This window comes from Quercus robur, chromosome 11, assembly GCF_932294415.1.
Source record: "Quercus robur chromosome 11, dhQueRobu3.1, whole genome shotgun sequence".
NCBI lineage: Eukaryota > Viridiplantae > Streptophyta > Magnoliopsida > Fagales > Fagaceae > Quercus > Quercus robur.
This window is the reverse complement of record NC_065544.1, coordinates 25,446,716-25,549,604: the sequence shown is the minus strand read 5'-3', so window position 1 is coordinate 25,549,604 and position 102,889 is coordinate 25,446,716. Positions and strand designations below refer to the sequence as shown.

The 102,889-nt window shown below is 36.7% G+C and overlaps 2 protein-coding genes, 3 long non-coding RNA genes and 1 pseudogene across 5 annotated transcripts; 4 read left to right on the top strand and 2 right to left on the bottom strand.

Moving 5' to 3' along the window:
* Positions 1-5,258: 5,258 nt before the first annotated feature.
* LOC126706382 (SART-1 family protein DOT2-like) lies at positions 5,259-8,243 on the top strand (annotated as a pseudogene).
* A 154-nt stretch (positions 8,244-8,397) lies between these two features.
* LOC126706383 (uncharacterized) lies at positions 8,398-10,862 on the bottom strand. The gene is made up of 2 exons (XR_007648574.1): positions 10,539-10,862; positions 8,398-8,859 (listed from the first exon to the last, which is right to left on the bottom strand). It is a non-coding gene; the product is annotated as an uncharacterized LOC126706383 (long non-coding RNA).
* Positions 10,863-11,927: 1,065 nt separating this feature from the next.
* On the top strand, positions 11,928-100,754 carry LOC126704873 (disease resistance protein RPV1-like). The gene is made up of 8 exons (XM_050403866.1): positions 11,928-12,412; positions 12,854-13,031; positions 13,127-13,617; positions 14,057-14,933; positions 15,023-15,868; positions 15,980-16,022; positions 99,100-99,894; positions 100,529-100,754. The coding sequence occupies exons 1-7, from the start codon at positions 11,928-11,930 to the stop codon at positions 99,606-99,608; spliced, it is 3,429 nt and encodes a 1,142-aa protein (XP_050259823.1). The 3' UTR covers positions 99,609-99,894; positions 100,529-100,754.
* On the top strand, positions 32,042-33,266 carry LOC126706580 (protein ALP1-like). The gene is made up of 3 exons (XM_050406110.1): positions 32,042-32,173; positions 32,265-32,496; positions 32,577-33,266. The coding sequence occupies exons 1-3, from the start codon at positions 32,057-32,059 to the stop codon at positions 32,900-32,902; spliced, it is 675 nt and encodes a 224-aa protein (XP_050262067.1). The 5' UTR covers positions 32,042-32,056; the 3' UTR covers positions 32,903-33,266.
* LOC126706582 (uncharacterized) lies at positions 36,178-46,708 on the bottom strand. Its single transcript, XR_007648659.1, has 3 exons — positions 45,319-46,708; positions 44,388-44,428; positions 36,178-36,706 (listed from the first exon to the last, which is right to left on the bottom strand). It is a non-coding gene; the product is annotated as an uncharacterized LOC126706582 (long non-coding RNA).
* LOC126706581 (uncharacterized) lies at positions 83,712-84,906 on the top strand. The gene is made up of 2 exons (XR_007648658.1): positions 83,712-83,771; positions 84,533-84,906. It is a non-coding gene; the product is annotated as an uncharacterized LOC126706581 (long non-coding RNA).
* Positions 100,755-102,889: the final 2,135 nt, after the last annotated feature.

Below are 102,889 nucleotides of genomic sequence, written 5' to 3'. Positions count from 1 at the left end.
TTCCTTACCTTTTATTTTTCGGGGTTGCTCCACTAGATATGTTTCAAATTTGCTTCTGAAGCCAAACTTAGAACCATGGGTACCACAAGTTACATAATGACTATAAAACTAGTAATTACCTATAAAAATTCTGGCTTGAATATGTTTAGCCTTAAGATTGCATTACTTTTTTTCCCCCACTTTACGACTATGTAATTTAACTAACTAACATAGTAACTTGACTTGAACAGATTCACAGTGCCTGAAATTGATATAATCCTATACCACAGCGGTCCGCTTAAGAATGCCAATACGAACAAGGGATTGCCATTTGAAGGGCTAGGTATAAAGACCTATTATACCCAAATTGATCGTAAGTTGAAGACCGTTGACAAATTGAAGAAAATTGTTATGGAAGAGTTGTGTGAGAATCCTACTGTACACAACATACAAATTACTTATCATATGCTAAATGAAATCCTGAAGTACCGGATTAATTACAAGTATATGGCGATAGAAACAGACAAACATGTAAAGATCATGTTTGACAAGTTGGAGAGAGTAGCTGAAGTAACTAACATTGAGTTGTACATACAGTTGGAGCTGCGCACAGTCTTGGAAGAGGATATCCAACAAACAACCACAAGCTTACAGGTTACAGTTCCAGATGCTGAATATGAGTATTCTACACATGTAGAGGATGATGATGTTCATGCCGATGGTGATGTTCATGCTGATGGTGATGATGATGACGATGATGATGATGATGATGACGACGATAACTATGTTGATGAGGCTACTGTCATTAGCAATAATGATGACGATGATGATGACGACTATGTTGATGAGAATATTGCCATTAACGGTGAAGATTTTGTGGATAGAGATGAGTATGAAGACACGATTGGCAGAGACCTTGGGGACTTTGAGAGGGACATTGATGACGATGAGACATTGGATGGTGGTGAACCTTATGCAGACAATGTTATTAGTGTCCAAAACATTACGAATACAATCCCTGCCTACGCACCTCCTGCATTGTCATTCTCTGCAAATACTTGGGAAAATATGGTTGATCCTTCACATATTGATATGCCATTTGTGTCTACTTGGAGAGAGGGGATGAATTTGTGCAAAGGGTTGACTTTTGCCAATAAAGAAGAGGTGAAACGCGTATTAACAATTTGTGCCGTCAAGGAAAACAAACATTTTACGATCATTAGGTCGACGACGAAAAACTTTGTGCGAAATGCATGCATGAGTCATGCAAGTGGTATGTCTGCGCAGTTATGAAGCCCGATCTCCACCAACTATGGATGGTCACCGTGTATATGGGTCCTCACACGTGTATACCGACTGGGGTGCGAAATGATGGTAGAATGATGAGTTGTAATTTTGTTGCATCAGACATCCATCAGAAGTTATGTAAGGATCACACTACCCCAGTTAAGCATCTCAGATCTATGATAAAGACGAAATATAATGGCCAGAAGCCTTCTTACTACAAGGTATGGGATGCGAAACAAAAGGCGATTGCGAAGATGTTTGGGAATTGGGAAGAGTCTTACCAAAGGTTGCAAAAATTGCTAATGACATATATTGATCAGGACCCGACTACCCAAGTGTTCTATCGTATCACATCCATCGATGAAGATGACACCGTATTGTTGCATTATGTGTTTTGATCTTTCGGTCCATGCATATCAGGATTCAAATACTGCAAGCCGGTTATCAGTATTGATGGGACCCATCTGTATGGTAAATATCAGGAAAAGTTGTTGGTTGCAATGGCAACCGACGCTAACAACAAGGTATTCCCTCTCGCATTTGCTGTTGTGGATTGTGAGTCAGGGTCCAATTGGAGGTGGTTTTTACAGTGCCTCAGAGATACGATTGGCCACGTGATACCTAAGGAAGGCATTTGCATAATTTCTTACCGACATCTTGGTATTAAAAACGCCATTGCAAACTGGCCTAGAAGGGATGATGGAAGTACACCGGTATTTCATAGATATTGCTTTCGACATGTTATTAGCAACTTCAACACCCATTTTCATAACTCAACTCTAAAGTCAGCGGCATTGAAAGCGGGATATGCTAGTCAAGTAGTGAAATTTGATGCCATAATGGAGTCCATCAAGCAGGTGGAAATTGAGGCCATTAGGAATAAGAAGAAGGTGACGGGAAAGGATGGCAAGAAAAAGAATCAAAATTATCTTCCATACACATACCTAATGGGCGAGTCTGTGGATATGTGGAGCCAATCACATGATAGTGGGAGACGTTTTGGGGCAATGACAACCAATATATCAGAGTGCTTCAATGGTGTACTGAAAGGTGCACGGGGCCTTCCTATTGCCGCGTTGGTTGAGTTCACTTGGAACAAACTTGTTCAATATTTCCACGACCGGCGCAAAGAATACCATTTTGAGTTCTCAAAGGGTAAGAAATGGAGTGAATATGCCTTCTCCACGTGGGATGGAAATAAGCATAAATCTAAGAAACACTATCTCAAGCCATTTAGCAATGAAGAGCTGATATTTCAAGTAGTTACCCAACTCAACACGTGTAGCGCAGGAGGGGGAAACCACAATTATGAAGTTCGGTTACAGGAAAGAACATGCAGTTGTGGGAAATGGCAAAACATAGGGATCCCGTGTTCACATGCAATTAGAGTATGTGACTATTTACATATTGATTCGACCACATATATTCACCCATGTTATGGTTTGAACAATGCCCTTAACACTTATGAGCATGCATTTGTAGTTCCAAAGTCGCAGTCGTTGTGGAGGGATCCCATGGGGCCAAAGTGGTTGCCTAATCCAACATTGTTGCAGGCCAAAAGTCGACCAGTGAAGTCGAGAATAAGGAATGAGATGGATGGAGTGAGGAATAAGGATCGAGAATCGGGATGGCGGAGGGAGGACGCAAATTTGATAGAGAGTCAACCCAAGCAGACATGTGGACTGTGTCATGCTTCTGGGCATAACCACAGAAAATGTCTGCAGTCCCGTGGCGCTTCCACAAGCGGTCATGTTCCACAATAGGTAGGTAGATGGAAAAAAGTTATGCATCGGTTAAATAATTGTTGTTCATTCCATGTTTACCTAATGTTTACTATATTGTCTCCTAACATGATTACTCTATGTTTTTCAGGCATGCTTCCATGGATGACGTTTTTGTCGTGCAGACCGGCAATCTTAGGAAAAGTGACTACATTGTATTGGCTCTATGTGAACTTTTTGGTTTTTGTTGAATGTACTTGTAATTCTTAATCCAATGTACCTTTATGAAGATTTTGATTTGAGTAGTATGGTTAGAACTGCAAATTAAGCGTGGTTGGGCATGTTTAGAATGTTGATATTAAGAATGTCTTTTGCTGCGATGTAAGTGCATTTGCATTGTAAAACCATGTTTATGCAGAGACCGTAAAAGTTTCTATAGTTTGGTGCCTATTGAGAGCGTCTTTTGATGTAATTTAAGTGCATTTACATTCTCGGCTTCTCTGCCTCTCAATGAGTGTTTATGGATTACATTCTCAGCAATTTCCCAGTTTCTGCTTTACCTATTGAGCAGTTTTGTACGTCCAGGGGAGTCAAAAAAAGTTTATCTCCTGACTTTTTCATGAAAAGTTTATCCCCTACTAGCGCTAAAATATAGCACCGGGCATATTGGTGTATCTGAATCTCTGTTGCGTCATAAGGCAGTGGCGCTGTAATGGCCTCAACAAGTCGGCTGATGAGAATTCTTTACCCCACCAAAGTTTTATTGTCATTCGGCGGAGTAATACCAAGCAACTCCCCACACACTTGACTCCAATCCCTATCCTCCACAGCAGTCGGCCCAACCAAGACCTCACCGTCTATAGGAAGTCCGAAAATCACCTCCACATCTTATAGGGTGATTGACATCTCACCATGTGGAAGATGGAACATATGAGTCTCCGGCCGCCATTGCTCAACTAGGGTCGATATTAGGCAATGATCTATCTCTCTGGAAGGGGCTCTAAACAATCCTTCTAGCCTTAGCAATTTGATAATGTCAATCACCCGATTATCTTACATCTGAACGTTTGCCATCTCCTTAGTGCGACCATGGCACATAAGTGGGCCCGGGTCCTACAAAATCAATAAAAATTATAGCGGTTATTAGAACTAGAAATACAACTTTGAAAGAACTTGCTAACTAAAAGTCAAAGCCAACGTAAAAATTAAAGCAGTTGTTAGAACTAGAAATTTCACCTCGCCATTCCAAATGGCCTCTGATCGATGATATAGTTGTTGCGTCAACACTGACCTCTGAAGTGGACCGGGGTGCAAGATCTCTAGCTCCTCATCGATCCGAGGCTCCATACTGCAAAAAGTATAGACAATTAAAAAGGTTATGAAAACCCCAATTTCTCTGTGCCAATGTCTGATAAGAGTTCATATATTTTCATTCCATCACCTTCAAAATTATATATATATATATATAGAAGATTCAAATGACAGTTAAACATTACAAGTGCATACAAACTAGATAAGAACATGTAGGTAAATAAAAGTTTACACTTGTTGGAACCATAAATTTGAAGTGAAAAAGAAAGAGTTATAGAAACATTCAAGCTTCAAGAGCATCAGCAAAATGTGACCAACTGACCATGCAAGAGGATGGCCCTTAACATAAAATTTGTAGGCCTTCTACATTCCTATTCTAAACTTATTTTCGTAAGTAAATAAGATTATATTTTTTAACATTATTCTTTCTTTTGTACATTTCCTAACTCCTTTCAGTCTCTAAATTGGTTGCCACCAAACAGTCATGCATTACAAATGATACTTTCCTACATAATACATGTTGACCATACTTTCCTGCTATCTTGGTTGTGCTTGTGTTTTGCCAGTAGCTGCTTTGTACTTAGCACTGTATTAGTTATTATTTAAGTTGTTTTTCCAGCATTCCCTTGGATTTTGTGTCTAAATTAGTTTAGCTGAATGGTGATTATTTGGTATAGTGATTTACATCGTATTTATCTCTTCTACTTTTTTTTGCATTCTATGTTGGCAGTGTGACAATTCTTCCAGAACTTTAAAAAGCCATTTTTCCAAAACATGTTTGATGTAATGTGAATATGTTTCTTTACACCTCTTTTTAACCTTTTTGTTCAGGAAAAGAGAAGAAAGATTGAACAAAAATTCTGAAGGTGTTTCTGAAGTTTTGTCATGGGTCAGTCAAAGTCGTAAGCTCGAGGAGAAAAGGATTGCTGAAAAGGAGAAAGCATTGTGGCTCTCAAAGATTTTTCCGGAACAGGTTGCGTTTTAATTGTGTTTCTTTGTATTATTTTTCTCAAATGATTGATTTCAGGCAGGATCTTTTATTAATATCACAGTGTGAATTTTCTCAGGACAATGTTGGTCAAGGAGACAGTGAAGATGAGGAAGAAAGCCACGGTACTGCGCGTAAGGGTTCTTACTCCTTATGATTTGTCTTGTAAAATCGAATTGATTTTGTGACATGATTTTGAATCAGTCCATTCTGCATTTTATTAGATTTTGAGTGCATAGATTGGACTGATTCAAATACCATACTCATCAAGTTCTATTGAGTAGTCATGAAATTTCCTAATGACATCCAAGCTCCATAATAGAACTAAAATTGTGTGTGTGACTGTAGTTAATTATTCTGATGAATTTACACCTGTTTATGATTTATGGCCCACTAGTTTGTTCTTCTAGAACCTAATCTGTAAGCAAGTGGTTTTGTTTGATGTGTTCCTACATCACTGATCAATACTGATATTGTTTCTATTTTGAATACTTTATAGATAATCTAGCAGGAGTTAAAGTTCTTCATGGCATTGACAAAGTAGTGGAAGGTGGGGCAGTTGTTTTAACACTAAAAGATCAGAATATACTTGCAGATGGTGACATCAATGAAGGTAAACTATTTTGGTGATACTTTTTGTTTGTCAGGGCCTTTTAAGATGAGTTGACACATTTATATAATAGAGGTTTTTGGTCTGGTGTGACAGAGATTGATATGCTTGAGAATGTTGAACTTGGAGAACAAAAGCAGCGAGATGAGGCTTACAAGGCTGCAAAGAAGAAAACAGGGATCTATGAGGATAAGTAAGATGGAAACTTATATAATTTGTTAATTATACCCATAATTATATGAAAAAAAATGATTGACATATGTTTTGCATTCTTATGTTTTAGGTTTAATGATGATCCCAGTGCAGAGAAGAAAATGTTGCCACAGTATGATGACCCCACTGCAGATGAGGTTTGATTTATGGTTTTTCCCATCACTCTTTCTTAAAATTTTAGTCTGAGAAATTGCTTTTCCTTTTTCAATTATAACAAGAAATGTTGTGCATGGGGATTGGTCATGAAATTTTTCACTTAATTTATTTTTCTTTACAGGGGTTAGCTCTGGATGAAAGAGGACGTTTCTCTGGCGAAGCAGAGAAAAAACTCCAAGAGGTAATTCTTTCTCCAAATTAAAAAAATAAAAAATAAAACTTGGAAAATGTAGGAGAAGAATGGTTGTGTTTGAGGATGAGGAACTGTGTGCGTAGTCATTTCATTCTTCGAAGTATTGTTTGTTGTGACTTCCTATTTATTCAAGTTGTAGTCCCATTCTTTCTACTTTCTGCTCTTATTTTATTGTACTAATTTATAGGGTTACGATTTTCCCTTTTGAAATGAATTCTCGCTTCTGTTGGTGTTTGAATGCATTTTAATTACTTAACTAGTTTTTTTCCCCCTAGCTTACGAACATTTTTTCCCCTTATTGCCAGCTTCGTAAAAGGTTAGAGGGTGCTTCCAATAACATTCACTTTGGAGATCTCAATGCAATTGGGAAGATCACATCAGATTACTATACTCAAGAAGAAATGCTTAAATTTAAAAAGCCCAAAAAAATGAAATCCTTGCGGAAGAAAGAGAAGCTGGATTTGGATGCGCTTGAAGCAGAAGCTCTCTCTTCAGGCTTGGGAGTTGGGGATCTTGGCTCTCGGAATGATGCAAGGAGGCAAGCCATCAAAGAGGAGCAAGAAAGAGCAGAGGCTGAATTGAGAAAAAATGCATACCAGTCAGCTTATGCTAAAGCCGATGAGGCATCAAAATCACTGCGGATGGAACAAACTCTTCCTGTTAAATTAGAGGAAGATGAGAATCCTGTTTTTGCAGATGAAGATGATGATCTTTATAAATCTTTAGAAAGAGCAAGGAAATTGGCTCTTAAAAAGTAAGAGGTGGAGGCAGCATCTGGTCCTCAAGCAATTGCACGTCTTGCCACTACTGCCAGCAGTCAAACTGCAGAAGATATAAACCCCACAACTGGAGAGTCGCAAGAAAACAAGGTTGTCTTTACAGAGATGGAGGAGTTTGTCTGGGATCTCCAGCTTGATGAAGGTATTTTTCTTTTAACGTTTGTTCATGTGTTTGCATAGAATTGAAATTTGAGCTGGCTGTGCCCTGCTTGAATTGAGATTTCTTCATATTTAATATTTTTGACTGCTTTACTATTTCTGGCCATTCAATATCTTGTGGTCAGTTGATATCCATCTTTTTATCTAGTCAAATTCAAGTTTAATAATGACCATTTTTCTTTGGAAGTTTTCCTGATCTTGTGCCTATCGGTTTCCTTGAGCTTTCATTTGTACCCCATTAAAATACAATTTCATGTCTTAATTTGCTACAGGTTTTCAATTCCTCCAATGGTTTTATATAAATAGAAATAACTTGTACTTTTGTGCTCTTTCAGAAGCCCGTAAGCCTGAAAATGAAGATGTTTTTATGCAAGAAGATGAAGAGCCAAGAGTTTCCGATGAAGAAGTAAAAGATGAGGCTGGTGGATGGACTGAAGTTAAAGATGTCAGTAAAGATGAGCACCTTGCGGATGAGGACATGGAGGAGATAGGTCCAGATGAAGCTATCCATGAAGTTGCAGTTGGGAAAGGGTTATCAGGTGCGCTGAAGCTGCTTAAAGATCGAGGAACACTTAAAGAAAGCATCGAGTGGGGTGGCAGAAACATGGACAAGAAGAAGAGCAAACTCGTGGGTATTGTAGATGATGATGAACCAAAGGAGCCTCGTTCATCCGCTCTAGTCGATTTTAAAAAGGAGATTTGCATTGAGCGGACAGATGAATTTGAGCGAATTGTAAGTGCTTCACTTAACCAGCCAATCATTTCTTATTTTTTTTCTTTAGCACAAATGGCCTCTCCCTCCCACACACAGATACAGATGTCAGTTACATAAACAAGAGCATTATGGTTCAGTTACATTCTCTATTTAATGGTTTAACATGACATCTGCTTGTGGGACCTCATATTCTGCTGGTTAATGAGGGAAATTATCAGAAAAGGAAAGCGCAATTAAGGGCACAAGCCTAGTACACAGAAAGTATACTAGAGAAACACCCCAAAACAAAAGCTAACGTCTCCCACAAATTTGAGATGGAAAAGTAATTTGCATATGATGTTCAATTATAGTGAGAACATACAAAATAGAAATTTCAGCTGCATCAAGGGAAATGCACGTCCCTCAAAATTCTTCACATTCCTCTCTCCAAATATACCATTTGATACAAAAGGGAACTACTTTCCAAATTTCACCACTACCAAGTCCTCCAAATTGTCCGTTCTAACATGCTGACAATATTTTCTCTAGCTAAAGAGGTTTTGCCACATAAACACATTGAACTAGTCAATTGATATGGGGGATTAAATTTAAGAGATGCATAAATTGAAGTACCTGGGCAAGGATTTTGAGCATAGTTGGTGATATATTCATCTGACCTGTCCACTTGGGGGTCCAAGGATATACATACATAGGCACACACTGCTGCCTGCATGTATGAATATTTACTCTAACAAATTCCTAGTTAGTTCTGCAGTAATTGATACAAATTTGAAACATTATATCCTGAAGTTATTCCAAGTTGGTGCTGATATAATTTAAAGGTTCTAGTGGGGCCAATGTTTAATTTGCAATTTCACATGAGCAGGTAGTGAAGAAAATTGGCCTTGTCAGTTTGTTTACAAGAAGTCTTCCTATCAGGATAATGCTGGTTGGACCGGCTATCACTTTGCAATGGTTATTCTATGACACCATCAAAGTTCTAAGTGGATTGTAAGTGCATTTTGTCCCCTTTCCCCTCCCCCAAAAAAAGAAATATAAATAAGAACCCAATATGATTATCTACTTTTTTATTTTCTTGGAAAGATTTATGTTGCTAAAAAAAAATATTTCTGTCATATGTTGATTCTTGCATGAGTTCATGTATATTTTAGGCCTTAGCGTCTGATAGTTCTATAGGTCTGCTACTCATGACTTGCGTCATGAGTGCCTTTGAGGTATGAATTTATGTCTGATAGGGGATTGTAGCATTTGGGTCAAGTGTTGGCACTTTTTTTTACCCACCACTCATGATCATGGTGTGAGCTACTGTTTCGTATTTGAAGTGCTTGTCACAATGACAGAAATTCAAAGTACAAGATTTCTAGTGTTTTGTAATTAAGGTGCTTGTTAAAAAAACTGTGATATGCCAAACAGGACAGCATTGATAGGCAATATCTTTGGTTAGGAGAGAAAAGCATAGACGCAGTCTAAAAGTAAGGCTGCGCTGGATGCAGTCAAGTCTTCGATATATTTCTTGTAAGAAGTGTAGTTGTGTTCAATAGTTGTAGTTCTACGACTACAAGATTTTATTCTTCCACGGACCTACAACTAAAGAATTTTATTTTGTTCCACTAAATTTGCACAATTCTAGAGTCCTACAATTAAGACTTCTAATCTTACGTATTTTTTTCTTGCCATTATATCCCCCAAATTTCATGTTTAAGCATTCCAAGATGCCAAGATTTATAACCCTACTCTCAAAATCCCCTTCTTCATAACAAATCTACAAATTAGCAGAGAAAGTCTTTGCAAGTACCATTGAACTAAAATTTCAACATAAGGTAACAAAAAATAGGTTTATTTCTTTCTAATATAAGGGTACTATGTGAAATGAAATTCAATATCTTAGCCTTGCATTGATGATAAATCAAAGTTATCTTACATTCTCATGTCTAGGATTGCATGTTTAGTGTGCTCTTTAGAAATTACATTCTTTCAACATGCTTTTCCATAACCATTTGTTTGTATAATTCCTAAAACTTTAGAACATGGGTGCTCGTTCCCAGGTGGTCATTGCTGGAAATAAAGCACTAGGTTTCCTTTAAACAATATTTCAGCAAAGCATTTGCCTCAAAAGTGAATCAAAGTTCCAAAATGCCATCTTTGAATCAAATCCAAAAATGGGTACTTCGATTTCCTTTAAATACCACATTTAATTTTTTTTTTTTTCAATTCTAACAATCACAAAAAACTAATGTCACTGCCAAAACATAACCATATTCTCAGAACACCAACAAAAAAAACACCAAAAAAAAAAAAAAAAAAACCAAAAAGATCCGAAAAACCCTAGGTCAAATCATGAAATTCCAAAATCTAAAATTGGAGAAAGAGAGACAGAGGAATCTAAGAAGCAAAAACGAGAAAGCATTCAGAAGAAAGAGAGAGTACCTTCGGCACGGCGGGCTACGAACGGCGTTGAGAATGAGCTCCGATTGCTTGAGAGACTACCTTCGTGATAGTGGCTACGAATTTGCTTCAAATTAGGGCCACGAATTTGCTTTATGAATGAATCAGTGAGTGAGTGAGTGAGAGTGAGTGAGTGAGAGTGAGTGAGTTTGAGAGGGCGGAGAGAAAGGGTGTGAGTGAGTGAGTGTGTGTTTGAACATTCAGATTTTGAAATGAGACGTTGAAAGAGCTGTGTATCTGTTATATTTCAGCATATCTCGAGTCTTATAAACTCGATATCTACGTGATTCCACTTGGCAATTTTGTCCAGGTAAGGTTAGCACAAAAATACTTAACTCGAGTTTCCAAAACTCGAGTTACAATTGAATCTCAAGTTTTAGAAACTCGAGATGCTATTTTCTTACATTGTTTCAGAACACGGCAACTAACAAGATTGTTAAAATATTATTGTTATTTAGAAAGGGTGTCCTAAAGGTGAAAGAAACAAAAGGAAGCTTAAGTGTGCGGCTGATGATTGATAAGGACAACAAGTAGGAGACGCTTTTGTTACAGGGAGTAAGAAAAATTAACACAAAGCTGGTTGGTAGGCGTAGGACAAGACAGGTAGAGACACCCGTGAGAGGAAAAAAGGCGAAAGGAACTAAACAGGTCAGCAAGTTAGGAAAGGACGTAGGGAAAGGAAACTAGTGTGACAAGACCCACCAGAAAGGCCGCCGGCAGAAATCCTATCAAAAAGTGGAAAGGCTCTCACTAGAGAGAGAAACTAGTGTGACAATACGACTAATGAAATCGCACTTAAGAAAGGGATGATTGGTCCTTCTACTTTGTCAATACTCTGCGCCTTCGCAGAATCCTCGTATAAAATCAGAAGCCGCCTTTTACTATCTCTCTCTCTCTCTCTCACTTTTGAAACTCCAAATTTTCAATACGATCTGAATTCCATTCGAACACATTTTCTGATGTGCTGATCTGATTACTTTTTCTCTTCTCGGATTAAATTCAATCTTTTTTTTGTTATTTTCCCAATCAAACGCACTGATCGATTCAGATCATTTCAATTAATTCTGTGCTCTCACCGAACCGAGGCTTCTACTGCAATAGACTCACTTCTCGAATCGGTGAAGCTACTGTCAAAAAGGTAGAGTTCGGTTTTTCCATGCGTTGACTCTCTCTCTCTCTCTCAAATTTTTTTTAATTAATTTTTTATTTCTTAATCTTATGCCTTATAGCTCTTAATGGCTGACCTGACCGAATCGGTGAAGCTACTGTCAAAAAGGTAGAGTTCGGTTTTTCCATGCGTTGACTCTCTCTCTCTCTCTATTTTTTTTTAATTAATTTTTTATTTCTTAATCTTATGCCTTATAGCTCTTAATGGCTGACCTGACCGATGGAGGAGGCTCCTCTTCTTCTTCCACTCACCGATGGAGCTATGACGTTTTTTTGAGCTTTAGAGGTGAAGATACCCGCAACGGTTTTACAGGTCATTTATATAAGACTTTGTGTGATAATGACATTTACACCTTCATCGACAATAATCTTTGGAAGGGAGAAGAAATTTTAGACGAACTTCACAAAACCATTGAAAGGTCAATGATTTCAGTCATTGTGTTCTCTGAAAACTATGCGAAGTCCCATTGGTGCTTGGATGAACTTGTCAAGATTATGCAGTGTAGGACGAATGGCCAATTGGTTCTACCGCTTTTTTATAGAGTTTATCCATCAGAAGTACGTAATCAAAGGGGAAATTTTGGGGCGGCGTTGACTAAATTTGAAGAAAAATTCAAAAATAAGGTGCAAAGTTGGAGGACAGCTCTAAGAGAAGTTGCTAGTTTAAGTGGATGGCATTACGACAATCGGTTAGTATTTCTTAATTAGACTCATGCTTTCGTGGTTTTTATAATTTTAATAGTTTGTCATAACCACTAGCCACATAACAAATTACGAAATTATTCTATTTTAATAATATCTCGGTAGTTAGGTTACAAAGTAAGGTTAAAGATTGGAAAAGAAAAATTTTAGAGTTTCTGTCATCTATTCTTTTGAAAGTTTTTCCAAAATTTCTTGATTATTTTGGTCAAGTATGGAAAGGCTAAATCTGATTTCCTAGCAAAAAAAAAGGCACTAAATTGATGATACTTCTCATATCCTTGAGTAATATGTCATTTACTTTAATTAATACTTATTCAATTGTAGGTTGTATTGCACAAAATTAGACATCTTGAATTTAGTTTATTTACATGTTATTATTCCCAACTAGTCCAACTCATTTATTGTCTATTATGCTCTGTGATTTGCAGTATCCCTGAATTTAAATTCATCCAACAACTTATTGAAACGATATCAGATATCAAATTAAATGGCACACGGTCATATGTTGCTAGATGCCCTGTTGGAGTAAATTCTGAGCTCTCACCAAACCAAGGCTTCTACTGCGATAGACTCACTCCTCGAATCTGTGAAGCTACTGTGAAAAAGGTAAAGTTCGGTTTTTCCATGTGTTGACTCTCTCTCTCTCAAATTTTTTATTTTTTTATTTTATAATTTTTATTTCTTAATCTTATGCCTTATAGATCTTAATGGCTAACCTGACCGATGGAGGAGGCTCCTCTTCTTCTTCCACTCACCGATGGAGTTATGACATCTTTTTGAGCTTTAGAGGTAAAGATACCCGCTACGGTTTTACAGGCCATTTATATAAGGCTTTGTGTGATAATGGCATGTACACCTTCAACGACGATGATATTCAGAGGGGAGAAGAAATTTCAAAGAAGCTTCTCAAAACCATTGAAAGGTCAATGATTTCGATCGTTGTGTTCTCTGAAAACTATGCGGAGTCCTCATGGTGTTTGGATGAACTTGTCAAGATTTTACAGTGTAGGACAAATGGCCAATTGGTTCTACCTCTTTTTTATAATGTCGATCCATCAGAAATACGTAATCAAAGGGGAAATTTTGGGGTGGCGTTGACTAAATTTGAAGAAAAATTCAAGAATAAGGTGCAAAGTTGGAGGACAGCTCTAAAAGAAGCTGCTAATTTGGCTGGATGGCATTACGACAATCGGTTAGTATCTCTTAATTAGTCTCATGCTTTTGTGGTTTTTATAATTTTAATAGTTTGTCATAGCCATTAGCTACATAACAAATTACGAAATTATTCTATTTTAATTATATCTTGGTAGTTAGGTTACTAATTAAGGTTAATGATTGGAATAGAAAAATTTTAGAGTTTCTGCTACCTATTCTTATGAAAGTTTTTCCAAAATTTCTTGATAATTTTGGTCAAGTATGGAAAGGCTAAATCTGATTTCCTAGCAAAAAAAGGTACTAAATTAATGATACTTCTCATATCCTTGAGTAATATGTCATTTACTTTAATTAATACTTATTCAAGTGTAGGTTGTATTGCACAAAATTAAACATCTTGAATTTAGTTTATTTACACATTATTATTTCCAACTAGTCCAACTTATTTATTGTCTATTATGCTCTGTGATTTGCAGTGTTTCTGAATCTAGATTCATCCAAAGAGTTATTAAAACAATATCAGATATGAAATTAAATGGCTCACGGTTATATATTGCTAAATTCCCTATTGGAGTAAATTCTCATGCCAAGGAGATAGAGTCACTTTTAGAGTCAAATGATGTTCGAATTGTAGTGATTCATGGTCTTGGGGGAATAGGAAAGACTACAATTGCAAAAGCTGTTTATAACAGAATTGTTGACAGTTTTGAAGGAAGTTGCTTTCTAGAGAATGTTATAGAAAATTCAAGGACAATTGATGGCACAATCCAGCTACAAGAGAAAATTCTTTCTAAGATCTTACAGGCCAGTCATGTGAAGGTGGATAATGTATCTAGGGGAATTAATGTGATAAAGGAAAGGCTTTGCAATAAGAGAGTTCTTTTAATTCTTGATGACGTGGATAATTCAAAACAAATAGAAGATTTGCTTGGAGAATGTGATTGGTTTCTTTCAAGAAGTAGAGTCATTATAACAACAAGAGATGAACACATGCTAGCTACTCTTCAACAAGGTTGCAAAACTTACAAGGTCAAGGAATTAGGCGCACATGAAGCTCTTGAACTCTTTAGTCAACATGCCTTCCATAAAAGCAAACCCCCACAAGATTATTTAGAACTTGCATACCAAGTTATGGACTATACCAAAGGCCTTCCACTAGCTCTAACAATCATAGGTTCTGATTTGTGTGGAAGAACAAAAGATGAATGGAAAACTGCAATAAATAAATATGAAAAAATTCCCAAAGCAAATATTCTTGAAATACTTAAAGTAAGTTATGATGGATTGGAAGAAACCGAAAAGGAAATAAATATGTCAGGTAGTTACTTTAAATTGGAGAAGCTATTCAAGCAGGTATGAGTACCATTATTTATGAATTTTGATTTCTTTAAATGTTTTTAAAATTTTTTTAATATAATTTTTTTTTCTTTCATTCCTTTCAGGGGGTCGAATTCAAAAATTTGAAACTTGTCAATCTAAGTTTTTGTGAATCCATTACAGATTTATCTAATTTGTGCACCCCAAACTTGGAAACATTGAACCTTTCTTCTTGTAGAAATTTAATCAAGGTTTTTGATTCCATTGGATCTCTTCCTAAGCTGAACACATGGAACCTTGAATACTACGGAGAACTTCGAAAACTTCCAAGTAGTCTCAGATTGAAATCTCTAAAATTTTTTACTTTATTTAGCTGCTCAAGGCGCGCAGGATTTCGAAAACTTCCAAGTAGTCTCAGATTGAAATCTCTCAAATTTTTTACTCTATTTAGCTACTCAAGGCTTGAGAAGTTCCCCAATATTCACCCAGAAACGAAATGTTTAGAGGATTTAAATTTGAGTTATAGTGGCATTAGAGAGTTACCTTCATCATTGGGGTATCTCACTAGGCTTAGAACGCTAGAGCTAGATAATTGTGTACAGGATTTGTTAGATGGAATCAATAAAATGCAACTGACTCCTATTGCATGGACTTCCTTTGATAACCTTTCGGAATATGGGCTTTTGAGTTTGGAAAGTCTACATCTCAGCTACTGTGGTGCAAATCTAATTGAATTAGATTTCTGGATGAAGCCCGAATACTTCCCCGAACTGAAAATTCTATATCTAAGTGGCTCCAATATTGTTACCATCCTGGAAAGCATTGCTAGCTTTACTAGTTTAGCAGATCTTTACATAGGCAATTGCATGAAGCTTCGGAAAATTCCAAGCCTTCCCCAATTTATACGAAGAGTGAGTGCAAGAAACTGCTTTTCATTGGATCCACAATCATTTAGAAGATTATGGACACAGGTATCCCTCTCTTTAAGTTTGAGTTGTAAAGAAACAAATTTTTTTATTTTCCTAAGTACATATTATGAGATGTTCTAACTTCAATTTCCTTTATTTGTTAAATGCAAGCAGTTTGGAGAAATTTTAGGGATTTTACCAAATAGAGTTTGTGAAGGTGAAAGAAGTGGCATATTAATGGATTCCTCCCTCTTTAATGCGGGCAATTATTATGAAATTAAAGTACCAGGAACTGAGATTCCAAACTGGTTCAAATTCGACCATCAGAGTGGTGGAAATTCCATATCATTCAGGATTGATCGTGAAGTTCCAAAAGCTGTTGTTTGCATTGCTTTTCAATTGGTGGAGGCACATATAAGAGGATCTTTTTCTGTTTACGTTTCTGTCAATGGTTGTAAAGAAAAACTCTCATTTCAAGATATTGAAGAAATGTCTGGGCATCTGTGGTTATTTTCTGTATCTAATTTGAAACTGCTTTATTTGAGTCCATATGAAGAGAATGACATTGAGGTTATATGTGAAATTGATGAGTCGAATGAAAGCTCTCTTTCTTTTCAGAACATTGAATTCATAAAGTGGATGGGGGTTCATGTAGAATGCATATGTTGTGGGGTTCACAACAAAAGAGGAGATTCCAGAGGTGTAGAATTCCGACTCCAAAGACGAAGAAGAAACCGTCGACCAACACATGGCATACATCACCAAATACCCTACCTCTCCCGCTTTGGATGGCTTCGAATCCGATTTCGACTCTGGAAACGGAGCTCCAAACTCTGGAGACAGAGCTCTCGTCCAACCCTTTTGACGGCTCCGGCTTATGATGTAGGGTTTCCAATGGATACCACAAATGGCCCATACCTTTGTCAATGATGATTCTGACATCAGTTTATATCCACTATCAAAGAAGACAAGAACAACTTGATTGAACTTCAAATAAATATACTTCCATCTGAAAAAAAACCTTGATGCCAAGGTATGCCTCCTTTAGTTACATCTCTTGGTGCTTTTGTCACTCTCTTTCTCTAAACTTAACGGCTCATTCATATGATTGTTGCTCAAGTATTTGTTGTGGTTCAAGTAAATAATAACGAAATCAAATTTATCAAAAAAAAAAAAAAAAAAAAACGAAATCAAGCTGTTGGACTTCGTAATTATTATTTATAAAAAAATTATTTATTTTCTTTATTTTAATGCAGATGGTGTCTTGTTGCTATTGAAGTAATTGGTAAACCAAAGATCCCTTTTCACCTTGCAATTTCATTTTAATTTATTATCATATTTGTCTTTTATCGTATTGATTTGTCTGCTTCAGGAACATAATTTCTTCTTATAAGATTTTCTAAACTTCAATTTTACAAAATAATGAGCGTGCTATTTGATTGTTTGAAATTGAAATTCAAGTCATGCACACAAGCTGTTTAGTGAAATGCTTATTTAGGATATTGAACCAGTTTGCTTAGATGTTTCAAACCTATGTTACTCATTGAGCCAAATGTTAAGGTTTTATTGTTAATTTCTACAAAAGTATTTTTCTTTGATTACTTCTGCTTTTCTTGTGGGTTTTAAATTTTTATATTGTTAATTGTCATATATGTTTCTTTGCTTTTATTGATTTACTGAATAATCTGTAATCTATCTCTAATATATTTAAAACTGAAGACGTTTGACTTTTAGTTGATCTCATAATAGTGTTACATAAGCTTTTGAGTTCTTATAATTTTATACATCATTATTTTAATATATGTGTGTGTGTATATGTTTTTTTTTTTTGTTTTTTTTGAATTTTTATTATAATGTAAATATAAATCATCTATTAAAATTTTATTACATTATATTTTCAATAAATGGTAGTTCCATATACAAACACAATCATAATAAATAAATGTCAATTAATAATTATCAAATTTCATATTTTATCCAAAAATATAAAAGTTTAAAAGAGTCATATCATGTTAAACTTTTCTGTGCATTGCATGGGTTAGCAACTGGGATGCACGGACGCGGCAAAATGGCCGCTGCACCCGCGTCCGACGCAGCGACGCGCGAGGGACGCCGCTGCCTGTGTGTCGAACTGCGTCCAGTTTTTTATTTTTTTATTTTATTTTATTTTATTTTTTCGTTTCCAGATTCGCGTTGACTCGCGCCGATTTGGCTCCCACGGGCGCCGAACCGGGCTGATTTGGATTGTATCGGCCGAATATCGGTGTGTTTCGACCGGAAAAAGGAAATCGGCCGGTGAGGAAAAAAAAAAAAAAACTTAAACCAAAAATACTGGTGGACTGGACTGGACTGGATATTGATACGCCACTGTCGCCGTTGGACTGAAATCGTATCTTTGCTTCTTCGTGTTCTTCTTTGCATCGTCTTCTTAAGTGAGTACTGAGTTGTTCTGTTTTTTTTTTTTTGGAAGTGTTCTGTAACTTCTGTTTCTCTTTTTGATAAGTACAACACTTAAAAACTCTTCTTTGTTTTTTGTGCCTCTCTGACCAAACGTGAGAGCCACATCTTCCCTTTTTTTTTTTTTTTTTTTTTTTTTTTTTTTTTTTAATGGGAAGCTACATGTGAGAGCCTCCTACTTTTTTTGTTTTTTTGTTTTTTTTTTTACTTATTATTATCTTTTTTATTTTATTATTTTATTATTATTATTATTATATGAGTTTTCTATTATTATTATTATATAAAAAAGCATGCTTAGTAATTTATTAAAAATATAAATAAAAATATTTTTAATAATTTTTTAATCGTCGAATCCCGCCGCACCCGCACCCACATTTTTCAAAAATTGCCGAGTTCCGCACCCGTACCCGTACCCGCACCCGCACCAGCACCTGCACCCACACCCGAGTCTCGAAACGCACCCGTGCTTCATAGGTTAGCAACTAGTATTAACTTTATTTGTTCATAAATTTATTGAAAGATAAATGACAACTGGACAGGAATGCATTGAGTTGGTTATGAAGAGAAATGAAAATTAAATTTGTGATAAACCATGGCCTCAAAAGCCTTTTCTTCTGCAGGACCTACCTTGAGAGTGGGGCTCCCTTCTTCATATTATTCATATTTGAAGAATATTATTCACATTTGATTGGTTGAGGAGTTATTAAGAACATGTTTTTATTTGCTTGTTTCCTTTGTTGTTAATTAGGATATTTTAATTAGTGAGGATGGGCAAGGCCACAACTTCATCATTGTTTGGATAACAACTGTACCTAGTGGTAAAGCATCTTTATCCCTTAAGTTTTTGTGCTTGAAAATGATCCTTCTATTCTATAGGATCCTCTGTTTGCATCTGATAGACCATTCTCTTAAGCTTAAATTAAAGGCGAAAAGCACATTTTCGTCCCTACATTTTCAAGCGATTCTTATTTTGGTCCCTAGATTTTATTTTTACCGCTTTTAGTCCTTATTTTTAAAAACGCGTTCTATTTTGGTCCCTACCGTCATTTCTGTAACGGAAATATCCTATGTGGCGAACGAAATGTACTGTTGACATATAAAGTGCTTACATGGCCATTAAAATAATAATAAAAAGTTTTAATTAACATTTAAAAACTCCATGTCAGCATTTAAAATGAATTTAAAATCAAAACCATTTTCTTTTTAAATTTGTCAATTTTAAAAATAAAATAAAATATTTTAAAAAATATGAATAGATTTTCTTCCAACTCTCTCTAATCTCAGACTTCCTCCCTCTCACCTCTAATCAAAACCATCTCAGATTCTTACACCTCAAACTTCCGTTTCTTGATCTCACTCTCTCTCTCTCAGTACCCCTTGGTCGAAACTCCCACCGTTCATCTCCTTTAATCGTCGTCGCCACCGCAGCTATCAAGTTGGTAAGATCCTCCTAGTCGATGGGTTCGGCAAGGTTCACAGGTGGTGGGATCCGTAAGGTTTATCGGTGGTGTGTTCAGTAAGGTTCACAGGTGGTGGGATCGGTAAGGTTCATCGGTGGTGGGTTCGACAAGGTGGTGGGTCAGTTTTTGGGTTGTATGTGGTGTGTGTTATGGGTTTCCAACAGATCTGAAGGCCCACGTTTTCCTCTTCTCCTCACTTTCTCATCTCACCCTCTCTATCTTGGGATTGAATTTGAAGAGGATCTGAAGCCGATCTTGGTTTATTTTATTTGTTTCTGATTTTTGAAAATTTTGAAAAACTCATTTGCTGTATGTGTTGAGAAGGGATATTCTGGGTTTGTCAAATGACTATTTGCTGCGTGTGTTGAGAAGGAATCTTCTGGGTTTGTGGGTTTGTGAAAGGACTATTTGTTGTGTGTGTTGAGAAGGGATCTTCTGGGTTTGTGAAAGGGAGTTTTTTGGGTTTATGAATGAGAATTTGTTGGGTTTGTGAAAAGGGGATTTTCTGGATTACCAATTAGGAGAAAAAAATGTTCAGATCTTGAGATTGACGTTGCCAAGAAAATGCTTAATTAAATTTTATTTTGTTTAACTGTTATTGATCTGAGTTTTGATGTGTTTGGCTCTAAAGAAAGTACAAGAAAGACAGAGAAATGAAAAGAAACTAAGAATTAATTTGCTAAGAATATGAATATGAACAGTCATGTTCTTGGGGAAGAACACAAAAAACATATATGAATATGTTTTTCTGAAGAAAATAATGAAAGGAAAAGAAAATTTTATTTTAATTTGGTTTTAAAAATCACATGTTTTAGAATTTTGTTTTAATTTTTTCTGACATCGCTTTTTTTAATATTTAAAATGCTGATGTGGCATTATTTAAATGTTAATTAAAACTTTTTATTATTATTTTAATAGCCATGTAAGCACTTTATATGCCAACAGTACGTTCCGTCCGCCACATAGGATATTTCCGTTACAGAGACGACAGTAGGGACTAAAACGGAACGCGTTTTTTAAAATAAGGACTAAAAGCGGTAAAAATAAAATCTAGGGACCAAAATGGGAATCGCTTGAAAATGTAAGGACGAAAATGTGCTTTTCGCCTAAATTAAATTCTCAAAGTAGTTTCAAGTCATGTTGTTGCCATTGGAAAACAAGACAATTAGTAACTGATTTGGAAGTGCATATAAACTGATTTGGCCCATGACCAGCCAAGTCTCTATACAGTCAAGAGAGCCTAGCTTCTCCATTGTTAATTCTCAAATGAAAGAGCAGAACTTGGTGACTTGACTCTCAGATGTGGGCTGACCTGTAGAAGCTTGAACTCCATTTCGAAGTCTTTACTTTCCTTTGGAAACTGCTAAATGATGGTCTTCCAGTGAGAAGGGAGTCAGCAAATAGGAATCTCATCACTGATGCTTCTTGCCTTTATGTGCTATAGAAGAGGGATACCTGGATTGTCTATTTATTGCCTATAACTTAGCTTGTGCAATGTGTTTAAGATCCCACTCACCATTGGAAGGTAATTGAATCAAAGTCAAGTCATAATTGCATTGCTACTTGGCTGGAAAGAGTTTATAACCTTAGTACCAGTGCAATCACTTCACTGTATTCTTTGCCAACACTCTTTGGGCTATTCGGATACATAGAAACAAAGCAGTGCATGAAGGAATAAGTGTTAATGCTAGCTTTGAAGTCCTAAGTCATAGTTCTTACCTCTCTGCTATTTATAGGGATGCAGCAAATGCATGGTAAATGGACACTCCTGTTAAACAACCTGATGTGCTCTTCAGCAGGTTACTTGGCAGTATAGCACATGATTGGATGTTGAAGGTATGGATCCCTCTCTCTTTTTGTGATATGTCTATACGATGTTGTAAAACTTTTAGAGAATTTGGTAAATATAATTATTGTTGGATGTTGTTGGATGTTTATTCTTATCTTTATGATTGATGGACAAACTTATCATATAGAAAAGAGAGTGATAGAACCAATCACAAGGGGTCCTTTACAATTTTATATTGCCATTCATAAATTTTTTAATCCATAGTTAAATACAATTTCTTCCATGTAGATTTGGAATTGCTATCTAGAACCAAAGTTAAGGGAATCTTGATATTCAATGTTTAGTGATTTATAGATTTGTTGGGGAGATAACACCTTGGGGAGAGTCCAATTTAGGTAATATAACATATAGAGACACACTTAACCCAAAATGCCTAATTACAATACGTTTGAACTCAACTATGTTATATTAACCACTCATTTTTCTCATCATTATTCAATATGTGATTTCACTCACACATGTATACAAACAATCTCCCCTTCACATGTGAGTCTTTACCTCTCTGTGGGCCATGAACAAGTCCTATTCTCTCCCCCCCTGCCTTATGGGTTCTCTCTTCATCAACACGTCGTCCATAGGCCTCTCGTACACCATATATGAGAACCATGTGTCAACGCTACATGTTCATCCATAGGAACCCCGCCTGTCCATGTCCATGGGAACCTTGGACCACACCATTATTTAGTACCTTTAGCAACACTCATTTGTTAGGCCTTTTTCCATGGTCCTTTGTGTGGGCCCTTTAGGCTTACTTTGTCCTGGCCAGGTAGGAACCTTTAACACTTGTTGGGAAGATAACACCTCGGGAAAACTCTAATTGAGTAGTTAATATAAGAGCATTTGTATTAGCTCGTGCAAAAAATTCTATTTATTTTAGCATAAGAACTTACTTTTTTTATTTTATACAACCACTTTTCAAAACACTCCATATTAGTTTATCTATTTTACACTATATTTTATTAAAATATTATATATAAATTATTTATTATTTTTCCAAATCATATCCCTCTCTCTCTTTCTCGTCTTTACCATTCTATAAACCACAAATAACAGCAAACCGCCCGCCAAAATCACAACCTCTCTCTTCCTCAACTAAAAACCCCACCCAAATCATAGCAAACCAACCACTAAAATCACAGAAAAACTAGGACCGAGAAAGAAACCCTAGTAAATCACCCAGCTTTTGAAGAAAATTACCCACCTTTGAATGAATATTGGCAATAGAGTTTAGCTAAACCACTGACATGATGCTCTGAAGCTTTTGATCTTGTCATAGGTTAGTGGGGTTGGTGTGATTTTTTCTTTCTTTCATATAATCAAGCAAAATGATGAAAACAATCCTACTCTCCTTGAATGGAGCATAGTTTTACCTTCATGCACTTCTTTGTCCTTCCCTGTTCTTTTTTATCATTGTAATTTGGGTTACTAATTTCTACCACTGTAGTACTTGGTTGGATATTCTCTAATAAAGAGTTTTTACGTTATTTAAAAAAAAAAAAAAAATCCTACTTTAAACAAACCACAAATTTTCAAGGTAACCCATTTGATTATTTGCTACACATTTATACATCAGTGGGCAATAATGTGTAAATTTGGCACTGCTGACGTGAGTGCTCTAACATGTAGAGATATATTTAACCCAAAAGGCCTAATGGGTGTGAACTCAATTATGTTATATTAATTGTTCATTCTTCTCATCAGTATTCAATGTGGGACTTATACCAACAAGATTACCATCAAAATATATAGAATTTGTAACCAAACACATGGTTCATAATTAGGATTTCTGCTTATTGTGTTTTTCATTGCATTTGAACAACTCTTAACTTTTTCTCATTGCTTGTTTAGATGATGGACACTGTAATTGATCCTTATAAATGAACAATTTTATCAACATTTTCTTCATATAATCATGCTAAGTTATATTTTCAATTGCTGTTACCATGGATCATTTATCACTTTTTGATCCTTTGTGCATTGACTATTTGAGGGCATACCGAATATCACATATCAATAATTTAATGCGATCAAGGTGGTTCTGTCTAATGGGAGGGAATCTATGTGGGTATTTAATTTTCATGTTTCAATCTTTCAGGTACCAAGAGAAAAGGTGCAATTAAAGGAACCAAGTTAAGCAGTTCAAAAGTTTCATTGTTGGTTGATTTGTAGATGGATGATGGTGTAGATCTTTTAGTTTTCATGTCAATTCTAATACAAAAGTTTTCACTTCAGATTTCTTTGGTAATCCTGATGATAGAGTAATGTTTTACCATGCCATGTACATGGTGGTGTTGGTTGATCTTTTTTAAGAGGATTATGATGTATTTAATTTAGGTGTATCATGTTTTTCTTTTCCTTTGTTTATGCATGGGAAGAAGATTATAAAGTATTTAAGTTGTTTTGTAATATTCTCTCTCGCTCTCTCTCTCTGTTTTTAATCTTGTTTTCCTAGGAGGACTTGGTGAGGATCATAGGGCATTTAATTTTGGTGCTGGTGTTGCAGATAGTAATGGCTGACCAGATCTTTATAATTAGTTTCTTAGATATTCTGTATCATTTAGAGTGATGTTTGGCAAACCAAAAAGATGCTTCAGTCCAGTTTTGAATCAATTTTGAATGGATGTGAACTTGAATGCTAAAAACCTACCTTGGTGTTTGATAAGCATAATTCAGGACTTTTCCCATGATCTGATTGGGGATGAAAAGATTGGTTGAACTTCCTAATCACTTCTTATCATTTAGGTTTCTTCGAATTCAAAGGTCATAGACAGATGCAATGCCTTTTATTTATCTTCAAAATTGTCAGTAGCTGACAACTTTGGTGGCTCAAGACATGAAAATTATCACAAGATCTCCCTCTCTTTGGGCACGTGCATTTAATCCGATCAAATCTTCCAAAAGTGTTAGGGTAGAAAATGTAGAATGTCATTTGAGAGTTTGGTATGGGCTAGAAGGGAAAAGATGAGTACCTCATTATGTTCTCTCTTCCTTTCTCAAATTTGGTGAGCATCTGGTAGAACCAATGAATTACAAACTCTGTTGTTGTAGAATTTTGATGATTAAGATTTCATCATGTTTGTGTTATTACTGGAAGAACCAATGAATTAATAGTCATGATATATAAACTGAAAACTATTGGCTGATCTCTTTCTAGCACGTTAATCAGCAAAATACTTATATTGTTACTTGAAATTATTCTCCTTAATAATTTACACTAACTAAAATGTCTTGAATTCTTACAAGCATATACCCGCAGCAAGTACTACGGGAATCATTCCTCAGGTAATTGATACAACATATCTCAATTACACAAATATGGTCACCAAATAATAATTCCTGACAATGCCAGAAACATTTTCAATATAGAATTTTAGTTCAAGATTAAGGGGAAAAAAAAAAAAAAAAACCATTTCTATGAACCTTACTACCAATCTTTATTTATTTAGTTATATATTTTGATAGGTAAGAATAAAAAAGGAACCAAATTTAGAGTGCTAATGTTAGTCACCTTAAGTCCAATGGTGTATAAAAAGGACATGCATATGAAACTTTTGATTATGACGAAGGAAAATAATTCCGCTTAAAGAATGCACACAAATTCTTCATATTAAACACTTGGCAGGTAATACAGCTTCCAAAATTTTATTCACTACAATACTCTAAAGAGCCTGTAAGTCAGCTGGCTCGTGCCATGTTTACTAAAAGAAAAATACACCATTGTGTCGTACCAGTGCACATATTAACATTGATGCAGTAATTAATCATGTATATTAATATGTATAGAGTTCTTCTCATGTTTTAATTCTTGGATCTTGTTTGTTCATAATTTTTAATCTTAGATCTATGATTAGTTGCCACTGAGTCTTAGATCTATAATTATTTCATGCATAAGAGGTTTCTCTTGTTTTCCGAATCAAAATTTAGACCTAAAGTTTCTTTTGTAAAATTCATTCTATCTTTTTCATCAAAAACCAGTTCTGTATTTTTCCGTAAAAAATTCATTGTTTTCCATAATAAAAACCAAATATGTATTTTTCTATAAAAAAATTCATTATTTTACGTAATAAAACCATATCTGTATTTCCCTATTAAAAATTCATGGTTTTACATAATAAAAACCATATCTGCATTTTATCATAAAAAATTCATTGTTTCCATGTCATCAATTTTGGATTTGAATATTTTTCATACAAACCCATAATCTTTCATGATAAACATCAGATTTGAGTCTTTCTATCAAAAGCATCATTTTTTTTTTTTTGCATAAAAAATCAGATTTGAACTTTTTCATTAAAAAAAAAAAAAATCATCTTTTCATTCATAACAAAATAAATAAAACATTTTTTCAAATAAAATATATATTCTTTGCATAGAAATATGTAGATCTAAGATTCTTAAATAGAATTTAGTCATTGATTTAGGAAAACTAACAATTATACATTGCATCTCATAGTTTGTTGCATGTCGTTGATTGTGGGTACATAATGGTCATTCACAAAAATTTAAATTCAATAAAATACAATAACACCATGGATAGCAAAAACCTGTAGCCAAACACCATCATCATCTCTGTTGCCCAAATCAAAATCAAAATCCCTAAAAACTTCAATCTCAGACTCTACTGGGAAACCAAAAGAGAAACCATTCATGCTGAAGCCGTCAACGCTTATACCGTCAGGTGAGAAGCGCACCGGAGATCTTCACTCGGAGGCGGAGCTTCATTTCAATTCTTTTCTCCCCATCCTTCCATCTTTATATAAGTATAGAAACCAAATGCTTCACAACATAAGCTTTTAGAGAAGGTAGTTGCATAGTGGTATTGCAGGTAATGATTCTACTATGTTGCCCCATTTCAAATCTTGGCTGCCATCTTTGCTTTGTTACCTTTGTTCATCTGCTTTACTATATATTGCTGTTACTGAAGATTTTTTTTTTTTGGTCCTGGTATTTAAAATGTGCATTATATTGTCTTATTTTAACATCTGGTTCTTCACTTCTTCTGCATAGTTTTTACATTATGTTGAAATGATTTTATGATTTCGTACATTATGTTTGGTAGGATGAAGTGTAGAAATGAGATTTTTCGTACCTACTTGTGTTGTGTTGGGGTGGTAGGGTAAAGGCTTTGTTCACCATTGTACCCTGGTTTGGATGTTTTGTTGTGAGTTCAGACAATCAATTTTAGAAAGTCTTTTAAGAACCCACCCCACAAACTCCTCCCCCCTTTTTCATTTTTTCAGATCTTTTATGTAGCACATAACTGTAGGGTCCATTTGGTAGGAGGGAAAATAGTAAGGCGAACCATGTGGGTAGCCCAAATTAATCAATGCAGATATGATTTTCCTTCATTCTTTTCATCACCGTTTGTAAAACTTCATTGTAGCCCAAATTAATTTGATGAGTAAAGAGGACCATCTGCTTGTTGTCAAATTAAACTGAATCATTTTCTTGTTCATCACTTTCCTTTTGCTATTGAAGGAGAATAATGTTTCTAAAACTTGAATTATTTGTATGGTTTAGTGTCCTGGTTCTAATCTTTGACTATTTTTCATATAAGTTTCATTGCTCTACCAGATTTGCTGGAGTTGTTGAAGGAAAGATAATTGGAAACCTACTTAAATCTTCTAGCGAAGTGTTGGGTTTTGACGATGGAAGAAATTGTTATTGCTTGAACATCTCCTGGAGCTTGGTGTAACTTAAACGGTTGCTATATTTATCAAAGGTATGCAACTATGTGGGTAGACCTGAGGACTACTTTTAGAATGGTCAGCACCATTTGGTTTTTTGGTTGTGTCAATTGAGATTTTTGTATCCTTTAGAGTGGCACACAAAATTTAGCACTCCCGGTACTTTAATGAGCCTTGCCTTTTACTTCTAGATTATATTCACATATGAAAGTTGTATGGTGAAATTTCACACTCAAAAATTGTGTTAACCTTTTTAAAATTTTGTTCTGTTTGTTTGTTGAGCAGCAAGGGTGAATGTAGGATCCTGTCATTAGCATAGGATCCTGTCATTAGCATAGAAGAGTGTATATATGTGTGTGTGTGTGTATAATGGGTAAAACTTATATACTTTAGGTGTAGTATATTAGGTTTTCCATTCTCCAATTAAATTCAAACACTTTTTGAATTTAATTAGTATTGGAAAAGATGACATTATTCTTATCTTATTGGTCAATGCAGCCAAGTGTTTGAATTCAATTGGAGAATCTAATGTACTGTACCTAACATATTCTATCTAAGTTTACCTCAATATTACAGATATAAAAATAACAACACATCTTTGCACTACTATTGTATGCTTCAAAGACCTCTTTTGCCTCTTTCAAGCCACCAATAAAAATGTAATGGAGGATCTTAGACTCAGGGAAAGCAATGTGGGAAGGATACACTGTCATAGCTTGTAATAGTTGATTATAGATTTATAGTGTTTCTTTGTGTGTGCTTTCATGGTTCAGATTTTCAGGAGGCTGTAATCTACCTGTTTCCCTCAGCCTCCTGCACTGAATTCATCACCCCCCCCCCCCCAAAAAAAAAAAAAAAAAAAAAAAAAAAAAAAAAACCAAATGGTGTGATTCTTGCTCTATTTTTTGGCCCTAAATTATTCCTACTTATGCTGGAAGCTGGAAGGAAGCAATTGATATGGACTTTATGGTTGAACTGTTCTTTCTAGTTTGTAATGATTTCAAGAACTATAACGTGTTGCCTGATAGTTCCACTTGTTCAAAATTGGTTAGTAGTTGCACTAGAGCTAGAAAATTCAAATTTTTTGAGACTTTGCTTGAAGTTTTCAACTCTAATGGTAAAGTCAGTGTATTGGCCTTTGGTTCTGCAATAAGAGGCTACAACAAGCTTCATATGTATAGAAGCACCATTTTAGCATTTGGGAAAATGAGATCTACTGGAGTTGTTCCGGATTCTGAATGTTCTTGCCATATCATGGAAGCTTATATGAGACCTGGTGATTCTGAAAAAGTGGTTGAATTTTTTTTGTGAATTAGAAAGTAGTCAACTAGATTTTTATTCATCACCATTTTGCACTCGTATATTTGGGAATCTAATTGAGTCCCTAGGAAAATCAGGAAGAGGTTTTAAAGCTCTTGAATACTTAAAAGAAATGACAAGGAAATGAATTTCCAAGAATTCTTCGGTTTACTCTTCTTTGATTTGTTCTTTTGCAAGCTTGCGAGAAGTAGAGGTGGCTGAAGATCTTTTCGAAGAAGGGAAAAGCAAACAAATGTTGCGAGATCTGGGGCTGTACTTAAAACTAGTGTTGATGTATGTGTAAGAATGACTAATGGAGAAGACACTTGAAATTGTAAAAGCAATGAAAATTTCAAAGTTAAGAATTTCTGATTGTATATTCTGTGCAATTGTCAATGGCTTCTCAAAGAAAAGAGGATTTCTAACTGCAGTTAAGGTATACAAAGAGCTAATTTCTCAGGGATGTGAACCAGGACAAGTTACATACTCAATTATAAATGCATATTGTCATCTTGGGCTCTATTCGAAAGTTGTAATGTTATTTTCAGAGATGGAACAAAAGGGGTTTGATAAGTGTGTTGTGGCTTATTCTAGCATGATTGTAATGTATGGCAAAATGGGGAGGCCAAAGATGCAATGAGGCTTTTGGCCAAGATGAAAGAAAAGGGTGTGAACCAAATGTTTGGATTTACAATTCTTTGATGAAAATGCATGGAATGGCCAATAATTTAAGGCAGGTTGAGAAGCTGTGGAAGGAGATTAAGCGAAGAAAGGTTGCACCTTATAGGGTTAGTTACACTAGTGTTATTAGTGCTTACAGTAAAGCCAAGGAGTTTGAGACATGCCTAAGATACAATGAGTTTAGGATCAATGGAGATGAAATTGACAAGGTCATGGCTGGAATTATGGTTGGAGAATTTTCAAGGAGTAGTCAGATTGATGAGTTGTGAAGCTTTTACGGGATATGAAATCTGAAGGAACACAATTAGATGGGAGGCTTTGTCGATCATCAATGAATGCATTGAGGGATTCTGGGTTGCAAGTGGAAGCCAAATGGTTGCAGGAGTATTTTGCCAAAATGTACTTGGATTGAAGTACATTTAAAATATATATATATATATATATATATTGATTGCTTCTCTTATAAATAGTATATATCAAATCGAAATTTTTGTTGTATGATATTGCATTTTACCATTGGAACCAGATGAATTGGTACAAAACATTATTTTTCTTAGTTTTGCGGTAGTTGATGATTTGTTCTACAATATGATCATACTGCCCCAATTTCTTTGTATTTGGCAATTGGCATGTGGAGTATGTGCTTGATAAAAAAACTGAAAAGCACATGAGAACGCATAAGGTTAATACCCACATATTTCTCAAAAGGTTGATATACACGTATTAAGGACATAATGTAAAAGATAGCTGAAATATGATTTTTTACCTTTTTTTTGAATGGTAATAATAACAACTCAGGTTTTGTATTTGGAGATCAAACGATAAGCAAAACTCCCTCAACTTACGGTAGAAAAACTATTAGGATCTTATCTTCAAGTGTAACAATGAAATTGGGGTTTTGGTGTGTGGTCATATGAAGAGTAGGTGGTCAATATGGACAATTTATCAAATTGAAGATTGGTTTACAAAAATGAAAATTTCAAGTTATTAGGAGAAATTAATTGTCAACGATGATTTGTCATATTTACAAATCATATTTCAAGTTCTTTTTTTTTTTTTTGCAAAAATACCAATATGGGGTTATTATCAATTTGGTCCATAAATCTTGATAGCAGTTAATTTAGTCAATATTATTTTAAACTTGCAATCAATATGATCCTTACCATCAACTTATTAACTGCAAGTTGACTGTAAATTGAAAATAACATAAATCAAATGCTAACAAATTGTAGTATAGTTTATTAATATGTAGTTAGTTGGAGATATTTTTTTTTTATATTATTGTTATATGAGTGAAATTACAATTACATTTTGTAGGAATTACCTAAAGCTAAAAAATTTCGAGAGAAAGGTCTACAGAATCTAGAACAACTTGATATAATGTTTAGGGATGTTGCAGCAACTGAAGTAGCTGCATGGACCCCTTCTTCAAATACACTCCCTCCAACAATGCCACAAGAGGGTGCTGGTGATTCAGATGGTGGCTTCGAATTTAAGGATGATCAATGTGACATGAGTTTAGACATTGATAGTTTGCAGCAAGGACATACTAGTCAATCACGTAGTTCAGGACAAAAGCGAACTAGTGAATCAATACCCTCACAGAAGAAAAAGAAGAAGATAGGAGGAGCTGCAATGTTGGAGAATCGTATTAGTCAATTAATAACTGTATGTCAAAATAAGTCTGAAGGTACTTCTCGAGAGTTACCAAGTTCAGTTGATAATGTCATGACGATTGTGAGAGCACTTCCTGGAGTGGATGGTAAGTTCGTGGTTCAAGCTTCCTTGATCTTACTAAAAAGGTCACGTAGGGAGATGTTCCTAACTTTCAAGGAGCCAGAGTCACAGTTGGAGTGGCTACAAGGAATGATTTGTTTGAACCAAAAGAAGTGACCAACCTTCTGAGGTACTCTGTATTAGCTTAGGACAAATATTAACTCTATGTTGTATTAGCTTACGACTAATATTAGCTTTATGTTGTATTAGCTATGTTGTATTAACGTTAAACTAAGTTATGTAATATTTAGTATTAGTTTTGGACTAATATATGTGTAATGTAAACACATTTGAAGCAATTGTTACAGTGCTATGTACTTGATGTTCTGAATTGTGTTGGTATGCAACGTGTTTCTAGTCAACTGTTACATCTTTGTTACTTTGTTGATTATTATGTTGATTTATATTAAGTATTAGCAATGGTTGATTATTTGTTACTTTGTTGTGTAGCCTAAACCAATATGGATGATTATAATGGTACTCATGAGAGTGGCAATTTTATGGAACTATTAATGGATGGGGATTACAGAAATTATTGTGATTATCATGATGGTGGTGACTATAATAATGCTGACAATAATAATGATGGTGATAACAATGATGATGATGATGATGATGGTGAGAGTAGTGACAGTGATGATGACAGTGACAATGATTCTGATAATGATGATAGTAACGATGATTTTGATGAGGAGTTTTACCAGTTTGTGGCAGTTACCTGTGAAGCAGTTGTGACATATTTCAATACGTACATTAATAAGACTCCTTGTTATGATTTGAACAAACAGGGTGGGCTTGGGTGAGACGTTGTATGGAAGATAATGAGAAATTGTGTTACAACATGTTTAGAATGAAAAATGAGGTATTTCTTAATTTGTGTCAAGTTTTACAACGTGACTTTGGACTTCAACATTCAAGGAATATAAAGTTAGAAGAGTCAGTGGCAATCTGTTTACTGATACTTGTTCATGGAACATATAACCGAATGATTTAAGAAATATTCTAGTATTCGGGTGAAACCATAAGTAGACATTTTGAGAAGATGATCACTCTGTTGGGTGCTCGCTTTGCAGCTGCATATGTAAAGCCTTTGGATCCAACTTTTAGTAAAGTTCCAACCAAAATACACGACTATCCAATTTATTGGCCACATTTCAAAGTATGTGTACTGTTGTATATTTGAATAAGTGTTATTATCTATAAGATAATATAATGCATGTGGAACTGAAAACTATTAATGTTTTTATTAGGATTGCATTGGTGTGATTGATGGCACACATGTGACAGCGGTTGTACTTACTGAGAAGTCCATTCCATACTTTGGAAGAAAGGGATATCCAACCCAAAATGTGATGGCTGCATGTGACTTTGATATGTTATTCACATTTGTTTTGCCTGGATGGGAAGGTGCAACACACGACACTCACATTTTTCTTGATACTATTCGTAAACAGAGTAACAAATTTCCGCACCCACCACCAGGTTTGTAATCGGTTAATCAATTGTTCATTATAATGACATATTGTATGAGTGTGTTAATACAATTGAATTTTTTTTTCTAGGTAAATATTATGTAGTTGATTCTGGATACCTAATGATGAAAGGCTATTTGGTACCATACAAGGGGATATCATACCATCTTCAAGACTTTCGAAGGAGAGGTGGAAGTCCTAAAACTAGACATGAAAAATTTAATCATGCTCACTCATCTCTTCGATGTACGATTGAGCGCACTTTTGGTGTGTGGAAGAATAAATGGAGAATTATAAAAAACATGCCATCTTTTCCATTCCATATCCAAATACTTATTGTATCTGCTACTATGGCTCTTCATAATTTTGTTAGACTAAATGATAGGGATGATAGGGGCTTCATAAACGTCAATTGAAATTCAATTTCTAGAAGAGAACATAATAGTGAAGCAGATAGCAGTTATGAGCAGAACTCATGATTTTTAACAGACCCTACGATGGTGGTTCTTCGTGATTCCATTGCTAATTCCATTTGGGGGGATAATAATTAGTAGTTGTCTTTTTTTTTTTTTTTTTTTTTTTTTTAAATTTTTAATAATATCATGTAGTACAATTTAAACTTGGGTTATTGGTATGTATTTTATCATCTTTTTTACATTTTTGTGTTGTACAATTTAAACTTGGGTTATTGATATGTATTTTATATGTTTTTACATTTTTATGTAGTACAATTTAAACTTAGATTATTGGTGTATATTTTATCATCTTTTTACATTTTTATTTTGTGCTTCATGATGATGGAAATTATTTAGATTTAATTAATATTAATAAGAAGTCATTAATAGTAATAACAAATAATTATGACACTAAAAAAGAAAAATTGCCCAAACATTATTAAAATAATACCAATAATATATTATTATTATTATTATTATTATTTTTTAATAAGTATATGAAATAGATGATTTAATAAGTATAAAATAAACTCACATCAAAAAAAAAAAAAAAAAAGTATGAAATAAATTCCCTTATATATACATTGTCCTTTTTGGTAATTTATCCCTCAAATTGCCACTTTTATAAGTGCTAGCCAAACACTCAGCTTTTTCATTATGCACTTTTTAACAGCTTTTACCAAACACTCAGCTTTTTGAAACTCCACTTTTTCATTATACACTTTTACAAAAAACTGAACCAAACTCACCCTATTACCTCTGTAACATGGTTTTAGTAACATAAAAAAGAAAGACAGACAAAAATGGTTGGGGGAGAAGAAGGAATGGCTACTAAAGAATCCCCAGTTGAACAATATCCTCACAGGTTAGGTCGAAAGTGTTCCGTATTGTCCAATTATTATTATTATTATTATTATTTTTTTATTATGAGAAGGTAACTTTTATTCATGAAAAAAAATAAATACAATACATCTTGAGTTAAAACTAAGTCAATCATATTTGGCATTTTATTGATGTATAATTATTCTATTTAGAATTTAGGGTTCATGTTTAATTTTACAAAAGCAAAGCAAGGAGAAGAGGAAAAAAAAAAAAAAGTAAGTCCTAGGTTAGGAAAAATAAAATCTTTTTCACGTGTTTTTTTTATATTATTTTTGGATAAATTGTTACAAGTGGAGAAGAGGGGATTCAAAATTTGGTTCTTTTTACAAAGGAGAACAATAAATACCACTATGCTATAAGACTTATGGCCTTTTACATATGTGTTTTATTTATTTATCGAATTTCACATATGTATTTTTTTTTTAAAAGAAAAAAATATGTATTTTTTTTTAAGAAAAACATATGTATTTAGGTGTAAAGGGGAAGAGAAAAAGAAAATAAATTAAAAAAAAATATTTTACTCTTTTATCCTTGAAAATTATAAATTAATAATTAATATGGGTGTACAAAACTCCAAATTTCCAATACGATTTAAATTCCATTTGAAGACATTTTCTGATGTGCTTATTTGATTCCTCTTTCTCTTCTCTGATTAAATTCAATCTTTTTTTGGTCTTTCTCAATTATACAAGGTTGTTTATTCTATTATGAGGTGTGCATACATGGATTATAAGTTTCATTGCTCTGCCAGATTTGCTGGAATTGTTGAAGGAAAGATAATTGGAAACCTACTTAAATCTTCTAGTGAAGTTTTGGGTTTTGACTATGGAAGAAATTGTTATTGCTTGAACATCTCCTAGAGCTTGGTGTAACTAACGGTTGCTATATTTATCAAAGGTAAGCAACTATGCGGGTAGACCTGAGGACTCCTTTTAGAATAGTCAGCACCATTTGGTTTTTTGGTTGTGTCAATTGAGCTTTTTGTATCCTTTAGAGTGGCACACAAAATTTAGCACTACCAGTACTTTAATGAGCCTTGCCTTTTACTTCTAGATTATATTCACATATGAAAGTTGTATGGTGAAATTTCACTCGCAAAATTGTGTTAACCTTTTTAAAATTTTGTTCTGTTTGTTTGTTGAGAAGCAAGGGTGAATGTAGGATCCTGTCATTAGCATAGGATGAGTGTTTATATGAATATAACATATTTCATGATAAAATGCATTGTTAGAAGAGTGTATATATGTGTGTGCGTGTGGGTATATATATATATATATATATATATATAATGGGTAAAACTTATATACTTTTGGTGCAGTATATTAGGTTTTCCATTCTCCAATTAAATTCAAATACTTTTTGAATTTAATTAGTATTGGAAAAGATGACATTATTCTTATCTTATTTGTCAATGCAGCCAAGTGTTTGAATTCAATTGGAGAATCTAATGTACTGTACCTAACATATTCTATCTAAGTTTACCTATATATTACAGATATAAAAATAACAACACGTCTTTGCACTACTATTTTATGCTTCAAAGACCTCTTTTGCTTCTTTTAGGCCACCAGTAAAAATGTAATGGAGGATCTTAGGACTCAAGGAAAGCAATGAGGGAAGGGTACACTGTCATAGCTTGTAATAGTTGATTATAGATTTATAGTGTTTCTTTGTGTGTGCTTTCATGGTTCAGATTTTCAGGTGGCTGTAATCTACCTGTTTCCCTCAGCCTCCTGCACTGAATTCATCACCCCCCCCCCCCCCCCCCCAAAAAAAAAGAAAAAAGAAAAAAACCAAAATGGTGTGATTCTTGCTCTATTTTTGGCCCTAAATTGTTCCTACTTATGCTGGAAGGAAGCTATTGATATGGACTTTATGGTTAGAATTGTTCTTTATAGGATGCAACTTTCTGAACATTCAAAATGTGAGGATGCGTATGGAGAAGATGTCATGTATAGCTAGTTAATATTCAGTATGCAAGTTTGCCATTCCCTTCTTATGTTGCTAGTGAATTTCTCACTTAAGGTTACAAAATTATAAGTTGATACTTGTGTGTGCCAAAGTACGGAGATCCTATTGTTAGCTTGCCCTTTTACTTTTGTAGGATTCTTGTTTAGTAATTTTATCATAGTTTACACATGCGTACATAAGTATTTGTTAAAAGAAATAATTTATTTATGATATAAAAATATTATGAAACATAGATGCTTTTCTATGATACTAGTAGGGGCAGCACGTGCAAGACACATGCTTGCCATTATTCTTAATAGTCACATAAAGTCAAATATAGAACCTATTATCAGCTTGTCTCTATAATATAAATTCCAATTTAGATCAAGCCCACTTCTACAATCAAATCCTAATTAAAGAAAACACATATATTCTATGTCATGAAACAATGTACTTTTCAATGCCATCAAAACATTGAACATTATCAAAATTCAAAACATCATAAAGAATTTATAAACAATGATCTTTCTCTCGACTTTTTATACTCTTAATCTCATTTGCTGATCCACACTTTATACTCTGTCAAAGGTTTAGGCTCTCAAGTATCTGTAGTGTTAAGCCATAAGACCTTCATGAATTGGCACCTACACCGTAACACCATTAATCTCCTTCCTAAAAAGTAGTTTTATAATTATAAGAACATTAAGCCAGTCAAGCTCAACTGAATAAATCATGAGTCTTGTTCTGATGCATTGTCACTCTTTGAAGGTGTGTTTACAAACCTCCAAGAGTACAATTCTATCCCTGCATGGATTCTAGCACCAGCCACCTCATTGATGGCCACAGCATCTGTAATCTCTTTCAAGTCCTCTGCAGTGAGCTTTACTTTCAAGGAGCCAACATTATCATCTACATGCTTAATCTTGGTTGTCCCTGAATGTTTGCAGAAAAGGCAAGTGAAATGTAAAATAGAATGATACTAACTAGCCATAGGGCTGTGAATATGCTAGTAATTATTTTCCACAAAACATTACAGAATGATACTAACTAAATAATTACATGTAACAATGAAAATTTTAGGAAAGCTTACAATGCTGATCCCTATAAAAAGGGTACCAAAGGATGAGTTGGAGACAAATAGAAATGAAGTGCGTCAATTTTGTAAACTCTTTAAACATTTGTGTTCAATTAATAGTTTAATTTATACCAAGGAATATGATTATTTAACAAACCTCAAACTTCAAAAACAAAAACTTTAAGGAACCTCAAGTGTAATGCAGAAAAAAATATCCTTTGAATGCTTAGGTTGCTTTTCACAATTTAGCTTTCCTACTATGATGAAAGGTGACCCATCATTAGTTCCGAGAGGACTCGCGCTCTAATAGCTACTTTGAGATTGACAAATTCCTTTAATGCACCGTGACAAGGGGGAGAAAGGGGAGAAAACTAATCATTTATTACCGTCAGCTTATCAATTTTTTGCAATTTCATTAGATTCTCTCTTGACCAAAACACCAATTGCAGACTAGCAATTGCCATATAGCAAGTCTACTGCAAGATGTTTGGATCAAAGTAACAAGAAATAGACAGTGTACAAACACTTGAGATGCACATAAATAATAAGTACAAAAATGATGAAATCCAATTGCCTTTAGAAGAATATCCAACCTTATTTCAGATGTTTGCAAGTAACATCAGGATTGAGATATTTTTTGGATTTCTAGTGTTGGCTAATTCCATGCCAAATTTTTTCATTGTAATATGCAAATAATCCTTGTATTGAATTTCATTGAGTTCTATTTGTATTGGAGACAAGAGGATCAGAAACATCCCATGTCAGGCGAATTTACCAATTACTCTAAAAGCTCAAGCTAAGAGACAAAGAGTGTAAGCTACTTATTCACAAGTTCTAATAACCTCATTGCCTAATTATGCACTAAGTTTGATACTTGTTGACAAATTAAAAAAAAAAAAGAATTCGCTTAATTTTATTGCTTAAAATTCGAACAACCTCTCCTAAGAGAGGCAAAATTGTTAAGCTCTCCATTTGTTTACCTAAGAATAGGAAAGAAAACAAAATTTTGAGCAATTAATTCTTTTTTCTTCTATTGGGATTTTTATATTTTAACTCTAACCTCAGCTTCCTAAGTTCATAGTTTTGACAAGACAAGTAATAAGCTCAGCTTCTTTTCCGTTTTTTCTCTTACTAAAAGACTCAAAATCCAAAATGACACAATCTGGACTATTATTTTTTTATTTTCTTTTTTCACCCCTCTTAAGTTTCTCATAATTGAACTCGCATTAGCACAACTAAGCTTATAGCTTCAACAAGAGAAGTAATAAGCTCACTTTCTTTTCCATTTTTCTCTTACCAAAAGACATCCTTAAATAACAAAACTTGTATCATTTCATTAATTTATACTTTTGTCACCTTCTGGATTTATTATAATTTAATTCTTACATAAGCTAATAGCTTCAACATGTAAAGTAAAAAGCTCACTTTCTTTTCTATTTTTTATTTTCTAAAAAGCCAGAATTACAGTAAAACACACACACACACATATAGATATGATATATAAAAGACCATGAAACAAACATTAGAAAAAAATGATATTCGGCCAAAGGAAACAAACACAGCCTTATATATTATTATGTGATGTGCCATATATCAAAATTGTCCATTTCTTTGGCTTCTTAATTACTATTTACAATTCTTGTGGCTTGACAAGCAAGAAAGGAGCTTTAACTCCAAGAAGCACATTTTTCTAAAGAAGTCGCATTCACATAATTTCTTGCTTTAACAAAGAAGGCATAATTTCAACAAACCATGTAAGTTAAATTTCGTTTCTCCATTTATCTTGGTGGCAAGAAATAAAAAGAGAATCAAAATTATGGTTGAACTGAATTTAAATTGCAAAGCGAAATCTCATTTAAACATCTACTATATCATTTGTCTTAATGACTGTGGGGGGTAAAAGACCCATAGGCCCATGTCGATGTCTATACTGGGCCAGGGGCCCGGCCTAAGGAAAAATCCCTCCTTGGTCATGGGAAGGAAAAGCCCCTCCTCAGCCATGGAGAGAATCCTCCTCGACATGGATATAACTGAGGATGAGAGAGGCAACCTGCCATTGGTAGTGACACTCCATATTGTTCCACAGAGCAGGAAAAACATTAAAGCAGAAAAGGACAACGGAGAAAGCGGAAGTGTCTAAGGGAAAGGCTATCATTATTACATTCAGTGCCTTGTGCCTGATACGGCCATACTTCTCTGTTCTTACAACCACTCCCAACAACTGGAGGGAAGGGCTAATGGGACAAGCACCTACCCTAGGGATCCTATTCAGGAAGAAGGGAACTACTATAAAAAGGGAGTGAAGAGAGACAGAAGAGGCGAGGGCTAAGATCCCCCCGCAACACACCAGAGGTACCAGAAAAAACTCCTCGGATTGAGCCGAGGAACAATTCTCTCTGGAAAACTTAGTCCTTGAAGAACACTGTGATGACCGTTGTCCATACACTAAAACCTAGCTCTTTGGCCCACTTTCTACAAATTTATTGTACCGGGCTCGCTGGTCTAAGGTCCCATGCATTTTGGGCTTGGCCAGAAAAATGTGACCCTACAATTGGCGCCATCTGTGGGGAGAGCTTGTGCGTTAGCAAGTGCAACGGCTAATCACGGTGGGATCAAACTTCTGCCAGTAGGAGTCCATTAGGAAGACCGTTGTGGCATTGGTACAAGCTACACGAAAGCCTCCCCATTATTTCCTAAAACACATCGTCATTGTAGTAACTCAGCTTCCACTCAGGTCCACACTTAGAAGCGTTGACTACGCGGGAAGGGTTGCTAAGCGAAGCGTGGCCCTAGGGGCTTTTGACGTCAGATGTGTGCCCCGTGCACTTGATAAGGAGCTAATTCTTGTAGGCCTAGTAGTCCAGTTCGCTAAATCCCCTCCGAAGAAAGAAACTGATGGCCAAACCAAGAGTCTAAGTGCTAGACAGAACCAAGGTCTTGCATGGTCCTCAGATTCAAACCTATGGGGAAACTAGTCACTCCAAGAGCCTAAGTGCTAAACAGAATCAAGGTCTTGCAGGTCCTCGGACTCAAACCTATGGGAAAACTCGTCACTCTAAAAGCCTAAGTGCTAGATAGAACCAAGGTCTTGCATGGTCTTCGGACTCAAACCTATAGGGAAACTAGTCACTCCAAGAGCCTAAGTGCTAGACAAAACCAAGGTCTTACATAGTCTTCGGACTCAAACCTATGGGGAAACTAGTCACTCCAAAAGTCTAAGTGCTAGACAGAACTAAGGTCCTGCATGGTCCTCGAACTCAAACCTACGGGGAAACTAGTCACTTCAAGAGCCTAAGTGCTAGACAGAACCAAGGTCTTGCATAGTCCTCGGACTCAAACCTACGGGGAAACTAGTCACTCCAAGAGCCTAAGTGCTAGACAGAACCAAGGTCTTGCATGGTCCTCGAATTTAAACCTATGGGGAAACTAGTCACTCTAAAAGCCTAAGTGCTAGACAGAACCAAGGTCTTGCATGATCCTTAGACTCAAACTTATGGGGAAACTAGTCACTCCAAGGGCCTAAGTGCTAGACAAAACCAAGGTCTTGCATGGTCCTCGGACTTAAATCTATGGGGAAACTAGTTACTCCAAGAGACTAAGTGCTAGACAGAACCAAGGATTTGCATGGTCCTCAGACTCAAACCTATGGGGAAACTAGTCACTCCAAGAGCTTAAGTGCTAGACAGAACCAAGGTCTTGCATGGTCTTCGAACTCAAACCTATGGGGAAACTAGTCACTCCAAGAGCCTAAGTGCTAGACAAAACCAAGGTCTTGCATGGTTTTCGGACTCAAACCTATGGGGAAACTAGTCACTCCAAGAGCCTAAGTGCTAGATAGAACCAAGGTCTTGCATGGTCCTCGGACTCAAATCTATGGGGAAACTAGTCACTCCAAGAGCCTAAGTGCTAAACAGAATCAAGATCTTGCATGGTCCTCGGACTCAAACCTATGGGAAAACTCGTCACTCTAAAAGCCTAAGTGTTAGATAGAACCAAGATCTTGCATGGTCCTCGGACTCAACCCTATAGGGAAACTAGTCACTCCAAGAGCCTAAGTGCTAGACAGAACCAAGGTCTTACATGGTCTTCGGACTTAAACCTATGGGGAAACTAGTCACTCCAAAAGTCTAAGTGCTAGACAGAACTAAGGTCCTGCATGGTCCTCGGACTCAAACCTACCGGGAAACTAGTCACTTCAAAAGCCTAAATGCTAGACAGAACTAAGGTCTTGCATAGTCCTCAGACTCAAACCTACGGGGAAACTAGTCACTCCAAGAGCCTAAGTGCTAGACAGAACCAAGGTCTTGCATGGTCCTCGAATTTAAACCTATGGGGAAACTAATCACTTCAAAAGCCTAAGTGCTAGACGAAACCAAGGTCTTGTATGGTCCTCGGACTCAAACCTATGGGGAAATTAGTTACTCCAAAAGCCTAAGTGCTAGACGAAACCAAAGTCTTGCATGGTCCTCGGACTCAAACCTATGGGGAAACTAGTCACTCCAAAAGCCTAAGTGCTAGATAGAACCAAGATCTTGCATGGTCCTCGATCAAACCTACGGGAAACTAGATACTTCAAGAAAGGCCTAAGTCCTAGGTGGAATGGAGGTCCTGCGTGGTCCTCGGACCTCCGACTTTATGGAAACTAACACACAATGACACTTTTCTAAGTGTTTAGACTAGGTACAGTCATGCCTCGGTCCTCGGACTAGACGCCTAAAGCAAGTTAAAGCTATGAATATCATCAGAAATGTGGAAAGGAACCCTAGCACCCTTCGACCCCTTCAGATAGTTTATTTTAGATTATACATCCTCGGACGGTCACCCTGTTCGTAGTACAGAACATGCGGCTGTCATTTCGGTTAGTCTTATATAGTTGACCTACTTAAAGTCGGCATTGTTGTGCCCGTCAGTTTTGATAAGTTCAAAGTGATAACTCTTTATTGACAAGCGCATCGATCCTAAGTATTGTTCGAAAGAAAAGACACCAGCACATCCATTCCCAAAATAATTATTGCAGAAAAGAAAGATACACAAAATGAGATAAGATAATCTTTTATTAGATAAAGAAGTAGTACAATATACATAAAAGGGCTTAGATAAGCCTATTTCAGAAGCTAACTTAAAAAAAAAAAGGAAGGGCACACGGGAACGATGAATCCTCAATCTAGCTCCAACAGCAATAGTGCAAATATGGATGGCACCAGCGGAGGAAGAGAAGAAAAAGCGGAGGTGTCTGATCCACGACCTTGCTCTAGCAGCAACCAAGCAAGTTTGGACGGGACCGGTGGGGGAAGAGAAGAAGAAGCAGGGACGCCAAAATCTCCATACTTGCTCTAGCAGCAATCGAGCAAGTATTGCTCTAGCAGCAAATGAGCAAGTATGGATGGTACCGAAAATGGGAAGCCCAAACCCTCACATGCGTGGCACATTGCGTTGGATGAAAATCCCAGTGCTGTCGCACCAAAAATCTAATGCGACCTCCACCTACTTCGGATTTTGGCTGAAGGAAGATGAGACTCCTTTCTTGTCCTATCGAGGGGAAGAGATATCTTTAGCCTTTGTCTCCCTTGCCCTGACTGGGCCATTCTAAATCTCGAAGATACCCAAGGCTTTTGAAGAGGGTTTGGTTCCTTTACCCCCACCCTAACCATGACCATTTCACTCCCTAAATCTCAGTCACACTTATAATGGGGACTTTGGGAACCTTCGGAGAGTTAGAAACCCGAAAAGCTCAAGGGTATGTAAATAAAGGGGAGTGACCTCCTACCGTGCATCTTATATAGGAGGCAAACCTGGTGGCAATCAATTCACCCAAATCTCCAAGAAGGAATTACAAGTGAAATAAATCTCGCTCAATTTCCAAAGTAGTCTTCAGCTGCTGGATTTATGTTGCCTCGTGAAGAGACCATCATTAAAGCGCGCCTCGTGTACCAAAACGACAGGGATGCGGCTTGGATAGACTAAAAGAATGTCTCACAGCTAGGAACACGCCTTAGGCAAACGAAGAGGCTTTGGCATTAATGGAGGGCAAGACTTGGCGAGCCATGACAGAGGCCCAATGTCCCCAAAACCCTCCTCTCCGTCCGAGGAGCCGGACAACAGGATTTTGAGGGGCTATTGTGGGGGGTAAAAGACCCATAGGCCCACGTCGATGTCTATACTGAGCCAAGGGCCCAGTCTAAGGAAAAATCCCTCCTCGGTCATGGGAAGGAAAAACCCCTACTCGGCCATGTGGAGAATCCTCCTTGGCATGAATATAGCCGAGGATGAGAGAGGCAACCTGCCATTGGTAGTGACACTCCATATCGTTCCACAGAGCAGGAAAAACACTAAAGCAGAAAAGGACAACGGAGAAAGCGGAAGTGTCTAAGGGAAAGACTGTCATTATTGCATTTAGTGCCTTGTGCCTGACACGGCCATACTTCTCTGTCCTTACAACCACTCCTAACAACTGGAGGGAAGGGCTGATGGGACAAGCACCTACCCCAAGGACCCCATTCAGGAAGAAGGGAACTACTATAAAAAGGGAGTAAAGAGAGACAGAAGAGGCGAGGGCTGAGATCCCCCCCCCCCCCAACATACCAGAGGTACCAGAAAAAGCTCCTCGGATCATGCCGAGGACCAATTTTCTCTGGAAAACTCAGTCCTTGAAGAACACCGTGATGACTGTTGTCCATACACTAAAGCCTAGCTTTTTGGCCCATTCTCTACAAATTCATTGTACCAGGCTCGCTGATCTAAGGTCCCATGCATCTTGGGCTTGACCAGAAAAACGTGACCCTACAATGACAATTGTGAACCATGAAATTGCAATATTCCAAAGCCAAAATAGGCTTAAACCATAAGCAAGTATTATGTAGTTTCCTATAAAATGTAACGAATGAGGAAAAACCACACATTTGCACAACTATTAACAAAAACATATTTATGCGATATTCTTATATTAAACAAAAATTTAATTACAAATTACAAAAAGTATAAAAATAAATAAATAAGTGAAAAATGATAAGGCAAATAGAAACAAAAGGGGAAAGATAATATTTGAACTCCAAAAAAAAACTTATAACCCAAAATATCTAAGAATTGTAAAATTCAAATTGCTAATACTTTTCTTCTTATCCTTTCTGAGTTACCAAATAGACTTACAATTCATTTTACAAACTTCATTTGCTTACATAAGAAAATGTCAGAAAACAAAATAAATCAAATCCAAATTTTAATACTCACCCTTCACTATCCTCATATCTAAACACACACACACACACACACACACACACACACACAACCCAAAAGATCTAAGAATTTCAAAATTTAGATCTCTATACTTTTCTTCTTATCCATTTTCAGTAACCAATAGCCTTCCAATTGATTACACAAACTTCAATTGGCTAAATTAGACAATGCCAGAATATTAAAAGAAAACAAATCCAAATCTTTCTCTTAACTATTCTCATCTCAAAAGACACACATGCAACATTTTCAAAGCAAAGAAAAGAAGCATGGATATAGCTATATTTGAACGAAAATGTGAAATCTTACATGAGGAAAACTTTGGGCAGAATCAAGAACACCTTCTCTATCTGCAATGTACGTAAATGCTGATTTTAGAAGCATAACCACAAAAAATAGCCTTGGAATCAGAATATACATTAGGGGGAAAGAAAGATGAGCTATGATTGAACCTATTCTACCATGGTTAGGGTTTGCCTAGATTAATAGAATCTAATCCTTGATAATTTGGATAAATTGGCACTTCGGTTTGGTCAAGCTCTTTTTAGTTATGCTAACTTGATTTAATGCAAATAATTTTCCAAGCCAAATTTGTAAAAAAGACCTAGGATAAGAATTGGGATTAGCAACTCAAAAATCTCACAAATGAAAAGGCAAAGAAATTAGGAATGAAACATCTTAATAGAATTCTAATGATGTTATTCAAAATTAATATTCATAGATGGGGTAAAAAATTTAGTCATACACACCAATTTAATATACAAATATGCTTTGGAATTTCAGATCATATAGTGTAAGATTTCCTATTTAAAATATAAGAGATTTAAAAAATATATATATATATATATACACACACAGAGATATAAGATTAGATCAACAGCCAAACTAAGCTTAAAATAAATAATAAAAGAAAAAAAATTGATCATCCTCCCAAAATTCCAAGAACTATGAAACTAACGTTCCAGAATAACAAAAATAGAGAGTTAAATAAGAGAGAGTGACAGAAGCTCATTTTTAGAAAGAAGAAAGATGAGATGAAATCCAAAACCCATGATGAAAATAAATCAAACAAGAAGAAAAGAGATTAATTTGAGTGACAATTAATTTGATTACAGATCACTGATCACGTTATGCCTAGAATTAATATATCAAATATTTACAAATATATATATATATATATATATGTATGTATATATTCAAAGACCTAACATTTTTACCAAAAACACAAAGCATACCTTACCTTTGTGAGGATGATATCCAAAAGATTAGTCCCTACTTTTGAATCAAATAGCTCAGCTTGGTGGCTGCAAATCGAATATAACAAATTAGCACTTCCAAAAAATTTGTTTAAACCAAAAAAATAAAAAAGAGGAAGAGTACAAACCCCATGACCAACCACATCACCACCACCATTACCGGAAACAAAAACAACAACAATTGATATATTCTTCTAGAACATTATAATTTGTATGGTTCTTTTAATTCTTTCTACAGGTAGGATCATTTATTTATTTATTTTTATAGAGAGTTTCAACCTATGGTGTCCGCTCCTAATGATAGTTTTTTATCATCAGACCAAGACACCAATCAGTTTTTGGTGTAGGCGATGATTGAACCCCAGATCTCTTATACAACCATCAAAGACTTTACCAGTTGAGCTAACTGGAACCCACAATTTATTTCTGTGTATAGAGAGAAACATAAAGCACAAATTTTGCTATGAAATTGATGGAAAAACAGCTTTACAAACATAAAGCACAAACTTTACAATCGAATGGAGTAGGCAGCTTTTCTTTTTGGCAAAATTGGTTGTCTCTGGTGTATAGGTTTGTATCATCAGTCCGATTTTTCCCGTTGTTAAAAATAGAGAAAATGACATGGGATTAGGCAAAAATGGAACCAAATTATGATTAGTGAAACTTCAAAGTGGAAATATGAGAGAGAGAGAGAGAGAGAGAGAGAGAGAGAGAGAGAGCACTTATCTATAGTGTGTTAGTCTAAAATACCAAAAATGGAACCAAATCCCCTTTCTTTATGATCTGTTTCTCTCTCCCTCTTTCAATATATTCTTACCTTAGAAAGGAGAAACCCACGCACACACAACTCCATACCTAGCAACTAAAAGTTTAGAAGAAAAGAGATCTAAAATACCCATATTAGCAAATGAAGAGAAAAAATCAAGGAAATCATAAAGAAGATAAATTTAGAGAATGTAAATACCTGTGGTATGAGTTGAGAGAAAAACCAAAGTCACAAACCAGACCTTTGATTTGTATAATAGTTGAAAAGCCCTCTCCATCCAAGTAGGCAAAGCCCTCTTTGCTCTTTCAGCAAATAGAGTGTGGATCGGTGAGAAAAACTCAAAGTTCTTTCAACTCTGCTCTCACTGATGAGGTCTCTCGTGTTTCACCTCTGTCTGTTTGTCACTCTCACCCACTCCCATCTCTGTTTCTTGTGTAAGCTGAAAATACCCAAAATGGAACCAAATCTCCTTTCTTTATCATAAACCTACTTAAGAAGCCAATGACACCCAAAATACCCACTTAAGATCAATATCATAAACCTAAAAGACCTGTATTAGCAAACAATCAAAGATTGAAACCCACAAGGAAATAAATACAAACACAGATCTTAAGAACAAAAAAAAAGAGTAAATTTTGAAGAAACGGAGAGGAAAAAAAAAAAAAACAGAGATACTTACTGGAAAAATTAGTCGGTCTTTCTTCCCATGTTTTTTGTTTTCTTTTTTTTTAGGATAGAAATTTGACTTGTGCCTAAGCCGATCTGGTATGGAGAAAAGAGAGACCTTTCGCTGAAATGATAGAGAGAAAAGAGAGAGAGAAGAGATACAGAGAGTCGGGAGAGAGTTCCAGACCTTTCGCCTCTCCCTTTGTTATTGTCTCTCTCCCTTTAATTGTTATTGTTTTATTCGGCCAAACGCATCATTTAGCCCTCCACAAATGAACAAAAACTTAATTAAACAAAAATCACTGTTCATAGAGATGAAACAGTGAGTTTTGGGCAGTGATTGACGAAACCAAAAATTCACTGTAGAGGCATTCACGCTTTTTATATAGTTAGTAGAAAAACATAAGGGGAAAACCTAGTCACAGTACTTTATATATTGTTCTTAGGTACGCCTTCTAAATTACAGCTGCATATCTAATTTTATAACTCAGCTGACTAGGCATTAGCACCTTTTCTTTCCTTGCTAGCAAACCTATTAGCTTCAAATCACTTAAGGGGTGTTTGGTTTGCTTGATATTAGTATTACATTATGGTGTAATGTTACATTCTTGCAACTTAGATTCATGTAATCATATTACAACAATATAAGATTAAGGTGTTTGGTTCATTGAATTACATTCTCATCATAATCCAAAAAAGTAGTCTCATCACCAAGGAAATGCCAAATTTACCCCTAAACCACAAATACCCTTGGAAGACCCAAAATGACCAAAATACCCTTATGACTTTCAAAATCACACAAATACTTCTAAAATGACTAGAATACCCTTATGATCCTTAAAATGAATATAGGAATATATTGTATTATATTGTATATATAATATAAAGGACTTAATTTAATCCATAAATTTCGCAATTTTGTTAAAATTAAGATGGAATTGATTTTTTTTTTTTAATTTTTTTTAAGGAAGAATGGAATATATACACACACACACCAAAATTACCTACAATATTAAACAATAGCAACCAAAAATCTTGCTTTTTCCTAATACATCATTCAAAATTATTAGAAATTATGCTTCTGCTTTTAGCATAATCCCACTAACATCAAACTTACGTCTCTTAATCCCACTAACATCAAACTTGCATCTCTTAATCCCACTAACATTACATCTTGACCGTGATAGAATAGATAAGAATATAAACCAAACACCCCTTAGACTTCTCAAGTAAAACCTCCAGAATGAGAAGGCTACTAGTCTTCTCACAATCTCAAGGGATGCATTACCTAATTTCACTTTTTTTTTTTTTTTTTTTTTTTCGTGTATAGCAGATCCCTATAATGCATGGTTAATTGCAATATGTAGGCTCCTAAGAGAGGACACCAATTTCGAATCTAATACTTGAGATTTGAGTGAGTGAGTTCGTGCATCAAGAAGGAATTGTTTGTCTGGTAGGGGAAAAAAACCAATTGATTTCTCATAGCTTTTGTTTCCTTTCAAAGCTATATCTTGACATTGATACTTGGGATTGGGCTTCTGGAGTGGATTTTGGAAGCTAAGCGGTGGTTGGGTTTGGGTATGAGTATGGGTTTGCGGTGGTTTGGTGTGGGTATGTGTACAGGTTGGCTTCTGGCGTTAACATCAACACTTGACATCAAACCTAGTCTTTTTTTTCTTCCTTTTCTGGTATTTAGAAAGAAATTTGGTTACTGTTAAATACTTAAACTGTAGTGATTGTGTGAGAAATCCGAGAGATCTAATGTTATTAGTTTTCTCGCAAGCCATGAAAAAGAGGAAGCAAGAAATAAAAAGAGACTGTTAATGCTCATAAGTTGAGTAATTTTGATTTATTTTTATAGAAGAAGCTCAAAAAAAAAAAAAAAAAAAATTTACAGGTGGTTGTAATTTAGAAGATTTACCTGATTCTCTTCCGTACGCATATCAATTCAAACCAACTCTACTGACATAGCTGGTCACCACCCTTGAGTAAGCTGGAACAAGGCAGTGGAACACCGGAGTTGAAGCGGCAGGGAGAATGGAGGATTCAGTGGGAGTGGTGGAGGATCACGTTCCAAGATAGACAAGCATCGAGCTCCGCCCTCTGACACAGCAAACAGAGAAGAATGGGGTTTCGGAAAAGGTGGCAACGATGTTGCATGAAAATGGTAGGGTCAATGGGTTGATTGGAAAACAAGAGGAAAATAAGTCGAAAATAGAAGAGAATGTCTCGAATCGAGCCAAAGCGCAAACTGACGAAACAGAGAGTATGCAATGTGATATAAGCGCTGACCACAAGGAGGAATTTAAGTTCAAAATAGTAACGGCGCCAAACCCAGCTACAACAAGTGAATGTATGGGCCCAAATGGGCTGGAGGACGAATGGGGCCCATTGGCAGTGCCTTACGAGGGAAACACAGGTTGGATTGCTGAAAAACTTGGTCGTTCAATTTCAGCATGTGATGGGCCGATCTCAAATACTCCTTCAACTCCTTCCTTAGCCCAGTCTAGTCAACAGCCCAGATCCCCTCTTTAGAATATCTTAAACGAAGGTGTGCAGTTAAGTAAGGTGAAGCCCAAACAGATTAAAATCAAGGTTAAACAGATTCGCAAGACCAAACCCATTACCAAGGAAGTATTTACTCCAGAAGCTTCATGAAAGCGTTCCCAACTTGAAGAAGCAGAGCTTCCAGCTCCAAAAAGAAGAGGTGTTGTATGTGAGCTTGAAAATGGCGTTCTCTCCAACAATAACCCATCAGTGGTGGTTGCCTCCCAGCCCCACTGGTCACTATGAATTGCCTGAGTTGGAACTGCCGTGGGCTTGGGAACCCACGGCGAGTTCATGAGCTATCTGATCTGGTGAGAGCAAAAGATCCCAAATTAGTTTTTTGATGGAAACGAAGAAGAAGAACGCTTATCTGAAGAGACTTCGATGTCATTTGGGGTTCAACAACCTTTTTATTGTTCCACGAAGAAATTTAAGTGGTGGTCTTGCTCTGCTTTGGATGAACGAGCTCGACCTCCATATTCGCACCTTTTCACCTTGCCATATCGATGTGGTGGTGAATCCAAGAATCGATGACGCTTGGCGCTTCACAGGTTTCTATGGAGCCCCTGAAGTTTCCAACCGGGAAGATTCTTGGACTATTCTTCTCCACCTTGGTTCACAGTTGGATATGCCACGGGTTTGTATTAGAGATTTCAACGAGATTACTCGTTTACAAGAAAAGTCAGGATGGTATATTCGGCCGGAAAATCAAATGCAAGGTTTTAGAGATTTTTTGGACTTCTGTGGTCTAAAGGATTTGGGCTTCACGGGTCTCCCATTCACTTGGTGTAATAGACATTTTAATGGTCCAGTGACTTGGGTAAGGCTTGACCGAGTTGTCGCCACAGCAGATTGGATGCTCAAGTTCCCTTCAACTCGACTCCACCACTTGTCAGGTTCCTCCTCAGACCACAATCCAATTTGGTTATGTACTGATGATGCTTAAAGCCATTTTTACAGAGTTCAAAAACCCTTCAGGTTCGAGTCCATGTGCTTAAAGGACGATTGTTGTGAAGGTGTAGTTCACATAGCCTGGGACATGGGGTCTGGTGGTAGCCCAATGGAGAATGTTTTATTGAAGGTTAGTAATTGTCAATCTCAATTGAGTACTTTGAATAAGAAGGTTTTTGGCAATATCTGTCTATTATTGGCACAGAAAAGAAAGCAGCTGGTAAAAGCTGAGGTTTTGTCTATGGTGGGCAAGGGGCATGAAAGGGTGAAGTCCTTGTCAAATGAGATAGATAAATTGATGGAGATGGAGGAATGCATGTGGAATCAAAGGGCTAAGTCTGACTGGTTGAAGTATGGTGACCAAAATACTAAGTATTTTCACTGCCGATCCTCAGAACGCAATAAGCGAAATTTTATTGTTGGTTTAGAGAATGACGTAGGTGATTGGATTGAGGAGGAAGACCAGATAGGGGATTTGCTGGTCGGATATTATTCAGGGTTGTTCTCTTCTTCAAATCCCCTGTTACTTGATCTTGTTTTGAATGTGGTTGAACCAAGAGTCTCTCCTGCCATGAATGATGATTTGGACAGACCTTTTGAGGCTAGTGAGGTGTTGTTTGCCCTTAAGCAGATGGACTCCACCACAGGTCCAGGTTTGGATGGGTTACCTCCATTGTTCTGTAAGCAATTTTGGGATAAGGTGGGTGCTGAGGTTTCAGATGCAGTACTCTCTGTGCTCAACTCAGGTATTATTCCTAGGACCCTTAATCATACATTTTTAACTCTTATTCCTAAAGTAAAGAATGCTCGTCAGGTCACTGATTTCCGACCCATCAGTCTTAGTAATGTATTGTACAAACTTATTGCTAAGTTCTTGCAAATCGCTTGAAACCACTCCTACCCCAGATCATTTTTGAAACACAAAGTGCCTTTATGTCAGAGAGGGTTATTACTGATAACATCTTAATTGCACATGAGATGCTTCATTCTCTGAAGGCAAAACGGACTGGTAAGTTGGGATATATGGCTTTGAAGTTGGACATGAGCAAGGCGTACGACCGGGTTGAATGGATTTTCCTTGAGAAGATTATGCTGAAGATGGGGGGTTTAGTGAAAAATTCCTCCACCTCATATCCAAGTGTGTTCGTTTTGTCACCTACTCCATTATGCTAAATGGTAAGTCCCATGGTTTTATTTCTCCAGGGTGAGGGCTCCGGCAAGGGGACCCTCTTTCCCCTTATCTTTTCTTATTGGTTACTGAAGGTCTAGATGCCCTTTTCAAGAAGGCTGAATCAGATGGGGAAATAAAGGGTGTATCTCTATGTGCAACTGGTCCACGTGTTTCTCATCTTCTATTTGCAGATGACAGCCTTGTATTCTGTTGAGCTACGATCTCGGAATGTGTCTAAATCCCGTCAATCCTACATCTTTATGAACAAGCATCAGGCCAAAACATCAATAGGGGGAAAACAAATATTTTCTTTAGCTTGAACACCTCCTTTCAGACCCAACAGGCTATCCAAGCTTTCCTGGGCGTACCAGCAATTCAGAGATATGAACAATACCTCGGTCTCCGTCGCTGGTTGGTAGAGATAAAAAGAAGTCTTTTAGTATTATTAAGGAAAGAATCTGGAAAAAACTCAAGGGGTGGAAGGAGAAGTTATTGTCTCAAGCCGGGAGGGAAATACTTATCAAGGCAATAATTCAAGCAATCCCGACTTACACAATGTCTTGTTTTAAGTTGCTGAAATGTCTTATTAGGGATATTGAAACTTTAATTAGGAAGTTCTGGTGGGGATATAGAGGTGAGTAGAGGAAGATTCATTGGATTAGTTGGGAAAAACTTTGCCTCCCCAAAAATGAAGGTGGTATGGGTTTTCGAGAATTGAGTAAATTCAATGACTCCCTACTCGCTAAGCAGTTTTGGCATTTAAACTCTCAGGAAAATTTTCTGTTTAACAAAGTATTCAAAGCAAAGTTTTTTCCTGATTGTTCTATCATGGATTGTGATAACTCAAATAAGGGTTCCTATGCTTGGAAGAGCCTTTGCCAAACAAGACATGTCATAAAGCTAGGTTCGGTCTGGAGAGTTGGTGATGATCAGTCTATACAGATTCGAAGGGATAGGTGGTTGCCAAAAACTTCGTGTTCTAGAATAGTTTCTCCCCTATCAGTTCTGCCCCCTGAAGCTAGACTTTGTGATCTAATTAATGCCGAGACACACACCTGGAAGGTCGATTTGGTTAAGCAGAACTTCATCCCTCAGGAAACTAGTATTATTCTTGGCCTTCCATTGAGTTTCCAAGGTGTTGCAGACAAGCAGGTTTGGCTCCCTACCCCTCAAGGTACCTTCTCAACTTGTAGTGCCTATAAACTCCTTGTTGGTGTGAACAGACAGGTGCTGCCATCTTGCTCAAGTCCTGATTGAAACCACTTGATGTGGAATAGCATCTGGAATTTACAAGTTCCACACAAAGTCAAGCACATGATTTGGCGGGCTACACATAATGCTCTCCCTTTTCTCTATAAACTTTGGCAAAGAAATGTTGTTAGATCAGTTCTTTGCTCTAGTTGCAAATCGGACAGTGAAGACATAGTGCATGTTTTATAGAGTTGTGTTTCCCTTATTCCCATTTGGGAGTCAAATGAAGTGACAACAAAATTACTCAGGTACAAGTTTCTCTTGTTTGCTGATCTATGGGAGATGTTATTGAAAATGAGGGAAAGTTTAGATGTAAATCTTATGGCCATGATTTTCTAGTTTATCTGGTCTAGAAGAAACTCGATAAGAGTGGGGGAGCAGGTCATTGAGGTACAACAGATTCGAAAGAGAGTAGTGGCTTACCTCCAGGATTTTCAGCAGGTGCAATGTAGCAAGGGTCATCGATCTCTGTCAAGTGAAAGAGCTGTTCTGTCCCTCCTATATATCCACTTTATAAAGTTAACTTTGATGGGGCCACTTTCAAAAAGTTAGGTGTTGCTGGGTTGGGCGCAGTTGTACGTGACCATACAGGTAGTGTTCTTGGAGCCTTGGTAGAAAGAATTCACTTGCCATCTTCTCCAGCAGTGGTTGAAGCTTTGGCATGTAGGAGGGCTTTATATTTTGCAAAGGAATTAAGCATATTTGAAGTTTCTGTTGAGGGCGACTCTGAGGTCATTATCAAGGCTATCCTAGCAAGAGATATGGCCAATCCGGAGTATGGTCATGTGATAAGTGACATTTTGATTGTAGCAAATGATTTTCGATGTTGTAATTTTTCTCATGTAAAACGCATAGGCAATTCAGTTGCCCATTTTCTTGCCAAGAAATCTGTTTCAGGCAATGAACTACAAGTTTGGATTGAATCCTCTCTTGATGATATAGCTCCCTTAGTAACTCGAGACTCTTTGTAATCTTTTTGAGTTATTATGAAATAAATACTTGGCCTTCGGGTATGGATTTCTCAAATAAAAAGAAGGTATTGAACTTAAATTTTACCCAAATATAAAATTCATTTTAAACGTATTTTGTATTATATTTATTATAAAAAAAAACTCTAATTTAACAAATTTTAATTATTGTTTTGATTAAATTTCCTACTCTTATCGGTATTAATTGTTTGTAATATCAAATTGTGTTATTGAAATCCATATCAATATTTTCTAATTGAATGCTACTATTATTTATATTAAATATCAATATATTTTTTTTTATAAATTTTAATATTTTATTTATTTAAAAACCGAGGATCTTGCTCTCAAGTACTATGAAAAAATGAAAGGAAGCCCAGAATTTAGACAGGAGAAAACAACTTTAAAGCATGTAATTGGGTATTTGTTACGTTCAAAGAAATGGCGTATGATTTTAGTAGTTTGTAATGATTTCAACAACTATAATGTGTTGCCTGATAGTTCCACCTGTTCAAAATTGGTTAGTAGTTGCATTAGAGCTAGAAAATTCAAAATTGTTGAGACTTTGCTTGAAGTTTTCAAATCTAATGGTAAAGTCAGTGTATTGGCCTTTGGTTCTGCAATTAGAGGCTACAACAAGCATCATATGTATAGAAGCACCACTGTAGCATTTGGGAAAATGAGATCTACGGGAGTTGTTCTCGATTCTGAATGTTCTTGCCATATCATGGAAGCTTATACGAGACTTGGTGATTCTGAAAATGTGGTTGAATTTTTTTGTGAATTAGGAAGTAGTCAACTAGATTTTTATTCATCACCATTTTGCACTCGTAAATATGGGACTCTAATTGAGTCCCTAGGAAAATCAGGAAGAGCTTTTGAAGCTCTTGAATACTTTAAAGAAAGTAAAGGAAAGGAATTTCCAAGAATTCTTCGGTTTAATCTTCTTTGATTTGTTTTTTTGCAAGCTTGCGAGAAGTAAAGGTGGTTGAAGATCTTTTCGAAGAAGGGAAAAGCAAAAAAATGTTGAGAGATCCGGGGCTGTACTTAAAAATAGTGTTGACATATGTGGAAGAAGGACTAGTGGAGAAGACACTTGAAATTGTTAAAGCAATGAAAAGTTCAAAGTTAAGAATTTCTGATTGTATATTCTGTGCAATTGTCAATGGCTTCTCAAAGAAAAGAGGATTTCTAGCAGCAGTTAAGGTATACGAAGAGCTAATTTCTCAGGGATGTGAACCAGGACAAGTTACATACTCCTCGGTTATAAATGCATATTGTCATCTTGGGCTCTATTCGAAAGTTGAAATGTTATTTTCAGAGATGGAAACAAAAGGGGTTTGATAAGTGTGTTGTGGCTTATTCTAGCATGATTGTAATGTATGGCAAAACGGGGAGGCCTAAAGATGCAATGAGGCTTTTGGCCAAGATGAAAGAAAGAGGGTGTGAACCAAATGTTTGGATTTACAATTCTTTGATGGAAATGCATGGAAAGGTCAATAATTTAAGGCAAGCTGAGAAGCTATGGAAGGAGACGAAGTGAAGAAAGGTTGCACCAGATAAGGTTAGTTACACTAGTGTTATTAGTGCTTAAAGTAAAGCCAAGGAGTTTGAGACGTGCCTGAGATATTACAATGAGTTTAGGATCAATGGGGGTGAAATTGACAAGGTCATGGCTGGAATTATGGTCGGAGTTTTTTCAAGGAGTAGTCGGATCGATGAGTGGGTGAAGCATTTACGGGATATGAAATCTGAAGGAACACAATTAGATGGGAGGATTTATCGATTATCAATGAATGCATTGATGGATTCTGGGTTGCAAGTGAAAGCCAAATGGTTGCTGGAGTATTTTGCCAAAATGTACTTGGATTGAAGCACTTTTTTTTTTTTTGAGAAACCGCCCCCCAAAAAGGAAGGTGAACTACAATTCAATTGAAATTTCAGTGAGATAAACTACATCAGACACTACTGGGACTTCCTCAATCCAAGTATAGAAAGGAAAAAAATTACATGCTACTCTTGCTAAGCTGTGAGCAACCTTGTTTCCCAGCCTATGTGTATGCCTAAAAACCAAGTGCCTAAAGTGTGTAGATAGGACCTTGATGTCAGAGATAATGTGTCCAAAGCTAGTTGTAGAGAAACTCTCGTCCTTCATAGCTCGAATTGCAATGTTCGAGTCGCCTTCCAGGATGATGTGATCGAAACCAAGCTCTTGTGCAAAGGAAAGAGCCCGCCTTGCTGCCAACACTTCCACCATCTCAACCGAGGTGGGCAATGGAATAACTTGTGTTAATGCAGCCATAACTAGACCATGGTCGTTGTGAATGATGGCTCCTAGACCAGCTTCACCCTTTGCTTGAAAAATAGTGCCATCAAAGTTGATTTCTACTCAATCTGTGGGGGGAGTCTCCCATTTAGTGTGGATTTGGGTAGGAGGAGGGTATGGTGTCGGGGTGAGAGCTTGATGAAATTCTAGTAAAGCATCCCTCGCCACAAAGTATAGTAGCCTCAAGTCAACATCCCAGACCATAGCCAATTTCAGACACAGCCACAAAGCATACAGCGTAGTCTTTAGATCTAAGCCACAAAGCTGGCAGGTAGCATCAGTAAGGACTTTCCTTTTGGCCAGGTTGACTCGAGATGGAAGAGCATCCGAGATTGCTCACCACAGCAAAGGATCAGCGTTTGAGCCCAGCTCATCCTCAATCAAAAGCCTGTACCCAGCCTTGACCGAATAGATACCATCCACCTTTCCCGACCAGTACATCTGATCTTTTGCCTTGGTGAAGCACAAAGGGATTGATTTGATCATCTTAGCTTCGTGGGGCAAGAAGTTGTTGTCAATTGCATCTTCAATCCAGTAGCTCCTCTCCTTGTCAATTAGAACTGATACCTGCACATCACAACCATAGAAAATTGGGGGGGATTGGACACTAGCGCAGTGAGGGTCAGGCAGCCACCTGTCATGGTAAATGCGGATATTTTCTCCACTACCCACTCTCCATTTGGCACCCTTTTTTATGACCTCCCTCCCTTTGAGGATGCTTTTCCATGAGAAGGAACCATTGCCTTCCTTTGCCTAAAAAATATTCCCATCAGGAAAAAATTTTGCCTTGAAAAAGTGATGGAATAGAGAGTTTTATCTTCTAACAGTCTCCACACTTGTTTTGCCAACATAGTGTCGTTAAATTTTTGAAGTTCCTTGAACCCCATACCACGATAGGTCCTTTGGGAGGCAAAGTGTGCTCCATTTTGACTAGTGTATTTTCCTTTGCTCCTCTCTATGGCCCCACCAGAATTTTCGGATTAGCTGCTCTATGTTGTTGCACAAAGTGATGGGAAGTTTGAAACAACTTATGGCGTAGGTTGGTATAGCCTGTACTACCGCCTTTAACAACACCTCTCGCCCAGCTTGGGAAAGAAGTTGTTCTTTCCAACCTTGCAACTTCACCCAAACTCTTTCCTTAATGAAAATGAGGTTGGCCTTTTTGTTTCTGCCCACTAAAGTAGGAAGGCCGAGGTATCTCTCATATTATTTGACCTCTTGAACCCCAAGGTAATTTGTGATCTGATCAATGGAATCCGCTGAAGTTGATTTGCCGAAGAAAAGAGAGGTTTTTGACCTGTTTAATTGCTGCCCCGAGGCACTGTCATAACTACTCAAAAGGTCTTGAATTTTGTGGCATTTCGCAATAGAGTATTTGCAGAAAAGTAGGTTGTTGTTGGCAAAGAAAAGGTGAGTTAGCCAAGGGCCATTTCTACATATAGAGATTCCTCTGATTTGGCCATAATCCACCGTGTGTTGAAGAAGGCTATGGAAGCCTTCCGTACAAAAAAGAAACAAGTAAGGGGAAAGAGGGTCCCTTTGTCTGATTCCTATGGTTGGGTGAATAGGAGCTGAGGGCTCACCATTGATAAGGATTGAGTAACTAACTGAGGAAATACATTCCATCATTAAGGCCACCCATATGTCCGCAAAGCCCATACGCTTCATCATTAGTTCCAAAAATTTCCATTCAACACGGTTATACGCTTTACTCATGTCGAGCTTCAAAGCCATGAAACCTGACCTGCCTGTTAGATGGTGCTTCATATAGTGCAGTGTTTCAAAGGCCACTAAATTGTTGTCTGTGATCACTCGACCAACCTGAAATGCACTCTGGTTTTCTGAAATTACTGAAGAGAGGATATTCTTGAGCCTGTTTGTTAACACCTTAGACACCAGTTTATATATCACACTACATAAGCTTATAGGACGGTATTCAGAGATACTTTCCGGGGATTTAATTTTCGGAATTAAAGCAATATGAGTACGATTTATATCAGTTGGAATCTTACAGTTTTGCAAGCAATCGAGAACGGTGGAGCAGACATCCACACCCACAGTGCTCCAAAAGACTGAAATAAAAGTGGGGGCATGCCGTCGGGGCCAGGAGCTATGATGGGCGCCATTTGTTTCATGGCAATTTCTATTTCCTCCCTATTGAATTGACAAAGCAGCATTGCATTCATATCTTCCGTGACTGAGGGTTGAACCTTGTGGAGTACTTCATCAAAATTTGTTTGGGAAGAGGATGAGAACAGGGACTGGTAGAACTCAAAAGCAATGTTCTTGATCTGATTCTTGTCGGTGCACCAAACATTCTGACTATTTCTTATCCCAAGAATTCGATTTCTCCAGAATCTTTGGGAGGCCTTGGTGTGAAAGTAAGTTGTATTTCTGTCCCCACACTTCAAAAAAAGCACTTGTGAGCGCTATTGCCACATTTGCCTTTCCTTATCAAGCAGGCTATTTATTTCCTTTTGGAGAGATTTCATCAACAGTTGATCCCCACCCTTAGCTGCTACCATCTTAGCTTTGTCAAGAAGTTTCTTCTTCACCTCTAGAAGCTTCCTAACACTACCAAAATTTTTTTTACTCTACACCGTAAGTTTTTCTCCATAGTTCTTAATTTTCCCGGCTACCTTAGGCATTGTGGCCCCCATTAGAGGTGGACCTCAGGCATTGGTGACTGTGTTGCTACACCCTTTGTCACTGAGCCACAATTGTTCAAATTTAAAAGAGCGATTTGGTTTAGGGATGATACCTTCGAGTTTCACGATAATGGCTTGGTGCTTCGAGGAATTAGAGTGGAGGTGTTGGAATTTTGTACCCGGATTTAGGGTGAGCCACAGGTTGTTGGCAACCGCTCGGTCCAGTCTTTCCTGCACTAGGCCACCATGGCGTTGGTCTTTCCAGGTGAATTTCTTGCCCACGAAACCCAGATCCTTCAACCCCGCCTCGTCCAGCATGTTGCAGAAAGCTTTCATTTGATTTTCACTTCTTGGACCCAAACCACATTTCTCGTGAGACTAGAGGATTTCATTGAAATCCTTGGCAACCAGCCACGATAGTGAGAGCCTTGAACAGAGTTGACAAAGCAAAGGCCAAGTTTCACTCTTTTTGGCCGGATCAACAAAACCGTACATACCAGTGAGGCGCCACTTCCCATCCGTTGATTCCCCCAACAACAACGTCAATATGGTTTGATGATGAAGAGACTACATCGATCTTAATTGTGTTCTTCCAAAATAGAGCTAGACACCCCAAACGATTGGCTTGAGGCGAAACCCAATGTTGATCAAACCCCAACTCAGTGCATAAATTAATCAGCCTAGCTTCACCCGCCCACGTCTCAGCTAGGAAGAGGGCGGTGGGATCTTGTGCTCGGATGTAAATTTCAACCTCTTGAACGGTGCATCGGTTCCCAAGACCACGCACGTTCCAGAATAGTAGACTCATCGTGATCGGTGGGATTCTTGCTAGCCACCGTCGTTTGAGGTAGGGGGTTGCAGAGTCATCACCTGAAACTACTCTTCCTTTTTGAGAGTTGGAGTCCTTTGTGGTAGGAAGTGAAACATGTTTGCCTATGGAGACTTCCAGGTTTTCATCTTCTGATATGTGGGTGGGCCGCTGGATGCGTACCCATCTTTCATCATTGGCTGGGTTCAACGGACATTAGGCCAAGGTGAAATTGGTAACGTCTTTAAGTGGGCTTGGGACCGTGGGTTTGGTGAGGGGATTTTTGGGAGTAGGGTCTTTAATTGTGCTTGGCCTTTTATCGTCCAGCTGGCTTTGGCACGGGAGGGGCTCATTTAGATTTTTACATGCTGGATCCACGCTGTCAAAGCAGCGGATATCCTCATCGATGTCAGCAATGAGTTGATCAAAGATTACCTGCGGTGTTGTTTTCATTGGGTGTGCCAAAAAGGGGGCTCTAGGAATTTCGTGTCAGTATCTGACTGCCTTTTGGGGCTGTTTGAGGTGAAATTTGCATCTTGAGCCAGGCCTTTTGGTGACAGGTTAGGCTCCTAGTTTCTCAGTGACAAAGTAGGTGAGAATTCGCTCGCCGCCAAGAGTGGAGAGGCTTGCCGTTGAGGCTAGGAACTTGCTTGCTTCTGCCCGTTTTTATCGACTTTCATGCTGGTGTAGAAGCTCGGGATAGAGAGGAAGGCTTTCCTAGATGCCATGAAAGGAGCTGCTTTGAGCAACTGTCTGAAGTGTTGCTCCTCCTTGTTTTGCATTTCCTTACATCCATCGTTCGCAATCTTTGTCTGGATGGGTGAGACAGCCGCACCAGTAACAAAGGTTTGGGAGGCGCTCGTACTTAAACGAGACCCAATGGACTTCATTGTTGTCTAGGGTGACGAGGCGACCTCGGCATAGAGGGAGGGAAATGTTAACATCGACACGAATCTGTATAAAACTTCCACCGTCATAGTCAGTTGGGTTCTCAGGTTGGGTAACCAAACCTATAGCATCACAAATCTTTTTTGCCACCTCCTTATTTGGGAAGTGTAGGGGAATATCATGCACCTGCACCCAAAAGGATACTGTGTTCATGTCCAATGCATTGATTGGTGTCGAGTGTTCATGTCTTGATAGTACCATGATGCGCTTATCAAAGCTCCATGACTCAGCTGAAAGGATTTTGTCAACCTCTTCTTTGGAGTCGAACGAGAAGAGAATAAGATGACCAATGAACTTCATCTGGAAACCCATTTTCGATCTCCAGAGGGGATTGAACATGTTTGCAATGGCGTCAAGGTTGATAGGGCGTCTTGTTAGGAAACTTGCTACCATGGAGAACTCCGACGTGGCTTGGTCGGAGTTCAGGGCCAGGCCGATGCCTTCCTTCTCTGATAAAGAGAGGGATTTCTAACGACTTGACAAGTCATCCATTGATGGTTTTAAAGAGCAAAAGATAAAGGAGGGTAAAAGAAGTGTTTCCCTGTAACCCCAGAAAAAACAACCCAACAAGCCTACGAATAACTTATTTATTCACAGGGATGTAAACTCCTCCGTAAAGGAACGACAATGCTACGCAGCTACGGGGGGTTCTGGAGCAAACCATCCTCAGAAGCGAGCAACCTTCCAACTTCTCTTGGCTACTTGAATCCAAACATCGGATTGAAGCACATTTAAAAAATATATATATATATATATATATATTTATATTTATAATGATTGCTTCTCTTATAAATAGTGTATATCAAATCAAAATTTTTGTTGTATGATATTGCATTTTACCATTGGAACCAGATGAATTGCTACAAAACATTATTTTACTTAGTTTTGCGGTAGTTGATGATTTGTTCTACAATATGATCATACTGCCCCAATTTCTTGGTATTTGGCAATTGGCATGTGGAATATGTGCTTGATAAAAAAACTGAAAAGCACATGAGAGCGCATAAAGTGATACATCAGTTTATAGCAAAGATTTTATAATTTTTTTTTTTTTGAAGATTTTATAAAATCTTAATACTCACATATTTCTCAAAAGGTTGATATACACGTATTAACGAAATAATGTAAAAGATAGCTGAAATATGATCTTTTACCCTTTCCTTGAATAGTAATAATAACAACTCAGGTTTTGTATTTGGAGATCGAATGATAAGCAAAACTCCCCCAACCTACAGTAGAAAAACCATTAGGATCTTATCTTAAAGTGTAACGATGAAATTGGGGTTTTGGTGTGTGGTCATATGAAGAGTAGGTGTTCAATATAAACAATTTATCAAATAGAAGATTGGTTTACAAAAATGAAAATTTCAAGCTATTAGGAGAAATTAATTGTCAACGATGATTTGCCATATTTACAACATTTTTTTGGTGAAACAATTTTGAGTTCCAATTGGATTATGTTTCTATTGGATGAATATTTTGGAACCTTTAAGAGGTGAGAAAAAGAATGCACAACACAATGGTGTTTTTTTTTGGCAAAAATATCAATATGGAGTCATTATTAATTTGGTCCTTAAATCTTGGTAGCAGTTAATTTAGTCAATATTAGTCAATATTATTTTAAACTTGTAGTCAATATGATCCTTACTGTCAACTTATTAACTGCAAGTTGACTGTAAATTGAAAATAACATAAATCAAATGCTAGCAAAATGTAGGATTAAATTGACAATGACCCTCTTTCTCAAAAAAAAGAAAAAAAAGAAAAGAAAAAAAGACAATGACCCTAAAATATAGATATCAAAGAATTTTACCTTTTTTTTTCCTTACTTATTTTAATCATAAAATATAAAATTTTAAGACCTTATGAATGAGTCCTTGGACCTAGACCAAGAGTCGGCCTAACACTTGGAAAGAGGCAGAATTGAAACCAACATGTAGATTTTGTGTTCAAAATCTTTGTTTTGGTCCTTTTTCTACCTATTTTTTCTTTTGTTAGTTATCATCTTTAATTCAGGATCCGGATTCTCATTGGATTTATTTATAAATCTTATCAGAAAGTGATGAGATAGAAGCATCACCTCAAATTGAAATTTTGCTTTAAATTATATTCATACATTGTTCAAAAAAATAAAAAATTATATTTATACATACTATTAGAGTGTCAGAAAACTCAGACGCCACCTTTGGGAATCCCCAAATATTTATAAGTCCAAAGTTGATTATCTAAGAACATCTCCAGCAGATTAGGAAAATATTTGTATTGTTTGGAGAATGAACAATGACTTTTACCTTTTAGATACCCACTTTTTCAAATACACTTTCCAACAGATTCTCTATCTCATTTAAATATTATTTCTTCATTCATTATTTATTCTTTTTTTAACAACTACACATCTTCTAACATTTTTTTATTCAATATCTTATTATTATAATAGAAAAAAATATTTGAAGAATGAACAGTTGCCCATCAGACTTGATGAGCTACTCTTCATGACCCAAAAAAAATTCAGGATATAGAGTCCATTGGAGAATGAGCAGTAGCCTATTTTGTGGGTTTATTCTCTAAAGTAGAGAGCATTTTGTGTTTAGCTCTTTTGTTGGAGATGCTCTAATGTGGTTAAGTATAACTCAACTTGTTTAACAGGTCAATGGGAAAATGGATATTTGTCCCTAATTTACAAATTATGTAGTAAAATGTCTTTGTTTTGAAACAATTTAGTAAAATGTCTTTATTTTTGAAACTCGATTTTAATAAAATCGAGTAACATGTAGAACTCAACATTAGCAATGTCGAGTTTATGCATATTTTTAAATGAAACTCATGTCGAGTTTCATTTAAAAATATACATATAACTCGATTTTGAGATTATCGAGTTTTACACATAACTCGATTTTGTTAAAATCGAGTTTAAAAAACAGAGGCATTTTGCTAAATAATTTCAAAACAGAGCATTTTACTGCATAGTTTGTAAATTAAGGACAAATGCCCATCTCCCTCAGGTCAACCCTACTAAGTAAATCATGTAAGGCAAAAAATGGAAATGGTTGACAAAAGAATCTCACACTTGCATGTCAAACATAATCACGAAAATATTCTCTGCCTCTTACCAATCTTTAGATAGTGTTGAAACGTCATTGAAATTTTATTTTTGTAAAGTCCATATATCAATGAATCTCACTTGATCTTCCACTATATATGTGTATATTACCTCTGTAACATGGCTTCAGTAACATAAAAAAGAAAGGCAGACATAAACGGACAAAAATGGTTGGGGAGAAGAAGGCATGGCTGTTGACGAATCCCCAATTGAACAATATCCTCGCAGGTTAGGTCAAAGACTCAAAAGTCAAAAGTGTTCCGTATTATCAAATTATTTATTAATTTTTTTATTATGAGAAGATTTTAATTTTTATTCGTGAAAAAGACAAATACAATACACCTTGAGTTAAAATAGACTAAATTATATTTGACATTTTATTAATGTATAATTATTTTTTTACATTATGTTTAATTTTACAAAAGCAAAGCAAGAGGAAAAAAAAAAAAATAAAAAAAAAAGAAGAAGAAGCAAGTCCTGGGTTAGGAAAAATAAAATCTTTTTCACATGTGTTTTCTAATTATTATTTTTGGATAATTGTTACAAGTGGAGAAGAGGGGATTCAAAATTTGGTTCTCTTCACAAAGGAGAACAATAAATGCCACTATGTTATAAGACTTATGGCCTTTTACATATGTGTCTTATTTATTTATTTATTAAATTTTACATTTTTTTGTTGTTGAGAAGTGTTGATGCCCATTTTTGCAAAACTATACCCAAAGGCCCATGAGGAAGAAAACCCAATGAAAAAGCAAGGCCCAAAGACCCACCAAGAAGACCGAAGAGTAAGAAAGGTCCAAAGAAATAAGTGCAAGTGAAAGTAATCTACAGCAAAACACAAATCTGCCACAGAATACAAATCTGCCGCAGAATACAGATCTGCTGCATAATACAGTTCCCTGGCAAAATGATTTCGGCAGACAAAGACAAATTGGGCCCAAGACCCTTTTGATCCAGTCAACATTATCTGGCTAACAAAGGCCCAAATTCTTTTGTATAAAAGGATAAGCGTGAAAACTAATATGAAGAAGCACGATGAAAAGAAACAAGGAACGGCAGGAAGTGTCAGCAGCAGGAATCATGTGAAGGAAAGAAAAGCCAAACCAAAGGAAAATGACAAACGTAGCAGGAAATGCATGAAGAAATAAGACAAAACACGCAGCAGACCAAAACAAAGCTAATCTGCTACGGCAGAAACGGCGTGGGAGGCAAACACAGAAGATAGCAGAGAAAGCACAGAAGGGCCGGGGCATCACCAACCTGTACCCAGCCAATACAAGGGAGGTGGGCCCACGGTCAAGGGGATTTAAAGGGCGTGGTTTGGTGGTGGGGGGAAAAGGGGATCTATATTTGGTTTCCTGCCGTAACTTCTTTTGGGAAAGATATCTTGCTGGGATGGTATCTTACCCAAAAGAAGTAATAAATGGTTGGGACCATCTGATGCATGCCATAGAGCTAGGTAGTGAGGTAGAGGTATACAACAGGAACAAAAAAAAGGGAATTTTGTTGTGAGATAGGTAGTGGTGCAGCAGACATGAACTGAACAATGGCAGTGGTCTGGGCAACCAATGGGTGAGTGGGTAATCTTGAAAGGATGCCCACAACAAATCAAAAACAGTTGGTGAAGCCCAAGGGGTAAAAGGGAAAAATCCCATTGAATCAGTTTGCTATAAAAGGAAGGTAACCAGGCAGAAAAAAGGAAGGAAATGGAAGAGGAAAAACAGAGGAAGAAAAAGAAAAACAAGGGAAGAGAGAAAAAAACACCGAAAGAGAGAGATCCAATGGAGGGAAGGACTTAAGGGAGGAAAACCTATGGTAAGAGAGTAGTAAGCACCCAGAGAGAGGTACCTAGGAAAAGGAAAGACCAAAAATGGGGGAACAACCCACAGAAGGAGAGTAATAAGAAACTAAGAGTAAAGAAAGAACGTAGAGAAAGAAAGAAAGTGGTAAAACAAAGAGAGAAAATACGGCAGGAATAGGGGCATGCATCAATAGACCATCTTTTCCCTCCCTCTTAGCAAACCCACTCTTTGATGTCCCCAAAAGTAATAGCTAGTAACCATTTAGGCCTATTCTCTAAAATGCACAACTTTAATGGCAAAAGCGTATAACAAGGTTGTTCAAGTTGGGGTTTGGGTTCTTTCTTGGTTTACTTATCCTATGGGAATATTCAATACTTGATTTTGATTGCAAATATATTTGATTTCTCTCATTATAAATTATATTTGTTGTATTTAGTCATCCTGCCGTAGCACGTTTTTATCACGTCTGTTGCATCAATTGTCCTGCTGTGATATCTTTACTTTTTTTACTAGTTATTCTGCTGTAGCACCTTTTCATTATCTGTACCGTGTTAGCTATTATACTAGCTAAACCTTTTCTGTGGAAGCTTTCTTCTTTATTTGTTATTACGTGTTTACCTGTTGACACAAACTAATCATTATCCTGCCATAAGTATATATATACATATATCTTGTTTCTCATGTTCTGCAAAATATATTTTATATATGTATATGTGAATACGTATAAGTATATATACTCATATATGTATGTATATATTTGAGAATATGCTAACCCATTTAAACTAACATTTGTTTGATGGGTATTTTTTTTGGGCTTTAGATTTGTTTATGTGCAGGAAGTAGAAAAATATTTCTGCAGTAAAAACGAAGAGTAGTCATTCACATTGCAAAAGGTTTTACTGCACGGCAGAAGGCTTTAAAGCACAGCAGACAGCTTTAAAGCACAGCAAACAACTTTAATGCACAGTAGACAGCTTTATTGCACAACAGAAGACTTTACGGCAGAAAGCTTTAATGCATAGTAGACAACTTCAATGCACAACAGAAAGCTTTACTGCACAGCAGGAAGCTTTATTGCACAGCAAGTAGCTTTATCGCACAGTAGAAAGTTTTGCTACATAGCAAAAAAAGTTAGTCCTGCGGCAGAAACTGGAGAAAAGTTCTTTTGCGGCAGAAACTGGAAAAAAGTTCCTTTTGTGGCAGAAACTGGGGAAAAGTTACTTCTGCGGCAGAAACAGAGGATAAGCACCACGTTCTGCCCACCATAAGCGTGCTTCTGGCAGACGAGACATAGTTTGCGCACAAGCCAGACCAAATTGAGTTGCAGTTGGACCGGTCTCAACTCCCTTACTCAGAATACTCGGGCCCAATACCGCAAGAGGCAGCCCAGCCCACTTTAACCACAAAAAGGCCCACCACATTAAAATGGCGACTCCGCTGGGGAGTTGGGATCAAGATGGGGAGAATGAGATATTTCTCCCTCGCAAACATGTTTCCAAGTGCTTACCAAAGCAAGACATGCAGATGTTCTTGAACCTTTCGAGCTATACTCTCAAGAAAGTATCCAAAATGTCATAGCAGTCCTATAGTAGAATTCTATGGTAGAATATTGCAGCAACGTTACAGCAGGACAGTGCCATAGCAGAATTCTGTGGCAGAATACAGCAACGTTACAGTAGGACAGTACCGTAGCATAATTCTATGGTAGAATGTAGCAGCGTTACAGCAGGACAATACCGTAGTAGAAATCTGTAGCAGAACACAGCAACGTTAAAACAGAGCAGTATCATGAGCAAAATGCAATAGCAAAACATCACTGCAACACCATAGAGTTCTACAACAAAAATACCCTGAGAACTCTACAATAGATGGCATTTACAATATTTGGTCCTATCCTTTAGATGCCACTTGTTCTCCTTATCATGCATGTGAGACATGTGGCAAGCCACTTATTCAAACATGCAGCTATCCTAAAAAGCTTTCTAAGCCATTTATCACCTTTTTGCTCTCATTTCTTTTGAGGAAACACTAGAAGCTTTCTAAACTCTCTCCATCTCCACCTTTGGGTTCAGCATTTAGAGGAGAAAAATCCCTTCATTCCCTCACAAGGTTTCAATCATTTTTTCCATCCCAATGATTCTAGCTCTACTTCCTCTCAAGGGCCAAAAGTTAGAAACAAAAAAATGAAGCTATAGAAGCCAAAGGAAAGCTTTCAATATTGCTATACTGTTGCGAATAACTATTTCCTCTGTGAAGTATCCTTTAGCAAACTTTTCCAGAAGTGCAAAATGTCCCTCCGCAGAAATTTCGTAGCAGAAAGTACAGATCCTTCAACAGACTATTCACAGCAGAATCCGCTAAATTTCAGAAGTGCAGAATGTTTGTCCACATAATATTTTATAGCAGAAAATTTCAGAAGCCAGAATGTAGATCTCTTTGCAAATTATTTACAACAGAATTTGCTGAATTCCAGAATGTTTAGTGGCAGAATATTTCACAGCAAAATCCCAGAAATGCAGAATGTTCATTGGCAGAATATTTCGTAGCAGAATCCCAAAAATGCAGATTTTTCATCGGCAGAATATCCTAGTGGTTGCTACAATTGTCACAATATGACTTGAAAACGGGAACGCCTAAAGCAGTAAAGAGCTAAGCTATAGTAGACTCGCTGGCGCTATTCCCAGAAGAAGAAGAATTCCTGCTGGATGATGAAATCCCAGAAGAGGTGGCTATGGCAGAAGAAGTCAGAGAGCAATGGGTGATGAAGTTTGATGGGTCTTCTACTACCCAATCAGGAGGAGTGGGAGTAGTTTTGTATCATGAAGAAGACAAGGCTGTGGTACTCTCATTCAAGTTAGAATTTCCCTGTTCTAACAATATGGCAGAATACAAAGCCTATCTAACCGGGTTGGCCACGGCTCTTAAAATGGGAGTCAAGCACTTGAAGGTGATGGGTGATTCAAACCTGGTGGTTTGCCAGGCCAAAGGGATCTTCTCCCTAAAAGAGCCCAGCCTAGCCCCACACAGAGCAATGGCCCAGAAGATGGAGGAGAAATTTTCAACCTTTGAAATAGAACATGCTCCAAGGAATGAAAATTGGTTTGCGGATGCGTTGGCCGCACTAGGCTCGCAAATAATGTTCGAAGGGAATAACACCAGGGTAGTGGTTAGCAAGAGGAAAGAATCCATTATTGAAGTGTTAAAGGAAAGATTCTGGGAGGAACGGTGCGAAGGGGATTGGCGAATCCCCATAAGGGAAGCCTTGATGAGAGGAGAAGGTGCCGCAGAACTGAAGGTGCTAAAAGACTACGCCCTGGTGAGAGGAGGACTGTATCGCAGGATGCCTGGTGGGGTCTTGTCCAGATGCGTGGGGCGAGAGGAGGCCCAGAGAAAGTTGAAAGAAGTACATGATAAGACTTGTGGATCCTGTGGGGAGGTTAGCCTTTACTGTAGACTTCAAAGGGCAGGCTTCTACTAGCCAAGTATGGGTAAAGATGCAGATCAAGTCCAAACCCAGTGTGGGACCTGCCAGCTCGCGGCAGACAGAGAGGAAAGTTACGCTATGTTCATCAGCGAAGACTGGAGAAGTCCATTCATGCGGTACTTGATAGAAGGTATTCTGCCGCAAAAGCACAGTGAAAGATACAAGCTTAGGAGGCTGGCAACACATTACTTTTTGCATAACGGAGTCCTTTTCAAGCTGCTAGTGTCCAAATTAAATCCAGACATTGGAATAAAGCCAATCATTCAATTATTACGTACTCTCCATAAAGAAGCCCAAATCTACAAGCTGCTTGCAAACTGCTCTTTGTCCATTATCGGGTCTAGCAAACTGATTCAACAACCTTAAAGAGTTGAGAAGTTTTCTTTGAAGCACCTCAGAGGATTTATGCCTAGAGTGGCATTAATGATCATGATCTTTATGATATTTCTAAGAAAGAATGTATCAAATCACTTGTACTGCGCAACTCCACCATCACTTTTCAAGTTATGAAGCTCATTGATATCCATGTCTTATCCTAGAAGAACTTTGCAACAATGGCAAACTCAAAGCTCCTTCTTTTAGCTTGTGTACAAGAGGGAAATAGCAAAAACAATTGCTAACACACATTCTGCCATGAATAGAGTTGCTTATCTTCTTGCTACAGAAAACTATTACATGGTTTTTATTGAAGGTGTTTTGCTGCAAGGGCATTCTGCCACAAGAATAAAGAAGCATGATGTCCTAGAAAGATGTGGGTATGTCATAAGAAAATTCTATATTAGAAGCCGCTGACTTTTGGCTATTACTATCCAACCATGAAGCAAGAAACAAGCTCCATCTAAATATGCCCATACTCAAAGCAAGCGAAGAAGAAACCCAAGGAATATGGGTCTTAGTAGCAAAAGCCAACAAAAGGGGTCGTGGTCATGGAATCTTGGCTAGAAGCTGGCAAAGGAACCATGGTTGTGAGCTCTTGGCAAAAGCCCATAGTGGGGGCTACACTCAAGTAAACCCGCAAAGGAGCTATGATTGCAAGTCTTTGGAAAGAACCTGCAGAAAAGTTATAGCCACAATCATATGTAGCAGAAGATACTTGGGAGGCAATGGTGCCTGCGGTGGAATGAAGCCAAAGAAAATGCATGATGGAACATCAACACCAAGAGAAAGAGACATCAAACCCATCCAATTGTCTCACATGTTGGGGGGCTAAGTCTCATTTTGCGGCAAATCTGGGAAGGCTTCCGCAGAAAGCTAAGGACTTATTTTCATACGCTAGGGGTTGTATTATTCTGTAGCAAATACAAAAAGCCTTCCGCAGAAAGCTAAGGACTCATTCTCACATACCAAGGGTTGTCTCATTCTACAGAAAATATGAAAAGCTTTCTTAAAAAAACTAAAGACTCATCCAGTTATCTCATATGCTGGGGGGCTAAGGCCTATTCTGTAGCAGATTTAGAAAGCCTGCCGCAAAGCTCTTAGAGTGTCAATATGCAGCAGCAACATTACCCACCATGAAATAAGTATTAATTGCAGCGCTTCAGCAAGTATACATCCATCTGCCACTTGGTCTGTAGCAACTTCAAACTTCATGATATGGCATAGTGCAACACCCATGCAATTTGTTGCAGCCTGCCATGGTTAAGTAACATTCTAGTCAGTGATAAAGCAGCAACATCATCTATCTTATGTAGAAGCATCAACTATCAATTGGAGAATAAGTTCTCGCACAATTCAAAGTCTACGCAATAGTGAATCCATGAAGAAATTCTACCACCCTTGTGCAAATGTCAAAGAAGCAAAGAAAGAAAGCAGGAAGAGGAGGCCTACAAGCACTCCGGCAGAAACATATGTATAGGTGAACCAACAAGCACTACAGTTAAAAATAGATGCTCTTTGTGAGACTTTAAGGCTTCAAGAGTGCTCCGCAGAAAAGCTGAGCGACAAAGGAATTCACAGCAGAAACAAAAGGTGGAAATCAATGATGAAATCCAAACATCTTTCTAGCAACACACTCAGTGGCAGACCACCTTCCACAAGAACTGGAAAGACACTGCTAAGCTTAGCAACATGAGAAAGAAGAATTAGGAGAAATAAGATCTGCGGAAGACTACAACAAAGTAAGAGATTTAATTCACAACATCTATGCCTTTTCATCAAAGAGGCAGTGATATCCTCACCAACAGCAGCTGTGGCAGAATGACAAGAAGAATATGTTAAAGAAGAAAAAAAGCAAACACGAAGGAATCAATAGTTGCTGTGGCAGAATGACAAAGAAAGTGTTTATAAAGTGAAGATTTCTCATGAAAGCATCCTCATTTCCCCTTGGAAAAATATCTATAGTGGCACCACTTGTAGGCACCTTAATGAGTGGCAGACTCAGTCACTTCTGCGGAAAGATCAATTTTGCAGTAGAACCAGTATTTATGGCAGAATCAAAAACAGCCCGCAATGCAAACAGCAAAGGTACAAGAGTATTGATGATCTTGGGGGCTAAAAGGTTCTCTACTATTGCAACAATACATTTGCCCATGTTAGTAGTAGCTCTAAATAAGGAGGTCTTCCATAAATACATCATCACTGAAAGAAACTTGCCTTTCTACAAGACCCAACATCGTTCTCCGCAGAAACTTCATCCTGGCAAAGAATACATGTGTTCTTCAACACGGTAGAAAGTATTATCAACAAATGAAAGAGTACTCTACTATGATGAGGGCTTGCAATGTTAGCTCTATGCTTTGTTTTGAGCAAAAGAAATGAAGTTATGTGAATGCAAAGAGAAGAAGAAAGCACAAGATAAAGGAGCGAAGCCACCCTTTGATCTACACACTTGGAGGAAGCTTTCCTCTTGTGAAAGAACCCTACTTGAAGAAAGTAATCTGGCAGAACTATTTTGATGAAACTCTTTTCAGTCGTTGGCTTAGATGCGAAGATAGTAGAAGACAATATTTTCTCTATTTTTAGAGAATGGATGAAGCCTGAAGTGAAGCAACCTTAGGTGGCTAAAAGAAAAGAAAAATGAAGACCGTAAGAAGGATCCTCGCTCCACAAAGTGCTATTCGTGAAGTTGGCAAGAGAAAGAAGAGTCAAAGAATCCAAAGAGCCAATTTTGAGCATTCTATAGAGATGTGGAACACCATAATGAAGAAGAACCCAACAAGGAAGGATTCCACGACATCTGTGTCTTCTAACTGTTCTTAGAGAGCAACTACACTTATGGAAGAAAGAAGAGATGATGCTAAGGAATACGTGGGGAAAGTAAGTTAGCTGAAGTAGCCTAATTCTTTTACTGTAGAATCTGCCACAACCTTCACTTCCTACAGTATAGATGTTGCTATAGCAGAAGCAGAGTAAGAGGTGTATTAACGAGGAGAAATAAGTGCATGTATTGCAGCAGAAAGTGTCTACATATTCTGCGGAAGCAGAAAAATGAGTATTTGTCCCCCAAAAGCGAAGAAATGAGTACGTGCTACTGCAGAAACGTGAAGAAATAAGTATACAAGTTACCGCAGACTTAAAGAAATGAGTACCATTGCAGAAGTCTAAGATCACAAGAAATTTCCAAGAAGCAAACCAAGAAACAAGCAAGAGAATGATGAAGAAGAGAAGGATGCACACATCATCATCATTGACAATCCCTTTGAATGAGGGTAGTGTTGATGCCCACTTTGGCAAGGGGGCCCAATAGCAAGAAGAAGCCCAATAATATGGGAAGAAAAGAGTTAGTAAATTGAGAAAAAAACCATTAAGCCCAAATGGCAGGAATAATGGATCACAAGCCTATGAGATAAACAAATGGGTCTTGAAGAGGTAAATGGGCCTAAAGGAGCCCGGAAAGAGAGAAAAAGCAAACCATGGGCAGTATATGATGTGAAAAAGTGAGAATGGGCCGCGACAGGCCCAAAGTAATGAAAACAAAGAAAGTAAGGGGTTGATGGCAAGCCCATCAGCCCCAAGGATGTGAATAAGGTAATTGGGCCAGGGAAGCCCAATGAAGTTAGTAAAAGCCCATGGTAATGCGAAGTTTGGAAAAGGGCCGAGGAAACCCAAGGAAAGCAAACGGGCCCAGGACGCCTAAGGGAAAACAAATGGGACAAAGGAGCCCAAATGGGACAAAGGAGCCCGAAAGTGATGAAACGGGCCGAGGATGCCCAAAAGAATAAAATGGGACAAAGGAGCCCGAATGGGACAAAGGAGCCTAAAAGCAATGAAATGGGACAAGAAAGCCCGAAACAGCATAGTACAAGCCCAATGATAGTACTGGGCTAATGGAATTTAGCAAAAGGAAAGCATACAAAAGGCCCAAAGAGGCCCAGCAAGCACAAGTCAAATAATAACATGTAGGCAATCAGCAGAAACAATCAAGCTAAAGAGAGGCATTCGCATGTGAGTTGTGAAACAACCCGCAAAAGAAAACTACATGAATTTTCGCATAAGAATTGCAGGAGCAATCCATATGCTCAGGGGGCTGAATGTTGATGCCCATTTTTGCAAAACTATACCCAAAGGCCCATGAGGAAGAAAACCCAATGAAAAAGCAAGGCCCAAAGACCCACCAAGAAGACCGAAGAGCAAGAAAGGTCCAAAGAAATAAGTGCAAGTGAAAGCAATCTACAGCAAAACACAAATCTGCCGCAGAATACAAATCTGTCGCAGAATACAGATCTGCTGCATAATATAGTTCCCTGGCAAAATGACTTCGGCAGACAAAGACAAATTGGGCCCAAGACCCTTTTGATCCAGTCAACATTATCTGGCCCACAAAGGCCCAAATTATTTTGTATAAAAGGATAAGCGTGAAAACTAATATGAAGAAGCACAATGAAAAGAAACAAGGAACGGCAGGAAGTGTCAGCAGCAGGAATCACGTAAAGGAAAGAAAAGCCAAACCAAAAGAAAATGACAAACGTAGCAGGAAATGCATGAAGAAATAAGACAAAACACGCAGCAGACCAAAACAAAGCTAATCTGCTACGGCAGAAACGCCGTGGGAGGCAAACATAGAAGATAGCAGAGCAAGCACAGAAGGGCCGGGGCATCACCAACTTGTACCTAGCTAATACAAGGGAGGTGGGCCCACGGTCAAGGGGATTTAAAGGGCGTGGTTTGGTGGTGGGGGGAAAAAGGGATCTATATTTGGTTTCCTGCCGTAACTTCTTTTGGGAAAGATATCTTGCTGGAATGGTATCTTACCCAAAAGAAGTAATAAATGGTTGGGACCATTTGATGCATGCCATAGAGCTAGGTAGTGAGGTAGAGGTATACAACATGAACAAACAAAAGGGAATTTTGTCGTGAGATGGGTAGTGGTGCAGCAGACATGAACTGAACAATGGCAGTGGTCTGGGCAACCAATAGGTGGGTGGGTAATCTTGAAAGGATGCCCACAACAAACCAAAAACAGCTGGTGAAGCCCTAGGGGTAAAAGGGAGAAATCCCATTAAATTAGTTTGCTATAAAAGGAAGGTAACCAGGCAGAAAAAAGGAAGGAAATGGAAGAGGAAAAACAGAGGAAGAAAAAGAAAAACAGGGGAAGAGAGAAAAAACACCGAAAGAGAGAGATCCAATGGAGGGAAGGACTTAAGGGAGGAAAACCCATGGCAAGAGAGTAGTAAGCACCTAGAGAGAGGTACCAGGAAAAGGAAAGACCAAAAATGGGGGAACAACCTACGGCAGGAGAGTAATAAGAAACTAAGAGTAAAGAAAGAACGTAGAGAAAGAAAGAAAGTGGTAAAACAAAGAGAGAAAATATGGCAGGAATAGGGGCATGCATTAATAGACCATCTTTTCCCTCCTTCTTAGCAAACCCACTCTTTGATGTCCTCAAAAGTAATAGCTAGTAGCCATTTAGGCCTATTCTCCAAAATGCACAACTTTAATGGCAAAAGCCTATAACAAGGTTGTTCAAGTTGGGGTTTGGGTTCTTTCTTGGTTTACTTATCCTATGGGAATATTCAATACTTGATTTTGATTGCAAATATATTTGATTTCTCTCATTATAAATTATATTTGCTGTATTTAGTCATCCTGCCGTAGCACGTTTTTATCACGTCTGCTGCATCAATTGTCCTGCTGTGGTATCTTTACTTTTTGTACTAGTTATTCTGCTATAGCACATTTTCATTATCTGTACCGTGTTAGCTATTATACTAGCTAAACCTTTTCTGTGGAAGCTTTCTTCTTTATTTGTTATTACGTGTTTACCTGTTGACATAAACTAATCATTATCCTGCCATAAGTATATATATACATATATCTTGTTTCTCATGTTTTGCAAAATATATTTTATATATGTATATGTGAATACGTATAAGTATATATACTCATATATGTATGTATATATTTGAGAATATGCTAATCCATTTAAACTAACATTTGTTTGATGGGTATTTTCTTTGGGCTTTAGATTTGTTTATGTGCAGGAAGTAGAAAAATATTTCTGCAGTAAAAACGAAGAGTAGTCATTCACATTGCAAAACGTTTTACTGCACGGCAGAAGGCTTTAAAGCACAGCAAACAGCTTTAAAGCACAGCAGACAGCTTTAAAGCACAGCAAACAGCTTTAATGCACAACAGACAGCTTTATTGCACAGCAGAAGGCTTTACGGCAGAAAGCTTTAATGCACAGTAGACAACTTCAATGCACAGCAGAAAGCTTTACTGCACAGCAGGAAGTTTTATTGCACAGCAGAAAGCTTTATCGCACGGCAGAAAGTTTTGCTACATGGCAAAAAAAGTCAGTCCTGCGGCAGAAACTGGAGAAAAGTTCTTTTGCGGCAGAAACTGGAAAAAAGTTCCTTTTGCGGCAGAAACTAGGGAAAAGTTACTTCTGCGGCAGAAACAGAGGATAAGCACCACGTTCTGCCCGCCATAAGCATGCTTCTGGCAGACGAGACATAGTTTGCGCACAAGCCGAACCAAATTGAGTTGCAGTTAGACCGATCTCAACTCCCTTACTCAGAATACTCGGGCCCAATACCGCAGGAGGCAGCCCACTTTAACCACAAAAAGACCCACCACAAGAAGAACAGATGTATTTAGGTGTAAAGGGGAAGAGAAAAAGAAAAGAAGTTAAAAAAAATTATTTTACTCTTTTATCCTTAAAAATGATAAATTAATGAGTGTATAAAACTCCAAATTTCCAATTCGATCTTAATTCCATTTGAACACATTTTTTGATGTGCTAATTTGATCCCTCTTTCTCTTCTTTGATTAAATTAAATTTTTTTTTTTGTTGATCTTTCTCGATCATACAAGGTTACATATTCTATTATGAGGTGTGCATACATGGATTATGAAGCAATGTTATGAGGTGATGTAAATGATTATAACACATTGAATAAATTCTACTATAGCTACCATCTATAGCAACTTTTTTTTAATAATTGTTAATTTCTCTTAATTTGTTAATAATTGTTAAATTTGAATTATTTACTTTAATACAATGATTTTAATATTTTGAGTAGGCAATGACCACCAAAATTATCAAAAAATTAGTTATATGATCTCTTTGATACCTTATGTTGTAAAAGTGCATGAAATTGTTTTTTAAATCTTTCATTTAATAGTTTTTCATTGCATCATACGGGTTGGCGATTATTAGGAGAGTAAAACAACACAATGAAACTTGATAAGGTGGCAAAAAATTAAACTTTTTCAATTAATTAGGAAGTAAATTAATAGATATGTTACAATTAACTAGAAAAATTAAAAAATGAAAATATCTTTTTACACTTGTTTACATCTACTATTTTACATAAATATTCAAAATTAATTTAAAATATCCTAATTTTAAAAAGCAAAAAAAAAAAAAAAACTCTATATCTAAAATATGAAAGTTGATGTAAAAAAAGATTTGTGCGAGTATCATTGGCCTTTCAAAAATTGTGCATTGTCAGAAATGGATGACTGTTTATTTATTTATTAAAAAAAAGAAAAAAAAAAGAAAGGATTGTTGGTATATTGCATTTGATGCAATTACTATCCATGAGGTTTTGTGCAGAACAGATGTGAATAGTGATTCAAAATAGTAAGTTAGGAACGGTTTGAAAGATTTAAGAAAAGTAACATCTCGAGTTTTAGAAACTCGAGATCTATATTAGAACTCGAGTCCGAAAGACTCGCTTTGCGAGTGTGAAAATGCCACATAGATCTTGAGTCTTTAAGACTTGAGTTTCATGCAAAAAAAATTTCACCTATAGTACATTTTTTAAGCCTTACAGTGACGTTTTAAAGCCCTATAACGGCGTTTTCCTGCAAAATTTTTTTTTATAAGTACTAGGTTTAGGGAGCCCTATAGTGGCGTTTTTAAGCCCTATAGTGACGTTTTTAAGCCCTATAGCGGCGTTTTTCTGCAATTTATGGAAATCGAGTCTTTAAAACTCGATTTTCACGTCGAATTTTTTCTCACTTTAAACCCATGCTCTTACAAATCGAGACTTAAAAACTCGAGTTTTATCTTGGAACTCGAGTTTTAGACACTCGAGATCTTAGTTTTCAACATTGTTTTGAAACGTAACAACTAACTAAATTTTTTAATATTTATTGTTATTTAGAAAAAAAATTCTACTATCCATTGTTGAGATTGATAGTTGCAAAAGGTAACTTTTAATTTCAACCATTGATTAAAAAATTAAGAAAAAAAAGGTAAAAAATTAAAGTAAAAAATAAAAACTTTTGTGAAGGAAGTAGGTGAATTGCACCTGGTATAGCACCGGTATTGCACCCGGTGCAATACGGTATTGACCAGATCCTAATCCAATGACTGGTTCTTCTCCTTTGTCAATACTCTGCGCCTTCACAGAACCTTGTGGTAAAGTAGAAGACGTGTTTTACGGTCTCTCGGTGCAATACCTAGGGTATTGACCGGATCCTAATCCGATGACTGGTTCTTCTCCTTTGTCAACACTCTACGCCTTCAGTCTTCACAGAACCTTATGGAAAAGTAGAAGACGTGTTTTACTGTCTCTCTCTCTCTCTCTCTCTCACTTTAAAACTCCAAATTTCGAATTCGATCTGAATTCCATTCGAACACATTTTCTGATACCTCTTTCTCTTCTCTGATTAAATTCAATCTTTTTTTGGGTTATTTTCCCAATCAAACGCACTGATCGATTCAAATCATTTCAATTAATTCTGAGCTCTCACCGAACCGAGGCTTCTACTGCAATAGACTCACTCCTCGAATTCGTGAAGCTACTGTCAAAAAGGTAAACTTCGGTTTTTCCATGCGTTGACTCTCTCTCTATCTCAAATTTTTTTATTTCTTTATTTTTATTTCTTAATCTTATGCCTTATAGATCTTAATGGCTGACCTGACCGATGGAGGAGGCTCCTCTTCTTCTTCCACTCACCGATGGAGCTATGACGTCTTTTTGAGCTTTAAAGGTGAAGATACCTGCAACGGTTTTACAGGCCATTTATATAAGGCTTTGTGTGATAATGACATATACACCTTCATCGACAATGATCTTTGGAAGGGAGAAGAAATTTCAGAGGAACTTCACAAAACCATTGAAAGGTCAATGATTTCGGTCGTTGTGTTCTCTGAAAACTATGCGAAGTCCCGCTGGTGCATGGATGAACTTGTCAAGATTATGCAGTGTAAGACAAATGGCCAATTGGTTCTACCACTTTTTTATAAGTTTATCCATCAGAAGTACGTAATCAAAGGGGAAATTATGGGGCGGCGTTGACTAAATTTGAAGAAAAATTCAAGAATAAGGTGCAAAGTTGAAGGACAGCTCTAAGAGAAGTTGCGAGTTTAAGTGGATGGCACTACGACAATCGGTTAGTATTTCTTAATTAGACTCATGCTTTCGTGGTTTTTATAATTTTAATAGTTTGTCATAACCACTAGCTACATAACAAACTACGAAATTATTCTATTTTAATAATATCGAGGCAGTTAGGTTACAAAGTAAGGTTAATGATTGGAATAGAAAAATTTTGGAGTTTCTGCCACCTATTCTTTTGAAAGTTTTTCCAAAATTTCTTGATTATTTTGGTCAAGTATGGAAAGGCTAAATCTGATTTCCTAGCAAAAAAAAAATGTACTAAATTGATGACACTTCTCATATCCTTGAGTAATATGTCATTTATTTAATATTACTTATTCAAGTGTAGGTTGTATTGCACAAAATTAGACATCTTGAATTTAGTTTATTTACACGTTATTATTTCCAACTAGTCCAACTCATTTATTGTCTATTATGCTCTGTGATTTGCAGTATTCCTGAATTTAAATTCATCCAACAACTTATTGAAACAATATCAGATATCTAATTAAATGGCACACGGTCATATGTTGCTAGATGCCCTATTGGAGTAAATTCTGAGCTCTCACCAAACCAAGGCTTCTACTGCAATAGACTCACTCCTCGAATCCGTGAAGCTACTGTCAAAAAGGTAAAGTTCGGTTTTTCCATGTGTTGACTCTCTCTCTCTCTCTCTCTCTCTCTCTCAAATTTTTTTATTTTATTTTATAATTTTTATTTCTTAATCTTATGCCTTATAGATCTTAATGGCTGACCTGACCGATGGAGGAGGCTCCTCTTCTTCTTCCACTCACTGAAGGAGCTATGACGTTTTTTTGAGCTTTAGAGGTAAAGATACCTGCAATGGTTTTACAGGCCATTTATATAAGGCTTTGTGTGATAATGGCATGTACACCTTCAACGACAACGTTGATCTTCAGAGGGGAGAAGAAATTTCAGAGGAACTTCTCAAAACCATTGAAAGGTCAATGATTTCGATCGTTGTTTTCTCTGAAAACTATGCGGAGTCCTCATGGTGCTTGGAGGAACTCATCAAGATTATGTAGTGTAGGACAAATGGCCAATTAGTTCTACCAGTTTTTTATAAAGTTGATCCATCAGAAGTACGTAATCAAAGGGGAAATTTTGGGGCGGCGTTGACTAAATTTGAAGAAAAATTCAAGAATAAGGTGCAAAGTTGGAGGACAGCTCTAAGAGAAGTTGCGAGTTTAGTTGGATGGCATTACGATGATGGGTTAGTATCTCTTAATTAGTCTCATGCTTTCGTGGTTTTTATAATTTTAATAGTTTGTCATAACCACTAGCTACATAACAAATTACGAAATTATTCTATTTTAATAATATCTTGGTAGTTAGGTTACAAATTAAGGTTAATGATTTGAATAGAAAAATTTTAGACTTTCTGCCGCCTATTCTTTTGAAAGTTTTTCCAAAATTTCTTGATAATTTTTGTCAAGTATGGAAAGGCTAAATCTGATTTCCTAACAAAAAAAGGAACTAAATTAATGATACTTCTCATATCCTTGAGTAATATGTCATTTACTTTAATTAATTCTTATTCAAGTGTAGGTTGTATTGCACAAAATTAAACATCTTGAATTTAGTTTATTTACACATTATTATTTCCAACTAGTCCAACTCATTTATTGACTATTATGCCTTGTGATTTGCAGTGTTTCTGAATCTAGATTCATCCAAAGAGTTATTAAAACAATATCATATATGAAATTAAATGGCTCACGGTTATATGTTGCTAAATTCCCCGTTGGATTAAATTCTCATGCCAAGGAGATAAAGTCACTTTTAGAGTCAAATGATGTTCGAATTGTAGCGATTCATGGTCTTGGGGGAATGGGAAAGACAACAATTGCAAAAGCTGTTTATAACAGAATTGTTGACAGTTTTGAAGGAAGCTACTTTCTAGAGAATGTTAGAGAAAGTTCAAGGACAATTGATGGCACAATCCAGCTACAAGATGTTCACAGTACTGTTGTGGAGGTAGTTTTGAGCACTGATAGAGAACCAGCCCACTCCCCTGATGTCACTGATCAAATCATGGACCAAGAGGCTGGGATTTTGGTTGCCGATACATCTTTTGCAGCTCTTTCAACAACTGTTGAAAATTCTGGGTGTCCAGTTTGAAGTTCAGAGCCAATTGGTGGTGGGCTCGGACTTGAATATTCCTATTTCTGAGGTGGGTCATGGTTTGATTGAATCTGAGTTTCCTAGACTGATTTGGGATGACTCTTTGCCTTCGGATAAGGGTAAGGAGGCTGTTAATCCTAAGGTCATTACACCTTTGGCTCTGTGGGATCCAAATGGTTTTCTTGATCTTGTCTCTGTGGAAGATGGTTCAGATGGGTTTTCAGTGGAAGAGGTTTTGGAGCCTTCAAAATGGGTGAAAATGACGATTAGAGGTTTTAGTACTTTTGTGAGTTTCCCAATTGATTGTTGTGAGAGACAGTGTATTGATTTTTTTCAAAAACTTGAGAGGGTTTGGGAGCAGCAAGCGATTGCTGTTACTACTTGTCGGGTAAGCAATTCTAACCAAATGGGGATAAGGGAGTTAAGAAATTTTTTTTCATCTATTAATTACGATGGGCATTTTGGTAGAAGTTCTAGAGGCAGCTTGAAATCCTCTAGTTTAGGTTCGTTTGTTGGTAAATGAATTTAAAAATTTTGTCATGGAATGTGACGGGTTTGAATAATCCTTATAAGAGAGATGTTGTGAAGAATCTTTTACGGGAATGGAAGTGTGATATCGTATGTTTTCAAGAATCTAAACTGGATAACACTAGCTCTAGCTTGGTTAAAAGTCTCTAGGGAAGCCCTTTTGTATACTGGGGGGCCTTAGATGCCATGCATACAGCTGGGGGTATCATTCTGATGTGGGATAGAAGGGTTTTTGAGAGAGTAGATTCAGTGGTTGGAAGTTTTTCAATTTCAATTTTGTTGAAGGGAGTGTCAGATGGCTTTGAATGGATTTGTTCAAGTGTGTATGGACTAACTAACGAAAGTCTTAGGGATGCAATGTGGGCGGAATTAGATTTAGTGACATCACGGTGAGCTGGGGCTTGGTGCTTGTTTGGTGATTTCAATGTTATCCGTTACCCGGTTGAGAGATTTGGCTATAATTCTTTTAGTCCAGTTATGTTTAAATTCTCGGATTTCATTGCAAAACATTCGCTGATTAATTTTCCTTTGGTAGGAGGTGAATATACTTGGTTTCGAGACTCTGATAGTCCTTTTATGTCTAGACTTGATAGAGTTTTGATGTTAGCAGATTGGGAAGGGCATTTCTTAGATGTGACTCAAAGGACTCTCCCTAGGGGGGTGTCAGATCATTGTCCTTTGCTAGTGGAGGCAAGTGGTATGTCGAGGGGGAAGAGCCCTTTTAGATTTGAAAATATGTAGTTAAAGGTAGAGGGTTTTGTGGACAAGGTTTGTCATTGGTGGAATGGTTATCATTTCGTGGGACCTCTAAGTTACGTTCTAGCTTGTAAGTTGAAAGCCCTTAAAAGGGATTTGAAGCATTGGAACAAGCATGTTTTTGGAGATGTAGCTTTCAGAAAAAAGAGTCTGTTGACTGAGTTCTTAGACATTGACATGAGAGAAGAGATGCAGGTGTTGACTCAAGAGGACAAGGCTACAAGGTTGGTGGTTAAATCAGATATAGATTTTCTGGCTTCTTTGGAAGAGATTTCTTGGAGGTAGAAGTCCAAGGCTCTTTTTATCAAAGAAGGTGATAACAACACACAGTTCTTTCATAGAATTGCCAATTCCCATAGGCGAGCCAATCAGATTAGGGGAGTGGAGGTGGATGGCATTCTCTTTGAGGAGGAGTCAGATGTTAGGGATCAAGTGGTGGATTTTTATAAGAGATTATATCAGGAACCGGAAGCTTGGAGACCTACTATTGATTGGTTAGAGTTCACTTGTCTAGACGAAACTGAGAGGTCTATGTTGGAGAGAGAGTTTGAGAAGGAGGAGATTATTGAGGCTCTTAAGGAGGTGGAAGGCGATAAGGCCCTTGGGCCAGATGGGTTTACTATGGCTTTCCATCAGAAATGTTGGAGTGTTTTAGAAGGGATGTATTGGCTTTCTTCAAAGATTTTCACAGCCAGTGTGTTTTTGAGAAATCTCTTAATGCCACGTTTCTATGTTTGATCCCCGAGAAGAGTAATGCAGTAAATATCAAAGACTTTCGTCCTACTAGTCTTGTGGGTAGCCTTTATAAACTTTTGGCTAAGGTGTTGGCTCATAGGCTACGAGGGGTTTTGGATAAACTGATATCTGACTCTCAAAATTCTTTTGTGGGAGGGAGACAGATTCTTGATTCAGTTCTAATTGCCAATGAACGCTTAGACAGCAGGTTGAAGAGTGGTATTCCTGGTGTTATAATTAAGCTAGACATTGAGAAGGCTTATGATCATGTGAACTAGAATGCACTATTTTACCTTATGGAAAGGATGGGCTTTGGGGCAAGGTGGAGTTGGTGGATTAAGGCGTGCATCTCTACTGTTAAATTCTCAGTTCTGGTTAATGGATCTCCTGCGGGTTTTTTTGGTAGTTCTCGTGGCCTTCGCCAAGGGGATCCTTTGTCTCCGCTTTTATTTCTTATGGTTATGGAAGTGTTGAGTAGACTATTGAAGAGGACAAAAAATGGTGGTTTTCTTTGTGGATTTCAAGCAGGGTCCCATAGACATGGGGGTATCCATTTCTCTCACCTTCTTTTTGCTAATGATACTATTTTGTTTTGTGATTCTTCTAGGGAACAATTATCATACGTGCGGATGGTGCTAATCTTCTTTGAAAACTATGCAGAGTCCCACTGGTACTTGGATGAACTTGTCAAGATTATGCATGGGGATTCACAGCTAGTGACTCCATTCCTGTGTTTATAGTCTCTTTCTTATTGTACATAATTTTTTGTTTTCTTGTGTAATTCTTTTGGCTGCTTTGTGCTTTTTGTATGTAGCCTTTTTTTCAATAAAATTATTCTTATAAAAAAAAAAAGCTCTCCTAAATATTACATTATGAAATTCATCATATATATTAAAATCTAGAAATTTATTTCCCTTTTTTCCTTCTTTATATAAGTATAGAAATGATGTTCATCTATATATATACACACACATATATGAGGTGCCAATTGCATTTTTGACCTTGCAGGAAAAGGCTTCACAACATAAGCTTTTAGAGAAGGTAGTTGCATGGTGGTATTGCAGGTAATGATTCTACTATGTTGCCCCATTTCAAATCTTGGCTGCCATGTTCGCTTTGTTACCTTTGTTCATCTGCTTTAATATATATTGCTGTTATTGGAGATTTTTTTTGTCCTGCTATTTAAAATGTGCATTATATCGTCTTATTTTTAATATCCGGTTCTTCACTTCTTCTGCATAGTTTTCACATGAATCTACATAGGCAATGCCACAATGTTGAAATGATTTTATGATTTTTGACATTATGTTTGGTAGGATGAAGTGTAGAAATGAGATTTTTTGTACCTACTTGTGTTGGGTGGTAGGTAAAGGCTTTGTTCACCGTTGTACCTTGTTTTGGATGTTTTATTGTGAGTTCAGACAATCAATTTTAGAAAACCTTTTAAGAACCCACCCCACAAACTCCTATCCCTTTTTTCATTTTTTCAGATCTTTTATGTAACACATAATTGTAGGGTCCATTTGGTAGGAGGGAAAATAGTAAGGCGAACCATGTGGGTAGCCCAAATTAATCAACGCAGATATGATTTTCCATCATTCTTTTTGTCACCGTTTGTAAAACTTCCTTGTAGCCCAAATTAATTTGATGAGTAAAGAGTACCATCTGCTTGTTGTCAAAATAAACTGAATCCTTTTTCTTGTTCATCACTTTCCTTTTGCTATCGCTGGAGAATAATGTTTCTAAAACTTGAATTAGTTGTATGGATTAGTGTCCTGGTTCTAATCTTTGACTATTTTCCATATAACTTTCATTACTCTGCCAGATTTGCTGGAATTGTTGAAGGAAAGATAATTGGAAACCCACTTAAATCTTCTAGCAAAGTTTTGGGTTTTGATGATGGAAGAAATCGTTATTACTTGAACATCTCTTGGAGCTTGGTGTAACTTAAACGGTTGCTATATTTATCAAAGGTATGCAACTATGTGGGTAGACCTGAGGACTCCTTTTAGAATAGTCAGCACCATTTGCTTTTTTGGTTGTGTCAATTGAGATTTTTGTATCCTTTAGAGTGGTACACAAAATTTAGCACTCCTGCTACTTTAATGAGCCTTGCCTTTCACTTCTAGATTATATTCACATATGAAAGTTGTATGGTGAAATTTCAAACTCAAAATTGTGTTAACCTTTTTAAAATTTTGTTTTGTTTGTTTGTTGAGAAGCAAGGGTGAATGTAGGATCCTGTCATTAGCATAGGATGAGTGTTTATATGAATAACATATTTCATGATAAAATGCATGTTTAGAAGAGTGTGTGTGTGTGAATATATATATATATATATATATATGTATGTATAATGGGTAAAACTTGTATACTTTAGGTGCAATATATTAGGTTTCCCGTTCTCCAATTAAATTCAGACACTTTTTGAATTTAATTATTATTGGAAAAGATGTCGTTATTCTTATCTTATTGGTCCATGCAGCCAAGTGTTTGAATTCAATTGGAAAATTTAATGTACTGCATCTAAGATATTCTATCTAAGTTTACCTATATATTACAGATATAAAAATAACAACACATCTTTGCACCACTATTTATCCTTCAAAGACCTCTTTTGCCTCTTTCAGGCCACCAACAAAAATGTAGTGGAGGATCTTAGGACTCAGGGAAAGCAATGAGGGAAGGATACACTGTCATAGCTTGTAATAGTTGGTTTTAGATTTATAGTGTTTCTTTGTGTGTGCTTTCATGGTTCAGATTTTCAGATGGCTGTAATCTACCTATTTCCCTCAGCCTCTTGCACTGAATTCATCACACCCAACCAAATGGTGTGATTCTTGCTCTATTTTTTGGCCCTAAATTGTTCCTGCTTATGTTGGAAGGAAGCTATTGATATGGGCTTTGTGGTTGAACTGTTCTTTCTAGGAATGCAACTTTCTGAACATTCAAAATGTGAGGACGCGTATGGAGAAGATATCATGTATAGCTGGTTAATTATTCAGCATGCAATTTTGCCAATCCCTTCTTATGTTGCTTGTGAATTTCTCACTTAAGGTTACAAAATTATAAGTTCATACTTATGTGTGCCAATGTACGGAGATCCTATTGTTAGCTTGCCTTTTCCCTTTTGTAGGATTCTTGTTTAGTAAAAGCACCCACAGTAGATGTGGGATATGTGCCAAATGCTAAATATTTGGCACATATCCCACACCAAACCCATTTTAAGCCCATTTATCAGATGTTGTATATGTTAAATTTTTTACAACTTGCTACAGTAAAATCACAAATATACAACTGTACGGACCGGCTGTGGTATATTGGTTTATTATTTTTTATTTCTCTTTCAACCCTCATTTCTCCTTCAGCTCACCGCCTCCATCTCCATCTCCACTCTCCCATTCTTTTTCTTCTTCCCTCTTCCCCGTTGCTCTATTGTCTTCCCGTTCATGAAATTGAGCCACCATCAGTTTCGTTTCTACCATCACTGATCTAACCACATAAATCAGGTTTTTTTTTCCCCTTTTGATTCGCTCTGTCCTTTGTTCTACCGGTGTCGATCTGGTTCATTTGTCTCCGTTTTGGTTGTGATTGCTCGCAAATCTGAAAGGGGTGTTTGTGCTTCCGCCGAAGATTCCAGCAACACATTGATCTCGAAGGAACTTTCAGTCCAGCTGGAGCTTGATTCCAACGACTCGAAAGCGAAACGAAGCCAAAAGGGCGCATTATTAGGTTGATTCCAATGGAGCCAAAACAGAGCTTGATTCCAACGACTCATCCACCAAGCGATGCATCGTTAGGTTGTGCCGAGTAAAATCTACTCCGTTTTTTTCCGTTGCAGAAAAGAGATCCCTTCCCCCTGCTTTCAAAAATGATGAATATGAAGTCGGTGGGGCTGCAGGTACTATGGATCGTGATTTCCGATTGTGGGTCTGGTTGTGGGTCTGATTTTATTTTCCGATTGTGATCGGCGTGGGCGTAGGCGTTTGGGTTGTGGGTCTCTTCTCTCTGGTTTTTTTTTCCCCTTTTGGTTGGCTGCCTCTCTGTTCTATCGGCGTCCTCTGGTTGTTTTTGTCTCCGTTTTGGTTGCGATTTCTGATTGTGGGTCTGGTTGTCGGTCTGCTCTTTGAATCAATTCTTGGCACAAGAACTTTGTGAGTGGACTTCCGGTTTCGTGAAAGAGGCCCTGGTGAAATCTATGCACGAGAATCACGACAGGAATAGCTCACTGGTCTTACTCTATTTGGGCGATACTATTTCATCGATTCACCGTACAGGTATTTCATTCGTCTTCTCTGTGATTCTCTCGGTATTTCAATGTCTAGTTTTGATTCTCTCTATATTCTGTTCATATGTGCTGTTTGCTGTGTTATGAATTTGTTCTGCCTAAATTAATCTATCCGACAATCTTCTCTGTTGCTCTTGTCTTTAACCTTAATATAGTCTACTTATTCTTAAAAACAAAACAAAACAAATGAAAATATTAGGCTGTGGGAATTACTCTATCCGACAGTCTTCTCTGTTGCTCTGGCCAGGACAAGTCAAAACAAGAATTTCTTATTATATGCTGTGGGAATTACTTCATGTTTAGGCAAAAGTATTTTTTGAGATACATTTTGAGTCCATGCTGTGGGAATTATTTCTTATTACTTCATGTGCATGTGTTTGATGAGGGCTCACATTTTGAGTTTGGCAAATTTGCCAGAGAGATACATTGACAAAGTTTAGTAATGATATATTTTGTTGTAATTAACAAACCAGAACAAGCAGTCTCCATATCTATTTAGAGCATGGACTCAAGGAATTATTCATCATTCATTGATCTCGTACGGGGGAATATTAATCTTGAGGATGAAATTTTCGATGTATCTGAAAGTAGTCCCCTGTTAGTCGAAGATTCTCCACTGAATGATGAAGTTGCCACTTCTAAGAAAAAACAAGCACGTGGTGTCAACTTCAGTGTTGAGGAAGATAAGCTGCTTGTAGCAGCATGGCTCAATACCAGTGTTGATCCTGTGTATGGTAATGAGCAACATAAAACAACATTTTATGGTAAAGTTGCCAAATACTTTATGGACCACAAGACTGATTCTACACGTAGTGTTGCATCCCTAACAACCCGATGGGGAACAATTAATAGGGAAACAGTTAAATTTGTTGGGTCCTTAGCTAAAATTGAAGCAAAGAATGAAAGTGGAACCACGGCTCATGACAAGGTATAAATTTTGCAATGGTCTTTAATTTTTTTAGGTTTACAACACAAATGAATTGTTTGAAGAAACTAATTATGTTATATTTATTTAATTTTTTTTAGATTGAGAAAGCAAAGGAATTGTTTAAAGAAATTCACGGTTCCGTTTTTCAATTTGAACATTGTTGGCTAATCTTGAAGGATTATCCAAATTGGGCACCTACTATGCCTAGGGGAGATTCAAGAAAAGAAATGCCTCAAACTCCAGATTTAATAGATCAAGGAGTGGGGGTTGACGACATTATGGATTTCGAGAGGCCAATAGGTAGAAAAGCTGAAAAGGCTAATCGAAAAAGAAAAGATGATGGGAAAGATATTGCAACGGAATATTTGAAAAAGAAAATGAAAGTTCTTGAAGAAGGTTGTGTAGCCGAAAAAGAGAGAGTACGTATCAAAGCGGAAAAGGTTCGCTTGCAAGAGTTGAAAGAGAATGAAAGAATTATGATGCTAGACACAAGTGGCATGAACGAAGACCAAAAAGCTTTTTATGATGGACTCAAAAAGGAAATCCTTGCAAAACAAAGATCAAGTCATTCGTTGGGTTGATGATGTTGGTGATGTCTTGTTCCAACCTTATTTTGGTAGTAACTAATTCTAGGCCATGATATGTATTTTGTGGCATTTTTTGGTTGTAGCTGACTTTAGGCCTTGATATGTATTTTGTGATCTTACCAAAAGGTCTTGACTCTTTTATTATGTGATTTTATTGTAGATTCTAGTAGGCCACTGTCATGTATTTTCCATTTTGTTATGGTTTGAGTATCTGCCATGGAATTTCTGCTATTGACTTATTATTATTAGTTTATGGTTTTTTGATTGTCAATTGGTAAGTTGTATAGGCAGTGAGGATGATGTCAATACCATCAATATTATGACATTTTGATTTTTGATATATAAGAAAGAAAAATGTATACTATATTTTAACAAAATAAATGAAAAAAAATCTAAGCTAATGAAAACAGATATTAGCTTTACAAATTAAGTAGACATAAGTTAAGAAAAAAGTTTTTAATATTTGTGTGTATTAACTTTTCAAATATGACACTATTGACTAATCTACCAAATCCACCAACTATGACAGTGAGAAAACCAAAATGAATTTTTTTTGGCCTCCACCAACAAGAATAGAACGAGATCAAACAAAAATTGTTTAGTATGTTCATGACTGATGAGTATTGTTTAGTATGTTCATGAAATACACTATCTCATAATATTTCTGGTTCGTTGATCTCAACGACAAGTTCACTACCAAATATAGGGAACGGCTACTTGGGCTTTAAAAGAGGATGTGCTGTGCATGTTTTTTTTTTTTTTTTTTATAAATATTTTTATTATTAAAAGGATTTAGGACGTTGTTTTGGACATGTGCTTGATGAAAAGGGAAGTTGGTGACCTGTGTTATGAGTAGTTTTTTGCAACATGTTGCTAATGTTAGATAACCTCTCATAGCATTGTGGATTTATATATGTAGAACTCACATATACTATAAGAGAGAAATTTCATGAGCTAATGTTAGATAACCTCACTTTCTGAACTCCCCACTAGTTGAGCTACTATAGGTCTCTACAAAACAATAGTCAAAAGATAAAATGAATCAAATCTATATGGGGGCTAGTTTTCTAAACAACTATAATTTTGGAAATATACTCTATGTCTCTGAAATAATTTGTACGAGTTTGAATGAGAAGTGCACAGATTTTTATGTAATAGAGGTCCTCTTTTTTTTGGTTCTTTTTGGTGTATTCTCCTTGAACACAAAATTGTTTTCTTTCCTTTTCTTGATAGTCAAAAGTAAGCAATATAGAGCATTGTGAAAGTGTGCAACTAAGCTGATAAAATAAGGCAAGGATCATAGGGTTCTACCCACAGTGGCAGAGGATTAGAATTGAAAATTGCAACTAACATGTGTATGGATTGTGATCAAACAGCCATAAGAAACCAAAAACCAAGAAACCTAAGCATATAAGTAAAATGTAATGCTTACACATTTCAACACTTAGGGAAAATATCATTGGCTGCATATGTCACTTTCAGAGTATCTGGTACCTATATGCTAGTTGCTCATGAACAAGTTTTACTAGTTGAGCTTGTTTGATAAGAAAATAAACCAAGGTTTAACATATAATCGAATTTGTTAATGATTTGAACTCAACTTATGTTCGAAATAAATTTAAATGAATATTCCTAAATTTTTAATACTGACTTGTTTTGTTTACATTCCTACAAAATATATGGCATCTATATTGATAATTGCTTTCTAATGTTTTCTTATAGTTTATCTCCATGGGTCGTTCTTTTTTTCGTAAATTGCTTGATGATGACTCAGATGAAGATGAGATAATTATAAAACTTCTCATGGGTTCGACACCACAACGTAAGCATCGTCGGTATATCGAACGTAATCATTTGGCAGGCCATAGAAGGCTTTATGATGACTACTTTGCCGAAGAACCTGTATATCCTCCCAACTTATTTCGAAGGAGATTTCGAATGAGATGTTCTCTTTTTCTCCGAATCTTATCTAGGGTAGAAGCTCATGAACCTTACTTTACCCAAAAAAGAAATGCTGCCAAAAAGCTTGGTCTATCTCCCCTTCAAAAGATGACCGCTGCACTTAGGATGCTTGCTTATGGAGTAGCGGCTGATTTTATGGATGAATATGTGAGAATAGCAAAAACCACTGCAATAACTAGTTTGAAAAAATTTGTTGCAGCAGTGGTTGCTATATTTTCAGAGGAATACTTGAGGTCACCAAACAATGAAGACATCGCTAGATTGTTAGCCCATGGCCAAAACCGTGGATTTCCAGGCATGTTGGGAAGTATTGATTGCATGCATTAGAAATGGAAAAATTGTCCAACTGCATGGAAAGGGATGTATTGTGGTCATATTCGTGAGCCAAGTATTATTTTGGAAGCAGTGGGTTCATATGATCTTTGGATATGGCACTCATTTTTTGGGTTACCTAGATCAAACAATGATATTAACGTGTTGGAGCGGTCTCATGTATTTTTTGAACTTGCACAAGGACGTGCTCCTGCAGTTAATTACTCAATTAATGGTGATGATTACACAATGGGATACTATCTTGCCGATGGCATATATCCACAATGGTCAACATTTGTGAAGACAATCCCAAGGCCACTAGGAGCAAAAAGAAAATTATTTGCAAAAGCTCAGGAGGCATATAGGAAGGATGTAGAGCGTGCATTTGGAGTGCTTCAAGCACGATTTGCTATTGTACATGGACCTGCACAGTTTTTCTATCATGAAACACTACATGACATTATGAAAGCGTGCATAATTCTTCATAACATGATTATTGAAGATGAGCGAGATGAAGCTGAAGCAGTGGACTTAGATTATGAACAAATTGATGAGATTTCATGTACACCAATGTCATGTGAGCCAACAAATGAATTTACGGAATTCATTCAAGTTCATCAATGCATTAGGGATCGAGAAGTTCATTCTCAACTCCAAATGAATCTCGTTGAGCATTTATGGCAATTACAAGGAGAGTCATGAAAACTTTTGGTTTTGTTTATTTGTCTCATTTTCTTTATGGAGTTGCCATTAAAACTTTTGATTTGGTTTATTTTTCATTTTGTTTTTATGAAGCTACCATTAAAACTCATTGGCTATGTTGTTTTGTTATGTTAAGTTTAGTATTAGCCAATTGTTTTGTTGTGTTAAATTTAAGTACTATTTGTCATCAAGGAAGTGGCAAGCTCAACTATGTTTAATTCAATGGGTTTTGTGTGAGTTAATGTTATTGGATATGAGTTATTTGTGTAAGTTATTTGTGTGAGTTAATGTTATTAGATATGAGTTATTTGAGTTATTGGATATGACAGGTTCTAAGTATTTGAGTTAAAATGTTATTGGATATGAGTTGTTTGAGTTATTGGATATGACAGGTTCTGAGTTCTTTGAGTTATTGGATATGACAGGTTCTAAGTATTTGAGTTAAAAATATGATAGTTGAATTAAGAGTATTTTTAGTTTTCAGAGTTTTGTTATGCATGTAATACTGTGGCTGATGCTCACAATTGGCCAAACTTTGTACAGGGCAGTAGGTGTGGCTGGATTACATCCCAGCTGACATTGCACCTCTAGTTTCATTTGATGCCCATTGAGGTTCTCTCAATAAAGCCCAGGCTGGCTAGTTTCTAAAAAAAAAAAAAAGAATTAAGAGTATTGTTTCAAGCCCAGCAGGCTGGCCGGTTTCTTAAAAAAAAAAAAAAAAAAAAAAAAAAAAAAATTGAAGAGTATTGTTTGAAGCCCAGGCAGGCTGGCCGATTTCTTAAAAAAAAAAAAATTAACAGTATTGTTTGAAGCCCAGGCAGGCTAGCCGGATTCTTAAAAAAAAAAAAAAAAAAAAAAAAAAAAAAAAAAAAAAAGGAAGAAAGATTGAAGAGTATTGTTTGAAGCCTAGGCAGGCTGGCCGGTTTCTTAAAAAAAAAAAAAAAAATTAACAATTTTGTTTGAAGCCCAGGCAGGCTAGCCGATTTCTACCAAAAAAAAAAAAAAAGAATTAAGAGTTTTGTTTGAAATGTTGCCGTTGAAATTTGAAAGAGAATGGAAATGTTACCGTTGGAACAAATAATAAAGAAAGGATAAAATAAGAATTAAAATATAATATTTAAATGAAGTGGTAAAAATATAGAACATCTGGTAAATGAGATATTGTAAAATGATGTGGTAAAATAATAAAGTAGGCTTTTGATGTGGTAAAATGGCATAATATTTACAACGGCTGCTACGGATGCTCTAATGTTATTGTAGTTTACACATGCGTACATAAGTATTTGTTAAAAGAAATAATTTATTTATAATATAAAAATATTATGAAACATAGATGCTTTTCTATAATAAAAATATAAGGGGAAAACTTAGACACAATACTTTATATATTGTTCTTAGGTACCCTTCCAAATTACAGCTACATGTCTAATTTTATAACTCAGCTGACTAGTCATTGACACCTTTTCTTTCCTTGCTAGCAAACCTATTAGCTTCAGATTTCTTAAGGGGTGTTTGGTTCGCTTGATATTACATTACGGTGTTATGTTACATTCTTGTAACTTAGATTCATGTAATCATATTACAATAATATAAGATTAAGGTGTTTGGCTCATTGAATTACATTCTCATCATAATCCAATAAAATAGTCTCATCACCAAAAAAATGCCAAATTTATCCCTAAACCACAAATACCCTTGGAAGACCCAAAATACCCTTATGACTTTCAAAATCACACAAATACTTCTAGAATGACTAGAATACCCTTATGACCCTTAAAATGAATATATAGGAATATATTGTATTATATTATATATATAATAAAGGACTCAATTTAATTCATAAATTTCGCAATTTTGTTAAAATTAAGATTGAATTGATTCTTTTTTTAGGAAGAACAGAATATATATATACACACACCGGCCAAAATTACCTACAATATTAAATAATAGCAACACATAATCTAGCTTTTTCATAGTCCATCATTCAAAATTATTAGAAATAATGCTTCTGCTTTTGGAATAATCCCTCTAACATCAAACTTGCGTCTCTTAATCCCACTAACATTATATCTTGACCATGATAGAACAGACAAGAATATAAGCCAAATACCCCCTTAGACTTCTCAAGCAAAATCTCAAGAATGAGAAGGCTATTAGTCTTCTCACAATCTCAAGGGACGCATTACCTAATTTCACTTTTCTTTTTTCCTGTATAGTAGATCCCTATAATGCATTGTTAATTGCAATACGTAGGCTTCTAAGAGAGGACACTAATTTCGAATCTAATACTTGAGATTTAAGTGAGTGAGTTAAGATAGAGTAAGTCCAGGGACGGACCCAGGTAGAAGGCTAAGGGGGCCCAGGCCCCCCCTGGGCCCAAAAAAAAAAAAATTTTAGCAAGTAAAATTTTTCCAAAAAAATAAAAAAAGGGCTTGGGCCCCCCTGAAATTTTTGCTCCGGCCCCCCTCCCAAAAATCATGAACCCCCCTTCCCCTAGCCCATCATCCGGCCTCCCAAAAATCAAGAAGCCCCTTCCCCTAGCCCATCATCCGGCCAGCTTAGAGCAGAACCCATAACCCATGTCAATCCAAAAAAAAAATCACAGCTCTCAGCAGTCCAAAACCAAACGGAGAAAGCAAAAAACAAAGGAAAAAAAAAGAAAAAAAAAAAGAAAGGAAAGTGAGAGACTGAGAGGCGAGAGCTGCGAGCGAGACAGTCAGACAGAGATAGAAAGTACAGTGATCAGTTCAGAGGCCCGGGTCGGTGTCGCCGTGACGGAGAGAGACAAAGAGCGGTGTCGCCGTGACAGAGAGAGACAGAGAGCGAGACGAGAGCAAGAGAGTGCGAAGTGCGAACCCAGCTTCGAGCGAGACCCACGCTGGCGAGAGCGAGACCCACGCCGCCACGCGAGACGAGATCCACTTGCTGCCGCTGCCGCCGGTTGCCATTGCCCGATCTGCCCAGCCCAGCTTCGAGCCTTCACAGAATCACAGTTCACAGGTATTTATTCTTTAACTCTTATATTTTCCTTCAAATTTCAAAACCTTGTGATCTGAGATTCTGAGAATCAAAGAAACTGTGCTTGTGGTGTTTCTTATTTGTGTTTTTACTGATGAACTGAACTGATTTGGTGATTTGGTGCTTGTGCTGCGGTTGAACTGAACTGAACTGTTTGTGTTTCTTTTTTTTTTTTTTTTTGGCTTTTTGGCTTTGTGACTCTGTGTTTGTGACTCTTGCATTATATAGATAAAAGAGATAGATAGAGATTGTAGTGATAGTCAGATGGTTTTCTCTTTGTTGACTGGTAGTTGGACATAATAATAGGGAATAGGGAAAAGTAGAGTTGCTGTTGGGCAACAGACAAGTGACAGGGGAAAAAAAAAGAAGGTAAAATTAAGAAAAGTTTTTGTTAGTAGTGCTTGACTGTCTGTAGTGGGATTCATTGGGTATTTGGGTTAGTGGGTCAGAATTAGGAAGATGAAGACAAGAGACAACACAAAGATACAAAAGACATAAAAGACATAAATAAAAGAAGAGACAACACAGAGACATAAATAAAGGCAGTCCAAACACAAAGACATTAAAGGCAGACCAAAGACAAAAAGAAAAAAAATAAATATATAATATAAAAAATTGTCACACAAATTTTAAAAAATAACGGTAATTCTTATATAATTTTTATTTTATTTGTAGATCATGAAAAAATCAACTACAATGCTTGATTTTTTTAAAAGAAAAGGTTCAACTTCAAATTCTTCCGAAGTCAACGTGGAATTGCCAACAACTAATGTTGCTATTCCAATTCCGGAAAATGTGGATGTTCCAATTCTGGAAAATGCGGATGTTCCAATCTCTCAAACACAATTTCAAAGAATTGACCTTGATTCTTTGGATTATGATCCCGGAACACGCAAAAAAATTTGGGAATATCATGTTAATCAACGTGATGAAATTCGACGGGTTTACATTAAAAAAGGTCCGCACCAACCTCCTCTAGAGACATTCAAAAAAAGTGGAAAGCACAATCGTAGCTTTCAAGCTTCTTGGTATAGAAATAATTCAAAATGGCTTGAATATTCTCCTACAACAAATGCAACTTATTGTCTACCCTGCTTTGTCTTTCATAATCCAAATGTGGTTGTGGGACAAAATACATTCATTGTTGGTGGATTTAGAAATTGGAAAAAGGTTGGGGGCAAAGATTGTTCTTTTCAAGTTCATATAGGAAAAGATCCTAACTCAGCTCATAGAGTTGCTGAGCAAATGTGTAAGGATTTGATGAACCAATCGCAGCATTTGCAAAGGGTAGTTGATCATTTCACTATTGAACAAATTGCAAATAATCGGTTGCAACTGAAGGCCACAAATTTTATTGTCCGATATCTTGCCTTTCAAGCTATAGCTTTTAGAGGTCGAGATGAAAGTTTTAGTTCATCAAATCGTGGGAACTTTCATGAATCATTGGGTATTATGACTTTTTGGAATGAGAAGGTTGCTGAAATAATAGAAAAAGCTCCAAAAAATGCAACCTACACATCACCTAGGATTCAAAAGGAAATTCTACATGTTTTCTCAGTCAAAGTGAAGAAGGCCATTCAGGAAGAAATTGGTGATGCAAAGTTTTGCATAATGGTTGATGAAGCTCGTGACGAGTTCATGAAAGAGCAAATGGCTGTGGTGTTTAGATATGTTGATGCAGAAGGCTTTGTGAAAGAACGCTTTTTTGGGCTTATTCATGTTGTTGATACTGCAGCTTTGACTCTAAAGAAGGGGATATATTTTTTGTTATCTCAATATTGCTTAGATATACAAAATATTCAAGGGTAAGGATATGATGGAGCAAGCAACATGCGAGGTATGTGGAATGGATTACAAGCTTTGATTTTGAATGATTGCCCATATGCTTACTATATCCATTGTTTTGCACATCGCTTACAATTGGCATTAGTAAAAGCATCAAAACAAGTTGTTCCCATTAGTCATTTTTTTCTTACATTGCTTTTTCTGATCAAAATTGTTAATGCTTCATGAAAGCGCAATGAGCAATTGAAAGTTGCCAATGCTAATGAAATAGCACGTTTGATTGATCTTAAAGAGTTTGAGACTGGAAGTGGACTTAATCAAATTGGCACTTTACAACGACCTGGAGAAACACGTTGGAGTTCACATTTTAGATCAGTTTCTAGCTTATTAAGGATGTTTAGTTCAACTGTTGAAGTTTTACAAAATATAATTGATGGTGCAATTGATGGAGAAAATCGGGCAGAAGGAGAGTCAACTTATGAAGGTTTAACTTCATTTGAATTTGTTTTCATCTTGCATCTTGAGAAGGAAACTATGGAGATCATTGATAAACTTTGTCAAGCTTTGTAAAGCCAATCTCAAGACATTTTAAATGCCATGCATTTAGTTTCATCTACTAAAGCACTTATCCAAAAATTTAGAAATGATGGATGGGATGGCTTACTCACCACTGTGATATCATTTTGTGAGAAGCATCGCATTGATGTCCTGGATATGAATGCTCGTTATGTTGCGAGGCGAGGTCGAGCTCGTAATCAACAAGATAACGTTACAAATGAGCATCATTATCGAGTAAATATTTTTTATGCTACAATAGATTCTTAACTACAGGAACTAAATTATCGGTTTAATGAAGATGCAATGGAGTTACTTAGGCTTAGCTCAACTTTAGAACCTCGAGAGGCATTACAATCTTTCAGAATTAGTGATCTTTGTTTGTTGGTAAAGAATTTCTATCCACAAGATTTCACAGATTATGACAAACAAGTGTTGGAGAATGAGCTTTATCATTTTGAGCATAATGTAGTCCAAGATCCAGAGTTCAAAAAATTGAAAAGTTTATCTGAGTTGTCTTAATGGTTAGTGAGAACTGGAAATTCAGAACACTACAAACTTGTTTATAGAATGGTGAGACTTGTGCTTACTCTTCCAGTTTCTACTGCTACTACAGAGCGAGCATTTTCAGCTATGAAACTTGTCAAAACTGAACTTCGAAACAAAATGGAAGATGACTTTTTGAATGACTCTTTGATGTTATACATTGAAAAGGATATAGCTTCGACATTTAGTTTGGATTCAATAGTAGATGATTTTGAAGATTTGAAAGAGCGTCGAGTTCCCTTTTCATAGATGATTGTATAAAGAAACAATAGTGTTTCGTATCTTTTGTTTTTGTTAGTAGATTGTATCTTAATATATTAAGAAACAATGATTTTTAGGTATTTGTCTTGGTTGATAGTTTATTAATACTATATGGATGCGTATTTGAAAAAAAAAATTTTGCTTATCTCCGCCCCCCCCCCCCCCCCCGGCTTAAAATCCTGCATTCGTCCCCGCAATTAAGGTATACGAAGAGCTAATTTCTCAGGGATGTGAACCAAGACAAGTTACATACTCCTCGGTTATAAATGCATATTGTCATCTTGGGCTCTATTCGAAAGTTGAAATGTTATTTTCAGAGATGGAAACAAAAGGGGTTTGATAAGTGTGTTGTGGCTTATTCTAGCATGATTGTAATGTATGGCAAAACGGGGAGGCCTAAAGATGCAATGAGGCTTTTGGCCAAGATGAAAGAAAGAGGGTGTGAACCATTATTTATGAATTTTGATTTCTTTAAATGTTTTTAAAATTTTTTTAATATAATTTTTTTTTCTTTCATTCCTTTCAGGGGGTCGAATTCAAAATTTTGAAACTTGTCAATCTAAGTTTTTGTGAATCCATTAAGATTTATCTAATTTGTGCACCCCAAACTTGGAAATATTGAACCTTTCTTCTTGTAGATATTTAATCAAGGTTTCTGATTCTATTGGATCTCTTCCTAAGTTGAACACATGGAACCTTGAATACTGCGAAGAACTTCGAAAACTTCCAAGTAGTCTCAGATTGAAATCTCTCAAATTTTTTACTCTATTTAGCTGCTCAAGGCTTGAGAAGTTCCCCAATATTCACCCAGAAACGAAACGTTTAGAGGATTTAAATTTGAGTTATAGTGGCATTAGAGAGTTACCTTCATCATTGTGGTATCTCACTAGGCTTAGAACGCTAGAGCTAGATAATTGTGTATGGGATTTGTCAAATAGAATCAATAAAATGCAACTGACTCCTATTGCATGCACTTCCTTTGATAACCTTTCGAAATATGGACTTTTTGAGTTTGGAAAGTCTATATCTCAGCTACTATGGTGCAAATCTAATTGAATTAGATTTCTAGATGAAGCCCGAATACTTCCTTGAACTGAAAATTCTATATCTAAGTGGCTCCAATATTGTTCCCATCCCGGAAAGCATTGCTAGCTTTACTAGTTTAGTAGATCTTTACATAGACAATTGCACGAAGCTTCAGAAAATTCCAAGCCTTCCCCAATCTATATGGAGAGTGAGTGCAAGAAACTGCTTTTCATTGGATCCACAATCATTTAGAAGATTATGGACTCAAGTATCCCTCTCTTTAAGTTTGAGTTGTAAAGAAACAAAATTTGTTATTTTCCCAAATACATATTATGAGATGTTCTAACTTCAATTTCCTTTATTTGCTAAATGCAAGCAATTTGGAGAAATTTTAGAGATTTTACTAAATAGAGTTTCTGGAGGTGAAAGAAGTGGCATATTAATGGATTCCTCCCTCTTTAATGGGGGCAATTATTATGAAATTAAAGTACCAAGAACTGGAATTCCAAAGTGGTTCAAATTCGACCATCAGAGTGATGGAAATTCTGTATCATTTAGGATTGGTCGCGAATTTCCAAAAGTTGTTGTCTGTATTGCTTTTCAATCGGTGGAGGCACATATAGGTGGATCTTTTTCTGTTTACGTTTCCGTCAATGGTTGTAAAGAAAAACTCTCATTTCAAGATATTGAAGAAATGCCTGGGCATCTGTGGTTATTTTCTGTATCTACTTTGAAATTGCTTGATTCGAGTCCATATGAAGAGAATGACATTGAGGTTATATGTGAAATTGATGAGTCAAATGAAAGCTCTCTTCCTTTTCAGAACACTGAATTCATAAAGTGGATGGGGGTCCATGTAGAATGCATATGTTGTGGGGTTCACAACAAAAGAGGAGATTCCAAAGGTGTAGAACTCCGACTCCAAAGATGAAGAAGAAACTGCCAACACATGGCATACATCACCAAAAACCCTACCTCTCTTGCTTTGGATGGCTTTGAATCCGATTTCGACTCGATGGCTTGGAATCCGATTTCGACTCTGGAAACGGAGCTCCAAACTTTGGAGATGGAGCTCTCATCCAACCCTTTTGACGGCTCCGACTCATGATGTAGGGCTTCCAATGGATGCCATAAATAGCATACCACAAATGGCCCATACCTTTGTCAATGATGATTTTGACATCAATTCTTTTGACAGCTTCGGCTCATGATGTAAGGTATACTTTCTTTTTCTTCAAATTTTTAACATTGTAGAAAATATATAGTTTCTTTCTCATATATAGTTTTTAACATTGTAAAAAATATAAGCTAGGAAGCACGAACACGGGTACAAACATGGCAACACCACAATTTTGAAAAATTAGGATATGACATGGCGGGGATATACATAGTAATTAATTATTAAATATATTTTTATTTTTATTTTTAAATATTTTAAAGCATTTATTTTTTCATCGAATGTTAAACATATATCAATTTAAGAGCAATAATGGATAATAAAGTGGATTCATGACTAATGAATGATGTTTAGAAATTAGACTAAATACCAAGAATAAGATCCAAAAGAGTAAATAAAAGATAACTAGAAAAGTGTTCAAGATTGAAACTAAAAAGAAATAAAAAATAAGTGTCCCATAATTTTCGAAAATAAAAGGACACGGTTGGGACGCGTGTAGAAGTGTCCTAAATGTATCCTGTGTCCGACATGGGAACGACACTCTAAATGAAGTATCCATACTTCCTAAAATATAAGTTTATTAATACCATTTTCGCTTAAAACAGTAAAAACATTTTAGTTTTGGAAATTTTATTGTGATATATGGTTCACTTAATGTTGCTTTATCCAATTAGGGGTCAGAAAAAATTCAAGGTATAATGTTGCATTCACGTTATCCAAGAAGAGTTCAACTACATGCTGAAGTTTTTGAAAGGATGGACAATCTCAAATTTCTTATGGTTTGCAATGTACAAGTTTCTAAAGAACTTAAATATCTCCCCAATGGGTTAAGGTTGTTTGAATGGCTTGAATATCGTTTGTCCTTCCTATCCAAATATTCTCCTAAACAGCTTGTTGCACTCGAGATGTCACGTAGTTACTTTAAATTGGAGAAGCTATTCAAGCAGGTATGAGTACCATTATTTATGAATTTTGATTTCTTTAAATGTTTTTAAAATTTTTTGAATATAATATTTTTTTTTATTCCTTTTAAGGGGTCAAATTCAAAAATTTGAAACTTATCAATCTAAGTTTCTGTGAATCCATTACAGATTTGTCTAATTTGTGCACCCCAAACTTGGAAACATTGAACCTTTCTTCTTGTAGAAATTTAATCAAGGTTTCTGATTCCATTGGATCTCTTCCTAAGCCAAAAACATGGAACCTTGAATATTGCGGAGAACTTCGAAAACTTCCAAGTAGTCTCAGATTGAAATCTCTCAAATTTTACTCTATTTAGCTGCTCAAGGCTTGAGAAGTTCCCCGATATTCACCCAGAAACGAAATGTTTGTATGTTACAGTTTTGAAATGCCATGATTGTTTGTTTACAGTTTTCCTTCACTGTCATTGTGCCTGCAATGAAATTACAACAATTATGCATGAACCCATTTCAAAAATTTGGTAGTAGTAATGATGGATCACCGGTCTTCCTTAGATTCAGGTACCCAGTAGTGCAAACTCATGAACTCATAGCCCGAGTTCACCTGTTCATTTCTTGTTAACTACAAAGGACAAATAATGTCGTTTGGACCAACGCAACGTTCATTACGTTACAAGTGGGGATATTTGCAGACTAGCTGTGTAAGGGTCTACAATGTAGTAAGTTAACATGCGTTTGAAAGGTATAAGGAAACTAGCATCTCGAGTTTTAGAAACTTGAGATCTGTATTAAAACTCGAGTCTCAAAGACTCGAGTCTTTGTTCTTTGTGCTGGATGAGTTGGACAGAAAATGCCACATAGATCTCGACTCTTTAAGATTCGAGTTCTAAAAGGCAAAACCGAGTCTCTAAGACTCGATTTTGGTACTTGAACAACAATAGAATTGAAGAAAAACCAACGATCTGACGACGAAGAACAGACCTGAAGAAGAACCAACGATCTGACGACAAAGAACAGAGGAACAATCTGACAACGAAGAGAGGAACGATCTGACGACAAAGAACAACAATGAAGAACATATCTAAGTGGGCAATTGGACGATCTGAACGATCTGACGACGAAGAGAGGAACGATCTAACGACGAAGAGATGCGCTTGTCTCCGCCGATGGGTTTTCTGATGTCTGCGCTTGTCTCAGGTTGGGGTTTGTATGTTTGGGTGCGAGAGTGTTCTAGAGTCTGGACGTTGAAGTGGTGAAATATGATCACAAATCGAGTTTTAGAAACTCGATTTCAACCTATCGCAAATCGAGTTTTAAAAACTCAATTTCAACATGGCTCCACATGGAAATAAGTCCATGTCAGATGTTTGTAGAGAGTTTTAGAAACTCGATTTCAATGTGGCTCCACGTGGAAATAAGTCCATGTCAGATGTTTGTAGCTTAGGATCTTGAGTATTAGAAACTCGATTTCTACCTAGAACTCGAGTTTTAAAAATTTGAGATGCTATTTTTCCACTTTGTTTTGAAACTGGGCAACTAACGAATTCTTAGCAATCTGATGTTAAATGAAAAAAAAAAAAAATCCATTACAAGTTAAGAGTTGTAACATCCTAACTATGGGAAACATTAAAACAACAAACCCACCCTACAATGTAATGACTGTATAACCTATCCTTAGGTCGGTCCAAATAAATGTTGGATTGCATTTTTTGCATTAATGTTTTAATTGCTCAAATGATTGAAATGGATGGGAATGTAGCTTTGATTGATTAAAACCAACCTACCTTTCCATAGGGGAGAATCTGGCCAAGATTAGGGGGAAGATTAGAAATCAATATAATACTAAAAGCTGAAGCGTAGCATTTAATGTTGCTACGCTCACGTTGAACCACGTCAACCACCACGTCATTACTTTATTTATTTATTTTTTTTTCTAATTTCTTTTCATAATTTTAATATACTATTAAAAAGAAATTATTCTCAACCTATCTCGACTTTAAAGGCCAATCTTTATATATTACGGTTAATGCTGACCACTGTAAAGCCCCAACCAAGTTCAATAGTCTTTAATGCTAACCCCTCTCTGTCTTCCTGTCTTTCAAGCTTACAAAACTT

What these genes read in the sequence shown, in the direction of transcription:
- LOC126704873 (XM_050403866.1), top strand. Translation starts at nt 11,928, where the DNA reads ATGGCTGACCTGACCGATGGAGGAGGCTCCTCTTCTTCTTCCACTCAC. An exon ending in TGGAGAAGCTATTCAAGCAG is followed by an intron (nt 14,934 to 15,022) that starts GTATGAGTACCA and finishes CATTCCTTTCAG; the next exon opens with GGGGTCGAATTCAAAAATTT. An exon ending in TTAGAAGATTATGGACACAG is followed by an intron (nt 15,869 to 15,979) that starts GTATCCCTCTCT and finishes AAATGCAAGCAG; the next exon opens with TTTGGAGAAATTTTAGGGAT.
- LOC126706580 (XM_050406110.1), top strand. Translation starts at nt 32,057, where the DNA reads ATGATCACTCTGTTGGGTGCTCGCTTTGCAGCTGCATATGTAAAGCCT. An exon ending in TTTATTGGCCACATTTCAAA is followed by an intron (nt 32,174 to 32,264) that starts GTATGTGTACTG and finishes TGTTTTTATTAG; the next exon opens with GATTGCATTGGTGTGATTGA. An exon ending in ATTTCCGCACCCACCACCAG is followed by an intron (nt 32,497 to 32,576) that starts GTTTGTAATCGG and finishes TTTTTTTTCTAG; the next exon opens with GTAAATATTATGTAGTTGAT.